Below are 138,973 nucleotides of genomic sequence, written 5' to 3'. Positions count from 1 at the left end.
TCAGTTTGGTGACCACACGGTTTTACCAAGGTCCCCTAGTGGTTAACCTTTGACGAGCCCCAATGGACACGTTATGAGTGGGAAGTGCGCGTAAGGATATATGTTATTCACAGACAAAAATAACATCGTGGAAAGCACTCTATATACGCTTTATTTAAGTAATGTATACAGAGCGCCAAAGAACACGTTATTCAGTAGGGTTAACAGGGCGAAAGGACACGCTACATACAAAAACACACGTAATTCATGGGATAAAGGCATGCAAAAGGAAATGTTATTCATTGGGAAAAGACACTGGAAAGGACGTTGATTTATTAGGTAAAGAACTATAGCACAGGTTATTTGGTGATAATGAATGTCTCTAATTTGTTTATTAGAATAAGGACAAATAACCTAAATCTATTGTTATTTTATACTCAGCCTTTTCACTGCGCATTTCTTATATGCTTTAAAACATACAGAATCAATTACAAAAAAAATTAAATTGCGATATAGCAACTTTCCATTAAATCGATAACAAGTTTCAGTTTTCTTAAATAATTCTTTACTAGTATTTAAGTCAAACCATAGATATAAGTGGTTATTGCGTTGTCACTAAATCATTAAACAGAATGGATAATATATGCAAGTTTTGTCTGTGGCAGATTGTCTGGAGCACCAGCTAGGCAACCCAACAAGAACTTTTGAATAAATTGGTGACGCAGCAAATATTCACCGATATCTAGGTTGGGGAATGTTGATACGTGGAGGCAAAGTTCACCAGTAGGCCTGGAGGAGGTAGACAATCCTGTGTGACCACTCAGACACTAGAATGTGCTTCCAAGGTGAACAGAGTACAGATAGCGGATTCCAAACAGAGCTTCGGCTATGCAACTCATCCTCGGCACCAAACCTTACCAAATTAAGCACGAGTGTGGTTTTACTCTCGTTCTCAGTAACTGGAGAGGGTATTGTGATGAGATGTATGTGAATGAGGGCATCAGCCCGAAAAGAATGCTTGTACCGTGTGCGACATCTTACCAGGTGCATTTATGCTAGTTCGCTCAACAGCGATCCAGTGACCTTAGGCCAGTAAGGAAATGAGGGTTTATACTTGTTATAGTACTTATACTAAGTGAGTTGTTAATTTACCATTTTCTTTCAGATGGTGATATCTGAGACTACAGCTAATAGCTTATATTAGAGTAAATTATAATAGTATTTTGTTTTAAAGGCTGTTTTGATTTTTATTATTGATTCATAGCATTAGCGTAAACTCCAGAATTACCAGTTCAAAGGGCTATCATTTACTATATTGATATATTGTACAGTACTTGATTTATCTAGTTCTTGTAGTTTAATGTACGTACAGTTATATAATGCAGTATATTAGGAACATCCATTTTTTTCCTTCCCAGAATATTTCTACATTCTTATGATATAAACTGAAAAGGTGACGGCATAGCAGTTAGATTCTCCATCTTAACTTAATTTGGTAATTTTTCTATTCATAAAATCCAGTGGTTGGGTAATAAAGATGTTCCCAATGCCACATTGTTCGATTGCAAGTATATTGCATTTCTCATTGTATTGTATTCTATATGATGATAAAATGAGATCTATTTGCAGTGATTTTTATCTACTAGTCAATAGCACTAATATATTTTTAATTTCACGTAGAGTTCGGATGGGAAGCCTATAATGCATGTTTTTAGCTAAAACAAAATATTTATCAAAAATAACTGCAATGACATGACGTGTCTTTACAATGTTTATATCCAATATATATATATATATATATATATATATATATATATATATATATATATATATATATATATATATATATATATATATATATACAAAATCACTGTAGGTGCGCGTGATCTAGGTATATGCTATAATACAAGAAGAAAACACGAAGTTCCCAAGCGCTTTCGTGTAATTCACATCTTTTTCCCTCACACAAATATATATATATATATATATATATATATATATATATATATATATATATATAGAGAGAGAGAGAGAGAGAGAGAGAGAGAGAGAGAGAGAGAGAGAGAGACCAGGTTAGTGTTAGGGCGGTTAATTTTAATAAGGTGAAATAAGCTGGGGCTAATAATCCTAGGATCCCACAAAAGAATAAACCGATAGCCTCGTCGAACATTATGTAAATGCACCAGATACACAGCTTAGTGGACTGGTATACTGTATAAGTTTATCCAGCGCTAACTGGGTGTAAATGCCACCAACTGATAACCAGATGTACAGTATGTGTTTATTTTTTATACCAACTTCGTGCTCTGCAGTTTCTGGTAAGTATAGTCCAGAATCCCTACAATTTACCATTATTTTCGTTGCACGAATTAGAGAGGAGGAATTTCAGCATACACAAGTATCAAAAGCTGTTTTTTATGATTGTTTCTTCCAAGTCAGACGGGGCTTTGTCTGCAAGTGTCGACAGGCAAACTGTTTTTGTTTTTTTAATCACTTGCCTCATTTAACTAATGTTCAAGGCTAATTAAAATTGTTACGTAGAATTTTCCACGTTTTTTTTCAGAATAAGATATTAAAGTTCAAGTTTTATAGAGATTTATGAACAACCATTTTAACCTGAACAAATGTCTCCAAAGTCAACAGAGAGATTTCATATCTGCCTCACTGTGTAGAAAGTTCCAGTAACATTAGTGTTTCTCACAAAAAAAAGGTATTTGTAAAGTCTTGTCGTTAATTGAATGTAACTTTATATTTAGTAAATTCTAAGTGAAATCGTTCGTTTCCTTTAAAGACAAGTTGATTACTGCTACTGGATTCGCCCAGTAATAGTTTACATATACGAGTGTCCCGTCAAGTTGGCTACTATGTTAGATAAATAAATCGTGTTTCATTATGTAAAATCGCCTTCATTCAATTTCACATAGGTTCAGTATGTACAAGGACAATGCATGTACACAAATAATAGTATGTATTGGTCAAATTAACCAAGAATATCTCAAAAAGGGTATTGGAAGCTTCGTGGCAACCTAAACTACCCAAGAATCATAAGACGACTGGACACGCGTAGGTAGATTAGGAAGTGTATACTCAAGAACCCTGAGCGATACAGTACACCTGCCTTCCTCCCTCCACAAGTAACACAGGTAAAGAAGACTAGGATACTCCCCTCATACAAAGTGAAGGGCTTAAAGCGTTTCCCAGCAATAGTCTTAAAGTGTTAGGTGTTGCCCTTCGTCCTAGTGATTTAGGTTCATTTTTTTCGTGTTTACTTTTTATTCATTCACTCGTTTATTTTGAATTGTAAACAAGATTATCATCGTACCCGGAAGTGGTTTAGGAACCATATTATCTAAATGGTTTGTAGGTGTTCAAAATTCACCGCAAATTATGCAAAAATTATGGTAAATTTTAAATGGTAAACTAATTCACCATACACAATATCCATTATTAATCACAGTTGTAATACAAAATATATCGTTGCTAAATAAGAACAGTATAACAGTATTTTGTGGCTTTATATAAAACTGGCTATATATTGTTAACAGAGATTGGGTAAAATTATTTTGAATCTTGTAAATTGCTCCCCCAAAAAGTAATCTAAATTTCTTGAAGTCGTTATTTGCTTCGTTAGCGCGAGCTGGTAAACGTTTTTAGAGATCTGTCAGTCAACTCAATCAATCAGACAGATCCCCCCCCCCCCTACAATTGAATTTTTGAACATGTTTTGGTGCTCGAAGTTGGCAAGATACTAATATAAACCTAAAACATATTCACATGATTAATGACAGGTATATACATATCTATTCTAAGGTGTGGACTTCTTGACGCCAGCTTTTGTATCTAACTAACATAACAGTTAGATATTTTATATTATCATTAATCAGAATAATAACATGGCTATTTAAAATTAATGATTGGAATAAAACTAGATATGACTAGAATATGTACATATTATAATTATTATTTTAGAAATATAATTTCTCTAACTAGTAGTTAGTGTAAAAAAAGAGTTAACATTGATACTTCATTTTATTGATGGAGAATATTAACATTGTGGATATTAATGGCATTCTTACACTGTTACTGAAATATTTTTACATTATTATTACTGTTTTTGGCATGCTTCTTTGCACTGTGTAAATTCTACTACAATACATGGAATTGTATTGTAAAATTAGATCACTTTAATTGTCTTTTATGAAGTCACTTGAGCTCAGCATTTTTGTTATCAGGGGGTACCGTACAATATTAGGCAAGCAGTACCTATCTGTTCACTGTTCTAAATGTAAATAACATGTACAGTTACCAGTGAGCTACTTGTGTTTTCTTTTCATTGTGTATCAATTCATATGATAGCTGTTTATATTACAGTCATGTAGACTATCATCTTCACAATAATATTACATGAAATATATCTATAATTGTATACGCCATTATTCTTACAATAGGATTCTTACATAATAACATTATGAAATAAAAAAAATAGTAACTTAGACTGACATCCATACAATATTTTTCTTACGTTAAAATACATTACTTTTGAATACGAAAAAGAGCTTCATTATAACATGGAAACATCGCAGTTACTTAGAATATCCAAACAGTATGACCCTCGTATTATAACAGCTACATTGTAGATATGATAACTGTTTACATAAAAATTAACCACCGGCCTGTTCTTAGCTCATGAAGTCAGCAGTCATCTTAGGTGGGCGTGGAGCCACAAGGCCGGGCGCAAGGTGAACCGCGTTCCTCCCGATGCGTTTTTATCATCACAGCTGAGAGAGAGACGGGCAGGGCTTTCATGCCGCCTCCATCATATCTGCGGCTCTGCCTATTGTCAAGATGCAACATTGTTTTAAGGATATTTGAGGATATTTTTTTAACGTATTGCAACTTTTTTTTTATTGAAAAAAAAATAGATTTTTCTGTCGAAATTTGACGTTATGTCAATACTACTATTAAATATTACTCCTGGAAGCGTTGGAATTCATTTTGGGATTTTAATAGTGTTTGGAAGAAGCGACATTTAACACTAATATCAAGAGAGTTTTGGAATGTTTACAAGAAATCAATATATAACTTCAATGTTTATTCATACAGTATGTTAACGAGTGACTTGTTTATTCAGCTTTTATTTTATTTTTTTGTTATCCTCGTCAGGGAATACTGTCTACGTAAGTTATCTGTCCAAAGTGATAAAATATAAAAATAGCGTCTATTCCCTCACTTTCGTTTCTCGTTATCTTTTGTTTGCAGTGTGTTTTTTTTCGATTTTCTCCTATTTTTGTTTTTTGTTCTTTATAATATTGTTTTATGTTGTTTTCTTGTTTTCGTTTACAGTTACTTTTATGGACACATTTTTTTCATTCCACGTTACTGGATGTTCCTCTGCTTCCATTATCCGTGATATTTGCTGTTGTTTTGTTCTCTTTCGTTCTGGTTATTTTCGTCATTGCTTTTCATAGTTTTACATCTTTTGCTGTTTTACTTCGTTGCTTTTTACTTGTAGCCGTTTTCTGTTGCTTTGTAGGCTTTCCAAACGGACGAGAGTCCCACCGACCTGTTAATAAACGGTCTTGTGACACTGTCGGCCGTCGGTAAAACCTTGTTAATCTATTGAGATGCTGATGCTGGTTCCTGTTGACGAGAAGGGCCTATCTGTTCAGCGAATTAGGTGTCACTGAAGAAGGTGTCTTGTTTAATGAATTACAATACTATTGTCTAAGTCGAGTCTCCCATATCAAAAGATTGATCCGTCTACTGTTGTCAAGCCACCCAACAGAACCCGTTATCGACTGTTGCCAGACACTTCAGCCTTCTACATAACCAGTTACTGTTGGTGAGAGGTCCTCCTCTTCCTCCTCCTCCTCATTTTTCACCTATTGACTCAGCTAGCCAACAGAACCAGTGACTGATGACCAGAAACTCTCCTCTCCCCCCTCTCCTGTTGACTCACCTACCTAACAGAACCAGTTACTGTTGGCCAGAAACCCCCCCCCCTCCCCCCACCCTTCCTGTTGCACCGGTACCTGTTTGCCCCCAGGTGTGGTAAGGTGTGGAGGTTTAAGCTGGGCTGGGCAGGACACGTTTCATCGCTGCCCACGTCATGCCAGCGGGTATTTCCTGTTTGTTGGGGCTCTTCAGCATGGATATTTACCCAGCCTCGATCTTCGAAAGGCTGAAAAAGAAGTCATCATTCGGGGGCATTTGTGAGTTAAAAGTGAATTATAGCTTGCGATGTAACGATAGCTCATTATATAGGCCTATATTTTTAACTAGCTCAGTGGGTAGTCGTATATGATTGAACTATAGCTCCTACGTGTATAGAACTTTGTTATTTATTTAACGATAGCTCCACGTGTTGGTCTGTTTATTAATAACGATAGCTCAGTGTACATAATAAAATCAACGTTAGCTCCCGTAAGTGTTCAAATGATTTGCTTAGCGCCACTAAATGGTTTATTTAGCGCCACTAAATGATTTACTTAGCGCCACTGACTAATTTACTTCGCGCCACTAAATGATTTACTTAGCGCTACTAAATGGTTTATTTAGCGCCACTAAATGATTTACTTAGCGCCACTGAATAATTTACTTCGCGCCACTAAATGATTTGCTTATCGCCACTAAATGGTTTATTTAGCGCCACTAAATGATTTACTTAGCGCCACTGAATAATTTACTTAGCGCCACTAAATGGTTTATTTAGCGCCACTAAATGATTAAGAACATAAGAATGGAGGAAACTGCAGCCGGCCTATTGGCCCATACTGGGCAGTCCCGTTTACACCCAACCCCTATTGCTCATATAAGCATCCAACCTATGTTTGAAGCTATTCAGCGTATTCGAGTTAATGATGATATTTGGTAACTTGTTCCATTCATCGGTAACTTGTTCCATCGGTTACTTAGCGCCACTGAATAATTTACTTCGCGCCACTAAATGATTTACTTAGCGCAACTAAATGATTTACTTAGCGCCACTGAATAATTTACTTGGCGCCATTAAATGATTTACTTCGCGCCACTAAATGATTTACTTTGCGCCACTAAATAATTTTCTTTGCGCCACTAAATAATTTACTTTGCGCCACTAAATAATTTATTTAGCGCCATTAAACGATTTACTTACCGCCACTGAATGATTTACTTAGCGCCACAAAATGATTTTCTTTGCGTCACTAAATAATTTACTTAGCGCCACTAAATAATTTACTTAGCGCCACTAAATAATTTACTTAGCGCCACTGAATGATTTACTTAGCGCCTCCTATTTCGTGTATATTGTAATACACTCAACGAAATTCCCGGCTTGTATATATTAAACCTGTTTCAACATGAGTAGGAGTTGGTGCTGTGAAGTGGTAGGCATTTTTATTATTATTATTATTATTATTATTATTATTATTATTATGATTATGATTATTATTAACGTATTATTATTATTATTATTGTTATCATTATTTCCCTACTTATTTTATCGTATCATTCTTGTTTCTAACCGTTTGTGTGTGTTTTTTAAGTCAACCAGTTAGGTATATACATTCTCACGTCTTCATTTGTGAGTAATAGACATCTAACGAAACCTTGGATAATCCCTTAGCCCTTTGTTATACAGCTTCAGGTCTTCAGGTTAAGGTGTTGTGAATGTCTCTTATGTTATGCTAATATACTGTACTTCATTTTATGGTGTGTGGATGTCTCTTGAACGCTTACAGGATCCAAACGAAACGAAAAACTGCAGTCAATTAACAGTTTTACGTTGACTGTATATGTGTATGGGGGGAGGGGTGGTTGTAGTGGTGTTTATTTTGCGTTTTGTGTATTTTTTTCTTCATTATATGTGTGTGTTTGTTTGTGTTTCTAGTGAATTTAGAATCTTGACTCAGGGAGGGTAAGGAAATCTGGGTGGGGTGAGGAGTACAGTGGAGGGAAGGAAGGAGGATGATGAAGAGAGGGAGAGAAGGAAGGAAGGAGTAATGTAGAGTGGTGAAGAAAGGGAAGGAGCCAGGTAAAGTGAGGGAATATGTTGGAGGGAGGTTGCCACACGGAGGAAGGTTGCCACACGGAGGGAGGAGAGGTGGCGGAGGTTCCCAGTAATGTGTGTGTGTGTGTGTGTGTGTGTGTGTCGCAAGGTGGTGATCGTTTTCATCCTCGCCGCTGGTGTTGCCACATCTAATACGCCGCAGCCAGGTGTTGCACGTCTGATCGGTCCCCCAGTCTAGATAAACTTTCAAGTTTCCTAATAGGCCCCAATCTAACCTAACCTAACTCAAATTAACCTAACTTTGCCTAATCTAACCTAACCTAACGTTATTCCTTGCGGAGTTGGATTCTAATGAAAATAAAGCAGGCGTTTGATCGATATGATTGTCGCATGTGTGTATGTGTGTGTGTGTGTGTGTGTACACGCTTATTATATGTAAACAGCTATGTCTGAAAAAGGATACTTAAAATATACTTCACAAATAAACTTAAAGAAATTCTTGTCCTAATTTTAGCTAGACCTCTCACTGGGGTATAGTACAGTGCAGGATAACAGCGTGAGTAATACGTGTGAGTGTATGTTGTTTATTTACGTTGTCCAGCTGATTTTAACCTGCCTCGTATCTTTTATTTACAGTGTCTATTTAATGTATCACCACATGGTCTTTTGTAGACGTTGTCTTTAATTATTGTAAAACGCCACATGATTGTTTGTTTACAATAATCAGCTGTCGTTATGCGCGCCGCCCTTGTTTGTTTACAACGCGCTCCGTGGTTTTTGTTTATTTTGCCCAGCTGACTTCACACTGCACGTGCTTATTATTTACACTGCGGAGGTATTGACATTGAACCACGTATTAAACTGCACCGAGATTCTCTTTATTAATGCTGACGTAACCTCCCTCAGGTGGCATTAGGGTGTAGTTAATCTAAGGTGAAGTAAGCTTGTGGGGCAATCTTCGTGTATCATTTAACTTGAACTGAGACACACCAGGTGGAGGATACAGAACCATCTGTTGTAAGTTGTACTGAAGCTTAAAGTTACTACACCCACGACCGCCTTCTTGTGGCCTGTATACAATATGGGGTTAGACTGTGACACATTACCTTATTGATAGTTTTACATCAGTGACATTGCTTGATCTATGCGCCACACACACTTCATTATCACAACTTATACGGAAAAAAAATACATTACTGACTTGTAGTTTGTTCTGTAACTTCCACTTTAATCTGTACGATACAACATGACCTACACGGTGGCTTGTGCATCATACACTCTCCTAGCCTATAACGCCATCAGACAAAGAAGGTTCGTCTCGCTACACACCGCACCATAACTAAATATTCCAATGACATCATCTCATTGCTACGTATATTCTGGGTCATTACTTATGCCACGTTAGGCCGCCTTCCACCGCGCATCACAACTGCTAAGATTCCTTCACTTGGCGTTTGATTCTGTACAGTTTATCATGACCGGACTAGAAACATCACCAACCCACCCGCCCACCCACCCACCTGAGCCACTCCCTTGAAGAAAAAAAAAATGCAGCTGGGAACTCGACACCTCAACTTTTGAGTCTCGATTCACAAAATCTTCATTTTCTTTGTCCGGATCATAACTCAAAAACATAATTGCTTCACCCCACAAAATATGACGCAGGTAATTTGACCCGAGGTACAGGGAACTTTCTATGGCTTTTAAACTTATTGGGTCAAAGGTCAAGGTCAAGGTCACTGTCATGAAATAAAAGAGATGTCCCCACACCCATGAACTCTACATAGTGTGTCCTTGTTAGTATACTTTTGTGTGTGTATGTATATAGGCATTTGAATGGTGATTTGGCCATGCAATACAGTAGTCGTTCATTACTTGGCCATGTAATATAGTAGACGTTGATTACTTGGCCATGTAATATGTTAGACGTTGATTACCGGTACTTGGCCATGTAATATGGTAGACGTTGATTACTTGGCCATGTAATAGAGTAGACACATTGAATAATATATAGGTAATGATGTACAGGTCGATTCGTCTTCTTCCTGTATTAATATTACAAGAGCGGCGTGTCTTAGTGCTTCAATAGGGTGCGTAAGCTGCGTCACCCTTCACTCCACACAGCACGTTGACTAGTGGACTGAATGACTGTCTCCATACTCACTATTAATGATGATCATACTACTACTACTACTACAGCAACTACTACTACTACTACTAATAATAATAATAATAATAATAATAATAATAATACAATAACATCAACACACTCATCATTACATCTTACGGGAGTATAGAAAAAAATCTCTGAAATGACGCAGTTCGGTAATAAGAGGTCCGTGTGTGTGTGTGTGTGTGGAGGGGCAGTCACCAATCATTGTGGAGTTGATTCACATGTAACTTGTACTACTCCCCACTCCTCCCACCTCCTCCCTCCTCACCCCACCCCCCTCCACGCTCACCCCATTCATCCCAGGCCTGAGGTGGGGGGGGGTGAGAGGGGGGAGAGTTAGGAGGAGGTGCAGGTATACAGTTTGAGGGGAGGGGGTTGGTATTTAGAGATGGGGAGGTAGGAGGAAGTTGTGGAGTAGGAAAGCAGGGAGTGGAAGGGGAGGAAGGAGTGTAAGGGAGGATGGAAGGAGGGAGGGTAGATCTGAGAGAGAGAGAGGGAGGAGGGGGGGGGAGGAGGAATAGGAGGGGGTAGCTATAATCATCTGGCCACACCTACAGTACTCATTCCTGTGTGTGTGTGTGTTTGTTTTGTTTCACTACTACACTACACTACACTCACGTCTACAGCACTTCGTCTTACTTGTACTGTTTACCTGGCCATCTTCATCTGATTCTGGGCACTGAGGAGGTGGGCTGTGGTGGGGTAACAGGGAGTTGGAGGTAGGAGGCGAGGGGGGGAGGGGAGGGGAGAAGCTGTGGGGGTAGACAGGAAAGGTGGGGATAAGAGTAGGGGATAGGGGGGGGGGGACCTCAGGGGTATTAAGTACGCGCATGCAACCAATTATCTTTCCTCCTGTGGGTGAAAGACTTAATCTACCACCCCATCCCCCCCACTCACACGCACACACATACATACATACATACATACACAGATAAACACTGTAAAAATGGCGCTGAATTTACATTGAGACTCTCCACCTCAAGGCAAAGATTCAGTGTAAAGTGAGAATGAATCCACACCGCTATAGGTTACAGTACAACCAAACTTATCCCCCTCATCAACTTGTCTTTCGTGTGCTGGGTGTTGTTGTCGTGTTCATATAAATGTCATGAGAACTCTGGGAATCATAAGTAGCTACTGCTGGTTGTGGTGTTGATATGTACTGTACGTATGTGGTTGACTAAGGAGAGTGGAGAGAGAGAGGTGTTATGGTGGGAGTTGGTTGGTGGTATAGTGGTAACGGTGGTGGTTGATGATGGGTGATGTTGGTGGTGGTGATGATTGTGACGATGGAGAAGGGGAGGGGTTGATGGTGATGGAGAAGAAGAAGGAGGAGGAGAAGGAGAAGAAAGAAGGGTTGGTGCAGGAGGAAGAAGGAGGAGACTTGGCGTGTTTTATTTTATTTATTTATTTATATTTTTACATTTGTGATGTGGGAATCGGAAGTCGAGTAGCTAGCTAGATGAAGTCCGCTCTCACACATTGCCAACACTCACAGCTACTCCGGAGTATTCCCTTTCCTCATTTATCACCTATTTCCTCTTATCTCCCTCATTTTTCACCCATTTCTTTCCATCTCCTTCAGTTATCACACATTTCATCTTATATCCCTCATTTATCACATATTTCCTCTTACTGTATTGCCCTCACGTATCACATATTTCCATCCATTTCCCTCATTTATCGCCTATTTCCTCATAGCTCCCTCATTTATCATCCATTTCCTCTGTATCAAATTTTATTCTGAAAATTATTCATCTTTGAGTCGATGAATACATACATACATACATACATACATACATACATACATACATACATACATACATAAAGTAAATAATCACTAAAGTCGTTATACTGTACAACTTCACAGTGCCTCAGTATGTATACGAAGGAATCACAGACAAGAAAGATACATAGGTGTACAGTATACATAGACAGTTATATTTCCTTTGTTGTTTGTTTTTGTTTTAGTGACTGAGTGATCAGATATTTTTGTGGTTTAATTTTACGACAAAGTCCTTTCAGAATATGTGGTGTTGTCTGTCCTCAAGTGAGCATTGGCGGCCGACCTCCAGTGATAATAATAAGGTTTGGCAGTTTTACACTATTCTGGGCTCATATCGACGTGGTATTTACCCTTTTATGTGTGTGTTTATACTTTTTTATGTGTACACTAAACCACTGTAAACGTGTATGGTCGATATTTCGTTGAATAAATATACACCCATGCATCTACGCCACTAATTCATTCATAAAATCAGGAACCGGGATATAGAAAACGCGACGAATTGATGATAGGGGTAACGTGACTAAACTAAGAAGGGCGGTTTTTATACTGTACTTGGAGGAATAAACTTAATAACACAACAGTCGCTAAACGCTTCATCTAATACCTCATGAGTCAGTCATAAATATATCATCACGGTGTTGCAATAAGCTAAAGAATGTATATATACTTATTTTTTTTTGTATGTATGTGTATGTGTGTGAGTGGTGGGCTGGGGTTGGTAGTGGGGGGGCATCACTCCAGCGAGCATTTCCCGCCTCTGTTGCTCGGTGGCCGGAAACTACAGCAATGAAACGAGACTCTGCCTTTGGTTATCCTTCATCCACTCACTCTTAACTGCTGTGACATTTTAAAGAAAGTAAAGAGTATGTGTGTTGTTGGTCGGGTAATGTAGGGACTTGATGAATCCCGTGTAATTGTTGTATGACGATAATGTACTGAATATCTATCTATCTATCTATCTATCTATCTATCTATCTATCTATCTATCTATCTATCGCAATGAACTGTACCAGAAGTTCAAGATATTTGTGTCATTTTGTTCAAGGGTGTCGTAAGTTTCCTATAAATTACCTCCTGAAACGCGAAAACGAATTAAACCAAGTAAGCACCTTAATCTTAGTGTCCATGGCTAAAGGATACCTGAATTACTGTAGTGGTGTATGTAATCTAATGTTTCATATAAAAGTTTTAGGTTCACATAAAGATAATAAGAACATTTTACACAAATATGAACTGCATTACACAATTAAAACAAATGATCTCAAACCATGAATTTTGAGATTAAGTTTCTTTGGTTTACATTGTTTTCACACTTCAGGAACATTTTCGTAAACACACACACACACACTGTTGATTTTCGATTCGTGTTAACTTTTCACTAAAGTTCAGCCGAGTACATTAAGGTGTTGATGAACACTCACCTGGGCCAGGTGTATGCGGTGGGTTCCAACTACCAAGTGTGAATCATTAATATTTTTTTGTTTTTTCAACATGAGATATTGTTATGATTCCTTCTTTTATATTTCTAAGTTTTTTATCAGTAATGTAAGTATGTTAAGTCACAGCAGAGGGAAGGAGTAACTGTGGGCTGTGTTCACCACTACACTATACAAGACGGCACTGCGGCGAGCAGGTCCTGGCGGCCGCTTATATCCAGTGGAGGGGTCAGGTTTGGTCCAAGCACGTGAACAGGTTCAGCAGCAGCAGGTCCAGTGCCTCCCTAGGCCTGTCCAGGTACCACTCACTGGTTCCAGCTGCCAACACGGCTCACATACCTGGCACTGGCCAATGACAGGACGCAAGTGTCACTGGGCACCCCGGCGCTGAGGTATGGTGGGATGGTCAGAGCCTGGCCAGCACCACGCCCTCACTCACACTTCCGCTCCTACCATAAAAAGAGCGCCGCTACAGGCAGAGGGCGGGCAAACGCTTGCCAAGTTTAACTCCATCGACAATACAATTAGCGCCAGGCGTTGTGGATTGCTCGTGCTGGTTATGTTATCGTCGTAAGAGACGACGGTGACCTCCCTCATGCCTTCCTTGTCCTTGGGGCCACTATTTGACTCACACGATACTGAAAGAATTGCGCTCACTGGATGAGGGTGTGGCGCAGGGGATAGTGGGTCGTTTAGGGCTAGGAGCTGGTGGAGGGCAAGGAGCTAGTGTAAGGTGAGGAGCTAGTGGAGGGCAAGGAGCTAGTGTAGGGCAAGGAGCTGGTGAAGGGCAAGGAGGTAATGTAGGAGCTATAATCTAGTTTAGGGGATAGTGTCATGGGAGGGATAGAGGGTAGGAGCAGGAGGACTTGTGCTGGAGGGGGGGAGGGAGGGAGTCTACTTGTTCCTCCTGACGCTCCGGCAGTCTCGGCACGACTGAGCTGCGCCTGTCTCACCTTCCCGCACCTGCTGCTGCTGCGACCTGGCCCACCCACCACCACCACCACGACTACCACCACTACCATCATTACCACCACCACCACCACGACTACCACCACTACCATCATTACCACCACCACTACTACTACCACTACCATCATTACCACCACCACTACTACCACCACTACCATCATTACCACCACTACAACCGCCACCACCACTACCATCATTACCACCACTACCACCGCCACCACCACTACCTATACCACTATAACGGTAGCCGGCACAGCGTTCGACTTCCTTCACTTCCCAAACTGTAAAGACAAGTACTGTATCTATTAACAGCTGGGTGGAGTGGGAGTGCCTTACGATCGAACCAGCGGCTACTCGTTATCATCAATTGCATCATTAGCAGTCATCATCATCATTATCAGTCATCATCATCATTATCATCACCGTCATCATCAACATCATCATTATCATCAACACGTGTTCTTATCACATTCATACAGATTATAAGAAAATATTATTAACCAGTTGATGACCTTGACGGATGACTTTGACCTTTGACCTGGATTGTGTAACGTTGTCAGGTGGATAATCAGTCATAGAGTCAGTCATAGAGTCAGTCAATCCAGGGTGTAGGTAGGCTATGATGAAAATATGAATGAGTCACCTCAGTCCGCCGTGTGTGTTTCTGTAGCAGTATTGTGGCCCTAAATCAGTACAGTACGAACAGCAATATCTTCCTACCTCACCACACTGTTAGGACCAAAACACCTTATACTTGGTGGATGTCTCTGTCACATTAAGAGAGAGAAAAAAACGTATTAGTTTGTGTTGAAGGAAATACTGAAAAAAGAGTCACGTTGATTCGTCCTTAGCACACAGTGCGTGACCTTCCCGTCCAATCACCGCCCCGAGGCTGTATGACGTCACTATGTCGTCATATACTGCATCGTCTGGGAGAGAGTCGAACAAGGGAACTTTCTATCCGGTTGTCGCCTACCCAACCCAGTCAGCCAGCCAGCCGGCCGGCCCCGGACCCGTCACCTGTTCCCCTCCCGCCCCCCCCCTCTCTAGTTCACCTTGACGAGGTGAGTGAGGTGTAGGTGGTGCTAGGTGACTGAGGGAAGATGGGTGTAGGTGGTAAGTGCCGGATATGAGGGGTAAGGAATGGAATGCCGGATAGGAACAGTAAGGGAGGGAGTGCCGCGGATAGGGAGGTAAGGGAGGGAGTGCCGGATAGGAAGAGTGAGGGAGGGAGTGCCGCGGATAGGGGGGTGAGGGAGGGAGTGCCGGATAGGAAGAGTGAGGGAGGGAGGCGGAGGAAGGTGAGGGAGGGAGTGCGGATAGAACAGGGGAGGGAGCGGGTAGGAAGGTGAGGGAGGGGCCGGATAGGAAGGTGAGGGAGAGGAGTGCCGCGGATAGGGAGGTGAGGGAGGGAGTGCCGGATAGGAACAGGGGAGGAGGCGGGTAGGGAGGTAGGGAGGGTAGGGAGGTGAGGAGGAGTGCCGGATAGGAAGAGGAGGGGAGGGAGTGCGGATAGGAAGGTGAGGAGGAGTGGGATAGGAGAGGAGGAGTGATAGGAACAGTAAGGAGGAGTGCGCAGATAGGGGTGAGGGAGGAGGATGATAGGGAGGAGTGATGAGGGAGGAGTGCCGGATAGGAAGAGTGAGGGAGGGAGTGCCGGATAGGAAGAGTGAGGGGAGAGTACCGCGGATAGGGGGGTGGGGAGGAGTGGAGTAGGGAGTGCCGGATAGGAACAGTGAGGGGAGGGAGTGCCGCGGATAGGGAAGGTGAGGGAGGAGGATAGGAACAGTGAGGGAGGGAGTGCTGCGGATAGGGAGGGGTGAGGGGAGGAGTGCCGGATAGGAAGGTGAGGGAGGGAGTGCCGGATTGGACGGGTGAGCAGGAATCTAGGCGAGTCGTTTTGGGCGGAAGAGCATCCGTTGCCAGACATCCGGGTGAGGTGATGCTTTCACCCCACCCATCCACCCTCAACCCTTAATCCACCCCACCACCTACTCTTCACTTCAACCACCAGTCCACTCACAAGCTTACCCTTCAACCATAGTAATTGTAGTAGTAGTAGTAGGGGGGGGCCATAAAAGTAGTAGTAGTAGTAACTAGTCGTCTCCAGTAGAGACTTTCAACGCCTCTAAAGTACCCATCTAAATCTTGACTCTTACCCTCCAAAATAACAATAACAACAACAACAACAACAACATAATAATAATAATAATAATAATAATAATAATAATAATAATAATAATAATAATAATAATAATAATAACCCTCACTAATTCAGTCAAGTCAGTTTTTCCCGCTGCTCTTAATTACAATAGAGTCTCAGCGTAATTTCAACACCGTCTGTAAATCTCACTTCTCATTACCAGCATGTAGTCAGATACGCCCTGGAGTCGCTATGTACGGGAGAAAAAAAAATATACTTTTCGGTTTGTTTTTTTAAGTATTCGAAAATAAGGTCAAGTAGAGTCTCTGTGTAAATTAGGTGCCATTAGGTTTGTTATTATCTTTTCAGTTAATTTTTTTTTTTTACGAAAGGGTAATATATAACAAAATGGTAAGGGGGAAGTGGCGAAGAGGGGGAGGAAGAAGGGAAGAAAGAGGAGGAGAGGTGAAAAAGGAAGGAGGAGGTGGATTAGATAAAGGAGGAAGAAGAGGGAGGAGTAGAGGAAGGACCAGGAGATGAAGGAGGAAGAAGAAGAAGAAGGAAGAGTAGGATGCTAGAATTTTACAAGCATGGAAGAGGAAGAAGAGGAGAACAAGGGAAAGAGGAACAGGAGTAAGAGATGGAGGAAGAGGAGGAGACAGACTTCAGGTCAGCGGGTGGCAGGAAGCACACGAGAAAGTAGAGTGGTAAAAAGATATGAATTCCTCTAGAGAAACCCAGCCTAGAGGACCCAGCCTGGAGGACCCATGCCGTCGGACCCAGCATAAGGGAACCCTGCCTGGAGGAGAGAGAAGGGTAGAGGGAGGAAGGAAGAGGGGTAAAGGGAGAGAGGGAGAAGGCTAGAGGGAGTAAGGGAGAGAGGGAGGAAGGAAGAGGGTATAGTGAGGGAGGGTGAGTAGGTAAGTGGAAGGAAGCGAGGGAGTTGAGAGAAAGAACAGGAAAGGAGGGAGAGAGAGGGTGTTGACCCAGGTGTAGGGTGCGTTGTGTTCACATTGTAGGGTACGTCTTTGTTTACATTGTAGGGTACGTCTTTGTTTACATTGCAGGGTGCGTCGTGTCTACAAAATAATGACACACGTTATATAATGTATTAATTTTTTGTGAGGGAGAGGCCTGCTTACACAACACACACACACACACACACCCTCGCCAGCACCCAGACTACCTTGGTATGAGGTTGAGAAAGTTTGAGGTATAAATAGCTACACGAGGCAGCACAGTCTAAGAGGCGGCCACCCGAGTCCTCACAGTCATTCAGTCAATTATTCAGTCAGTCAGTCAGTTCTTCTACCAGTCAATTAACCAATCAGTCAGTCAGACAGTAAGTTTATCTACCAGTTAGTTAACCAATCAGTCAGCCAGGCAGTTCTTCTACCAGTCAGTCAAGCAGTCAGTTCATCTACCAGTCAGTCAACTAACCAGTCAATAAACCGCCAAAACAAACAAACAACAATAATGACCAAAAACAGAACAAATTTCCCGCCTTGTATATTCGTATAGGAACATCTCACATCTCTCTATAGTTGCCATACACTTTCACATTCAACTGTTTGTACACCTCTTGGCACTCTCCCTGGGCTTACGAGGGCGTCTGGGGTAATTTATTTTATACTCTGAATTTAAATTGTTTGGACATCCATATCAACGTGTTTTTCTTATATAATAAAATAGACTGTTGGTTCATATATAATTATCACCCCGTTTCAAATTTCACGTCTGGTAAGAGGAGGTCGCCTTGTTGTATAGATCTGTTAAACATTCTGCCAGTCATTCATCCAGTTAATTAGTTTATCCACCAGTCGATTAACTAACATACTAGTTTATCTACCAGACGATTAACTAACATACTAGTTCATCCACCAGTCGATTAACTAACATACTAATTTATCTACCAGTCGATTAACTAACATACTAGTTCATCCACCAGTCGATTAACTAACATACTAGTTCATCCACCAGACACACGGATCACCTACCAGTCAAGGTGTTGATTTTCACGGGGCAGTGACCAGTCAGCTTCCCCGCCTCCTCCTCCTCCTCCTCCCCTGCCAGACAATGGCGGCGACACAAGTAAGATTCGGGAATGAATTTCTCCCGCGGGAACTTTCATGACTGCCCGCCCCTCTACCACCACCACCCGGAACTGTGAACCCTTCCTTCTCTCCCTCCCTCTCTACTTCCCTCTCTCCCTCCCTTTCTCCCTCCCTCCTTCACTCCCACCTTCACTCTCGACCTTCAGGGGAAAGTACAGGGTCCCTACTGACTGCTTTAGCTAACATTGTGACCATTACTACTACTACTACTACTACTACCACCACCACCACCACCACCACCACCACCACCACCACCACCATTTTTGACTCGGCTAAAAATAGAATTGCTTGTCACGGGTTTGGAGGAAGGGGAGACTAGGTTAGGCGAGGAATATTTTGGCGATTTTGGCGAGAGATGAATACACATAATCTTTCATTATATGTTTTTGCGATGGATTAGGTAAATATTTGGCGAGGAACGGGAAGAGTTGACATTATTTTTTGTTTTTTTTTCGTCTTATTATTATTATTATTATTATATTTATTTTTATTTTTATTATTATTATTATTATTATTATTATTATTATTATTATTATTATTGTTGCTGTTGTTGTTGTTATTGTTGTTGTTGTTTTGTTGTTGATCTTGCAGCAAATTTATTATATCATTTCGGTGATTTGAAGACGGAAGGGATAGTGAGCTGCGCGTGTGTGTGTGTGTGTGACCATCGCCAGACTGACAGACATTTGACAGGTTATTGGTAGACAGACAGATTGACAGGGAAAACAGACACGTTGATATGGTAGTATTGGGTAAGTGGCTTGACATGACAGACAGACAGCGCTGGAGGGGGGAAACCTCTCAGTCTCCCGGAACTTGAACTTTCTCCAGTGTTCACCTCCTCCCCTCCCCTCCCCTCCCCTCCTTTCCCTTTTCCTCCTTTCCCTCCACATCCTTCCATTCTTCATTTTCCAATCATCCCAGCCACACCATTCCTCCTCCTCCTCCTCCTCCTCCTCCTCCTCCTCCTCCTCCTCCTCCTCCTCCTCCTCCTCCTCCTCCTCCTCCTCCTCCTCCTTCTCCTCCTCCTATCTCTTATCCTCACCATTTCCCATATTCCTTCCCTATCCATCTCCCCTTCCCATCCCTTCCCTTCCCCTATTCGCCCCTTCCCCCTTATTCCCTCCTTCACTGGACATCCCATTGTTAAGAGAAATAGGCAAAAGGTGAAAATATATTAACATTTTAGGGGTAACTTAACTATCCAGGTTAACCCATGTAAATTGTCGCAGTTTTGATAAAAATCGCATTAAGGTAGGTAATTAACTTGCTGACGTCACCCCCATTTCGTTGGTGTGATGTTATGAATTTTATAGATAGATAGATAGATGCATGGCTGAGTGGAAGAATGGGAGCTAAATCAATAGAGAAGTAGTTTGGTAACTTCATAAATTGATAAACTAGTAGACAGATAGACAGACAAAAAAAGCTTCATACATAGGTGGAAAAACTGTTAGAAAGCTAGACAGACAGACAGAGAGGTGAAATGCTTGTAGAGGTGAGGTGTTTTGTTCGTATAGTGGCTGGTTTAAGAATAGTGTAGTTACGGTCATGCCTAATGCCAGTGGTTCATTTAGAAACTGTTAATCATTCATTTCGTGTGTGTGTGTGTTATTGATTCGGTGTTTTGTGTTCACCTCGTGTATGTACTGTACTTTGTGCCTTTACAAATTTACACACACACACACACACACAGATGCAGATAAATGTGATGTATAGCAATGTTATTATTATTATTATTATTATTATTATTAGTAGTAGTAGTAGTAGTAGTAGTAGTAGTAGTAGTAGTAGTAGTAGTAGTAGTAGTAGTAGTAGTATTACCTTAGGACGGTGTGATCTCGAGATAAACCGGAGAAAGTTTCTTGAGGAATCCAAGATGACCGAGAGAAAGCTTACTAAAGTTTTCTTCATTTTAAAACTTTCGACAATGAAAGCAAGCGGGGTTATCGGCAGCACTCAGCAGCCCGACAATGCAAAAACCAAAATTATCGTTCGGCTGGCAGCGTAGAAAGTCGGCATCAATTTTATTCTGCAGTAATTATAGGTTCCCATATTTTTCCTTTGTAGAAATTTACCCATTAGCTTCAGTACGTTAATGATACGAAAGACAGCTGTTATTTATTAATTTCTCGCTAGTTTCTTTTGAGCATTCGATTCGCTGACCGCGTTTTGTAACTGAAAATTAAGAAATGTTTTTTGGTGGGTTCGGTTCGGTGTTTGAATATCGTACAATAGTGATATTTCCTTGTATTTGGTCGTATTTAATAATTTAATAATATTTAATAGTATTTAATAATATTTAATGATTTGACGGTAAGGAGTGGGAATGTTGACGTACCTTAGGCGTCTTTCGTATATCAATGTTTATTGTATACAGAGATTAAAGTAAAAATATTTTATTATTTAATTATTCTCCCATCTTTTCTCATTTCTTTTCTCCTTCCTGCTTTCTCTTTTCTCTTTGTCTCGTGTTATTTTTGTGCTTCTCTTTTGTTTTTTTATCTCGTGAGAAATGGCCATGTAGTTTTATGGTTTTATGAATATATTTAGGTTTATTTTAGTTTTAGTCTTTTATTGTTATCTTTGCGTTTCCTTCCCCATGGGAGAGAGATAGAAAGAAGGATATATACAAAAATGACTAAAAGAAGAGAGAATGAAAGGAGAGCGATAGAGAGATTAAAAAGGGAAAAACACAGAGAGAGAGAGAGAGAGAGAGAGAGAGAGAGAGAGAGAGAGAGAGAGAGAGCGAAAGAGTTAGCGATAATAATAACAGGTACAATATACAGTATGCAGCAGGAAAGCGTGAAGAGGCAGCACAGGGACAACAACGGCGTAGGTCAACCGGAGAGAGACGACCTACCTCTCTCTCTCTCTCTCTCTCTCTCTCTCTCTCTCTCTCTCTCTCTCTCTCTCTCACTCTCTCGGTGTCGGTTTAGTTGTACTGTTACTTTTTTTACTGTTAAATGTTTGAGTGACTGAGTGGCTAAGCTGAGTGACCAGATTGGTATGTAACTGGATGGGTGAGTGACCGCTAGGTAGGTAACTAGACGGGTGAGTGACCGGCTAGGTAGGTAACTAGACGGGTGAATGACCGGCTAGATAGGTAACTAGACGGGTGAGTGACCGGCTAGGTAGGTAACTAGACGGGTGAGTGACCGGCTAGGTAGGTAACTAGACGGGTGAGTGACCGGCTAGGTAGGTAACTAGACGGTGGTGACTGGTGGTAACTAGACGGGTGAGTGCTGGTAGGTAACTAGACGGTGGTGACCGGCTGTGGTATAGACGGGTGAATGAGCGGGGGGGGTAACAGACGGGTGGTGACCGGCTAGGTAGGTAACTAGACGGGAGTGACCGGCTAGTTAGGTAACAAGACGGTGGTGACGGTAGGTAACGAGTGGTGGCGTGGTAAAGGTGAGTGACCGGCTAGGTAGGTAACTAGACGGGTGAGTGACCGCTAGGTAGGTAACTAGACGGGTGAGTGACCGGCTAGGTAGGTAACTAGACGGGTGGTGACGGCTAGGTAGTAACTAGACGGGTGAATGACCGGCTGGTAGGTAACTAGACGGGTGAATGACCGGCTAGGTAGGTAACTAGACGGGTGGTGACCGCTAGGTAGGTAACTAGACGGGTGGTGACCGGCTAGTTAGGTAACAAGACGGGTGAGTGACCGGCTAGGTAGGTAACTAGACGGGTGATGACCGGCTGATGGTAACTGACGGGTGTGACCGGCTAGGTAACTAGACGGGTGAGTGACCGGCTAGGTAGGTAACTAGACGGGTGAGTGACCGGCTAGGTAGGTAACTAGACGGGTGAGTGACCGGCTAGGTAGGTAACTGGGCGACTGAGTGACCGAATGGGTCAGTAACATCACGGGCATCCGGCTGGGCACATAACCGGCTGGAAATATTTAACCTCCCCACCGGGTAAGTTAACTGGGGGGGGGTGGTGGTGGTGGTTGTGGGAGGGGAGAGGCTGGTGGTGGTGGCAGACGTACTTGCAAGGCCGCGAGAGCCGGATACTCCACCTGGCTGGGCTGGCTGGCTGGTGGGTCATGCACGGCCCGACTTTCTTTTGTGAGCCAGACACCTCCTCCTCCTTCTCCTCCTTCCTTCCCTCATCCGTCCTCCATCTCTTTCTCTTCTTCCTTCTACTCTCATTCTCCTTCCTCCTCCTTACCTACCTCTCTCCCCTCCTTACCTCCCTCTCTCCTCCTTACCTCCCTCCCTCCCTACTTCCCCTCCTCCCTCTCTCCCTCCTTACCTCCTCCCTCCCTCCTTCCCTCCCTCCCTTACTTTCTCCAGGATTTGCACATTCCTTCGTCTTTTTTGTCGTGTGAGGAAAATTCTCTTTAATTGGGGTGTTGCTAGGTCTTGTTCCCCCCCTCTGTTTACCTGTTGTACCATGGTGTGGTGGTGTACCATGGTGTGGTGGTGTACCATGGTGTGGGTGGTGTACCATGGTGTGGTGGTGTACCATGGTGTGGGTGGTGTACCATGGTGTGGGTGGTGTACCATGGTGTGGGTGGTGTACCATGGTGTGGGTGGTGTACCATGGTGTGGGTCGTAGTCCATGGTGTGGGTGGTGTGCCATGGTGGGGTCGTGTACCATGGTGTGGGTGGTGTACCATGGTGTGGGTGGTGTACCATGGTGTGGGTGGTGTACCATGGTGTGGTGGTGTACCATGGTGTGGGTGGTGTACCATGGTGTGGTGGTGTACCATGGTGTGGTGGTGTACCATGGTGTGGGTGGTGTACCATGGTGTGGGTGGTGTACCATGGTGTGGGTCGTGTACCATGGTGTGGGTGGTGTGCCATGGTGTGGGTCGTGTCCATGGTGTGGGTGGACCATGGTGGTGGTGTGTCCATGGTGTGGTGGTGTACCATGGTGTGGGTGGTGTACCATGGTGTGGGTGGTGTACCTGTTGGTGTGTACCATGGTGTGGGTGGTGTGCCATGGTGTGGGTGGTGTACCATGGTGTGGGTGGTGTACCATGGTGTGGGTGGTGTACCATGGTGTGGTGGTGTACCATGGTGTGGGTGGTGTACCATGGTGTGGGTGGTGTGCCATGGTGTGGGTGGTGTACCATGGTGTGGGTGGTGTACCATGGTGTGGGTGGTGTACCATGGTGTGGTGGTGTACCATGGTGGGTGGTGTCCATGGTGTGGGTGGTGTACCATGGTGTGGTGGTGTACCATGGTGTGGGTGGTGTACCATGGTGTGGGTGGTGTACCATGGTGTGGGTGGTGTGCCATGGTGTGGTGGTGTGCCATGGTGTGGGTGGTGTCCATGGTGGGTGGTGTGCCATGGTGTGGGTGGTGTACCATGGTGTGGGTCGTGTACCATGGTGTGGGTGGTGTACCATGGTGTGGGTGGTGTACCATGGTGTGGGTGGTGTACCATGGTGTGGGGTGGTGTCACCATGGTGTGGGTGGTGTACCATGGTGTGGGTCGTGTACCATGGTGTGGGTGGTGTACCATGGTGTGGGTGGTGTACCATGGTGTGGGTCGTGTACCATGGTGTGGGTGGTGTACCATGGTGTGGGTGGTGTACCATGGTGTGGTGGTGTACCATGGTGTGGGTGGTGTACCATGGTGTGGGTGGTGTACCATGGTGTGGGTGTGTGCACCATGGTGTGGGGTGTACCATGGTGTGGGTGGTGTCCCATGGTGTGGGTCGGTGTGGGTGGTGTGGTGTGTACCATGGTGGGTGGTACCATGGTGTGGTGGTGTGCATGGTGTGGGTGGTGTACCATGGTGTGGTGGTGTACCATGGTGTGGGTGGTGTACCATGTGGGTCTGATGGTGTGGGTGGTGTGCACCATGGTGTGGGTGTACCATGGTGTGGGTGGTGTCACCATGGTGTGGGTGGTGTACCATGGTGTGGGTGGTGTACCATGGTGTGGGTGTGTACCATGGTGTGGGTGGTGTGCATGGTGTGGGTGTGTACCATGGTGTGGGTGGTGTACCATGGTGTGGGTGAATACCATGGTGTGGGTGGTGTACCATGGTGTGGGTGTGTACCATGGTGTGGGTGTGCCATGGTGTGGGTGGTGTACCATGGTGTGGGTGGTGTACCATGGTGTGGGTGGTGTGCCATGGTGTGGGTCGTGACCATGGTGTGGGTGGTGTACATGGTGTGGGGTGCACCATGGTGTGGGTCGTGTACCATGGTGTGGGTGGTGTACCATGGTGTGGGTGGTGTACCATGGTGTGGGTCGTGTACCATGGTGTGGGTCGTGTACCATGGTGTGGGTGGTGTGGTGTGGGTGGTGTACCATGGTGTGGGTGGTGTACCATGGTGTGGGTGGTGTACCATGGTGTGGGTGGTGTACCATGGTGTGGGTGGTGTACCATGGTGTGGGTCTTGTATCGTGGTGTGGGTATAGGTGGGTGTAAGTAGTGGGTATAGGATGAACGGGCAGACGGATAGACAGACGAACGGAGAGACGGGCAGACAGACGGGCGGGGTTTATTTCTGTTTATTTTTTTCCCTCCAGTGTAAACTTTCTCTACGTCTACTCATCTCTACACGGACGACACTTTCTATCTGACGACGAGCCCTTCCCCTCCCCTCCCCTCCCCTCCCGTCGTTAGTACAGTAGACGGGGCTCTATAACCACTATACTACGAGGAGAATAACGTTACTCTACCAGACCCTTAACCACTTGGAGTTAAGAGACAATAATCCAGTCTCATATAAACATTTCGATCCGATAACGTTAACCAGGATGGAGTGACGATATCGGGAAATTTAAAGATTACAGGATATCGGCAAAACATTAACCAGTCGCATAGGGTAGATGATAATGTAATGATATCGGGACATTAAAAGCCTTTGAGGATAATGTAACGTTAGTCGACTTTTAACCCAAACAAGATGGCATTGTTGTGTTGTGGCGACTTTAGCCACATTTGCGTCTTGTTGCTGTACGTGCGGTTAGGAATGTTTTTGGACAGTGTGTAGTGGTTGGTGTTTGTTTTCATGTGTGTGTGTGTGTGTGTGTAAAGTCAGAAAGCACTTGTAGGTTTATTTTCTCTCTCTCTCAGTGTGTGTTTGTGTGTGTATTTATATGAGAGAGAGAGAGAGAGAGAGAGAGAGAGAGAGAGAGAGAGAGAGAGAGAGAGAGAACACAAGGATATATTAAATAAACAAATTGATAATCTAAAAAAAAAATAGCTACTAGATTTAAAAAATAGCCAAACAATGACACTGAATCCCGAACCAGTGGAATGAAGCCGTTTCGTACTCATGAGTGAACCCGACAACTCGCCTTATGATAGAAAGATAAGTAACGGAAAGCGGTATTGACTATTTAAATATTCACTCAGTTATTATTTACTGTAGATAAGAGGAACACACGAGGAGACATTTTACACTTGTTGATTCACTTTGTTCTTATCAGTTCACACTTTTTTTGTTATCTTGTTCTTTCTCTTTTTCCTCTGTTATTTCCATCTTCCTGTTCCTTCTATTTCTTTTTCATTTAGTTGTTTGTATAACTTAACCCACACATCATACCCTTCTTTCGGCAAGTGAGTGTATGTGGATGTAGGTGGTGGGTATAGGTGGGTGTAAGTGGTGGGTATAGGTGTGTAGGTGGTGGTTGTAAGTGGTGGGTATAGGTGTGTAGGTGGTGGGTATAGGTGTGTATATAGGTGTGTAGGTGGGTATAGATGGGTGTAAGTGGTGGGTATAGGTGGGTGTAAGTGGTGGGTATAGGTGTGTAGGTGGGTATAGGTGGGTGTAAGTGGTGGGTATAGGTGTGTAGGTGGGTATAGGTGGGTGGGGTGGGCGTGCTGGAGAAAGCCGACACAAGCCCCCAGGTCCGGGTTCGTCGTACTGTACTAGGCAAACGTCCACCGCCACTCTCCTCTCTCTTCCTAACTTTCTCTGCTACTGCTCTCATCCATGGTCTCACCCATGGCCTTCCTTCTTCCTCCCTCCTCCTTCTTGACTTTCTCTGCTACTGCTCTCACCCATGGTCTTCCTTCCTTCCTTCTTTTTTCTTCTCCTTGACTTTCTCTGCTACTGCTCTTGGTCTTCCTTCCTTCCTTCCTTCCTTCCTTCTTTTTTTCTTCTCCTTCTTGACTTTCTCTACTACTGCTCTCACCCATGGCCTTCCTTCCTCCTCCCTCCTCCTCCTTCTTGACTTTCTCTACATACCTCCGTAAATGAAAGAATCCACAGCCTACACTACATTAACTAACTAACTTATACTATCTTAACGAAACAAACCTAACCTAACCTAAAATTACTGAACGAAAACTGCCAACCCACTAACCTAACAACCGAAGATAACAAGGCTAACTAGTCTAAACTAACTTATCTAATCTTTAATTAATCCAACTTTAACCACTAGGGAATGTAGGAGGGCTGGCGGTCACCCCATCCCCTCCTCCCCTAATCTTACCTTAGGAGCTCAGGTGAATTCAATAATAGACATATCAGGGTAAGCTAATTGAAGTTATATTAAATCAAAATAAAATTAGGAAGTTAATCTTGGTTTAAACGAGCCAAATTAAGGTTAAGTTTGTGAAGGTAGGTTACGATAGCATGTCTTTTAAACTTGTTAGAATAACCCCTGAATGAATGGAGCAAAAAATCAAGGATCCGTCTACAAATTATTATCGAACAAGTTATTTTTTTCTTTCATATTATTTGAATTCCTTAATCGTTTCCAATCAGAAGATCGCTGCTTATCATACGTAACGCCTAAGTACACTGTCGCCGTGCAATAAACAACGAAACATACTAATGAGGAAGAGTAGGAGGGTAAAATAGCGAATGTCAGTGAACGCCAACTTAGTGACTGAGCATCTCGGATGACTGAAAGGAAAAGTGGTTCTCGGGCCGGAGCATCCTGGTCGGGCTGTGAGTTTCTCTGGCTTTCATCCATTTCCATCTTTCCATCCTTACGAAAACGAACTAGATCTTTAGGAATCGTCGGGGATGTATTCTGATTATGAGAGTAAACTGATGCTGATGAAATAGAAAGGAATAAGTAGCGTGCAGGAGATAGTAAATGAGGAAAAGAAGAGAAAACAGGGGCGGGTGGTTCGGTCCGGCTGGTACTTGGCTCCACCCGACGCATCCGGGACGAGCGTCGGAGAAAGTTGGTGGCCGGCTGGGGTAGCCCTGGCAAGGTCGCTCACGGGGCGGGGAGGCCAGGCCAACCATGTCTCAAACCCCCTACCGAACACCATTACGTAGAAAATAACGCATTGATGTTTTGAAATAATGAAGCCTTATTATTCTATATTCTGTGTAGTACATTAGATGGGTGGTACAGCGGAAACAAGAGTATAGCTTACTACTGTGTCGTGGGGTCGAGTCCTGCTTGGCCCTGACACACGAGAGGGTGTGTTATACCTGTGACTGCCAAACATCACAGATCACAGGTTTCCTCGGGATATTCCTATTTCTTCCTGTACTAACACTGATCAAATAAAGTTCATAAAGTAACAGAGAACGAACCAATCGCCCGAACGGCTAGTAAGCTGATAATTGGTAAAATGATTAATGAAAATTAATAAATTAATTTGCTTTGAAATTTCGTACCATCCCACCTAAATTTGTACATGTGGATACTAATAACTCAAAATGCTGTACAGGTCATGAAATATAAAAATAATCACACACACACACACAATGATCACCATATCACACCGTCTATTGATGTTTCCCATCCTGTGTCCGGTTTCCAGATCCCGTCACGTCTAAGGTGATATTCAGTTTTCTCTTTCCCGAATAGATTTTTAAAATCAATTTCTTTATATGTTACTATATCTGCTTTGGCTCCTTTAATTATATATTTAAATAAACACCTTCGGTCTGTAACTGTTATATAAACAAGAGGAGCACCTGAAGCTGGGGCGATGATTCTTCTGGTGATCCAAACAAAAAACATTTGTAATTAATTAAGTACAGTAAAGATAATACCTGTATTAAAATTAAAACAGCTGTATGTGTATTCTTTTATAATCAGACTTTTAGTTCCAGTTCCACCACAAATTTATTAAATTGCTTCCAATACCAGAAATATAAAACATGCTAAAATAAATTACCTTTTGTCTTCCCCATAGTTGAGAGGCAGGTTGTTTTTCATGCCTTTTCTTCTTTCTTTGTGAATGCAAATAAGAAACAATTATTCGTAACTTATTTTCTGGGTCATTTTATTTTAAACTTGGCGGGCTTTCACCTTAGTCCTTCCAAGTATTCTAATAGTATTAAAATCCTTGGTGACGGTCACTGACGGTGAGGCTGGCGGGCACAAGTGGGATAACTTCTGGATAGCGTTAATAACAAACCTGTTTTATAAATTACCTCCACCTTTCTCTTAAAACGTGATACGGGTAGTCCCCATTAGAGGTTCACGGCGCCATAAGCTCGTTGAACAGGCTTTGTGTGAAATATAACAGAGTCTAGGACTGCTTTTAGTATCCTGGTGATCCAGAGGTAGCGTTCCCCGGTCACAGTCATGGGCTCGTGGGCCGTGGGTTCGAATCCTGGCGGGTTGAGGTGTTGATTGTATGTGAAGTCTGCGTGCTTTATTGGGCTAATGAAATATATATATATATACAGTATATATATATATATATATATATATATATATATATATATATATATATATATATATATATATATATATATATATATATGTGTGTATGTGTATATAATTATGTATGTGTACGTTGAATGCGGCGATAACGAAATATCGTGTGTATAATATTATATGTATGTGTGTGTGTGTGTGTGTGTGTGTGTGTGTGTCAAAGTTAATGTTTGTGTGAATTCCTTGTCCATAAAAGAACTTTAGTATTGATTTATTATTAAATTTATATTAGATAGCTCTATCAGTTTTGACTTACTAGAAATCCTTTGCTAAAACACAGACCTATAATTCTTGCAAAAGTTCCCTCGAGTTAAAGGTAAACATCAAAAAGTTTTAGGTTGGTAGTAATTCAGAGCTTCGCGTGTCTGTAATAAATATGATTTATAATAATTATCTCAATCAGTACATATTTCAAACAAACTTATATTTTGATCCATATTATACATATTATACATTATAATGCAAATAAAAGTTAGTTTTTTAGAAAATTTTGATTTTATAAGGGCATTATAAATAAAATAAGCGAATCGTTCCACGCCTTTATGATCAATATTTAGTGTCACCAAGACCGAGGCACGTAGAGGAGTCCGTATTGTTCCATGCTGCTGAACCTTCACAGTATCTTGCATGTGCAATGGACGATCAAGGTTCTTCTACACTTACTAAGCTAATTCTTAATAATTTTGTAAGTATGAATTTTCATCAGGTATTATTTTTTATACAAATGTGTTTCATCTGTAGACCGAATTCTCAGAAGACCAGTCTGGAGAAAGGAGTTTCATTAAGTGTGTCCACCTTTGGTTGAAGTATCCATTACAGTACTTAGATCATTCATAACTTAGACTCAGTATACTACTGACTCTCTGGCTAAGTGATCTTCATTTTTCGTTCCCACCAGTAACTGTTGGGAGTTTGTTCATATTAGGTAACAGGCAGTGTTCGGTAACCCTGCCGTGCCCAGACTAGGGACAAACAAGTGAGTTTTTATCTTTACAAATTTTTCATGTTCATCTACCCGGCACTTGCCAGGCAGACAAGCTAATCTTTTGAGAGGAAAATACCAAGGTGGGAATTTGTCGAGTGCTTCATCACCCCACCTCACTGTACATGTTTAACCAGGGAGGTCTTTCAACAAGCCGCTTGTCAGCACCTGCCTCTCAGTCATTCCATGTCAAGTTGTTAAATTTTTAAAAGAAACCTCTCCCCTCGTGTTGGTGGTGTGTGATATCACAAAGAAATGTCCCGGGTTCACGTTATCCATCTCTTTCAGGATTTTGAATGTTTCAATGACATCTGCCCTATTGTGCCTTGCCTGAAGGGTACATAAGAAAATAAGGAGTCTGCAATAGGCCGGTTGGCTTGTGCATGGCACAGGCATGGTAGTAGTCCTAAGGCCCTTAGTCTGTTTGGCAGGTGCTACCTCTGCCTCCCTATACACCCTGCAGGTGTGAGGTGAGGTGACAGGAGTTATGACTTCATTTGACAAGTGTTACTACCACTGACACTAAATTATAGGGAAGTAGGGGGTCGTGTTAGTTAGAGTAGTTTATCACAGGAGTTATAACATCACATGACAAAGGTTACTGTCAATGACACCATTTAGACAGATACAAGTGATCTGTGAGTTGATACACACAATAGCCTTGAATGTTTTATGATGTTTATCACATTTATCCTATAAAAAAATCTGGGCAAGTAAATTTTGGTAATAGTGGAGCAGACGGCTAACACTAAAAGGAGTTGCTTGATTTCGTTTATTCTTTTCCATGAATATTTATGGAGATATGACCCACTATCACTTGCAACAACAATGGATGCACCAAGTGAGCAGGGCTTTGAAGATGAGGGAAATTGTGAGGTTAAAACATACACACACAAAAAACCACCCATCGCAAACCTTTGACAACCAGACCTAACCTTTCCTAATGTGCAATAAGTCCCAAATTTACAAAAATTTACCTTATTTGACCAATTATAAGAAATTTGTGGAATTTTTTTATTAATGAAACATCATCAATGTACAACAAATGGGACTCTTAACATATTTTATGCCAAGGTAAAGTGGATTCTTAACGAGCTCTGGAATATTGGTGTGAGAGGTGTGCATAATCTGCAAATACGGTACCAATACAGTATATGTAAAATCCTGTGCATGAAACACTCTTGCTTGAGTTATGGTGCTGATAATGGAAAGGGCTTATGGTATGTTGTGAATAAGATAATATTTGGTAATTATTACTTATGTTGATAATGAAAAGAATAGCTTGTATGTATGACAAGGTTCTTATTTTTGTATTATATCCACAGATAGTACAGAAAAGACCTCTGGCACGACAAGGAAAGGATCATGTGATCAAGAAGCTCATAAGGCAGGCCAAGAAGTTACGTGAAAAGAAGACTGAAGATGATAAACAAAAAGAGAAATTTCAGCATAAGGCTGAGAGGCTTGTAGAAGAAGTAATGGCCCTTAAGGTAAATACTGTAGTACTACACGAGCCACCTTACTGGACTGTGGGAAATAACTAACAGGATGTGCAGGCAGCGAGGGTTTCATAATTATTGATATTATTTATATTTTCAGCCCATGCGTCCTGATGATGTGATAAAGTTTGTCCTCTTGAATAAGAAGTCATTTTCTTCAGTCTGCAAAAATGTAAGTTAAATATATTATATAGTACTTCATGCATTTTATAATTTTTTGGTAGTAGTACAATAACATACAGTAATTCATGTTACAGCATTTAATGGGTGTGAGCTAAGATAAAAATCCCTAACAGTGGCATACAAGTGACTTTCAATAATTTATTTGGCTAATACCAGATGATTTTATTCAGCTCAGAGGTGACCCCATACACAAGGGTTAAGTACTGGATAATGAAAACTTAATTGATATCTGTATTTACCACTTGCTTGTACAAGTTTATGTTTCATTAAGCAATGTATACTTTGAAAAATTATAATTTTATAGATAGACTTCAGGAACCTTTCCTGCAAATATGAGAACTTCCTGCATAAACCTTCAAGTACTAGTTTAAAGGTGTTCCAAAGCCCCTCCACTCAGCCTGCACCATGTCACACACAGCGAAGAAAAGGTGTTTGGTTCATCTTAAGCTAACTGACTCAAAGCCTGGCTAAGGCTTACACTAATTACGCCATGGGTTGGGCACCCCCATTTTTTCCTCCCCTCTAGCTTAGTTTTATCGCCCCCCAGGCCCCGTTGTGGGTCGATGACCTGTGCCCAGGTGGCTATTCCCCGTAAAAAAAAAATGCTTTAGTATATTACTTTTGTTTATTTTATTGTAAGCTATGATTCTACTACAAGCATTTGCTGCAGCTCAGGATGTGCTAAGTACGTACTATATTCTAGTGTGTGAATGTGCGCTGTAGCTGCACTCTTGAAGTTCCTTATTTACTTATTTCTCCAGCAATAAAACAGCAAAGTATTGACTCAAGACTCTTAGTGACACTCGCTGGCACAGTCATTATGAAGCAGCGCGAGCTGTTGGCAGAAGTTGTCAACAGTTCTGTAATTTGCTTTGTGATATGGGTGAAGACACATCTCAGGCTTTTTTTTTTCACATTGTCAGAGATTAAGGTCACTATTGCTAACAAACTGCTGAGGGGTCTGTTTTGCCTTTTGCATGCTTTTTTGAATTCATGAAATAAGGCTGGAACAGTTTTGAGAATACAGCGGGTATTAACCAAATCATATTTTACTGTATTCTCTGAAAATATCTTCCCTACAGCCAAAAGCAAAGATGGAGGAAAGAGCTCTGTGTCGTCTTGCAGAGCATAAAGGTATTAGCACTGCCATCAGTAAATTACGTGAGCAGTATCCAAACTGGAATGAAGAGGTTCCACTTATTATAAAGGTTAGTAATATATAATAAAGAAAATTTATATAATCTTTAGCAGTTTACAAATTCAGTTCTAGGTGGTAAAAACTAGAGAATATTTATTTTTCCTGTGATTGGGGTCAAAAACTCCAATACAATAGTGTATATTCAATGATTAGACTATACTGGAGTCTCAAAAGAAGTCATCCTATTAAGAAATTACCCTAAAAAAGAAGTTGTGAGTTTTTGTGTGAGAATAACGAGATGTTTATATCTATTCATTTATTAACATGTAAATTACAAAGCATTCTAAACTGATCGACCACCTTAGATCTCCGTCACCCTCTGCACAACACGGTCATTCTGTTCCTGCTCTTACCTTGAGGGCAGCTAAATGTTTTCTTTGTAATGTTAGTCTTTTATATAGGGTGTTACATGGCCTAAAGACTGAGATACTTAAGTGGACTTTTAGGGTTTCCTGGTTTAATGACTGAAGTTTTTAGTTAATTAGGTGATTGGTTATTAAGAGGTAATCGTGGATTGTCTTGGCATGTACTGGGTATTCTCGGGAAAGTTCTGAGTCAAATGTTTACGCCAGGTATCCCACCTTGGGGGTACCATATCTGGATATGTATTACATTATGTTCTGTCAGTTTACTCTTTGCTCTTTTCTATTCATTCTGGAATACACTGGAATCCATCAGAGAATGTGATAATCAACTAATCCAAACTGGATCATTCATTGAGAATGAATGTATCACTTAATCCTGTTATAATTCAGTTGCACTTAATGGTTTAAAAAAATTTATTGTCATAACATCTTGCAACATGAAATTTATGGTTTTATTAGTTCCTTTTTAAACATTTATTGTACATTGGTTTGTTCTAATCATGTACACTCATGCGCCATAGTTTCGATGCACACTCTACCCCTACTCCTGGCTCGAGGGAAGTCGTAATCAGGGCTGCAAACCGAACGGTCCCTCTTGTATAGTGATGGTAAATAAAGTGTTGTGAAGTCACTAAAAAAACCTGTATCGTGCATATATTCTCTCAAATATTACATCATGAACTGCTATTCGTACAATTCAGCGAAGCTTCGAGCTACCACATTGCACCACTGAAACAATGGGTGGAGGGAAGTGAGGTGGGGGGGGTAACGTTCGGTATAAAGCCAAGGCTACGACTTCCATCGAGTCAGGAGTAGGGGTAGAGTGTGCATCGAAACTATGGCACGTGAGTGTATAGTAGTCACTTATAAAAGGAATTTAGGAGAATAGTTTTTGCTTTCAGTTGAGCAGCTGGTGTCTGCTCTGAGTACAACTGAGGTAGGCAGCAGCTGGTGTCTGCTCTGAGTACAACTGAGGTAGGCAGCAACTGTTGTCTGTCCTGAGTACAACTGGGGTAGGCAGCAGTTGGTGTAAAGAAAGCAAAAAAAAAAAAAAGAAAAACAAGAAGTATTTGAAAGAATTTATTGTTGTTTACACTGTATGTAATCAGGGCTCTGTTGCAAACATTTGTCTTAGAAAACAAACTATCAAGGAAAAAGAATAGGTCATTGGGTAATATTTTTTAAGCATCATATTTGTCATCTTATGTCCTTCTGTGGGAAAGGTTCATGCATAATCTTCCTTAAAATTTTTTTTGCTAAGGCACTCATCTGTACAGCTCACTACTATTCATTCAGCAGTACTTCACAGGTTGGTTTGGATCAGATTGTCTCTAACATACCCACATTTGTTTTTATACCTTTCAGGGCCTGGGTATTCTTCATCGAGAAAAGAAGCTTAAGAAACTAAAGATGAAGGGCCAGTTGGAGAGATATCTGGAGAAAGAGCGGCAAAGTCTCCAACGTCTGCAAGAACTGACGGACATTGATATTGACCCACGAATCCTCCAGGGAGTAGATCCTGCAGGCAAGACGGGGGGAAAGAAGAAGGCCAGCAGCAGAAGTAGGAAGAGGAAGAGAGAGATGAACTTGAATCTTAAGTCAGAAGATGAAGGAGTGATAAAAAGAAAGGGAGTGACAAAAACAAACAAGATACAAAAGACAAATCAAGGGAAGAAGAAGGATATAAGAGACAGTAGGAGTGATCTAGGGGAGAGCATGGGTGACATGGAAGATGGAACTGGAGACAATGATGAAAGTGTAAGTGTAGAAATGAAAAGGCAAATTAGAACAGAAAGTACTCTGGACGACAGTGATCAGTGTAACGAGGAAGAAAGCGATGACGAGGAGAAAGAGCCAGCATTGGGTGGAGATAGTAGTGGTGGTGAGGATGAAACTTCAGATTTTGTCGTTGGTGCATCAGGGAAGAAGCTTAAAGAAGAGAAGGGTAATGATTCTGACAGTAATGAAGAAAGCATCAGTGAAGGAGAAGAATCTGAACACGCCAACTCTGATAGCGATTGTAGTGAAGAAGAGATGCGGAAAGTGTCAATGAAGAAGAAACTTATAAATGCAAAATATCCTACTGTTAAAAAGATTCCCAAAACCTCAGGGACTGCAGAAGTGAAGCGGTTGGACCTAACAAACATGACAGGAACAATTGATAAAAAGATTCAGAAACCCTCAAGGACTTCAGAAGTGAAGCAGTTGGATCTAACAAACATGACAGGAACAATTGATAAAAAGACTCAGAAACCCTCAAGGACTTCAGAAGTGAAGCAGTTGGATCTAACAAATATTAATGGAATAATTGAAGGAAGTGAAGCTCAAGCCATGTCTGATTCTGAGGATGAGGAGAACTTATTTAGCAAGACAAAACCCAAGAATGTGAAAAAAAAGAAAAGAAGTGATTTCTTCCTTGGATCGGGAAGAGGTGGTGATGGTGGAGAATCAGCTGAAGGAGATTGGGGATCAGAAGGGGAAGGTGATGAGGAGTCTGAGGACAGTGGCATCATAGACACCAGCAAATTCTTCAAGAAAAATTTATTCAGGAAAGACGATGGTACGAGAGACACTGAGAGGGGACGAGGTGGAAGTAGAGGATGGGGGAGCGACAGAAGTAGAAGAGGAGGCTTTGGAGATAAAAGAGGAAGCTTTGGAGATAAGAGAGGAGGCTTTGGAGATAAAAGAGGAGGCTTTGGAGACAGAAGTGAAGACTCAGAATACAGAAGAGGGGGCTTTAGAGACAAAAGAGGAGGCTTTGGAGACAGAAGTGGAGGCTTTGGAGTTAAAAGAGGAGGCTTTGGAGACAGAAGAGGAGGATTTGGAGATAAAAGAGGAAGCTTTGGAGACAGAAGAGGAGGCTTTAGAGACAGAAGTGAAGACTCAGAAGACAGAAAAGGAGGTCCAGGGGACAAAGGTGAAGACTCGGGAGACAGTAGAGGAGGTCATGGAGACAGAAGAGGAGGTCGTGGTGACAGAAGAGGAAGCTTTGGAGACCGAAGAGGAGGTCGTGGAGGCTCATTTACACAGTTCCCATGGAAAGGGTATGTTTAGTGTTAAGCTGAAACTATACAACAGTATTAGTATTTCATTTGGACATAAAAGTAATCATTTTACTTCTCATATTCCTGCAATGCAACATAACCCGCCATTAATTTGTATGGGTATGATCATTTGGTGGTACCTGGATACCTTTCAAAACTAAGTCACTATGATGTATTTTTTGGAGTCGAAATATTTATCACAATTGGGTTTTACGTCCAACTCTTTTCACACATTAATGCAGCATTGTAGCATTACTATGTTTACAGTCCATTACCAGATTTTATGAACATGGTATTCTAATGGTACCTAGTTCCTTCTTTTCAGTCTAAGTAACTGACATATATTCAAGGAATGTAGAGTATTTCATGCTGAATCTTTTTGTCCAACTATGGTTCTGCAATACTGTTATGCACTGCTCACCAATTTTTGCTTTAAGTAACAGCTATGGGTCACTTAATAACCTCCCTGAAAGAATGCCCATAGTGAAACTAAGTGGGATTAGAGAGATGCATCCAACCACACCAGTGACTATAATAAATGACTTCTAATTTTCAAGAATATAGGTGGTAAATGAAACAAATCATGGGAATCTTCGTTTTTTCTTGCTATTCTTAGTTGCTATAATACATATAAGAGTGAAGTACCTGTACAGTATACACAACTTTTTTAACAAACAAAAAGGTGGGGCCACTGAGCCAGAAAAAAAAACATGAGCACAAGGTAGACTGTACAGTACTGTACTGAGTAAAGTACAGGTAATATGTCATTAATTTGTTTTAACATTTATCATGAGTTTTATGAATGTACATTACTTTATCTGTTATTCTCTCCAACTACTGTATTTTACTGTTTATTTGTAATAATTATTTTTATTTTTTCTCGGTGATTCCAGTAATCCTAACATGATTCCTCTGGCAAGCAAAGATGATGGTCCTGCAGCACCATTGACAGGTGAGAAAACATCTACTATTGGCATCTGTTTCCAGGATTTTTGTATCTATAACCTCAGTCAGTCCAAGGATAATTGTGGGTAACAAAGTACTGTACAGTACTGTCTTCAGACAGGAAGAAACTCGATGAACCTCATGTTCATAGGGTATATTTCTTGTATATTTTATGAGTCAGACTTTTGTATGTAAGGTTTATCTTTATGTTGTGGAAATAAAGGGATTGGAAATATTCAACAAAATATAAGCTTCATGTTATATTTCTGTCAAACATTATTTTCTGTTTTCTGATTTTGTGAATGCAAAAGAACTTTGATTAATGTTTTTCACTTATTCTTTTTACACTGCTGAATTTGTTAATTGTTTTCTAAAATGTGTGAGGAACACTAACCAAATCAATAATTTTTTTCCCTTTACTTTAGGTGGAACATCGTCAACAGACAACATGCAGAATATCCACCCATCGTGGCAGGCTAAATTACGTCAGTCATCTTCCATCACCCAGTTCCAGGGGGGACATATTGTTTTCAATGAAGATGATTAAATCCATAAATTTCCTCCTAATGGTAAATAGTTTCAAGTTGTTATTGTAACTGATATGTTTGTTAGAATTTTGTGAACACGGGAGATATTCCCTAGATAGCTATGACATACAGTACAGTATTTTGCAGGTTTATAAGCTACTTTGCCAAGGTGTATTTATAGAAAAACTTGTACAGTATATTACTGTATATATAAATAATTAAAGTAGCTTTGTGAAATCATTTTATTATTAAAAGCATCGGTTGGCAGTATCTTTTGGTATTAAAATTTTTCTAAACAATATAATTTTACCAAAATAGCAAGGATTTTTATCATACTGTACTTATTACTATATGTACAGGTATATTACATATGAGATTGTATATCCAGCACTGTTGGTTCAATTGGACACAACAGTAACATGCCTAATAATTTACAAAGATGGTTTTACAATGAGTCATGACCTCATACATTAAAAATACTTCACATATGAACTGGAGTCATCAAGTAAAATTTGCATCTCCATTCATTACACATTTTCACGCACAAGCTGTTCTCACTACACAATCACAGAAATATTGGTGCTAACACCCTTAATGTATCCATAGACTCCAGGCTTCTAATAAAGTTTATTTGTGTATCTAAGAACACAAATGTGAAGCAAATGTACAGGGAGATTTAGGTGACAGCTACCTCCATTGGCTGGTAGTGTTAATGACATGCATTTTCTGATAGAGAAATCAACCGATTTTGCTAATCTTTCAAACTATCATAATGTGTACAATGTACCTGAACAATAATTTTGACTAATGTGCCTACAACTGGTAGTCACAACTCTGTTCTGCCCTGTTAAACCACACATACACTTGTCATTGTCATCTCTCATAGACTCTTATCCACATCACTGCCATTACTCACTCCTGTGCATCAGTTGCACCCAAAGATCAAGGAGGAACAAATTATGTTAAAAAAAATAATAGAAAGTTTAATGCACACACAAAACAGCTGCAAGCATGTACAATACTGTACAGTTCCCCATCCTCCCTTAGATATAGTATAACAAGGTTATTGCTTTCCTCTCCACAAGAGAGATTGGCACATCAGAAAGTTTATATGAAGTTGAGTTTTCATCAGTACTTGGGAACCAATATTGTGTCTTTAATGGGGAATGATTTGTGTTGTTTTACAACAGTCCTTTCTTAACTCGAGTACAAACTACACTAATAGATATCATATCATTTTACCCATGCCTTTCTTTTTTCTGTACAGTATATTAGTGTCTTCCCTTTGCACCTCCTTCCTTACAAATAGTCATCATAGACATTTACCCCCAGTGTTATCTTTTACTTTAGGGTTACAAGTAGTCAGAAATATATAATGGGACCGACTGTGTCTTTCCTAACAGATACCAGCTCATGTTTTTTGTATTATTGTACTGTATATTGAATCATGGGATAAAACAGACTGAAGGACCACCAGCTAAAATAACCAGGTCTTGTCAGGCGTCTTCTTTAAAACTGTGTGTGTGATGTGTTTACTGTGTTGTCCCATCTGTAGTACTGGGAAGAATTTCATACAGCCTGTTGTGTGAAGATAATTTTACATTTTATTACAATATGATTGATTATTAACATACAAAACTTATGTAAAGTAAGGCCTGTTTCTAAGTATAGCACCAGATAAAGAAAAGTTAAAAAAAAAATTCGTATCTCTGAACAGCACAGTACTAATTAGTTAAGAACTATAAATTCAAGGAATAACATTCAATTAGTCTTTCAAAATTCCAACAGTCTATAAAAATAACAAATCATTCACCTGTGACTACATTCCTAATGAGACTACTTTGGAGAACAGATCCCTGACTTGATCAATAACATCAAGGTGTAGAATGATTACTGTAGATTACTAAATGGCCAGTGATTGACCCATCATTTACCATGAGTTCCAGCCACTTCCAGCAGCCTTAACAGCCATCACAAGTCTTGTGGTTGCTTAGTGGGTCATGCCAATATATCAGCAAAGTGCATGCCATTTCTCTTTTCAACATATATTAAATGCAGAAGAGAAAAAATCGAGCAATGAGTTCATTGGCATCACGTGACATCTCAAGTCCAACCAATCAACTTTTATGTACAGTACTGAGAGATGCTAAGGTTCCCAAATGTTTGGCTGAGCTTGGTTGATGGATCAATGAAACAGGCTCCCAGTCTCAGACAGTTCAATTACTGAATGAGTTCTGTATTTAACCTAAGTAAGAATCATGAAAAGTTTCTAAATGTTAAATATCAAGTTCCTCTGATAAAGTTTTCAGCTTGGCATCGAGGCCGCCCTTTTCCATCTCTGGCTCGTGCTTTAGGATCTCTGAGGCTTCTTGCAGATGCTTCACAGCTTCTGTCATGTAGTCCTGGAAAATAAAAATGGTGTGATATTTTTTTATTTTCTAAAATTATACCTTTCAACAGGACCCTGTTCCCAGCTAAATGGGATAGCACAAGTGCACAATAAAATCCAATAAATGATGACTTCTACAAATTTTGAATGCTCTAGAAATCTTAATTTTGCTTATTAAAGAAAATTGTCAATGAGAGACTGATATCACCAAAGTCAATTGACACGGCCAGCAATGTGTAATACAGTACTGTTAATAGATGAATCAGCAGCTCTATGTATACAATACATTTTTCTGGGATGGATTCTCCCACACATGTCACAGGCTCCTCACCACAGCCTTGGCCTGTGTGTGCCACATACCTACTCCTCATTGATGATCAAGTCTTGGTCAAAAATAAAAATACCAGTTATTGCCTATCTATCACTGGCTGTAAAAACGATAAGCAAGTTTGACGTCATCAGTGATATGAGCAGCCCTTCAAATTGGAGAACAAAAGGCCAGTTTTAAAATTCATAAGATTCACTTTACACCAAAGACACCTGGATATAAAGATGAAAATGATCAATTCACCTGTAGTGGTACCTCATAGATGTACTCTCAAATGCTCTTTCAATACTCAAGTGATGTTGTGGTTATATAAGTGCATACTGTACCATTTGCAGTAGGTTACCCTTAAAGCAAGTTTTCCTTTTAATTCAGTGTCACCTAAATTATGGGCAAGATCATTTTACCTGTGTGCCCTCCTTAGTGATGACGTCATTAGACAGAAGCATCCTAGCCAGTGCCACAAGGGCAGCTTGTAGCTCAAACAGAAGTGTTCCACGGAAGAGACTCAAACCAGGGTCTATGGTGCCAGCCAACTCCAACAACTCCCGGCAATATTCAACTTTCTTCTCCAATTTCTGTCTTGTTATATCTGTAAATATAGTGTCATTCACATGTAATAAGAGATGTTTTGCCCAATGAATCTTGGTATATCACACAGCATAAAACTTAGCATATAAATTTAGAAATTTTTAACCAAAAATAAAATATTGGATGAAGTTCAAATTTCAGCTATTGGGAGTGAAGAAAGCAAAGAAAGAACTCATAAAAAAATTCTTCCTTAACTTATGGCCATCAAACATGAATTTGAGATAAAGGTGAATGATCTAAAATTCATATTACCTTACAAAGATGACTTACCTGAGGACTGAATCTGGGGCCACTCAAATGGATACAGTAAAAAAAATTGTAACGTGTGTTGGGAATTGTAGAGTGTAGAATGGATGTAAAGGGATTTGATGAGATGGTGAAAAGGAAGAGAGTCTCATAGTTAAGACTGACCATTAGGGACAGTGTAGATACAGCACACTGTATACTAAGTCTTTGGTACACAAGGAGGCAATGTGGCCGGTACTGCACTTGACTACATTCACTTCCCCCAAATTATAAACTTAAGATACTCATTGACAGCTGAGTGAACTGGGAGTGCCCGGGAATCAAACCACCAACCCCTGGAACAGGAAGCGAGCACTGTATCCACGCATCTGCCAAGCTCCGTGATGAGAAGGTAAGAATATGTAAAAAGGATGCATTAGAGGAGAGTAAAGAGAGTATTATCAGGTGCACTTAGTAGAGGAAGACTTTATTGTGGGAGGAAAGGATGAACTAATTAATATAAGGAGATTGTACAGGAAGGAAAAAAGGGTGATGTAGCCTCCTGAAGGCTCTTGAGTCACGGTCAATCCCCCAAGGGGGCAGCACCCTGGAGGAGTGAGGCATCGTAGATTAAAAAAATTAATAAATACAGGCCTCACAAACCTCTGTATCTGTATTCTGGGTGGTTGCCATAGAACTTGATGAGGGCATATTTGGCCTCAACAAAAAAGCGGTGTTTAGGATGTAAGGCTTTTTTATAAGTTTCCAAGAACTTCTCCAGTGGTTGCACTGAGACCTGATCCAGCCCACGCAGCTCCTTGTAGAGTATTTGGTCCCCCCAGAATACCTGTGTGGTTATTAGTATGGTTAGCTCTCTAAATCTCTGAAAACTTTTAACTTTGATTTGATTCAATAATAAGTCATTTACTATGGAAATGATAATGTGTACTTTTGTGAACTAAAGATTAATATTGTAGTTAACTCCTTCCTCCTGCAAATAAATAAATAAAATAAATATATAAACAGCAGTAGTTCATCCTGATTAGCTGTAATTTTCAAATAAATAATCCCGTAAACACTCTTCTAGGCAACAAATGAACAATAAATTAACTTAAGGTCCATCTTTCCCAGATACTGGTAAGGAGTGATGTAATAACAAATGTTATGAAAAAAAAATCTAATTTTAAAAGAACTGGAAGCATAAAATGAACATAAAACAAAAAAGGAAATATTACTAACTGTCTTGCCTAAAACAGTGTTGCTACATTTCTGGCAGGCCCAGTTGGCATCCATGTCAAGGGGTGCTGTAGACTGTACATGGCCACCACATTCACTGCACAGGAGGGTACTGAGGTGTGTTCCCAGTTCTGTTGGATCAGAACAGCGTCGACAAGAGCACAGGAAATGTTTTGCAACCTGTTAGGGAAGATGGTTTAAGACAAATAGTACAATATGCATAAAAGATATTGAATATTTGTATTATTATATTAAAAACATAATATCTAGATTATATATTTTTTATGAATACTATACAATGCCTTAAAGTACAGAATATTTTTTTTTGTTTCGTCTAGAAATATGAGCCTTTTGTACTTTAAGCTGTTTGCGTCTCTGTAAGGTATTCCAGAGAATGTTGGTGTAGGTGCTGGTGATCGGAGTGCCCTTGCGAATGACAACAGTTGCCCGTAACACCAGCATTAGGTCTTCATCAAAAGCATGCTTGGTATTGGGTATACAGTCATGTGCCATCATGGCTGCTTGTGGGTACAACCCTCGCACTCGCTGTCCATTATGTTTCAATTCAAAACTGTTGGTGAGCAGAATGCCACACATGCGGTATATCTCTGCACTATCTGCACCTTCGTACTTTATGTAGTTCCTGCGGGTAAATGAAATACTCGTGTTACAAGAATTAAAACAACACAAGTATGAAAAGGAAACACAAATGGATGGTTATAACCATATAAAACTGATACTGTGGGTGTTTTCAACAATCAAAGGTCATTAAATATTATACACTATATTTTTCCATTTCTGGGGTAAATCATTAAATTGCATAAGTGAGAGATCACTTTGAAAGAAATTTGGTTTACATATACAAACTGTACATACCATTCACAAAATGGATTAATGTACAAAATATAAATATATATATATATGCTCTTGAAGCATAGCTTTACTGTAGAGTTTAAAGATAAAGATTGGTCACTAGAAATCATACACAATCAAGAAATTCACTTGAGAAAATCAACGGAGTTTCTCTGAATGATGCCGTCCATCTCGCCGTTTTTGATGTTGTTAACATGGTCCTGTAGGTGGGTGATGGCCTCCCACTTCTTTGGGTCTGTTTCTTTGGTAAGAAGACAGCGCAGGGGCGTGATACATTCATAGGCTGGGTGCGGCGACTCAACATTGTCAATCTTGATCTTTGCTGTTGCTCCAGTCAATATAGGGCATTCATGCTGGTGATAGAGGGACACCTTGTCAATTTAGTATTCCTAGTACATACGACAGAAAATTTTAGTAAAAGAAATTGGAGAAAGGGAGACTTAGCAAAATTTAACAAACTGACAAAAGTTATAGGCATTGCAAGTACTGTACTGTACATGGTCCTGGAATCAGATACTATTGATCAATGTAAAGACAAGAAACACAGAGGAAGAGGAAATATGGAGAGACTGAAATTATTTTAATAACTCCAGGGAACTGGTGCATCTGAGCCAACCAACTGGTCAGGATCTGCCCCGCCACCCCACTGATCCTCACTGACAGCACTCCGCAAGATACATACAGTACTCACACTACCCGGTCTACCAAAGTGTCACGTTCCCCACTGTCTGCTGTATGATGTACAGTGACCCCTCATTTAACGAACACCTCAGTTAACGTAATTTCGATTAACGAACTGCCTTCCATAAGGATCTTCAATTCGGTTAACGAAAACAAATTCGGTTAACGAAGTTCTTACGAACCGACCTCAACATGTTTTCGCTTGCACTGACCGGGCAACCAGCTTTAGTATCAGTCTGCCAATACATTAATCGGTTCTAGGGCTTAAATTCCTTACTATTTTAGTAAATATCAAGAAGTTTATACTATTCAATAATTTTAAAAGTTTAATATTCAATTTTTTAGTCATTTTAACAATTATTGAACATAACTGAAGGTAAAGTGACTAGTTTAATGTGCGGCATCCAGCCTCTTAACACAGCAAACAGGAGTTAGTCTCTCTCTGTTTTCACTGGAGGTAACATCTTGCTTGAGACTCTCTTCAACTAAATGCTTTTTTTCTGTGTTTCCAAGCAAATTATTGGTCATTTTGAAATATATTTTACATATTGACAATATATAATGCAGTGCAGTGTTGATTTAAAGAAAATAATCTTGAATTACACCAAGAGAGCTAAAATTTTATGGGTGAAATGGCGCCATGGGATGACTTCTCTTCCACCCCAATGCCTTCTCTTCTTCCTTCTCCTCCACCCCCATTCTAAATCCCATCATCATCATCATCATCATCCAGGAGCCTTCTATACATACACACCTCAACTTTTCTACCATTTTTGTTGAATTTAGGAAATTTTCGGTGAGCTGGAACCAATTACCCAAAAACCCATTGAAACAATGGTTTCGGTTAACGAACTTTTCGGTTAATGAACGACCTTCTGGAACGGATTGAGTTCGTTAACGGAGGGGTCACTGTATATAAATCTAAATCATACTCAAGCGAAAGCCAAAAAAATTTCAAATGTTTGCACTATGTCCTACACAAAAAGTACATGAAGTCCCAGAATGGGTATATAAATATCATCCACTAAATGCATATGAAAGCCCCAAGAGAGTTAAAATGAGTTAAACATACATTTACTGGTAATGGTGATGCATTACACATGTGATGACACATTTCTAGCAGAAAACACCGGTTCACAGTACAGTTTTCTGTACTGAGGAATGCTTTCATTGCATATTAATCCTGGTTCTTACCACTGTTGAAGACTGGTTATTGTCAGCATTTTGATATCTTTAACTGCATGTGATTTTGTATTTCTACTGTTGTTCCCAAATTAATAGTGTGACATGTGGTGATATGATTTATTTAACATACAGTAAAAGTCCAAAAATCCGGATGCCAGGAATCCGGACCACCCGAGAATCCGGACTTTTCGAAAACTCAAACTTTTTAAATTTAGCGGGGGCTTTTGTGGGTTATGTGAATGAATGGAGTTGCTTTAAAAAATTAATTTACATAATTCCAATAATAAAAGTAATTGTAAATTATAGGTAGCTAATTTTGTTCGTTTTGTAATTAGCTTGAACTGAAATGTAAAATTTGAGGCACTATATACAGAACCAATAACTGTGGCACCACCTCTTTTCTTAGTAAGTAAAAAAAAACTACAGTAGTGGATAGAAGTCTTGAGGGTAGAGGTCTTTTGCTCAACTCACCTTATGATATTTTGAGATCTCACAAGAAGGTGCACAAACTGGGAAGTGACATTTAGGGCAAGTGTAGGTGCCTCTGATGCCCTTATGACAGCCAAGACAAACAGGTGGTGATCGCTGCTTTGGTCCTATCACAACAGGTGCCTCCTTCAGGATCACCTCCCCAGGACGTATGTCACGGGTCGCCACCATGTGCCTGTATACAGTATATCATATGTTTACAGGTAATCATCATCATGTACAGTATACTAAATCATCATCATCATGTACAGTATACTAAGTCATCATCATCATATACAGTATACTAAATCATAATATTAAAAACTTGTGGTTTCATTATATTTTCTGAAAACCTCCCAAGTTTTCAGTCAATGGAACAGTTCTAAATAATTTTGATATTCTTTACATTAACAAAATTTACCCTAGAAAATCTACAATGCCTGTAATTACAGTATTGAGAGACTAAGTGTGGCCAGATGATGTCAGAGTTACTGAAATGATTACTATAGACTGTACCAGGTGCAAAAGACATTAGCTTACAGCAACAGGATGGCCAAATAAATACAATTTCTCAAAGTTGAAATTTTTGGCAAGTTTTTATTCAGTAAGGAATCATTTAAATCATTTATTTTTATAGCTATCCAATATCTACCCAACTGGTTAAAGATTCTACACTGCATAGCCTCTGAAAATAATGTACTGTATAGTACTAATAAGATTTTTTCTGCTCTGAAAATAATACAGCTATACACAAGAGAATGTGCACATGTGAGAAGACACACAGGTTGGGTGATGAACAAGAAGATGAGCAACGAGCTTGCTGAGCCCCTGAAGATCCCGTTTTGTAAATGCCTGGATGAGCAAAAGGTCCCCAGTGATTGGAAAATGGCTTATGTGATTCCTATTTTCAAGAAGGGCAATCGTCACTCACGAATAATAGACCAGTGAGTCTGACCAACATAGTATGTAAAGTACTTGAGAGCATTATAAGAGATGCCATGGTGGAACATATACTACGAAACAACCATGTAAACTGTAAAGGATTGCCAACACAGTTTTATGCAGGGACACTCTTGTTTAACACAATTACTCAAGGTACTGGATGTTTGGACCCAAATTCTGGAACAGGGCAGCAATATCGACAATACTGTATATACATAGATTTTGCCCAGGCTGTCGACAGCATGCCCCATGAAAGGCTGAAAATTAAACTGGAAGGGTATGGGATTCAGGGAAGTGTCCTAGCGTGGATCAGGTACTTTCTGTATGATCGTAAGCAGTGTGTGGTGATTCATGGTACGAAATAGTCATGTGTACCCTTGACAAGCGGGATACCACAGGGCAGTGTACTGCGCCAGAAGCTATACACTCCTCCATACAAATGTTTGCGGACAATGCCAAGTTCTTTAGGGAGTACTGTAACCCCGTCTGGTCCACGAGATATGCTAGGGACTGTCAGTTGATTGAAAATGTCCGAAGGAGGGCCACCAGACTGGTACCTACACTTCGGCACTTCACCTACCCAGAGAGATTAGAGAGCCTGCAATTGCCTAGCTTATTCTACCGACGGGCAAGGGGGAACCTAATTGAGGTGTATAAACATATCAAAGGGCACTACTCAGTCCAGTGTCCAACCTGGAGCTCAGGGCCGGATTTACCAATAGGCCAAGTAGGCCATTGGCCTAGGGCCCACCGGTATCTGGGGGCCCACTGAAACTAATTTGTCGCGCAGCGTGCCAGCGTATAACCTTGTTTCAAGTGTACACCGAGTATTTCATTATAAAATATATTCACAACCATAAGGGCCCCTGTACAATAAGTATAGGCCTGCAGTGGTCTTCAACTGGTGGGCCATGGGGTGGTTCTCAGGTGGGCCACAGACTAGGCCCTATAGTTAAATGAAGAAAATAAGATAATAAAAAAATATATATATACAGGTATATACATTTTTTAAATGTCTGTGTCCCACCATCGATCTATCTATCTATTTATTTATTTATCTATCTATACACACATATATACTGGAGAGAGAGAGAGTAAAGTTCAAGAAACCTTCAGCGCCTTGACGTGTGAAGGACAGGATCGTTTCACGTTCAGTACGTGTCAGGGTTACCGTTGGTTTGCTGACAACTCGCTCAGCCAGTCAGTATCTTCTCAGCCTCAGCTCAGTGATATTATATATTGTGTACGCAGCACTCATTATTTACTATTGATATTTTACATGTTGCATTAAATGGACTTCAGTGTTATATTACGTGTGTTTTTGTGTCTATTTTTTGTGATATTGGTATCTCTTATAGACTTATATTATTTTTTTGCCTACAGATTATTGAAACATGCAAACATTTCTATAAATTTGGGGGCCCACTGATGAGTTTGGCCTGGGCCCCATAAAAGTAGGTAAATCCGGCCCTGCTGGAGCTGGTGGATTCCTGCCCCACAAGGAGTCACAGATCAATGTTGAAGAAGCCGCAAGTCCAGAAAACTCTGAGAGCGAACGTTTTCGGAGTGAGAATTAAGAACTCTTGGAACAACCTGCCAGTGTGTGTTGTGATGGCGCCGAGTGTGAGCTCTTTCAAGACCAGACTTGACTAGCACTGGAGCATTCAGGGGCCAGTGCATGCCCAGTACTTTCCAGCAGTGCGTAACAGAGATGTGACCAACCGCCCAAGCGGCTAACGAGCCGATCAGTGGTGAAGAGGATAAACGTACAGTAAAAGTGCTTAAGATCAATAAGGAATATAATTATACCGTACTGACCTTCCATAAATTGGGTGATTTTGGACAATGTAAGGTTTGCATCGACCTTTATGTGTCTTCCAATCTTGCTTCTGACACTCTCGGGAGCAGTAGAACACTGACCGACACGATGAACAAAACTGTTTGGCCGCCTTACTGCACACCTCACACACACCCTGAGAATCTGGCATCCTGAAACGCCGAGAGTACAGTACAGTTCAGTACACGAGCTTATACAGTATCAAAGAAACAGGGTCACCTGAAGATTACTTCCTCAGCTTACGTCACCTGAAGATTAATCACCCGAATGCTAATCTATCCTAACCCCCCAAAAAAAGTATTAGCGATTAATCAAGTGAAATAAGCTGGGGCTCATCTTCCGGTGATTCAGAGAATTCATTATCACATTAAAATTTTACAATAAAATTAATTGGAGTTAATATTTAATCTTGGTAAACAATGAACTAAAGAACATAGATATATTTATACTTTCAAAATCTTATCGTGTAACTAAGATTCAATGCACGTGTCCTCTCTTGTTCGATGGGAATAATTACTCATCAGCTGAAAGCTGTTGTCTAGTCACTTGTGTACTGACCTGCTTAGATCACGTTCTTAAAAACCTTTATTGTTGATGCCTAAAAAATACTTATGAATGACTGTAATGATCAATTACCCTGATGTAAAGAGACGAAGAATTGACAAAGGAAGAGCAGTAGATGAAAGTTGCAGCAACACCGACGAAGAGATAAAGGATCTCAGGGAAGGTGAATATGGTTATATAACTTAGTAGTTATTTATAATTCCAATACAATCGTTTCAGTTATACTCATGTTTTTTTATGCTTCACCGTTTCAGTTTTGTTCAATCACTGTGAATTTATATGTTGTCATTCGTGTTAAATACTGTACTATTTATTTTTTTCTTAGATGAAGTTAAATAATACAAATATTACGTAGAGTCTACTCAGTTTGTAATTTAAGTAAAAATAAATAGTATTAATTATGAACCAGCTACCTGTATTTAATCGCTTCTGCTGCACTTATTCCACTTATTAAATAATATACAGCACATAAGGTTCACACGTTGCTTAGCTTCTTCATGTAGATAATTGGAATTACAGATCAGTCTGAGACTTTTGAGTACTGAACACATCAACATATTCTGAATTCGGCAAAACAGTACTTATCAGGATTTGGTTACTTATCTCCATCTGCCCGTTCGTTTCTCAATCTGTCCGGACATTTTAGCAACATTGTAAGTCTCCGTCCGTCCGTTTTTCCATCCATGTGTCAAACATTTCCGCCCGCCAGTTAAATGTCTGTATATCAAGTGAGTAACCGCAAATTATTTCGCTAGAATAATTTACTTAAAACGGAAGTAACCATCTTAATCCACCAAAATTATCCCTCTAGTGTTGTGGAAACTAGCATGGCTTTTCTGCAGTCAGATGTCTCAACATGTCAGAATTGAATTTATAAAAAATAAAAATAATAATTATGGTCAAAGTTTAAGTGTATTCGTGCTCCTTGTACTAAAATACTTACGTTTTTGAAGTACTGAAGAGTAACTACACCCACCTCCAGTATTTTGGGTGCGTCACATGAATTCACAATGAGGTCAGAGCAATAGTCTTTCAAAATTCTACCCCTGACGTTTCTAAACCTCTGTTACTTTTCACCAGATTTACAAATTTAGAGGAATAATATCAACCGCAGGGTTCAAAATCCCGGTGCAGACACACGCCGCAGCAACCAAAATAGTAATGCCCGAGTCTGGGAGACGTGACCGGCCTGCACGTGAGCCTGCGCGCGCACCCTCCTGTTTACTGCTGCTCATCTTGCCAACGTTGTGGTCTTGAAGAACGTAGTAGTCGGTTCTCGAATGTGGTAGAGATGTGAAATAGTTAACAATGCACAGTTTATTTACCGAATATTTCCCACTCACGTTGTTATAGAAGACGAAATTTTACTTGTCAGCATCTGTTAACTATCTGGGCAAACCTAGATAAGTTACAGTGAGCGAACTCTTGACTGTAACTTTTTACCTGTACCCAGCTCGTGCTTATTATATTGACAGGTATGATTGACTTTGTTTATGAACGTTATTAATTTATATTAAGTTTTTGCACGAAAGTCAATAGAGGTATTTAAATAGCATTAACTGTTTCGTCCTTTGAGCAAGTTGTCTATCAGTTGATGGACAATAATGTATATTATGTTTGATAAAACTCCATCTAGTTTTCTTTATAGTGGATATGACAATGATACAGTAAACTTGATAAATGTCCAGTTTAGCAAAAGTATTTCATATTATTTTTCGTCTTGATAATTCATAATTCTTAGAATGTTAAAAGTGCAGTTGCAAGAGACGACAAAGATTAACTATGGCTTCTGTAGTTGTCAAAAACCTGGGTTAGACAATGGGAAATTTATATAGACAGTCATGGACTTACGAATGCTCGTTAGAGCGGATGTCGTAATTGCGACTTGTTCACAGATGTTATCAGCTGTGTTTCCCGCTATTCATTTGACCACCGGCATGTCGTGCACACTCGTCTATACTGACAGGTAAAACAAACCTAGCAAACCCAGTCTAACGTATCTAAGCTTACCCAAGTTAACTGAGAACTATTCTTAGATCGTCACGTCAGCTTAGGTAAGTTAAATTACTTTGGATTGGTTCATGTCATCTTTGTATATAATGGATATTGAGAACAAACGTTATCTTTGGCGCCTCCAACAACAACATAATATCAAGCGCATCAGGGTCGGGAGGAACACTGAGGATTGGAGAACCCTTTAGAAGCTCTAAATTACAATTCTTAGGGTGGATTCCAACTATTCTCCGTGTAAGGAACAGGGTTTTATTTATAAAAATCTTCGTAAGTAGATAATTTAGATGCGTATTTACGATAAAGTATTACATCTACCTTTAGCTGTGACTGTTACGTCAGGTATGTTATTAAGCTCCCACTCGTATTATCGGCCGCACCTTAAACCAAGATGTGACGAGGTTATCTATGATTTTTAACATATTTAAGGTTCACTAGGGATTAAATACCCTAACTATCTGGGATTAGGTGAAATATGCTGAGGTGCCTAATCTTCACCTGAATCATTTTTAAACATAATTTATATTTCGTGGATCTCTAAAATATATATAAATATATAATATTTTTTAAATACTTAAACTATAAGCTCCTGCACTGGACAACGTTTCTTATAAACAAAGGGGATGTACAGTATATTATCGCTTAGTTTCCAGTACGAGAAAAAATAATAAATCGTTGAGGTGCCATAGAGTGACATGTTCAATAGGTTTCTTGTTATTACACAGGTGCAGAGTTTCCAGCCAATGAGTCACCCTGAGGTATGATTGGCGGAGCTGTAATACTGTACCACTGTCTGATGATACACAACAACTGTAGCTTGTGGAGACAGCGGGGAAAGTCCTGGTGGGAATGAGAGAACCAATCATATGAAAACCGCGGAAGCAAGTTAGCCTACTGCTGACAGGTAAATGCAATGATATATCTTGTCGTTTTCGTGCCAGAAATTCTGATAATCAGAATTCGGTGAGCAATGGAGCAATTAGCGCCGAAATGAAGACAAAATTACGATTACAATTATTCTGGCTGCGTTGCTGGCTGAATGTATCACAATTAATGGATATTACGCATGTGGAAAGTAACTACATGATGCTTGACTGTTTGCCAAATTGCCCCCATGTGCTCCTGGTGTAGCGTGAGTCCTTTTATTATTATTATTTACGTCCAGGGGGCAGCAGATTCAGTAGAGGACGCGGTCAGGTGCAACTTTGGGCTTAACAAGACAATTTAATTTAACATTCACATAATAAAACTTTTAATTCGTTTTTCTTATTTAATGACCTGTAAAGCCACCAGAGTAATAACCTCGTGTGATTATAACTAATTGAAAAGAGTTCAGAAGTTGAAGTGGTTCTAGAATAGACAGAGACCAGCATTTGTTGTCCTTGATGAGTGTCAACGAACACCCTCACAGTCGTCACCCGGCCACTCACATCTTCACACCCACTCACACGTCCATTCTCACCCTCACACACCCACTCTCACGCATATTCACGCCCTCACTCTCACACCCTCGCACACCCACACCCTCTACCGTGTACTGCCCTGATAACATGCTTAGATTTGGTCCACATTGTTTTGTCCTAACTGTTGATTCTCCTTACCCCTCCTCCTAGCCCCTAACTACTCATAAATTCGAAATGAAAGAAACCACATAATTGTAAGGTGGTGAAGCGCGGTAAGTGGTGTAGTGTAATGGGAAAGCTTGGTAAGTGAGCCACAAATAGCCTTCAGTACTGGCTGGTCGTGTGTGCCAGCCAGGTCTCGTCACTTCACACCAACACGCTCGGCCACACTTCTCTTACAGTAGTTTTACTCCACTAACATTACTGTTTACCGTATTTAGGTGCTTCAACTGCCAAGATCAATTATGCACCGTTCACCAAATATTCTTTTCTTCATTAGACAATCTTAGTAGAATCGTAAAATATATTTTGTTCTTATTTTCAATGCGTCAGTTGTCTCTAATATATACACCCCCCGCCCATACTGTAACTGTCCACAATAAAGTATGACATAATCAATAGTTGTCACCTTGAGCTACCGCCCCAGGTCATGGCCCAGTTGCTCTATTCCGATTTTCGTCCGTGCTTGTATAGTGTTATCTTGCGGCTACAGTATGCAGTAGTGCTGTAGCCTCGTCAGGGTAAGAAGAGGCCCCATGACGTGTTGTAAGGGTCTACTCATTGTGCTTGATGAGTGTTTAGTAATGTTTAAAAGTATGTGTATTGCTTGTTATATCCTAGTGGAAATACATCCACACGTAAAATTATTATATTACTGTAGAAGCATTGCAGGGTAGTGACATACAGTAGACAGTTAGTGTAGTGACTCCTGGGAAATGGAGAAAGACCGAGCGAGTTCACTTAAAATCTACCATGAAGCGTGTACAGTACTACACTTATAACTGTACAAAGATTCAAGCTTAAATTATCAAAGCTTAATTGACATGTTGACTTGGCAATTATATCTGTAAATTATAACTTGAAGGAAACTATAAGCATTGACCTTTGTAATTAATTTCCAGATATTCAGTGTCACAAGACAATTGCCTGACACACACACACACACACACACACACACGGGAGAGAGTATCAGGTAATGTCTGGGAGGAACCCGTCAATCCAGGTGTGTTTACCTACTCAGCTGATCACCACAGGTAACCCACCCTCACCTGCTGTCTCTCTGGTTCTTTTGTCTATATCTGTTATTGGGCTTATATTAATATTCCATTGATATTATTATTACCTGTATAACATTATAACAATATAACTAAGTTAGGAATCCCGAGAATTTAAGATAATTACAGACCAGAAGGAGGAGGAGGAGGAGGAGGAGGAGATGATAACTGATATATCAAAGTAGATAAGTATTTGCTGACGTCATGCTAATATGCCTGTCTTCACTCTCCTCATGACGTCACTCAAGAACAATTGACGTCAGCGCATCAACTAGACGCGAAGACAGTGATGGCGATATGAATCTTTCTCTGTCTGTTGTCATTATCTTTTCTTTCTTTCTTTCTTTCTTTATCTCCTTTTCCTTCTTTCTTTCTCTTTCTCTGTCATTTTTTGTTTATCTCTCTCTCTTTTTGTCTGTCTCACCTTTATCTGTGTCATTCGTTGAAATCCGTTTCTGTTCACATTTAATGATTAGTTTAGGGGTTCATTAATGGCATGGCAATTTATGAACCTCTAATATGATTCAGAACCCTTGATATGACACTTTGAACCCTGATATGACTGAATCCCTGATATGACTGAATCCCTGATATGATACTTTGAACCTCTGATGTGACACTTTGAACCCTAATGACTCGGAACCCCTGATATGACATTGTGAACCCCTGATATGACACTTTGAACCTCTGATACGACTTTGAACCTTGATATGACACTTTGAACCCCGATATGACACTTTGATCCTTGATATGACACTTTGAATCCCTGATATGACACTTTTTCAACTTAGGTAAATGATTATCATAGAAAATTATATATTTTTTTATTTGAAATCTCTCAATCTCCAGTACTTATTCGCTACAGTTATTCAACATGACAAAAGTCTAACTTAAAAAAAAAAAAAATATATATATATATATATATATATATATATATATATATATATATATATATATATATATATATATATATATATATATATATATATATATAATGTAGTAATTCTTTCGAGGTCATTGATCATGTTTTCTCTCATTCTCTGTCTGTCTGTCTCTCTCTTTTTCTCAATGTCTCTTTGTCTATCTCTTTCTCTTTTTTTGTCAGTATATTTGGTTCACTTTCTTTCTGCCTGCCTGTTTGTCTGTCACTTTGTCTTTCAGCTTCTCTCTTTTCCTCTGTCTGTCTGTCAGTCTCACATTTTTTCTGTCTGTCAGCCTGTCTTTCTCTTGATCTTTCTGTTTCTAATTGTTAGTTTTTTAGCCCCATTCTTACTCTCCAACTGTTTGTGTGACTGTCAGACTCCCTTTATCTGCCTGTGTGTCGCTGCCAGTCAGTCTCTCAGCCTCTCTTCTCCTATTTGCTTGTACGACTATCAGACAGCCTCCACCTTCCCTCACACGAGCCCGACGGCCAACATCCACTTGCCAATACGTATGACCTCTTGCTCACACGTGACGTACAGCTGACCCTCCGGTGTGTCCTCCTCCTCGTGTTTGAAGATCTCCATCGCCTTCTTCAGCAGCGCCTTAGACAGCAACATCCTCTTCTTCAGCTGTTGCGTTGTTAGCTTGTTCTGCGCAAAGTGTTTCTGTGCACTCTGAAGGATGGTCTTGTGGTACTCGTAGAAGGTGAGGCCGACGAAGGGGATGGTCTGAGCCGTTGATGGGTCGAGACGTGAGCACACCGTCAGGAATTCCTTGCAGGATTTCTCTTTCTTGGCGATTTCGATCCAGTGGGCTGCGTCTTTTTCCTGGTCGGAGGCCTTCTCTTTAGAGCGGCCGTAGAGCTGCAGGAGGGAGTGTTTGACGGCATGCAGGTGGTAGTGGTTGGTGTGCACCCGGGGCGTCCACTCCTGCTGTAGCGCTTCAAGGGAGGGGATTGAGGGCTTAGCCAGGGCCACCTCCACCGCCGCCCCTAGAGCCAAGTTGGTCCTCAACACCTCTTCCACGCTGATCTGAAGGACAGGAGAAGGTTGGTTACTGAAGTGTTAAGACGGGAAGAAAATGGCTATTCATGTAGATGGGAAAAGTTCTGTTGTTTATAGGGAAGAAAATTAGGACCACTGTACTGTATGTGTATATGCAGAAAAACTTTGCTCCCCTGTAGTATCATATCACCCCCATGTAGTGTTACGTCATCCCGAGGTGTCATGTCATCCTTGTGGTGTCACCTCTGGTTGTCTCATGATACCCCTGTATAGTGTCAGTTCTCGTAGTGTCATGTCACCCTTGTAGTCATGTAACAGACCTGGCTGGAGCAGCTTTCGCAGGTCCAAGGGTCATAGTCGTCGAGGGGGCTGGTGGGAAGAACATTGTTGCCACAGCGGCGACACAGGAGGGCGGAGAAGTAGGTGTTGAGCTCGGTGGGGTCGGCACAGCGCTGGCAGGAGCAGGTGAGGAGCCTCGTCTGACGGAGGTGGTCGCGTCTGGCTCTCGTCCCCCACAGAATGTCCGTGTAGATAAAGGTGATGGCCTCCCCACGCTTGATGGGGTCAGACGCCCGTAGTGTCAGCTTACCATCCTGGCGGGGACAACGTGTGTTAATAAACAGGTAATCGTGGGGTTCTGGGCGACCACACACACACATTTCAAAAACAGTATCGTGTTAACTTTGAACCCCCTGATATGACTCCTTATCACTGTAACTAAGTAGACAACATCACAAATGCTCAGGAGAGATGACTTGTACCTTCCAGACAGGCTTGGTGTTAGGCATACAGGAGTGGCTGGCGAGGGAGGCCATGGGGTAGAGCGCCTGCACCTCCGAGTACGACGTCTTGGTTGGCACCTGGTTAATCTGCAGCAGTCCCAGCACCTGTGTAGGTGAGGAGTACGTATTAATGAAACCCACCACCTGTAGACAACACCCACCACCTGTAGACAACACCGATCACCTGTAGACAACATCCATCACCTGCAGGCAACACCCACCACCTGTAGGCAACACCCACCACCTGTAGACAACACCGATCACCTGTAGACAACACCCATCACCTGCAGGGAACACCCACCACCTGTAGGCAACACCCATCAACTCACTGTGTGGATGGCAGCCTCAGAGCCGTCGACGCCGGGGTACTGGTGAAGGCGGAACCTGTCTCTGAGGACGTTGACTACAAGTTCCTGGTTGTGGCGGTGCTGGGGCCACCCTGCCCCCTGCTGCAGGTACCGGGTGTTGAACCGCTCCGCACACGTCCGCCACCGCTTAGGTTCCCGACCCGCGAACACCAGACACCTGAAGTGGGTAGATTAGTTTAGGAAGGAACCCAAGCACAATGAGAGGTAGTTAGCGACCAATGGTGATCTGAGGGAGGTAAACTCGCTTATGAAGGAGACGTGAGTTATCTGTGTCAAGTAAACTCGTTCATAAGAACATAAGAAAATAAGGAGTCTGCAATAGGCCGGTTGGCCTGTGCATGGCAGCTCCTGTCGAGAGTTACTACCACTCTCTATCATCCATGAATCTATCCAGTCTCCTTTTGAAACTTTCCAGCGTTCCAGCACTAACTACATGGTTGCTAAGCTTGTTCCACTCGTCCACCACCCTATTTGTGAACCAGTTCCTTCCTATCTCCCTCCTAAACCTAAACTTATCCAACTTAAATCCATTGCTTCGAGTCCTATCCTGCTCGGATATTATAAGAACTTTATCTATATCCTCTTTATTCTTTATTGATTCCTTACTACCACCAGTCACCGTTTCATGACCTTCCTTGACCTCTCTCGACCTACCTGAGGGCCGTGATGACCTCGTACAGGTGGTGAGGTCCCCCGTCTGTGTCGTCGATGGATATGGTGACCCCGGCGGCCTTGGTGACGTCACACTCAGGCTGGTGATCAGGGCTGACCTCACACTTGGGCCCACACAGAGGCCATGTGCATCGTGAACACCTGAGGTCAAAGGTTAAAGGTTTACAAGTGTCATATGGTGCACTGTCAGCTGTTGTGTCATATAGTGTACTGTCAGCTGTTGTTTCATATAGTGCACTGTCAGCTGTTGTTTCATATAGTGCACTGTCAGCTGTTGTTTCATATGGTGAACTGTCAGCTGCTGTGTCATATAGAACTGTCAGCTGTTGTTTCATATGGTGTACTGTAAGCTATTGTGTCATACAGTACTGTCAGCTGTGTTTCATATGGTGTACTCTAAGCTGTTGTGTCATACAGTACTGTCAGCTGTTGTTTCTTATGGTGTACTGTAAGCTGTTGTGTCATACAGTACTGTCAGCTGTTGTTTCATATGGTGTACTGTAAGCTGTTGTGTCATACAGTACTGTCAGCTGTTGTGTCATGGTGTACTGTCAGCTGTTGTGTCATACAGTACTGTCAGCTGTTGTGTCATATGGTGTACTGTAAGCTGTTGTGTCATACAGTACTGTCAGCTGTTGTGTCATACAGTACTGTCAGCTGTTGTGTCATATGGTGTACTGTAAGCTGTTGTGTCATACAGTACTGCCAGCTGTTGTGTCATATGGTATACTGTAAGCTGTTGTGTCATACAGTACTGTCAGCTGTTTTCATATGGTGTACTGTCAGCTGTCGTGCCATATAGTACTGTACTGTCAGCTGTCGTGTCATACAGTACTGTCAGCTGCTGTGTCATATGGTGTACTGTCAGCTGTTGTCATTAACTTTGCTTGACTCTCCTAACTACCCTCCTGGTCAGCTGATTTTGCTGACTCCTGACACCCTGGTTTCTGTTATTAAATTGTGCTGTCAGGTGATTGCTGACTTTGGTTAACCTCCTTCACCTCACTGACTGACTCTGCTGACTAACTAACACAACTAACTGACTCTACTGACTAGCTAACACAACTAACTGACTTTACTGGACTAACTCTAATTCAACTAACACAACTAACTGACAAACTGAACTAACACAACTGACTTTACTGACTAACTAACACACAACTAACCGACTTTACTGATAAAAACTCTCTAACTGACCTGTATTTCCCAGACACTCTCCTGTAGCAGCCTAGACATATTGGTTCTGTCTCCTGCTTCGGTCCCAACACCAGCGGCGCCTCCGTCAAGATTAGATCATCCACCTCCAAGTCTCTTGTAGCCACGAGAAGCCGACCCAACTCTTTCTTCTTATTGATCTATTGGGTGGACGAGAGGTTAAAGTCTTGGAGATGGTCTGTATATCGAGGTTAAAGTCTTGGGAGATGGTCTGTATATCGAGGTTAAAGTCTGGGAGATGGTCTTTATATTGAGGTTAAAGTCTTGGAGATGTTCTGTATATTGAGGTTAAAATCTTGGGAGAGGGTCTTTATATTGAGGTTAAAGTCTTGGGAGATGGTCTTTATATTGAGGTTAAAGTCTGGGAGATGGTCTTTATATTGAGGTTAAAGTCTTGGAGATGTTCTGTATATTGAGGTTAAAATCTTGGGAGATGGTCTGTATATTGAGGTTAAAGTCTTGGATATTGTCTGTATATTGAGGTTAAAGTCTTGGGAGAGGGTCTTTATATTGAGGTTAAAGTCTTGGGAGATGGTCTTTATATTGAGGTTAAAGTCTTGAAGATGGGTCTGTATATTGGGGTTAAGGCTGAGGATGATTTACGAGCGTCTGAACATTAAGATTAAAGTCTGAAATATGACCTGAGAGTGTTTGCAGACTGAGTTTATCTTTAATACTCCTATTCAGTTTAAAATTAATCTCAGTAGTTCAGTTAAAGCCTGGTGTGGGGGTGGGGTAATTTAAGTAAGTCTGAAGTCTGAAAGATTAAGTGACTCAACACCAGGGTCGTGACTCAGTGTGACTTACCGTGAAGGGACGGCAGACATCCTTATGGTCAGACCAGCCTTTCTTCTGACATTGCCTGCCGCAGTAGAAGACAGTGCGGCAACCCGTGCATTTAGTATGTGCCGCATGCCCGCAAGCGCCACATGGCCCTCCCTCCTCACACATCACGACACACGTTTACGCCAAGCCTGAAGACAATAATAATAATGATAATGACAATAATAATAATAATGACAATAATAATGATAATGACAATAATATAATAATGTAACAATGATAATTTATAGTAATTTTGAATTACGATACAATATCCGTTGTGGTGCATCTGAATTGATCAAGAAATGAATGAAAATAAATTATAAAACAATAGTAATAGAAAACAATAACATTAGAATCAACAACTACAAAAAATAGCAAAATAATTTATACATTTCATAATAAAGGCGCAGAAGATAGATATAGGAATTAGTCAAAGAATTTTTAGGTTCGAGAAATTCTGATATATTTAAATTTGTAAAGTAATTAGTCCGGTCAAGTAATAAGCAAAATCAAGTAAACAGATTCCAGGAATAAAGTCATTTTAATAGCATGTATGCAATGTACATAAATTTCAATGTACCAAGAGGGTGGTATACTGAGTTGGGGAAAAATTTTAGTAAAAAATTCTGTTATGTTTTGCTCGAAATAATAACAGCCTTAAGTCATAACCCGAGGAACACCAAGATCGCCAAAAACGCCTCTGGTTATGAAGTGTTTGCTGGTTATCGAACGCTACAATGCATATACTGTATGTGGAGGCGAGATCGAAATACATTAAGAGGTGAGTTGATGTGTTTATTTCTTCCCGTGATTTACAGACGGAATTTATCAACCAATTATCTCTGGACGAGGGATCAATTATACCTAGTCTGTAACACTCCGTATACCGTTCGCCATTTTGCTTCAAGTCACTGCGCATGTGTTTATATGACGTCACTTGTTTATAACCTCATTTACACCTGTTTCTGATTTCCAGTTATTAAATAAGTATTTTTTTTTAATTACAACGTATTGTCATTATATTCAGTATCACTTTATGTACATTTCTTTCACTACAATATTCATGAAAGTATTATTATTCTTACTGTTTATTTTCTATGTATCTTTACTGTGTATTTCTAAAGGTATATCATATTTTAAGTTATTTATTATTGTTTAATAATTTCTACCGCATGTTTATAAAAATATTTTAATAGCCATCATTGTTATATCCCCATAACGATTAGTTTTATTAAAAAGGTTAATGTGTAAATGACCAAACTTATTATTTATTGTAAATTTGTAATATCTCCAAACCCCGACTATGTATTTTGGTTGTACATAGATTAAGCCTCGTGTCAGTCACCTCAAAAATATATATGTAAATAGATTCTGTGTCATCGTTACGTACCACCACTTGGTAAATTGGATCACATGACGTTTAGCCTCATATCTTATTTCACCGAATGATTAAACACCCTAGCGCTAACCTAACCTATTAATATTGAAAAAAAAAATAATGTATGTTTTTTGTTTCCTATGATTTAATCTTTTTTTTCCTCATAATTTCCACGATGGGGACTTAGTTTATATAGCTTTAGATGTATGTTGTTGTGTCGTGTTTTTCTTTACAAGTAAATTAGTCTAATTTCTTACCTTTTTCTTTCTGATAATAGTTGTATAGAGCCTTTTTGTGACCCTATCTAGCACTAAGAACACTGAGCGAGTGCCACCAGGTAAACACACGTGACACCCAGTACTACCACGGTCCTCCACCACGGCCAAAATTGCCTTTCCCCCTATGCTCCTACGTCTGGCCGACACCCTCCTTGGCAAGTAACTTATGTGGATGTTGTCGTACCGCTTCGTTCTTTATAATTATAGACTTTACCATGAGTCAAAGTGGTGCCCATTTCTGCGGTTTGTGTTGATGAAATGTAAATAGTGTTTTATTTTTTCATCGCTGAGTACAATATATGAAACAAATAGATGCTTAGATAGATTCAAATAAAGATAACTGGATCCTCGTGCAAGAATCGTTCACTGGCGCCTGAAATAAAGCAACACGTAATTCGGGTAATGTCTACGCTCGGTTTCAGTCATTTTTCGTATCTCTAGTTTCACTCAACCTGCACCTGATCTGCCATACATTAAGGTCCTTCTCATCTGCCAAGAAAGTCACCCCGAACAAGGACACACATACGCTATAACGTCAAAATGAGTTCATCGTACGTGGGAGACAGTCTAGGAGCGCTATCCAAACTTACTAGTCATGATTTTTCGATATATTGGACATTTTAGTTTAGGAATTATTGCAGTGTTGTGGTTTTTATGTAAATTCTAACATTAATTCGTATTTTAAGTTCATACAAATATAAAAAGGAGTAAAGGTGAATTCTTTGTATAATATATAATGGTTTAATGTGTACTGCCGTTCCAACTGTAGTGGTGATGGTTATTGTGGTGGTAGTGATGTTTGTGGAAGGAGAAGTTGATGGTTATTGTGGTGGTAGTGATGTTTGTGGAAGGAGAAGTTGAGGGTGGTAGTAGTGGTGGTAGTGGAGGGAGAGGTTGAGGGTGGTAGTAGTGGTGTTGGTAGTGGTGGGGGTAGGTTGAAATTAATTAATTGGTGTTAGTAGTGGAGGAGAGGTTGAAGTGTGGTAGTAGTGGTGGGAGAGGAGTTGAAAATTGGTAGTAGTGGAAGGAGAGGTTGAGGGAGTGGAAGTGGTGGTGGTGGTGGTAGTGGAGAGGAGAGGTTGAGGTGGTAGTAGTGGTGGGAGAGGTTGAGGGTGGTAGTAGTGGTGGGAGAGGTTGAGGTGGTAGTAGTGGAAGGAGAGGTTGAGGTGGAAGTGGTGGTGGTGGCGGTGGTGTTAGTGGAGGAGAGGTTGAGGTGGTGAAGTAGTGGTGGGAGGTTGAGGGTGGTAGTGGTGGTGGTGGTAGTGGAGGGAGAGAGGATTGAGGTGGTAGTGGTGGTGGTAGTAGTGGTGGTGGTGGTAGTGGAGAAAGAGGTTGAGGTGGTAGTAGTGGTGGAGGGTTGAGGGTGGTAGTAGTGGTGGGAGAGGTTGGGGGTGGTAGTAGTGGTGGTGGTGGTAGTGGTGGGAGGTTGAGGTGGTAGTGAAATTGGGAGAGAGGTTGAGGGAGTGGTAGTAGTGGTGGGAGAGGTTGGGGTGGTAGTAGTAGTGGTGGTGTTAGTGGTGGGAGGTTAGGGTGGTAGTAGTGGTGGTGGTGGTGGTGGGGAGAGGTTGAGGGTGGTAGTAGTGGAGGAGGTTGAGGTGGTAGTAGTGGTGGGAGAGGTTGAGGTGGTAGCAGTAGTGGTGGTGGTGGTAGTGGAGGAGAGGTTGAGGTGGTAGTAGTGGTGGAGGAGGTTGAGGTGGTAGTAGTGGTGGTGGTGGTAGTGGAGGGGAGAGGGTTGAGGGGTGGTAGTGAGAAAAGTGGTGGTAGTAGTGGTGGTGGTAGTGGAGAAAGGTTGAGGGGTGGTAGTAGTGGTGGGAGAGGTTGAGGGTGGTAGTAGTGGTGGGAGAGGTTGAGGGTGGTAGTAGTGGTGGTAGTAGTGGTGGTGGTGGTGGTAGTGGAGAGAGGTTGAGGGTGGTGGAGGTACAGCAGCTGAAAGTTGCCACGTGGTAGGTGTATAAATAACTTCGCCATCCGCCCGCCACAGTTTAGTTCAGTTCTGCCTCCCCTTACCACGTGACGCTGGACACACACACACACACACACACACACACACACACACACAGTGGATAATTCGGTTTATTATAGATAAGAAAATAAATGTATTAACAATTTATTATATTATTTGACTTATTATGGAAATGAAAATGAGTACAATTACTTAAGAATAAATCATTAAGCCTGACAGTTTCTTCCTTTGACAACAACCTTTGAAAATAAATATATTCCTTATGATATTTTTGACGTCTAAGAACAATTTTCAAACCAAATTTCAAATGATTCAAATTCTAAATAAAAGTTCTGATAAAAGTCTACGGTGAAAAAAGATAGTTTTCTGTCAGTTGGTCGTGGGTGATGCTGAATTTACAAAACTTTTTGGTAAATTCTACAAAAAAGTCGTATTTCCCACCTGTAGGAAAAGTTCCATTTAATTTTCACACAATCTGTCGTAACTTCCTCAAAAAAGAAGAAGTATGTTCTTGTATTATAGGTTTACAGTGAAAGGTCTTGCTGATTTATGTATGTTCTTAGTATTAAAATACATAGTGACGTCAGAGTCTATACTACAAGACAGTGATATACTGCAAAAGCCGATAAAATTCTTGAAGATTTTTATGTTTATATTATTTACGAGGGTTTACCAATACAAGGAATGATGTAGAGAGTATGTAGGGAACTGAATAAGATCATGACTACAGTACACACAGTGGCCGAACCTACTTGCGTGTGGCTATCGAGGGAAGTAAAATGAACTATACAGGCGTATCCTTGCCAACCACACTAACTACATATACCATAAGCATACTAACACACATTCCCCAGCAAGGACACACACACATGTAGGTACAGCTTGGTGATTCAGTACCCCAAGCACTCTGATAGGACTCCCTTACTGCAGCTGTCGCGTTTCCTTATTACCTAAAACTTTTCAGCTTTAACTTCGTATATTTGTTGTTCCATTCTTATAAACACAAACCGTTTGGCATCAAGTACAGTACCCCGACTTTATATGACTTTGTGTTTCACTCTTTCACTCCCCATAACACTTTTATAAACTTACTAACGTGTGAAATAAAACACCTCAATATTGTAAGAGATATTTACTGTTATTAACAAATTTGAACAGCTTAACACATTTCCGGTCTAGCAAATATTATTGCACTTACCTTCGAATCTAATTACTTAACACTAGATAAAAAGTAACATCCACACTTACGTCTAACACATTAAAATCATTAGCATGTAACACTTATCACATAGATTGTGTTTTCCTGGATACACAAAGCAGAAATCGAACATAGTTTACATCTAATATAGGACACACACACACCACATCTTTGCCGCGTTGTGGTCAGGCTAGGACGGGTGGAGTGGGCCAGCTCACCATTACCCTGACCTGGTAGCCTTCCTCACCACATGGCAGCCTAAGACTTTTTACTCCTAAAATAAATTCAAATCTTATCAGACTACACAATCCCGTGTGCTAATACAGTGTTCAATGGAAGCCACTATTGGAATTTCCAGCATATGCATTTGGCAATTCAGCCTTAACCTGCCTGAAAACTTGGGTAAAAACTCTTTGATTTAATGAAATGTATTCCTCAGTAGCCACAATGTATCTTTATACTGTATTTGGTATCTCTCACTAGAGTGCAAACATTTCATCGATTGTTACTGATGATGACTACATTTGCCAGATTTCTCAGTGATCATGAATGACTCCTAACTCTTGTGGCTGACTAGCAAATAATCTGAACGGTCAATAAGAAGAGTATGGAGAACATGGGAAAGTGATCCAAAAGGGAAGGCAACAAGCCTCATACAGCCATACATAAACAAGGGCAACACTTAGGGAGATGATAGCGTCGCCTCCCACTGCCGTAGTTCTGCCAGATTTTGTTGAGCTACTTGACAGAGCTGACCTTCGGGCTGGTCCTCAGGTTCGTCTTGCAACACACGAATACACTGCTGCAGGAGCGCCTTAGCTGTTTCGACGTCCTTTTTGAGCGCTGCAGAGTCTACGTGCTTCGCGTCTGGCTCTTGTCGAGCTCGAGCGAGAACGGCGAGGTGATACTCGTAGAGGGCGATGCCGGCGTAGGGCGCCAGGCGGGACATGCCCGGATCCAACGCCGTGCACACCTTGAGGAAGTCCTGACACATTTTCTCCTTCTTCTTCATGGACTCCTCGCCAGCACTGGAAGGGTCGCGGCCGTACATTTGAAGTAATGTGTGACGAGCAGCGAACAGATGGAAGTGATTCGGATGTACCAAATTCTTGCCGTGTCGCTGAACTAGTTTTTCCAGTGAGTCGACAGACGGCATCGCTAGTGCTGCCTCAACCTCCTCCCCTATTTTTAAATTAATTTCTTTCACTTCGTCACTGGTTACGGTGGCGTTGCAGGAGGTACAGATCCAGGCAGCTAACTCGTCGAGGGGCGCGGCGGACAGCATGAAGCCATTCGGACACTGTTTACAGCGGAGGGCCGAGAAGTGTGTGCCGAGCTCCGTTGGGTCGGAACAGCGGAAACAGGTGCACATGAAGTACTTGCTGTGCTTGAGGTGGTCACGACGCGCCGCTGTGCCCCACAGAACGTGTGTGTACATTGTACTGATATGTTCCCCACGTTTGATATCCACTGCCGCTTTTACTATCACTTGGCGCTCCTTGTTGAAGGTGTGCTTGCTATTGGGTGTGCATGAGTGCTCTAGCATGGCAAAGGTTGGGTACAGCCCCAACACCTCTGAATGCTTCAGTCGAAGCTCGAGGGAGTTGACGTCGGTGATGCCGGTGATGGTGTGGATAGACTTCTCTGAGCTGTCAATGTCCTCGATGGGGAACTCCTGGATGAAGAAATAGTTACGGAGGAAGTTGACGATGCTCTTCTGGTTCTCCTGGTGGACGTGCGTGCCTTTGCGGTCCTCGTAGTGGCTCTCCAGTGACAACAGTTGTTCATACTTCTTGGGCGACTTCTTCTTCAGAGCCAGACATCTGCCGGAGGGACAATGACTGTTAACCATCAAATCTGTTTTTCATTAATAGTTCCCTACCTGATGCCTGGGCAGAAAGTACCATTATTCTGAAACCCGAACCTCAGCCACACAAAGTTTAAACCATCTCCCTCACCTGCTGCTAAGGGAAACCCTCGAACTATATCTCTAACCATTTTTTTTATTCATCTCTGTGGTTCCCACCCAGGACAGACTTCCCATCACTACCCTTGAACACTTCCTCCACTACCCTTCATTTTCACAGTCTTCACTAACCTCAAGGCCGTCACTTTTGATATCAGCAATAGACATAATCCTGGAGCAGTTCAAGGCCCTCAATACTATAGTGTCTTCAGGTGGGTCAGTTAGACACACCTCGTGGTGTTAGTAAAGATTTGAAACTTTTGACAAGAGGTTACAGCGCCGTCGAGGATGTTATGGTCTTAGTTCTTGTCTTATAACACTAAAGCTTTTACAAGATATTAATTAAGTTTTAGGTGTCTTTAAACGTTGAGTGAAGACTTTCTAAAGATCTAAAACAACCTGAAGAGGAAATGAAGTTTAACATAGCCAAGTCCTGATCTCGGTTTAACTGAAATATTACACCATTATCATCGTACAAACTCAGGCACGTACCAACAGCTCGATAAAACCCAGAGCTTATATTACAAGTGACACAACTCGATAACTTGGGATCAGTTCATCTCTGATTTAGAATAAAGATACAACTATAAGTTTACCTTCCAACAATCAGACACCAAACTGACAAGTGACCCAAACAGAAAATCGACCTCGATTACTCTACAAGGTGATGCAGTGTGGTTACCTTAGAGGAAAGATGACCTCGTAGAAGTGATTAGGCTCGTCGAAGTTGGCTATATCGATGGGTGAGCCTATCTCCTGCCCCACCACACACTCCGGCAGGTGGTCAGGAGAAGACTCGCACGCAGGTCCACACATCGGCCAGTTGCACTTCTGACACCTAATAGAACGAATGTCCAAAAATTAAAACTTCAACTCAGTACAAGGTTTTATGTATTTGTGTTTAATATATATATATATATATATATATATATATATATATATATATATATATATATATATATATATATATTTCATGTAAATCCACAATGAAAACGTGGATAAGATAAATCTTGATAAATCACACGGGAAAATGGAAACAACGGAGCACCTTAGCTTTTCGTCTTTATTCCATTTTCCGTGTGTCTATATATATATATATATATATATATATATATATATATATATATATATATATATATATATATATATATATATATTGCTGTACATATAAGGATCTCAATGTAGATAAGTTGCTAATGGCTTTCTTGGGCTATTCTTGGTTAAATCAACTTATTGTTTACTTATGTCTGTATACTTGAATTGTATATATACTGAACTGAAGTGAACTGACTATATACAGTATGTATGTATACTCTTTATAGATGACGTTCTTGAAGTAGTTTGTAAGTGTGTTAAGAGTCGATAGGTTGGTTTGGTTAGATTAGGTAAGGTTGGCTGGGCTAGGTAAGGTTGGCTGGGTTAGGTTAGGTTGGCTGGGTTAGGTTAGGTTGGCTGGGTTAGGTAAAGTTGGCTGGGTCAGGTAAGGTTGGCTGGGCTGGGTAAGGTTGGTTGGGTTAAATAGTTTGATAATTTAACCATTCTAGTTACGATTAGCTTGTGTAGTACTATGATAATAACGTCAATGTTGTATTCCTATGGAGATTCAACACATGACACGTGATACAGTATTTAATTTATATTGGTCGTCTGCCAGATTTGCATCCTGTATAAAAAACAAAATGTCATAGCCGTGGTTGTTGTTGCCGTTGGTCCATCATTATGACGTGAACTGCCTCAGTATGGGAGGCACTAGGCTAAGGTTCAGCTACGGCCAATATTCCCTCAATATTTGGCATCTATTTGTAGGTCATACATGCAGGGGACGGGCGGGGTGGGTAAGGTGTCAGGACCCAGGGAGTTTTGGAAGTCTGGGCTGTGGAGGACGTGGTCTTTATTTTCAGAATATTTTATCAATTTCACTTTTCATGGTTCATTTATTTTCGTAGGGAAACGTTTAATCTCGATTTTAGTTGAACATAGAAAATATTAGTTGTTTTTGGACATAATTCTCAGGTTTGATGTATTTTGACGTGATGAGAAGTATAAAAATAACTCTGAAACGAGATTTGATAAGTTTAAACTCAAATAAATCTTCCTTAACGAGAGTAGCGGCTTCGAGTCAGTTCAGTGCTATGTTTGTTTACGGGTGTCATAGTTCCTCCTCTTCTGTTATTCTCCCTCACACACAAACATATAGGCAACGAAAGGGGTGTGAGAGACCTCTTCCCTCCTTTACTGTAATGTTTGTACATATTTAGACCACAGTGGGGGCTGGCGGGGAGAAACATCTCGCCCCACACTCTACAAAACGAGGCGTGTAGGCGAGAGAGGGGGGGCGGGGAGGTTGAAATACGGACCCAGAACCAGAACCGAATTTCTATACTAAAATCACGGGGTTCGTTAATTTAATGTTGGTTAGGTTAAGTTTAAAGGTTCGGCCCCGAGTTTTGTGAGTGAGTATTGGAATTTTTACCCTTTCCTAGAGGATTGGTAAACAGCCAGTGACCAAGCGATAATTCTAAATCTAGACTTTGTTTAAGTTGGGGAAACGTTTGTGTGTGTGTGTGTGTGTGTTTGTATAAAGAACTCCCCTCAGTGACGTGATGGTAACGCAGATCAGTTATTTTTACGGCGCCCAGACCCACCTACTGTATAGTACTATGTGCGGTGTGCGCCAGCTACTGCCTCCCCGGTCGAGTGAGCCAGGAAACACTACCAACGAACGAACACTGGCTGCTCTTGTATACTTAGCTTCGATAAACAAATGAAAGATAACAAGATAACTACAGAAATTCATGTAGAGTAGATAATAAAATAAAATAAATATCAACTAAATGGTCATTTTCCTTCAACATACGATGCTGCTGTGTTGTGACTCGTGGCGTTAAGTCTAAAAATAAACGGCAGCAGATTTTGTTTCCGTGGCTACGCGTTAGCTCACTGCTGGAATGTGAGCCAGCAGTAACTTGACACGTTACACGCACTACCTTTTAACATTTCCTTCTGTTGGTGTGTTAATGAGTGGCGGAGTCCAACACTAAAAACATTTGAAATTATCTTTATAATTTTTATCATGTGACAAGTTCATTATTTCCAGGAGAAAACTAAATTATATTCTTGTTTTAAAATAGGTCATATGCTTTTCTCTACATAGTAAATAGTATACAAAGGCTATTTTTAGTAGATATATACAATAAAAAACACTGATTTCATACCCTTATCTTTGTATAGTTTTCCAATAATAACCAAAATATGTGTCCCATTTACCTGTAGGAGCCGTCCACTCTTGCGTAGCAGCCCAGACAGATGGGTTCAGTGATCTGTTTGGGGCCCACCACGATGGGATCTTCCTTCAGGATGACGTCGCCCGCCTTCAGGTCACGTGACGCTACCATGTACCGTCCCAGCTCTGCCGACTCCAACACCTGGGGGAAGGAGAATAAGGTACTTTACTTTGTTTAATCCTCCAGATATATACACACCACTTTCTTGAGTCACAGATAAAACGGAGAAATATGCCATTTTTTACACTTATTGCGTGCATAATTACCTGTATACTTATTTTGACATTAACTTGTAATTGTTCTTGCACGTGATGTTCATCCAAGACCACCACAAGTCGCCATGATGAGAAATATGTACAAATTTTTAGATACATTATCACCCCGACATATGCTTTACCATCTAGCATGAATTGTGGTGTAACCGATTATTTCTTTGCATACCTCGGGGAATATGGCGCCATTACTGTTACTTAAAATAAATGTTCTCTAAAAACACACCTTTATTCGCTTTGTTTTTAATATTACTACATAAAGCTTTTCGTTAATGTTGATAAATAACATCAAACAAGTGTAGGACAGTGACAGTTCCTTTATACATTTGGCTTCTCATTCACCAGTCACAATTTATACTCCAACTCGTGTTTACATTGGCGTCTGTGTAAGATTGGACGAGGCTAAATACACGAATGTTATGTATACGCCGTTGAAGCTTAAGTGGTTCATAATGGTGTAGCCAAGCCATAAGTCATGTTTGGATTTAGCTGTGGCGAACTGGTGGTGTATTTAGTCTTTTTACACCGGGTATAGTGAGCTAAATAGATGGTACAGATGGAGTGAGGGCGTGAGGGTTGTGCTGGTGCCAAATTGTCTCTGTAGGGCAGGAGAGCTCCCCGGTATTACAGTATAGGTCACTCTTAAGAAAGAATTCACCAGCTCGTCCATACTAATTGTATTTACCTGCGGCTTCGTCCAGGTGGAAAAACAAGAGATATAGTGTATGATTATCACCTGGGCAACCCGCACCTCCCTACCAAATTTTAGCTTTTCTTCAAAACTGTGGAAATACATAATGAACACACGAACACACACACACACACACACACGTTGATTTATTTGCTTTACAATTTATTTAACCCGCATGATGTATAGTGTTCCGCCCCTGCCATGAGTCGTCTGTTACGGCTACTCAATAAAACTCGTGGATAATTATCTTAGAAAGTAATTTAAGGTAAGGGTATATCTGCTGTTCACTATTTTTGAGTTTTTGTTATAGTTTCTTGTGATTTTTTAATTGTAAATGACATAATATCAAAGCTTTTCGATTCCTGCCTCCCCCCCCCCAACAATATATAGGAAAAAAACGCACTGCTACCCAATTTGGTGTCTAAGCGCCCCCTTGTCATCTGGTGGGAATAATATTAACTATTTTATCTCCATAAACGACCCAAGTTACGGAACCCATTGTATGTAATCAGTCGACTTCTTCTCATTGAATCATTTTTTACGTTCCTGTGTTTCCAAGTTAACTAATTCTGTTCCCTGCGTTACTCTTCTCGTATTTAGATTATCCACATTTTAACTTATATTTAATGCTGATCGGTGCACGTAAGTAACAGCAGCGAGAGTGGATTATGGCCGATATATTTTACATGTGTTCGTGTAGTCAGGTTTTGTTTGACTTGTACCTTGATATATCGAGAGGGTTGGCAAGCCTTCGTGTATTGTGGGTAATTGTGATTTTTATGAAGGGTTCTGACATATGTGGCTTATATATGGTAATGATAGATGTGTTTTAATGGATGTTACTGAGGAAGATGGTAATATTCCTCAACTGAAGGCCTGAGGAAGATGGTAATATTCCTCAACTGAAGGCCTGGGGAAGATGGTAATATTCCTCAACTGAAGGCCTGAGGAAGATGGTAATATTCCTCAACTGAAGGCCTGAGGAAGATGGTAATATTCCTCAACTGAAGTCCTGAGGAAGATGGTAATATTCCTCAACTGAAGGCCTGAGGAAGATGGTAATATTCCTCAACTGAAGGCCTGAGGAAGATGGTAATATTCCTCAACTGAAGGCCTGAGGAAGATGGTAATATTCCTCAACTGAAGGCCTGAGGAAGAGTAATATTCCTCAACTGAAGGCCTGATAATGTATACTATATTAGTTCACTCAGTCTAAAGGGCAAAAATAATAGAAATATGAGTAAAATAACAATGAAAATACCTTAACGAAATACATTCCTAACTACAAGGTACATTTTTTTTTTACGTAGATGTAAATTTTGTCTCCTTGCTGGTGTTAAGTGAACCGATTTAGTAAGGTAATTTCAAGGTAATTTTCGATTTATTCGTTTTGTTTTTGTTTTAGTCAACCGGACATGTTCATTCTAAGAACATAAGACACGAGGCATTTTCGTCCCGCAAACATCATTACATCAACACCGTACTATCAAAACAACCATTCGTTTAACACCAAGGTTACTTTTAATTTATGTCGACGTTAAAATGGTTCCTTGCAATGTTAAAACAAAATAGATTCGTGTTAAATTAAATATAAACTAAATCATTTGACATTAACTGCAATAAAATTGGTGGTGTTGGTATAAAGGATAAATATAAGATGATGGTGGTGTAGATATATTGTGTGAGCTTTATCCGTCGACGGTTTATGAGGCAGCCCCGCGGTCTCTCTCTCTAATCTCGGGTAGCATCAGTAGGTGGCGTCACGAGCTATTATGGCACATGAGGTTAGGTTAGGTTAGGTTAGGTTCCTCCACTCCCTATTTCGGTTTAAATCCACGTTTATGAGGGTTATGGCGTGTGTTGATTGGTTCTTTTTGACCGCCATTCCGTCCCCTGAGTGTTCCTTACGCGCTTAATTAAAGATCTTAGATGTTAAAGCGCAGTGATATAACATTATAAGCGCAGTGATATAACATTATAACAATAACAACTCCAACATCCTGACACATCAACATAAATATAAACTGAGTAACGATGACTTAGCCCCTTGAGTATGATGACTTAACCCCTTGAGTCAAAGGGTTGAGATATCGTACTCAACAGTGATAATATCAGCCAATAGCCTAATCAAAATAAAAGCCCTAATTAATTTGAATTTTATAAAGTACCAGAAGAATAAATTTTCATTTGTTAGAAATTTTACTTTTTCATTTCTATACGTTAAAGAAATTGAGGTTTATAGGTTCGGGATGTTGGGATTCAGGGTGTTGGGGTTCGGGGTGTTGGGATTCGGGGGTGTTGGAGTTCGGGGTGTTGGGGTTCGGAGTGTTGGGATTCGGGGTGTTGGGATTCGGGGTATTGGGTTCGGGGTGTTGGGGTTCGGAGTTGGGATTGGGATTGGGTTCGGGGTGTTGGGATTCGGGGTATTGGGTTCGGGGTATTGGGATTCAGGGTGTTGGGGTTCGGGGGGTGTTGGGGTTCGGGGTGTTGGGGTTCGGGTTGTTGGGATCGGGATCTGGGGTTCGATAGTTGGCTTCAGACTATTTCACCGTGTTGTTCTTACCTGAAAGGGTTGGCACTGGTCCTTGTGGCCATTTTTCCAGTGTTCCCGCTGACACTCTCTCTTGCAGTAGAAGGCCTGGCGACAGTTAGCACAGCGTAGCTTGGCCAGGAAGCCGCAGTTGGCGCACATCCCGACCTCGGGCTCCTGCTGCTCCTCCCCTCCCTCCATCCTACACAGACACACGCACATACATACACGGACAGTTTAGAATATGGCACAATATTATGGTTAATATTCTAGATTTTTTTATTTTATTTATTAGAATGTTTCAATAAATTTACATACAGTAATTTCTCCTTTAATACCTAAACTTGCAAAGATAGCTAAACAAATTTAGTCTGATTTTTTTAGTTGACGGTACGACCCCCCCTTGCAGCTCGTTGGCTCATACGTCAATCAATCAGAATACCGTCCTCTTATCTGAGGGTTGGTGACTTCAGTCCTTCACTATAAACGTCTCGGGCTGCTTTTACCAATTCTCTAGTGTTTTGCATCTCTCTGGTACCGTCAGCTAAAAAACCCCGACCATTTATAAGTCATTCCACGACTAAATTACCTAAATGAAATGTAAAAGCATTATTATTCCTTCCTTAGGCTTAAATATAGATATACAAAAGAAAAAACTAGAAAATAAGAATAATTTACAAATTAACAATTTAGGAAATATCGTCACAGTTCAGTCTTCCAGACATGAAGATTGTAAAATAGCCATAATACCCCACACAAAATTTATTTCCATTACTCTGGGAAGTATTAAGTGTATTATCGTCTAATATTGATGACTAACCCGCTGACGTGTTGTTTGTTTTGATGTTTATAACCTTACTATATTTTCATCATTGAGTTCTGATATGATAATCATTTTTTTGGAAACTTTCATTTGGAAAATCGGTGGCGGGTCAGTCGTCAATAATAACCATATTCTCAAGTATTATCAATGCATGTTCAGCCTGTATTAACGGTGATTGTCAGCTCATCATTTCGCTTGACACAGTTCGTCGTAGCCACAGAGTAGCCCAGTGACACCCGGACACCATAAATGACTCAAGCAACACATTTCATGACCTGTCAATCTCATTCAGGGTCTAATTCTACCATTTAAACTATTTTGGAGCTACTTTTCAAAACAAGGTATTCCTGTTTCACGGCCCCATCACATAACTAAACTCTTCTCTAAGTGACTTACTACGAATTTCTTCATTCTTTTCGTTTCTATAATAGTTAGCAGATTATTCATATTTCTTCTATTACCTTTACTTGCTATTTGAATCCTTATCCATACAGAAAAAATACTATTGATTACTATATATAGACAACCTGAAATAACACATGCATTGTAAAGGTATAGATCCTAAGAAGAAAGTTACTGCACTTATTGTAAGGTATTGAATTCCATATAGAAGTCTACTAGATCATCTTCTCTCAGTGGTATCCCAGTTGCAAAGGTTTTGATCCAATTAAAGAGTAAATACAGATCTGGCACTTATGTAAGAGTATTTTGTCTAAGAAAAAAAAACTCAACACAGACAAATGTAAGTAAATAGCTTACAAAAATATATTAGCAAAAGAACAATAACTACACAAAAAATCGTAATATTAACATTCTTAACAAAAACATGAAAAACCAAACAACAAAAACAAATGCTAGTACTATTAGCCATTAAACTACTACTACTACTTTTACTACAACTACTTTTACTATAACTACTACTACTACTACTACTACTACTACTACTACTACTACTAATAATAATAATAATAATAATAATAATAATAAAGACAACAGGTTCATAAAAAAATAAGGATACTGTAGACATTTGCTCCTGGCTCGGGTCCGGCTCCAGACATAACTTAGCCTAATGTAAAGCTAATCAGGCGCTAAAGGGGTGTTTATTTTGCACATACTGTAGGCTATGTTATATCAGGTTCTCTAGTAGAAACTGAGAGCCAAACCCGGTTCAGTAGCCACTTTGACATTTTCCTAATTATAACGAAAACAACACAATAACGACGCTAAGTAAACAAATATGGAACTTAATTAAGAAAACACCATTTGTTAATATACGTGAATGGATATGAAAAATTTTACTGTATCTATTTAATTGGATCATCAACGCTCTAGGTGTTTAACTATAGTAATAATAATCCTTGGGAAATTCTCCACAATCTTGACAAAAGCAAATATAGATCAGTTGTTGAACCTCTTTAGTGAATAACATACGTAAACACTAATCGATGTTTTATAAGTTAAGTTCACTGTAAACACTTAAAGTATTCATCTCATTACAGAACTAAACATAGTTAATAAAGTAATCGACCGAGGAAAGCTAATTCAGGTAGCCTAAGCCACGACTCCCCAAATAAACAGGGAAGTGTTGATTATCGACATCCTCACAGGTATTTCTGGCTCGCATAGTGACCTTCATTTGAAATTAATTTCTACTGAGTCGCGTTCACATGTACCTCTAAGCTTTAGGGTAAGGGTTCTGAACGTGGGGGTAGATGAGACACATTTCTAGGGTGTATACAGAATATACCACATGTATCATTTTTTTTTATGATACACATAGTTTATTAAAGATGTCATACCTCACACTGAGACCAAGGGGGCACACCGACCGCAAAGGGTTCAGAACCACTTCTTTAGGGGACAGAACCACTGTTTTGGGTGACGGAACCACCGCTTTAAGGTTCAAAACCAGTTTAGGGGATAGTATTGATTCCTAAAAGAGTGTGATAAATAAAAAGAAATGCATCCAATATGCAAAGCACAAACCATCAATATATTAATACTAAAAGCTGTCAAACGCTCTCATGAACATATGATGACCTGAAGCTTCGACGTCGGAGTCCAGGAAGATCTGCTGCAGCTGGCGACTCCTCCTTCTCCGACGACACCTTGGATCTGTCTTCCGTCACATCAGTCTCCTCTTTCTTAGCTTGCTTCTGTTTATTCTTAGCTTTCTTTTGCCTTGCTCCTGTGTTCTTCGTTTTGTTTGGTGTCGTCGCTATGTCGCCAGCATCCTGCGAGTCGCCACGTGCTGTTCGCTGCGGAGTGTTTACCGCGTTGTCGGGGAGGCGTTGGCTTTTGTTTACATCCTTAGCCTTGGCCTCCGATCGTTGGAATGTCACTCGCCGATCTCGCGTTCTAACCGACTGTTGTTGTTCCTGTTCTCCAACGTTCTTCGAGGTTGTTTGTTCTCCATCATCCTGAGAACTCGCTTTTTCGCTAATGATTCGGTCAGTTTGTACATCGTTGCCTATGGTTGTTTTTTTGTTAGAGACTTTTGCTGACAGATGTTCTTCATTCTCTTCTGATTTTGTTTGTTTTTGGCTCTTCTTGGTTGGTGTTTGTTCTTGACTCTCCTGGGTTGGTGTTTGTTCTTGGCTCTTCTGGGTTGGTGTTTGTTCTTGGCTCTTCTGGGTTGGTGTTTGTTCTTGACTCTCCTGGGTTGGTGTTTGTTCTTGGCTCTTCTGGGTTGGTGTTTGTTCTTGACTCTTCTGGGTTGGTGTTTGTTCTTGGCTCTTCTGGGTTGGTGTTTGTTCTTGGCTCTTCTGGGTTGGTGTTTGTTCTTGGCTGACTCTCTTGGGTTGGTGTTTGTTCTTGGCTCTTCTGGGTTGGTGTTTGTTCTTGGCTCTTCTGGGTTGGTGTTTGTTCTTGACTCTCCTGGGTTGGTGTTTGTTCTTGACTCTCTTGGGTTGGTGTTTGTTCTTGACTCTCTTGGGTTGGTGTTTGTTCTTGGCTCTTCTGGTTTGGTGTTTGTTCTTGACTCTCCTGGGTTGGTGTTTGTTCTTGACTCTCCTGGGTTAGTGTTTGTTCTTGACTCTCCTGGGTTGATGTTTGTTCTTGACTCTCCTGGGTTAGTGTTTGTTCCTGACTCTCCTGGGTTAGTGTTTGTTCTTGACTCTCCTGGGTTTGTGTTTGTGCCTGACTCTCCTGGGTTGATGTTTGTTCTTGACTCTCCTGGGTTAGTGTTTGTTCCTGACTCTCCTGGGTTAGTGTTTGTTCTTGACTCTCCTGGGTTTGTGTTTGTGCCTGACTCTCCTGGGTTGATGTTTGTTCTTGACTCTCCTGGGTTAGTGTTTGTTCCTGACTCTTCTGGGTTAGTGTTTGTTCTTGACTCTCCTGGGTTAGTGTTTGTTCTTGACTCTCCTGGGTTAGTGTTTGTTCTTGACTCTCCTGGGTTATTGTTTGTGCCTGACTCTCCTGGGTTAGTGTTTGTTCCTGACTCTCCTGGGTTAGTGTTTGTTCTTGACTCTCCTGGGTTAGTGTTTGTTCTTGACTCTCCTGGGTTAGTGTTTGTTTTTGACTCTCCTGGGTAGGTGTTTGTTCGTCACTGTTCCCATAGGACGCCTGACTTATACTGACAGAGGAATCAACTTGTTCTCTTTGGGATGATAGCTGTTCTTCGTTATTCTGACACGTAGACTGTTCTTCTTCACTCTGCTGTTTGAGTGCCTCACTTTCACTGTTCTGACCTGATTGTAGTTCTCCATTCCATCGTGTTGGCGTCTTGTTTACACTATTATGAGGTGTTAATTGATCTTCAGGCGTCGGGGGTGTCACATGCTCTTCACCAACCTGGGAAGGAGTCAGATGATCACCGATGTCACTTTTGGCCACATGTTCTCTGATATCCTGCGAGTCTCTTTGTTTCTCTTTGTTATGACACGCCCGATCGTCTCTTGTTTTCGTAGGGGGTTCGTTAGCTTTGCCCTGTGGACTTGCTTCTTCTTGTTCTTTCTGCGTGTTTTGTTCTCCCTTGTCCTGTTTGTTTGTGTGTCTTTTGATATATTTTGTCGTAACTTGGGCGTATGTTTGTTTCTCGTTGCCCTTATTCTTTATTTGTTCCTCGTTGCCCTTATTCTTTATTTGTTCTGTGTTCTCGGTGGCGACTGGTTCATCAATGCTCTGGGAGTTTGATTGTTCTTTCGTGGTTTCTGATTTTCTTTGATCTCCATTAACACTAGCACGAGGCTTTCTGTTGCGTCTCCCCTGTTCTCCGCTGTAGGTCGTCGTGTGCCCCTTCCTGGTAGTATTTACGTGTTCTTCGTTAAAGCTGGTGGTGCGACGCCTCGTGGTGTTATAGCCACCTTGTTCTTCACTCGTGCTAGTAGTACGTCGTGTTCTGTTGGAATGTTCTTCGCCGTAGCTGTAAGTACGAGGCTTTCTGTGTGAGCCTCCCTGATCTTCGCTGAAACTTGTGGTGCGGTAGTTCCTGTTGCTTCTATTAGGGCCTTGGCCTCTGCTGCCCCGGTAGGCCCTCTTTCCCCTAGTCCCTCTGGAGGAGCCTTGTTCCCTATTGCCCTTGGGAGCGTCGGTGCCAGTGGCAGAGGAATTTTCGGTTTTAGTTGTTTCACTCACAGATGCGGCTGGAATATTCGCGCTGTCGCCTGACTGGACAATGGTGCCACTGGGAGAGGAATTTTCGGGTTTGGGTGTTTCACATGTGGGCGTTGTTGGGGTAAGTGCGGTGTCTCCAGAGGGAATTTTATCTGAGGAACAGGGTTTAGCAAGAGATTGGCAGGTGTCAGGCGTAATGTTGGGAGGGGTGTTGTCTGTTAAATCACTGCCATCTTGGGAGGAATTGCCTTTAGCATGACTGTCAATGCTGGACGTGTTGCCACTGTTAATAGCAATGTTGTTAGAGTTTTCGGTAACAGCGTCGTGTTGACAACTGCTCGTGTCGATTATGGAAGATTTGGCATCGCTGGAGGAATGAATGTCACCTGTCGATGGGGATATGTCGTTCGCTGAAGTAAAATCGATCGACGCACCTTCGTTCTTCGTCGAATCGTCGTTCGTAGAGATATTCCTTTCGTGCGCCACGGAACATTGTTGGAACGCGTGTGACGGCGAGTCTGCTGAAAACTGGCGCGAATCTATGGACTTTACTACGAGTTCTCTAGTTTCGTTTAACTCAGAGCTCGACTTATTGCCCACCATTACATCAGCCTCTGTGTCATCGAGAGAACCTCCTTCACTTGAGTAACCATTCTGGGCAAGAACGGGGACATTCTTCTCACTTACACACACGTCTCTCCCATCCTCCTGAGCGCCTTTACTTGGCTTCAGATCCCCGCGTCTGACGTAATCCTCAGACAAGTGAATCTTGGCAAAGTTACCCAGAAGTTTGCTGACGCTCTGTTGGGTGTCGCTGCAGGTCTGCGCCAAGCAATCCTTCAAGTTCTCCAGGCGAACTTCCAGTCTGCTGCTGAGAGACACCGTCTGGCTGTTCTTCTTGTCCAAGGTCTTCACTCTCCCCTGCAGGGCCTCTAGCTCGTGCTGCAGTCTCAGGATTAAGGTGTTATCGTCGTTGATTTTCGTCTCGTAGTCCTCAAGGAGGCTCCTTTGAAGGTGGAGCTCCCCGGTGGTGTCGTTGAGTTTCCTCTCTATCTCGCGGATCTTGTTCTCCCCGGCCGCCTGGCGGAGGGAGAAGTCCTGCACGAAGGCCTGCAGGACCTCCCGGAAGTGTTGGTGGTCGGGGCCCGCCACAACCTGCACTTCATCCTCCTTCATTTTCTACACCACCACCACCACGTTTTCTATGATTCGTCGAATTGGTCACTTTTATCAATCTTTGCAGCGCACGACTGTTTTGTAGAATTACTCGGATCAAGCAGTCAGTTTTTATGTGTTTCTAATAACCTGTTGATGAACAATCAAACACGTGAATTACTCAATCATAACTTGTGCAGTACTGGGCTAAACAAGTGATTCTGACCAGCACAATATACATTCATTTAAATTAGACACAAATTTACACTGTTATTAAAACTTTTCGCCAGACAATAACCACAAGCCAGGAATTACTGTCAAGGTAGTGAGGCGGGTGTGCGGTGGTGTTCACTAGCAAGACACCTCGGCAAATAATTTCTTGTAGTGCCGCATAACTCTCCACCGACCACAAACTGTTGCCAAAATTTTCTGCTTTGGTCCGACATCTACTTTTGCTCGTCACTTTAACATCTTACACGATATTTATTCGTTAATTATTATCGAGAGGTCGAAAGACGTCTCTCAATCGTTCATTCAACATTTCGTGCTTCATATGAACACTTTTCAAAGCATGTAAGGAAATTTTTTCTCATTAGCATTCCTTTCAGAACATTTACAACGCACGAAAATGAGTTTAGACACTTAAGTTACACAACACAGGGAAGTAAATAAACTGAATATGTGTCTGTTTATAAATAACACGACCCATGTGGCTGGAGTGAGCTTGTGGCCGGCTGGGGCCTAGTGAGGTGTCCCCACGACTAGGCTGTCCCACGCGCCCCACCTGCTGCCTCACGCCTACCTTATCGCACCATCCACCCTCACCTCTCAATATGTTCTCCTTTTATATATACTGTCGTGATGAAAATTTCCTTTTAATCGAGGGATTTGGTTGTGGATGTATGACCGTAGATAGAACATATATACTGTTATCAAACATATGTAATGCTGTACATAACATTATGCTTATCTGTTAATTTGAACTTACTGTTCCACTGCACTGTACAGCACCAGGTACTAAACTCGATATATAATTAGTGGAATACAAGTGTATGAGTGTATCACTACATCAGCACGCCGCCACACTAGCGCCTGCCATTTGGCACGACCTGGTGACAGCCTAGCCCACCACCGCCTCCAACACGGGCACCAGCATCACCCCCGTCCTCACCTCCACCACCACAACCTCACAAACTTCCTCTACCATATATGAGTACACTGATGACCACATGTCTTACAGTGCTAAGCCTTTAACCAAGACACTCCAGTATATGGCTGTTCCCTGACCTCTTTCCATACAACACTGTCCAATTTTAGACCCATTGGGAAAAACGGAGGGAGCTTATGCTGTCACCAGGTGTGTGTCCGTATATATATATATATATATGTGTGTGTGTGTGTGTGTGTGTGTGTGTGTGTGTGTGTGTGTGTGTGTGTGTGTGTGTGTGTGTGTGTGTGTGTGTGTGTGTGTGTGTGTTTCACTGCCTAATTGTCCCTGCACATATTTTCCTAAACAACCTACTCTATATTAATTATAAGTTTGTTCCTTAAGATACTTCTTATATGGTTTGCACTTGCGTGTTATTCGGATTCTCAATGTAATAAGACTCGGAGGTGAGGCCGTGACGAGGGTGGTCAGTCAGTGACGACCAGGGATAATTTACGATGGAGACGTCTCTCACACTCCTCCACATTACATTCTTTCACTGCTCTACAATCACTTCACATCACTGCATTAGTAATTTCCTGCTCTTTCACCGCACCACTGCCATTCACGGTCATTGTCCACACGGCCACTGTGCCAACATCACCACTATCACCATCACTGCAGCACCAGTAACCACAGCAGCAACACCGTCGTCCACTTCGGGCGACCAGGGCAGTGCTGTTCGTTCTCCTGGTGGTGAAAGCTGGTGTTGGCGATGTGCCCCCTTCCCTTCCCTCCTCGTGGCCTCGGCTCAGTCCCTCTGCCTACACACTCTACAGCTGGAACCTAAAAATAACCACTTCGATGATTCGCACCTTGTCGAGGGCGTCGCTGTGTGTGTGTGTGTGTGTGCGCGAGAGAGAACGTAGAAAGTCGTGTTCGCCGCACCCTGGTTCTTGGCACTGCGTCGCTCTTCTGACTTCTGCCTCACGCGATACTACACTGTCTAACACCCCACCGGCACCCACCACTACCACCACCGTCAGGAGCTACCACAACCTTCTAGTGCGTCCTCCCTCTTGCGTCACCACCACACCACATGAACGTCACTTCCACAAGCTTCTAGTACCTCCCTCCTGCGTCCCCCACCTCACCGCCACACCACGTCACCGCCACACCACGTCACCGCCACACCACCTCACCGCCACAACACGTCACCACAAGCTTCTAGTACCTCCCTCCTGCGTCCCCCACCTCACCGCCACACCACGTCACCGCCACACCACGTCACCGCCACACCACCTCACCGCCACAACACGTCACCCGCCACACCACGTCACCGCCACACCACATCACCGCCATATCACGTCACCACCACACCACGTCACCGCCACACTACGTCACAACCACACAACGTCACAACCAATACCACGTCACCGCCACACTGCTGCCAACCACACCACGTCACAACCACACCACGTCACCGCCACACCACGTCACCACCACACCACGTCAACGCCACACCACGTCACACACACCACTCACCACTTCACCACGTCACCACCACACCACGTCACCACCACACCAAGTCACCACTGGCACCACATCACTGCCACACCACGTCACTATTACCGATGTCACCACCACACCACGTCACTGCCATATCACGTCACCACCACACCACGTCACTTAACTTAACGTAACCTAAATCCTAACCTGGAGAGAAGGGGAGGGATGGAGGGAGAGAAGGGGAGGGATGGAGGAGAAGGAGGGATGGAGGAGAGAAGGGAGGGGTGGAGGAGAGAAGGAGAGGGATGGAGGAGAGAAGGGAGGATGGAGTGAGAGAAGGGGAGGGGATGGGAGGAGAGAAGGGGAGGGGATGGAGGAGAGAAGGGGAGGGGTGGAGGAGAGAAGGAGAGGGATGGAGGGAGAGAAGGGAGGATGGAGGAGAGAAGGGGAGGGGATGGGAGGAGAGAAGGGGAGGGGATGGAGGAGAGAAGGGGAGGAAGGGAGGAGAGAAGGGGAGGATGGAGGAGAGAAGGGGAGGGATGGAGGAGAGAAGGGGAGGATGGGAGGGAGAGAAGGGAGGGTGTGGAGGAGAGAAGGGAGGGGATGGAGGAGGGAGGGGGAGGGGATGGGAGGGAGAGAAGGGGAGGGGTGAGGAGAGGGAAGGGAGGGATGGAGGGAGAGAAGGGGGAGGGGTGGAGAGGGAGAAGGGGAGGGGATGGAGTGAGAGAAGGGGAGGGGTGGAGTGGGAGAGAAGGAGGGGATGGAGGAGAGAAAGGGAGGTGGAGGAGAGAAGGGAGGGATGGAGGAGAGAAGGGAGAGGGGTGGAGGAGAGAAGGAGGTGGAGTGAGAGAAGGGGGAGGTGGAGTGGGAGAGAAGGGAGGGGACAGTGAGAGAAGGAGGGGTATGGAGAGAAGGAGGGGATGGAGGAGAGAAGGGGAGGGATGGAGGAGAGAAGGAGGGATGGAGGAGAGAAGGGGAGGTGGAGGAGGAAGGGGAGGGTAGGAGGAGAGAAGGGGAGGGGATGGAGGGAGAGAAGGGGAGGGGGTGGGAGGAGAGAAGGGGAGGGATGGGAGTGAGAGGAAGGGAGGGGTGGGAGGAGAGAAGGGGAGGGGATGGGGAGAGAAGGAGAGGGGTGGAGGAGGTGATGGGAGTAGAGGGGGAGGAGGTGGATGGGAGGGGAGGAGGTGGGAGGAGAGAAGGGGGGAGGAGGGGGAGGGAGGGGGGAGGGGTGGAGGGAGGGAGGGGGAGGGAGGAGGGAGGGAGGATGGGATGGAGGAGGGGTGGGAGGAGGGTGGGAGAGGAGAGAAGGGAGGGGGGAGAGAAGGGAGGATGGAGGAGAGGGGAGGGGGGAGGGGATGGAGAGAAGGGGAGGGGATGGAGGAGAGATGGAGAGGGGGTGGGAGAGGGGTGGGGAGGGGAAGGGGAGAGGAGGGGGAGAGGGGAGGGGTGGAGGATGGAGGGGGAAGGGGTGGGAGAGAAGGGAGGGGTGGAGAGGGTGATGGGAGGTGGGGAGGGGTGGGGAGGGGAGGTGAGGGAGGGGGGGGGAGGGGGAGGAGGTGAGAGGAGGGTGATGGAGGGGTGAGGAGGGGAGAGAAGGGGAGGATGGGAGGGAGAGAAGGGGAGGGATGGGGAGGAGAGGATGGAGGTAGAGGGATGGAGGAGAGAAGGGGAGGGGTGGGAGGAGAGAAGGTGGAGGGATGGAGGAGAGAAGGGGAGGGGTGGAGGAGAGAAGGGGAGGGGATGGAGTGAGAGGGGAAGGAGGATGGAGGAGAGAAGGGGAGGGGATGGAGGATAGAAGGGGAGGTGGAGGAGAGATGCGGGGAGGATGGAGGGAGAGAAGGGGAGGATGGAGCGAGAGAAGGGAGGGGTGGAGGAGAGAAGGGGAGGGGTGGAGGAAGAGAAGGAGAGGGGTGGAGTGAGAGATAGGGAGGACAGGAGGAGAGAAGGGAGGGATGGAGTGAGAGAAGGGAGGGATGGAGGAGAGAAGGAGGGATGGAGGAGAGAAGGGGAGGGATGGAGGAGAGAAGGGGAGGGGATGGAGGAGAGAAGGGGAGGGATGGAGGAGAGAAGGCGAGGGGTGGAGTGGAGAGAAGGGGAGGGATGGAGGAGAGAAGGGGAGGGAGGAGGAGAGAAGGAGGGTGGGAGGAGAGAAGGGGGGAGGATGGAGGAGAGAAGGAGGATGGAGGAGAGAAGGGGGGAGGGATGGAGGAGAGATAGGGGAGGGATGGAGTGAGAGAAGGGGAGGGATGGAGTGAGAGAAGGGGAGGGGTGGAGTGAGAGAAGGGGAGGGATGGAGTGAGAGACGATTTTATATTATGGGTGGAAATAAATAAAGACAATGTTATGGATTTCTTGAAAGGAAATTTTAAAGCAATTGGAGTGAGAAAAAAACATGGCTTTGTCTTCCTTTATATTTATTTCCCCCTGATTCCTTTTCTTCCTCCTCCTTTTCTTATGTTAATCTGTTTTTCTCTGCCCTTCTCTCTTTTCATTTACTTTTAGCATTCCTTCAGACGAATGTGCTTTTGCAGTTTACATTTTCTCCAAATTGTAATGCAAGCCCACAAAAAAAATAGGATAGAAACCCATAAATAATATTAAGTTTTCTATGAGGAATATTTCGCTTCAACAGAGAATTTTTAGGGTAAACTTTGTTATTGTTGTGCGGTCCCTATATACGCAAAATATTCGATGGAATATCACTGTGTCGTTGTATGTGTGTAAAATACAGTAAGGCAGAATAAGATTTCCATTTGTTTGAGGTTTCTTCAATCTATTCTATTATTGGTTCAGCATGTTCGCCTCCTGTGGTAAGACTGACAAGGAACCTGTCTCGAATCTGACTTGACTGTAGCCTGGTACAATTCTGCTGTTTTATCTCATTTGCGTCAATACTGTTCTAGTTTGTGAGGCCTAGGGAGGGGGTCCAAGGGGGCGCAGTAACACCCCCCCCCCCACCCCGATTAGGAGGTCAGGTAAGATCATTTGCAAGGGAAATGGCATTACAGTTAGGTGAAGTTAGATAAGGTTAGGGTAGGTTTTGTTAGGTTAGCTTGTTTAATCATTAGGTGAAATAAGCTGGGATGGCTGATCTTCAGGTGATTCATTTAATGTTATCCTAGATCTTAGCCATAATAATATTTAACCATGAAGTAACTGTATAATTGGTTTGGTTAGGTTAATATATTGCATTCAATACCCTGTGTGTGAAATGTATAACAAAATACGATCCACTGTATGTATACACGAATACTTTATACATTATATCTCTCTCCCATGTATGATCAACGTTGACTCATACCAAATACACAAACATCTCTCTGTTATCTATCGTGAATCGCGTCGACCCATCTATCTGTGTTTGTTTGTTTGTTTACGTTCGGTGAAGGCGTGACTCATGCCCAGCTCAACCCCTCTGTCCACCTGCTCCTGCACTCACAACTGATTGAACTTCTGATCTTACTCTCAGTGATAATAAAAGTACTACTGCTGTTTCTACTAGTGAGATATTATTCAGTGCAACGTTGGGTAGTGTAGCAGGTGAGGTGGTGCGTTGTGGTAATGGTGGCGTAGTGGTGATGGTGGTGAGGGAGGGAGGGGGGGAGTTCTCAGAAGATGCGTAACAAGCGAGTCTCAAGAGAATAAGAACAGGTCACTGCCTTTACCACTGATGTTCTGAGCTGTGGCTTTTACACACACACACACTGTCACTATACACACACAGGCTTATGTATATTAAAGTCCCTCACACACACACACACACAAACAAACATGAATATTACATATACAGGTATATATACATACCGTATATATATATATATATATATATATATATATATATATATATATATATATATATATATATATATATATATTATACGCCCACAACTACCCAATAGCCCCCGACCAGTGTACAAGGCGATTCCCGGCGTCCAACCTTTATAGTAATAATATTTGTAAAGTTCGCGATTGTGTGGGTGGGAGGAGGAGTTCAGAGTGAGCAAGGTCCGGCTCGTGTGTGTGTATGTGTGTGTGTATGTGTGGCACTCAGTCTGTTAAGCATGTCCGTCTTGATACTCGGTTGCCCGTGGCTGTGGTCGATAACAGATTCATTGTTTTGTACGTCCCGCCAAGGCTTTGGGGGCGGGGCTAACGCGTGTGCTGGGCAAAATAACAATTTGCACATGTTACTGTTCATTCTTTATATTGTTTCGGCTACATTGGGGTAGTTATTGGAGATTTTTATAAGTCAATTTTAATAAACATAGATTAGTGTTTTGTTTTATATCTAACTTAAAATATGTTTGACAGTATGATATGTAATTCAAAATGCTATTTGGAGTTTTTAGCTCGTAAAGTCGATAAGAGATTTGATAGTGAGCGAAAAATTCGTGGTAGTACGTCACCAAAACCGAGTTGCTGATTGGTTGGTAGTTGTGCCGCCAGTCACAGACAATGTTTTGTTTTGGAACACTCGGGCTGACTTTCTTGACACTACCTAGGGTTTAATTTTGTGGACTGGACGTAATTTTCGTGACATAGTGTGAACATGGGGCCACACGATCACCTCGAACAAGACGACGTGTCCGAGGCCTACTCAGAAGAGACGCTATCAAGATGCAACAGTGCAGAGAAATTAACATTTACAGTGCTTGGAGACGGATTGGTAGAAGAAAGATTCCGTGTTGATAGAAGGAAACTTGAGGCCATGATTTTGGGTATGTGACACATTCTCATTGATCATTGTAAAACCTCAAAAACTGTATGTTGTACGAAATTTAATGTACAGATTGATAGGTTAATGCATGACCGTTCTTAGAAGCGGCGGGTTAGAGGTTGTTTAGTTGTTTGAAACTGAGGAATGGGTGATTTAGGGTAAAGTTCTTAACCTTGAAAGTTTTCATTTATCGTTTCATTACCGTGTAAGTGCTAAATAGAAGCTCTATTGTCCTCACTGCTGTCAGTCGTCCCTCTACCGTATAATGCCGTACTTAAATATTCCCATGACAGAATGTTGCAACTAGCTATATGTTTCAGATAGCAAACGTGACGAGTATATTTAGCTTATGACTAATTGAAGAGAAGTAAAAAGGTGATGCATATGTTGTGGTGTGTTAATAAACGATGTTGGGGTTAAAAAAAACATTAATGAGAAAGTGGAAATTACGATAATAGCAAAGATACTTGGATAGAGATTAGCGGTAAAGATGCGACCAGTAGCACAGTGCCTTGGTTCAACACCACGGTGATGCAACAGCTGAATCATATATCCTAGGCATTCACTTTTAGTTATACGATAAGTTGTATTTGGGGGTGTATGGATTAGTGCCTATGTACATGTGGGTTCTGTTTGTGTGTACATGTGGGCGGGGTATGTAGTGAGTAACGCCCTGCAGTTTGTCATGGTTACCAGAAGTGATTTACAAAGACCATTGAACAACCAGGCGCCATGACCCGCTGCTACTTCACGGTACACCTCCCCACCTGTCTATCTTATCATGGCATTATGCAAGGAAGTTCTCTGAAAGTTTGTATTTAATCTTTATTAGGGGTTTGAGGGAGATTAAGGGTACAGTAGTGTACATAGATTCGTTAAGTAATAAACCGCTATGATACGACAAGCTTACTGGTTGATGGTTCTGAAATAATACCTGACAGGTTAACAACACTATCCCCCGCCCCCCACCTTTGTATCCACGACTTGAAGGTATTGCTTGTATAGTTTACTTATGAACGAGGCAAAAACCCAAACACCGTCGCCATGGTGAACTGTGTACTGCCAAGCTAGCCTGGACAGGAAATTGCACCGCGACATTAATTTGATTCACTTGTTGCATTTTCGTAGTTGTTGTACCTCCTGTGGATTAAAAATAAAAATAAAACAATAATATAAACACAGTGAGAGATCAGATAGTGGATTGAAAGGGACAGGAATCAGTCAGTGTTGTGTGGTTCACCTTCCGCCTCAATACACGAAACTGTTCAGTGACGTGACGATAACGTAGCAATGTAAACAAACATTTCCCACACGCGAGTCTCTTGAGGTTGACATACCGCAGCGAGGTGTGGTGGTTGTGATGATGGTTGTGGTTGTGATGAATGTGATGGCTATGGCTGTGATGGCTGTGGTTGTGATGATGATGGTGGTGGTGGGTGTTATGATGGTGATTAGGATGATGGTTGTAGTGGTGGTTGTGATGGTGGTGGTGGTGATGATGATGGTTGTGATGGTGGTTGAGATTGGTTGTGATGGCTGTGGTTGGGATGATGGTGATGGTTGTTTGTGGTGGTTGTGATGCTGGTTATGATTGTGATGGCTACGATGATGGTTGCTGTGTTAATGATGCTGGTTGGTGTGATGATTGTGGTTGTGGTGATAGTGGTTGTTATGGTGATAGTGATGCTGGTTATTGTTAGGTTAGTGATGATGGTAGTAGTTGTGGTGAGGTTGTTTCTTGTGATGGTGGTTGTTGTGACGATGGTGGTTGTTGTGACGAAGGTGGTTGTGGTAATGATACGGGTTGTTATGATAGTTATGGTTTTAATTTCTATATAGTTTTGATAGCTGTGGCTTTATGGTGGTTGTAATGGGTTGTTGTAGTGGTTGTGATGCATGTGGCCTGTTGTAATGATAAAAGGTTAGGTTAGGTCTGATCTAAATCTAAAATACCCGCCAATAATGTAACTAACCTAACCTAACACTAACCCAGTACGAATTACCTTCATATGTGTTACGGGTTCATAAGCATTTTTATGAATGAAGTACAAAACAAAAAATGAGAATATACCTACGTGAGGATATGTAACCCTGATGTCTTCATTAATTCCTATTGTACTAAACGTTTGCCTTGTGGTGTTATTATTTCATGGAGGTTTCTGCGCTCTTTGACTCCCCCCACCGCCCACACGCACAAAAAGAAGAGTTGAGATAAACGATGGAAAGATAAACAAAAAAAGGATGGAAAGATGACGGTGGAAGACATAAAAAAAGGTTATTTTTGCCTGGGTCGTGTAACTAAAGAAGCCAGACAGTTAATCAGATTAATCTCTTGACTGTGGTGTAGAGTGCTACTTACCGCCTATCTCTTTTAAGTGTCATACAGTGTAGAGTTCCTAGTTGGCACGATGCTGTAATGTTTTTTATATCTCAATAAACGTATCAATCACGATGCTGTGGGTGTAAAGACGACATTCATTGTTTACCTATTGGTCTGGTAATAACTGGCATGTGAACTTTGACCCTTAGATAAGTACTAAATATATTCAGGTGTTTGGTCAATACCGTGCTAAGTTTAAACCCTTAATATAAAAATGGGTTCACAAAAGAGGCTGTGTGGCTATCACCTCACCCATTCACAGCTGGGTGGACGTGGGGTGCCCCCGAGAGTAGAACCAGAGTACAGGACGAGCGTGTTATCCACTCAGCCACCAACCGCCAAATAATATTCCTTAAATCTGTGCTTCGTGAAATCTGTGATTCGTTAAATGTGTGGATGAGGTGTTTGTCATAATTACGTATTACTGGAGATTAGATAAAGAGTAGAGCACTGGTGTGTCCTCCAGAGATTGTGGTGGTAAGGCTCTTATTGTTTGTGACTACATAATTATACTGTACATATGTTACTGGAAAGTCCTTATCTTTATTACATTATTGTTATTATTTCTACTACTATTATTGCTATAGTAGTATATCTCTTGATTTATGCATTTGTATTACAATACAGTATGATTTATTATGATTTAATTCGTGTATGGTTTATTGTGGTTTCCGTGCATTACCGTCATGTACTGTACTGTAGTTTCCTCTGGTCAAGATTTTATATAGGATATAGTAGTTATAACACAATGGTCAAAATGCACAGATGCAGTTTCTACAAATTATTCACCAAACGTTACGAAATTCTGAGAGGAAAGAAATCATCTATCTGCAAGGGGGTCCGACTAATTACCCAAATGTACCCAAATGTAGCCGCAATGAAGTTAAATAATGGTTCTCCATGAATAAATCGGACTGCTAATCAAACAGGGAGGTACTACCGCCTGGGAGAATATTGGAAGCATAATGTGTTGTCTAATGGTAGACCCTGCTGCCATATGGCATCACGAATATTGTGACCAAGTCCCAGGTTGCTGATCTGTCTTTCTGCCTCGTTTACACACAATTGCAGGATCTCAATTGTTTCTCTTACTATTGACAAGACAACATACTGTACATATAGCGTTTCTAACTATTGATTATTATTATTTTTTCTTATCATTATTACAGTATTATTATTATTATTATTATTTTATTTTACTTTTAATTATAAATTTTATTTACTATGAATTACTATTATTATTAGTATTAAATTTTCGCCCCCCAGGCCCCGATGTGGGTCAGTGACCTGTGCCCAGGTGGGCTAATCCCCTTAAAAAAAATAAAATAAAAAAATTAGTCGGACCGTCTGCAAGGAACGTTTTCTGTGTTGTACCGCTTTCATGTCCACCATTTATTATTTATACATACGGCTCCCGTGTTTATGCTTGCGTGTTTGTTTACTTCACGATCTCTGAAAAGTTAGAGTGAGGGGGAGGGGGGGGTTTTAGACAGGAGCTTTGGAGTTGATGTGATGATCTTTAGAAATGCCTTGGTAAGATTCTACAGTATGTCGACCCAAAACATGAAAGATTCCGTTTTCTTTAATCAAATTTAGATTATTTACATTGGTTGAAAAGTTAAGTTTTTTGCTGTTGTGCCTTATTATCTAAAACTTTAAATACTTTTGAAGCCTCATTGAGTTACAGATTGCAGTGTGCGTGTGTCATAGAGCAATTTACCATGTTAAATATTCTCACAATTAACTTCAGATATACCTCCTGTACAGGTAGTTATAGTGAATTTATAAAGGTATACAGGCGGTGGTGATATTGCAGGTGGCGTGTATGGTGGCGTAATCGTTATCACAACTTATTGATATGATACCTTTTATTCCGAGCCCGATATTATTTTCTGGGTGTAACCAACGGGTGGTGGGTGGGGGGGAGGGTTGGTGGTGGATGAGTGATGGGTGTGTGTGTGTTAAGATATTTAATTTTCCCACAAAAAAAATTCGGGCAAGCAAATTTCCTCCAATAATTTTACAGTTAAAAAAAAATCATTAATTGTTGTAATATTTTGTTTTCTTTACCTTTTAAATTACATCGCAATAATTTCCTTTTTATTTATTATATATATCCCTATTATTATTCTCTCTGTGCTGTATTTATTTTACAGTGTTCCATCCCATTATTTATTTATGTAAGCTATTGTTCTGGGTTCTCGGAAAAAATGGCACAATTTCCATACTAGGACAAAATGGCACAACAAATTTCACTTCGAGCTCACGAACCACAAACGAACTTAAGAGCTAACGAACCTGTTTGAGGCGAGTGCAGGACAAAAGCCCTCAACCGTCATATTCTGTGAGGTTATCATTGTCATATTTACTTGGTTAAGTGAGGTCGTCCTCTGTGGGTACATTGTGTTAGGTCACCTCACGTGGGGTCATGTTTTATGCTATGACGTTGATATAACTCAAAGTAACATACGTTATAAAATTTTAGCGAAAACCTGTAAAAAATTCACGATGTGCCATTTTGTCCTAGTCTCATGATTTTGCATTTTTTTCGGGTGCCATATTTTTCCTGTGCCATTTTTTCCTACATTCATTGTTCACAGCTACCACTAGAGAGCTCCGACACTACTAGGATAATCTCGCGAGGTGCAGTATATCCTAACCCAACTTCAACCTAACCCAACCCAACCCAACATAACTTAACCTCTTCACTGGTTGCTTTTGTCAATACCTCGAAGCGCCAAAAGCTAGGTAAAAAAAAAAACAATTCTCTCTCTCCTTCCGCTTTGTGTTGTGGACTAAAACGTTCTCGTGAATATCCTAAAGGAAAACAAACCATTATTAGGGACAGGAGAATGTGTATTAATTTACGGGTCACCTGAAGAATCTCCAACCCAGTTCCGCTCCACCTGAAGTTACCTTCCCGAAAACTTAACTTAACTAAACCTAACCCAGCCCAGCCCAACCTAACGGTGTGTGATATCAGTGTGGATCTTTGGTTGTGTGTGTGCGTGCGCGCGCGTTAGTTAAGCAGTTCAGATAAAAATCACATCGCCATCACACGTTTGACCTGACCTCACCTCACCCGCTCCACCCGAGTGTCCCCAGCAACACCTGGGGTGAGAATTCTAAAGGTGACCCTAATTTACTTTATGCTGTGGCTATTTCACCGACTCTTGTCACTTCCTGTTGACTCTGTCTGGCTGTACACCGATGGGTCAGGTGGAGGCCCAGTTTCGGGTAACCTTGTCCTTTGCAGAGTTGTTAATACTCTGATACAATTGGCGATAATCCAGTTGTTAATTTTTTTATTAAGTTTCAGAATACAATTCCTACAGTATTGATATTTATGTAAGCCGCCAACATTATCACTTCTCATCACCAACATTGATGTACTTTATATCAACGCTGTTAAAGTGAAATTTATTTTTACTGTCGTTCAGCTCCCTCCATTTTCTGAGAGTGAAAAAGCATGAAAGAAAATGATAAAAAATTGTATCTGGGAAGCTAGACTAAAAGGTTTACGACTGTGACAATGTGCGTGTTGTCCCCGTAGAGTGTGTAGTATAATAATTCATCATTCTCATCGTCTCCTCCTATACATTTACTTACCAGTTCACCAAGAGACAACATGAACTGAAAAGCCTTTGGAAAGGATCCTTTGAGTCGTAAGCTTGGTGTAATTTTATTACTATTTCTATGCATTGGATTGACACGACCAAATAAATGCATTCTTACATTCCTCGCTGAGGGGGAATATTCATCTTAGGAACCTTCGAGAACCTGGAAGGAGACTTGTGTACTGTGCTTCTTATGTAAAGAATATTGTCAGTGTTTTTGTTTTGTTTTTTAGATTGCCACCGAGGGGGCTAGTTTATTAGGCACCCCCTTACTCCTGTGTTGTTTTAGTCGTAACCGACCTACTTAATCTCGGGCCGCGGAAGAGGGAGGCAGTTGACGGGGTGAAATAAAAAGAATAGGTCGGTGTAGGTGTCAGGTCCTGAGTGGTGCTGGTCCGTGATTAATACGGTCGCGTCAGCGGCCACTCACACGATGAAGAATTGACCGTTGACTTACGTTAAATACAAAAAACATTGTCTCAAAAAGTGCAATGAGGTCACCCTAGAGCGGGCTTGGGTGCCTATTTTATTATATTTTCGCCCCCGCCCCCCCCCCCTCCCCCAGGGCTTGATGTGGGTCATGAAAAATGACCTGTGCCCGGGTAGGCTAATGCCCGTAAAAAAAAAAAAATTCCTGCAAAGATTCAACTCGTTAATTTTATCTTCTAACCGGTGTTAATTGAACGTATCAAGTAACTTAGTTTTACGGAGAATATTCAGTGCGAAGAACAAGTAATGAACAGTAAGCGTTTGAGACGATATAGAACAAGCGAATAACAGTAAGTGTGTAAGACGATGTAGAACAAGTGAAGAACAGTAAGCGTGTGTGAGAAGCCATCAGGTGGTGTTATGTCAGCTGTTGCTCCTCCACACCCAAATTAATGGCTTGTTGGGCTATAATGTGAGATGTGAAGTGTGTAATTATGAGTATAAGTACACTTTATGTTTATACAACTTGAGGCCTCTCTAGCTAGACGTCCGTGTGTGTGTGTGTGTGTGTGTGTGTCCGTGTGTGTGTGTGTGTGTGTGTGCTAGACGTCCGTGTGTGTAGACGTCCGTGTGTGTGTGTGGCGTCCTGTGTGTGTGCTAGACGTCCGTGTGTGTGTGTGTGTGTGGCGCCCAGCTAGACGTCCGTGTGTGTGTGTGCCCAGCCAGACGTCCGTGTGTGTGTGTGTGCGCTGCAGCTAGACGTCCGTGTGTGTGTGACGCTGCAGCTAGACGTCCGTGTGTGTGTGTGTGTGTGTGTGTGGCGCTCCAGCTAGACGTCCGTGTGTGTGTGTGTGACGCTGCAGCCAGACGTCCGTGTGTGTGTGTGTGTGTGGCGCCCAGCCAGACGTCCGTGTGTGTGTGTGTGTGTGTGGCGCTCCAGCTAGACGTCCGTGTGTGTGTGTGACGCTGCAGCTAGACGTCCGTGTGTGTGTGTGACGTCCGTGTGTGCCGCAGCCAGACGTCCGTGTGTGTGTGTGTGTGACGCTGCAGCTAGACGTCCGTGTGTGTGTGTGACGCCGCAGCTAGACGTCCGTGTGTGTGTGTGGCGCCCAGCTAGACGTCCGTGTGTGCAGCTAGACGTCCGTGTGTGTGTGTGACGCTGCAGCCAGACGTCCGTGTGTGTGTGTGCGTGACGCTGCAGCTAGACGTCCGTGTGTGTGTGTGTGTGTGACGCTGCAGCTAGACGTCCGTGTGTGTGTGTGTGACGCTGCAGCCAGACGTCCGTGTGTGTGTGTGTGCAGCTAGACGTCCGTGTGTGTGTGTGACGCTGCAGCTAGACGTCCGGTGTGTGTGTGTGTGTGTGACGCTGCAGCTAGACGTCCGTGTGTGTGTGTGTGTGTGTGTGAGAGAGAGACGCTCCAGCTAGACATCCGTGTGTGTGTGTGTGTGTGTGTGTGGCGCCCAGCTAGACGTCTGTGTGTGTGACGCTCCAGCTAGACATCCGTGTGTGTGTGTGTGTGTGAGACGCTCCAGCTGGACGTCCGTGTGTGTGTGTGTGTGTGTGTGTGAGACGCTCCAGCTAGACGTGTGTGTGTGTGTGAGACGCTCCAGCTAGACGTCTGTGTGTGTGTGTGTGAGACGCCCAGCTAGACGTCTGTGTGTGTGTGTGTGAGAGACGCTCCAGCTAGACGTCTGTGTGTGTGTGTGTGTGAGACGCCCAGCTGGACGTCCGTGTGTGTGTGGCGCCCAGCTAGACGTCTGTGTGTGTGTGTGAGACGCTCCAGCTGGACGTCCGTGTGTGTGTGGCGCTCCAGCTAGACGTCCGTGTGAGTGTGTGTGAGTCAAGTTTTCCCTCCTTCACCATCACCTCATAAACACACCCTCTCCCTCTTCCCATACTTTCATCCTGCTGGGGTCGTCAAGTTATGATGCCGTCCGTCCCGACATACTGTTGATACTGCTTTTGCTGGTCGCTTGAGCTCTGCGCCAGTAGGGTCGTCACCTAGCACCATTAAGGGTCTCAATACATGGCGTTAATATTCAATAAACCTTAAGGCGCTGAAACTAATGTGTTAATACATGTTGTCGATTAAAAAATATAGTTAAACTATAACTTAATTGTGTATTAATGTTAAATTTGCAGCTAATAATAGGCAAAATAATATAAATTTTAATGTAGGTGATTAGTGGAAAATATAACCCCTAAAAAATTGATGTTATTAATAGTTAAAATTGATAAGTATAAATGACACAGTGGATAAGTTACATGTTATTTATAGGATGAGTTTGTGTTGGCGGGTACCCCACTCTCACAAGATTTATGCCATGTTTATGCTAATTATGTTAAATTGGTAATGTTCCATGTGTGGTTTTGGGTTACAGATATAACCATACGATAAGAAAAATATCGCCGCAGTAAACAACAACACAACTATAACAACAACAACAACTATAACAACAGATCTCTTGTGTAACTTTTAATGAAATATAACTTAAGGAAACTGTACTTAATCTCATCCCACACTTCTCATTATTTTTTTTTCTTAAACAAAATCAGACCGTGGACTAGAAATTACTGACTAGAAATATACTAAAACATTAAAGTTCAATTGGTGAGGTTGAGAAGTGAGTCGGCGATATCACCTGTTGTATACATTTTACGCATTATACTGTACACGAGTTCTTCAGTTAAATAGTCAGGGTATAGCTAGTTACACAGGCCCTTGTATTATTATTATTGATCTCCAACAACCCAGAATCGTTCTTGGTCGCTAATTGGCTGGTATCCAAGATAAACGCATTTATCTCGTGTTGTTGGGACGGGTGGACTTCGGCGACCGTAGCCTAGCTGTAAATCAAATCTTAAGGCCTGAGCTGCTCTTTCTAATTTGATATTTTATTCAGTTTCGGATATATCTTTTTTTTTTACACTTATTGTCTGTTTAGTCTTGCTCTTACAAACTCAAAATATACACAGTTCCAACCGTTTGTATGTGTTTCCTGGGTGACACAAGGAAAGATAATTTTTGTATGTGTAAGTGGCAGCGACTTTGTGTGTTTAAGTATGTCTGGTGAATTTGTCTTGTTGCCAGCTGTGGCGGGATGTAAGTTCACAGGGATTTAATGACTTTTGTTTCACTTGTGACTCTGGTGAAGTAAATTAAAGTCTTATTAATTAAGGATGAATCTCTCTCCTGTAGTGTTAGTCGTTGGGTTAATGAACGCCGCGTTTACCCAACAGTTTGCGTCTGTTTATCTCGTATTAAAGTTTATTGGTAGCAAAATGTCAAGTTGCTTTCCTCAAAAAATTACTAGTTTACTTGTATACAGGATATATTTTTAGCGAGACACTTGGGTAATACTGCCATACTGTTGCACTTTAACTGACTAAGAGGGGAAATGTATCAACAATTTTAAGCGCCCCTTCCCAGTTACTGTAAACTGTACTGAACTCCGGAAATGCCCGTTTAACATTATCGCGGTTGTAAATTAAAAGTAAATCTATCTATGGTGGTGCAACGTTCACACATCCTTGTGACAACGACCTGGACCGAGTTTGCACCTGCTGATGTTAACAGCCGCTCACATGACCTTCTGTTGAGGAAAGTAAATAATCTTATCTTGAACAATCGGGAGAGGAGTGAACCCGTGGTATAAACTCACTGTTATCACTCCAATTTATCTAGCTGCTGGGGCCAACACTACAGTGGTTAGGTACCTTCCACTGTAGTGTTGGTAGCGCAGGTCCTGGCAGTATTGTCTGGGGTCATACGTTTAAACAACTATAGGAGTGAGGTTCTTTTGACCCGCCATTAAGAAGGTATTGTTGCTACTGTAGCGTCTATCCTTGTATATATAGTTACGTATTTGTAATGTTTATGAGGTAACATGTGTGGTGGGTGTTCTAGTTCACGCGGCCGTCAGGGGAAATGTGTGTGTGCACGAATCGAGCTTATCATCCAATGTCAATTCCCGTATTATTGTAAGATGGTGTGATGTGGCGTAGTCTAACTTATCACATTCCTACCACTTAGTACTGTAATTGTGTATAACAGTATGATGGTTTGAATGTATAACGGTGATACTACTTAAAAGGTTATCTTAAATGTATATATTATGTAGAATAATGAAAATGAAAAGTTTAAAATGTCATTACATGTGTGTGAGTGTTTAGTAGTATTGTAGTTGACCATTTATAGATAGAAAGCGTTACTCCATACCCGACGCAACTAGAGTAAACAAGAGCTTTATGTTGGTTTTTTTCCCGCCGTGTGATAATCTCGGTAACGAAAAAAAAGAAGACAATATTGGCTTGGAAAAAAAGTTACATCTTTTATATAGGACTCGGAAAATAGCGCATGATTAAAAGGCACAACTGTCAAACTAGGAAAACATAGTACCATGAGCTTTATTAATGTTTCTTAAGGTCAATAGACTCAGACGCGAGTAGTTATATATGTGTGGTATTGTTAACGGTTCTTTTTGTTTAAATTTTTATAAGTAGGTTAGGTTAAAAAATAAATACCGGAAAATACACAATACTGAAGTAAAGTTTCATACGTATCATTTAGGTCTCTTTGGGTCATGTAAGGTCAGATTAAGGTCACGTGGCCCCCAACATACATTTGATCTGACCTCACCTGAAGTTTATCCTCTCTGACATTACTTGGGGTGGACATCCTGACCTGATTTGACTTATGCCATTCTGGTCAGTAGTTTCGGCGCCGCCTTGGAATCGAAACTAACCTACCCTAGACATTTTTTTGTTTATTTGTATGTAATCTTTGGCTAGATGCGGCATGATCTTTTAATAATACTCGTTATGTTTGTGTTCATCTGTTGTCTTGTATAATACTTTAATATTTATAATGTTAATGTACTACTTTATAATACTTAAAATGCGAAAATTACTTTCTATATTAAGGCCTTATGATACAGTATTTTCCATGTACTAGGGGGAGGGTTTTTGTTCAGGGATTTGTGCCATATTGTTCAAGTTTAGCTACGCCAATATTTCCTGCGCTATTTTTTTTTACTACATACGTTATTTTTTAAGGTGATCGAAACAAAACATTTTGAAAGTGACAAATTTGTTTTAAGTATTATCTTCCTTTATGGTCTGTTGTCTTGCCAGAGTTGACGGAGACCTCCACCACGTGACTTCTTGATACCTCTTATCTTTAGCTGTCAATACCGTTTTATATGCTCACTTGTTTGTCCTTTGCTGTGTGTGTGCATCTCTCTCTCTCTCTCTCTCTCTGATTGGGTTAGGTTATGGTGTTAGGCTAGGTTACAGTAGGTCAATAGGGTGTTTAACAATCAGGTGAAATGAACTGGGGGACTAATATTCAGGTGAACCAAGGTGTGTACTGATAGAAGAAAGGAAGGAAGAGGGGCATTTATTGAAGTATATTTTTAGTATTTGGAAGGAAATTTACGGGAGATAAATGCATGGCAGCGAAATACATGGAGAGAGATTAATTAATAAATAAAACTTGACATAATGATAAATACAGATATATAGTGATAGATAAATAAGTGACGTGGTAGGTGGACTGATAATTAATTAACAGGCAGGTTAGTAAAAACGCATAGATTTTTAGATAAGGATAACAGAAATATCGAGATGTGTAGTAGAGGTGAGGTGGAGGTGGTGGTGGTGGTTGTGACGGTGGTAGAGATTGTAATGGTGGTAGGGGTTGTGATGGTGGTAGTTGTTGTAATAGTGGTGATTTTGGCCGTGATAGTGGTGATTGTGATAGTATTATACTATACTTGTAAATAACCCTTTCATAACATACTGTCAATATTCTACCACCCCTCCCCCTCACACACACACACACACACTCTCTCTCTCTCTCTCTCTCTCTCTCTCTCTCTCTCTTTTAAACCTTACCCACACAAACTTATTTTAATCCTTTTACGACTTATACAAACCAATATGATGCATTCTCACATCTTCCTCGCCTTCCTGGAAAAAAAAATTCCAAACTTACTTAACCTGCCAGAAACCTTCATTGTAGCGTGGGGTGAAATTAGGTCATCTGATGCATTCTCACATCTTTAGTTTCGGGGAAAATTTTTAACGTTAATAGATGGTGAGAATTTATTTTTAGGGTGTGTACAGGTTGCTAAGTGCGGCGTAGTTTGAGTCTTAATTAAATAATGTCGGTGATAAGAGGTGTAAATATTTTGGATTACCTGAGAATTTATCTCTCCCCCCTCTCTTCCTAGTCTCTCTCTCTCTCTCTCTCCCGTCACCAGTTCCAAGAATGAGTGCGCAATGATGCCACCCTCTCCCCCCCTCCTCCTGGCAATGGTTATCCCTGTGCATGTTATAACAGGCTCCCTCCCAGCATTGAATCTTGGTTACGTAAATGAAATAATAATAATAAGCCTGTGGGTGGGTGGGTGGAGAGAGAGACCCACCCACTCTCTCACCTTCCTAGAGTCAATGTTTTGCTTGCTATACCGTGTGTTTTAGCATTGTACTTCCATTTCTACATAAGAACATGAGGTTGTAGAAAACTGCAGCGGGCCTATTGGCCCATACTGGGTAATCCCATTTACACCCAACCCCTATTGTTCATATATCCGTCCAACCTATGTTTGAAGCTATCCAGCGTATTTGAGTTAATGATGATATTTGGTAACTTGTTTACCTATTTCGCGCCTTAATCTGGTGTAGTTGTAGTTGTGGTAGTAGTAGTAATAAGCTCTCCTTCAGGGGAACGAGAGCATCGGCCCCAAAACCGACAACAGTTGCAGATATTGACTATGAGGATAGATCTGCGGCTCAACGAACCCAACACAGCTAGGATAGCTACTTATGCATTAGGATATTTAATACTAAGGTAATAAAATGGTGGCGAAGGTATGGCTATAGGGGGAGGCTGGAGGCCATTTAAAGAAATAAAATATGCAGTCGAAGTAGTAGTGGTAAGGTTTATATTCACTTCTCGGTTCCTCCTTCACCTCTCCTAAACATATTTCCTTGAGAGAGAGAGAGAGAGAGAGAGAGAGAGAGAGTTATAAATATACAAATGATAATAACAGTATGAACTAACCCATGTTTATTGTCACCACTACAGGTTGTCCGCCAGACCCGTGTGATCTTGAAATCATGAAGTTGCCGATAGGACGAGACGGTCATGTCCTCTCTGCTGATGACTTCTTCCACGCGGTGAGTCCCTCTACTGCCAAGTGTGTAATAATAATAATAATAATAATAATAATAATAATAATAATAATAATTAACGGTTTATTGAAAGAGCTTGGCAGCCAGAAGGCTGAAAATATACAGTTACATATTTGGGGAATGGGTTACGAATTACAAATAATATACAAGTAACATAAGTGACACAAATAAGACATATAATAACTAGATGGGGAAAAGCTCAAACTACAGTTCATTTCAACATAGTGACAGTGCAAGGAGTAGTGTTTACTGGGAGTGAATACACTGGTTATTGATAATTTTTACAATGGTTGGGACTGGGCTCTGTGTGTGTGTGTGTGTGTGTGTGTGTGTGTGTGTATGATGATGATGATGATGATTAACGGTTTATTGAAAAAGTTCTGCAGCCCGAAGGCTGAAAATATACATTGGACATAAATGACTTATTACATACATTGGTGGTTTAACAAAAGCCTTCATTAGAGAAAGGTAAAGGAACATACAGTGAACATTCAGATTAATGTAGGTGTTGAACAGCAAACACGTAGTGTAGTAACTCTCTCCCAGATGGTGTTAGGAGGGACCTGATGTGGTGTAGTAATTCCCTCACAGATGGTGTTATGAGGGGCCTCACGTGGTGTAGTAGTTCCCTCATAGATGGTGTTATGAGGGGCCTCACGTGGTGTAGTAACTCCCTCACAGATGGTGTTATGAGGGGCCTCACGTGGTGTAGTAGTTCCCTCATAGATGGTGTTAGGAGGGACCTGATGTGGTGTAGTAATTCCCTCACAGATGGTGTTATGAGGGGCCTCACGTGGTGTAGTAGTTCCCTCATAGATGGTGTTATGAGGGGCCTCACGTGGTGTAGTAACTCCCTCACAGATGGTGTTATGAGGGGCATCACGTGGTGTACCTGTGTGTGTGTGTGTGTGTGTGTACGAGGGGATGTGTGTGTATGAGGGTGCGTCTGACCTCACTTGGATTACACAGTTCAATTCTGGTCACCGTACCACAGAATGGATATAGAATCATAGAAAGAATTCAGAGGATAATGACAAGACTAATCCCGGGCATTAGGAATCGAGAGTACAGAGACAGATTAAAGCATCTTAATTTGCACTCCCTCGAGAGACGTAGAGTGAGGGGCGACCTGATAGAGGTGTATACATGGAAGTCAGGGCTAAACAAATGATATAATAAAGGTACTATCCAACCAGGAGCGAACTCGTAACAATGGTTTTAAATTAGATAAATTTAGATTTAGGCGCGAAATATAGTGGATGAGTGGAACAAGTTACCAAACATCATCATTAACTCGAATACGCTGATAGCTTCAAACATAGGTTGGATGGATATTTGAGCAGTTTTCTCCCATCGTATGTTTTTGTGTGTGTTTACAGTTACTTACGACCTTATATAACCCACTGCAATAACTGTGGTGAAGATTATTAAGAGAAGGATATTCAGTAAACATGTCGCTGTAGAGTAGCTGCCTCGGGTGTCAGGTTTAACTTTCACTCGTTAAGTGTTATGAAAAATATCTATTCAAAATATGGTTCATTTCCCTCCTGTTATCTGTTAGCTGCGCCAATATTACCACGAATTTTAGTTTGGTACATGTAGGGGTTGTCACTACTCTTCGTCACTCCAACTTAATTTATATTTTGTATTACATATCCTTCAAGATTATTCATTAAAATAAATTTGGAGGTAAGCGTCATCTTGTTCTTATAATTATTCATCCATTTGGGGTCATGTTACTTGATCTTAGTATTTCGTATTCATCTTTTGTTCATTAAGTAACTCGTTATTTAAATTGGTATGGTACTCGGCAACACTCCTGGATGGGGCGAGCAGGTCAGTCAGTATTTACACCAAAACCCGAGCCCCCTTCCCCCCCCAGCTGCCTTTTCAAACTGCTACACTTGCTTCTGCGAAAATCTGGTACTTAATTATAATTTTTTCCTCTATATATCTTTATTCTCTCTCCAGGGAGGACCTCGGTGTGATTTTATATATTCAATAAAAACATGAAAACAACTCCTATATTTCCCACTTCTGAACTTTGCCTTGTATTGTACCCTTCTTGCACCCTCAGAGCTGATGCTTTCTTCTCTCGGTATCACCAACCAACCAACCAACCGAAAACAACTAAGATATTATAATAGGTGATGGGGAGGGGGGGTTGTGGTAGGTGGTGGTGGAGCGTTGTGGTGGTGAGGACACTTGTCACTGGTTGGACGTCTGAAGAGATAAGACTTGTGTTGTGGCAACTCTCACTCGCTCGCCATCTCCTCCGCCGGCACCTTGTCATCCACCCCTAACACCCCCATCCCCCCTTTCACCCCCATCCCCCCTTTCACCCCCTCAGTTTTACCACCAGTCGCCTTCAACGCCATGTACAAACACCGCCCGCGTCATACACACCAGCGCCTTAAAAATAACATCTTAACCTAACCGGACGCGTTTAGTTTGGTTATTAACGTAGGTATTGTTATTATTAGTATTATTATTATTGCTGGTGTTGTTATTGTTGGTTATTCTATTATTATTATTATTATTATTATTATTATTATTATTATTATTATTATTATTATTATTATTATTATTCAAGAAAAGCAGGCCCAGCATGATAATGTCACGACCTCATTTGACACATAGCTGTCACTGATCGGCAAAGGCGTGGCGGTACAGGATTTTCCCCCCACATTCATCATTCTGTCGCTTTATGTAACGGGCTTTTACGCCCGTAATGCAGGAGTTATGAAGGTCAAGCATGAACTACGCATGCTTCGCAAATGGGCGCTGTAAACGCTTTTGCGCTTCACCTTGCACAGGATGTCAAGGGGGTGCCCAATAAACTAGCCCCCTCGGGGAACAAAAACGTATGCAGCTTATCACCAACGTTCTTATATTTTCATTTATTTTCTCAAAATTAGTAAAAACCTAAACGTATTTTCCATTGCTGTATTTTATGTAACTGGGTTCGGATTTGTAAGTAAAACTATTCGTATATTTGTAAATTACAGCATCGTGTTTGATGCGGTTTCCTCTGTTGTAATGTCACCTGAAGATTAGCGCCCCTAGCTTATTGCATTTGACAGTTAAACACTGTAATGCTATCGCTAACCTAACGTTATGGTGTGGAGTCGGTATGTGCTATTCTTCATGTGATTTGTGTCTATATTACTAGTTTTAAAGTAGGTTAGGTTAAGTATCTGGGTTAAAACTGACACACACACACACACACACACACACATCAACCTCTCAACACAATTATGCACATCAACCTCTCCTCCGACATTGTCCCACCTCCTTCCATTACTCTAGGTCCGAACACACTCCAGGTTGTAGATTCCACGAAACTCCTCGGCGTCACCATAGACAACAAACTACAGTAAATTGGAAACCACACGTCAGTGAAGTTATCAAATCCTCCAGTTTCCGTCTCCACCTCCTCCGCCGACTCAAGTCCCTCGGAGTTCCTGCACACGAGCTCCTCAGTGTTTACACAACATTCATACTTCCCAAGCTCACCTATGCCTCCCCCACCTGGTCTTCCTCCCTAAATGCCACACAACGTAAACACCTAGAAAAAGTGCAAAAGAGGGCATGCAAGATTATTCTCTCCCCTTCCTACTCCTCATATCAAGAAGCGCTCAACACACTGACCCTTTCGACTCTCACTGACCATCACCACGACCTCATCTGCAAATTTGGTAAGAAGCTTCTACACCATCCCCGACACCGGCTCCTACTACCACCTGAGATCCCTTGTCCGAGAATTGCTGTTCGACACCACAACCGCATCCAGCCCATACGTGCACGAACTGATCGCTATAAGAACAGCCCAGTCCCAACCATTGTAAAATTATCAATAACTTGTAATAAATCAGTGTATTCACTCCCAGTAAACACTGCTCCTTACACTGTCACTATGTTGAAATGAACTGTAGTTTGAGCTTTTCCCCATCTAGTTATTATATGTCTTATTTGTGTCACTTATGTTACTTGTATATTATTTGTAATTCGTAACCCATTCCCCAAATATGTAACTGTATATTTTCAGCCTTCTGGCTGCCAAGCTCTTTCAATAAACCGTTAATTATTATTATTATTATTATTACACACACACACACACACACACACACACACGCTTAACCTAATGCTTCTTGAGTAAAACTTCATAAAGCGAACTAAAACAAAAATATCACGAAATTACCGTCTACTCTGTACATGAAATATATATATATATATATATATATATATATATATATATATATATATATATATATATATATATATATATATATATATATATATATATATATATATAAAGAATATTTATTGTTCGGCTAAATAGAACAAAACACCAAGGATGTTATGTTTACCCAGCAGTGGTCATGTGCGTAGGCCAATCAGAGAGCTGCTAACCAAGGTGACATGTCATTGGTTAGTTGTCTCCGTGTTCGACTTGGATTGGTTGATGATACCCTAAACAGAAGTGTCTATTGGTATTATTATTTGTATTGTTATTATTTAATGTTTAAGTATCATAAACGTTTCGTATTAATGTTACTTAACATACTCGCCCAGGGTGTGTATTTTTTTATGTATGAACTGGATTTATGGATAACTGATGGAAAATGACATTGAAGTGGTTAGGCAAGACGGAAGGACATTGGGGGGAGAGGGGGTGTAAGGGGGATAACCTGGTCTCCATAGTATCCAGGTCGTACTCGTGTTCTACACCTGCAGTGCTCCACCAGCATCACTCTGGAACGGAAAAGACCACAGCTTTGTTACATCAGGAACGTGATGGAGAGAAGTGAGATGATGATGGCAGGGAGTGGAAGTGATAATGCCAAAGCCAGTGGCGCTACTTCTGCCTCAAGGTTCTGCCACTCCAGAGTGAACACCAGCAGCAGTTTGAAAACAGAGGACAGCGCCAATTTGAGGGAACCCACTAACGTCAAGTTCCCCAGCCTTAGCTACTTCACAAATGAGCCTCAGCGGCTGCATGATTTAAAAATGGATAGAGTCAAAAACTACCTTGATACACATGACTTTGCCACATACCACCCTCTGAAGGACGACCCTGCCAAGTGCAAGCCTCACCTAAACGACCCTGCCACGTACGAACCTGACCTCTGGAAAGCATTTAGCTACACTGGGTTAATCGGTCTCAATAACGTAGGTGTTTTGTGTTGGTTCACTGTGTTCTTTTTATCTTTCTATTTTTTTTACACATTACAGGCAATAGTTTCTTAGTTTTAACCATGAGAGTTATGTTTACCAGACCGTGATTCTTAGTCTTAGCTTTACACCGAATGTTAATCGGATCAGGTTTTTGGTTGATCGTAAGGAAAATATTGCCTCTGTGATTCATTAAAAAAAATTTTTATGAATCAGAGGCAATATTTACCTTGTGTGGGTGTACAGTGGGGAGGTGTAGTGATGTGTGGTGTATACTGTTGGTGGGAGGTGTGGCGTACAGTGGGCAGGTGTAGTGTATAGTGGGGGAGGTGTAGTGATGTGTGTAGGTGTTCTTCAGTGTTATTGTGTGTTCACCTGGTGTGCTGTCTTATGTGTGTTATTGTTCTTTGTTCTAAATGTTAATGTTGTTATCTTTATCTAATGTGTCCTTGTTTTGAGTGTTATTTTTATTTTCTTATTGTTTTTAGAAGTTGTAATTAATTTTATCACTTGTGTTTGTGTACAGTTTTAAGTTATTGTTATTTTCTTAGGTTATTGTTAGCCATTTTATCTGATTGTTTTTGTCGACAGGTCATGGAGGAGACGAAGACGGAGATCAAATATCCGAAATTCCTGAAGGTGGGCGCCAGGAACAAGAAGGGTGAGTACACAAACGCTGTCTTCATTGTACTAACTATAACGTACCATTGATCAGTACATATTAAAGTTCCCCGTTAAGATTGATGTAGGAACTGGCATGCTGGTCTATCAAGTTCACCGCTGACAAGACCGCCAATGTCATTTGTCAAGTCAGGTAAAAAAAAAAATTGCGCCGCCCTGGATCAGCCGCTATTATGATGAACACAGTTGGTTAATTATGGTCTAAATATAATAATAAAAAGGTGAAACATAATACCTGAAGACTCTCCACCTCAGCCTTACCTGTGGTTGAAGATTGGAATGTAGAAAAAACAAGTTAGTGTAATTAGGTTACATTTCTAAACCTGTCGAAAAAAAATCTTTACTGTCGGATACAATGACCAAAGAAAACATTGAAAACCTAACCTAACTTAACTTAACCACACCTAACCCAATTTAACCTAACCTAACCTAACTGAACTGGAGAGGTGTAGTGATGTGAGTTGGTGTATAGTGGAGAGGTGTAGTGATGTGTATAGTGGAGAGTTGTAGTGATGTGTTGGTGTATAGTGGAGAGATGTTGTGATGTGTGTTGGTGTACATAAGAACATCATAATGTAGGAAACTGCAGCGGGCCTATTGGCCCATACTGGGCAGTCCCATTTACACCCAACTCCTATTGCTCACATATCCGTCCAACCTAAGTTTGAAGCAATTTGGTAACTTGTTCCACTCGACCTCTACTCTATTTCCAAACCAATATTTGCCTATTTCGCGCCTAAATCTAAATTTGTCTAATTTAAAACCATTGTTACGCGTTCGCTCCTGGTTGGATAGTGATGTGTGTGTGTGTGTAGGTGTACAGTTTTTTTTTTTCATAATTTACCACTGACTACTTTTTATTATCTGAAAGGATTTGAAACCGAGGTAAAATTTAAGAAAATAAATTTCTTTCAATAAATCGTTTACCTTAAGGCTCAATGTCGTAACGAGATGGTTGTTATAGGGAGTGGAGGTCATTATGTATCATGGCAACAAGGGGTTTTCTCGCCGTCACCACCTTCGTACTTGAGGTTATTTCCGCCACCCGGAGGAAGAGGTGCGAGTTATTTTAGCTGGTTTATTAGTGGCTGTATCGGTTGGTGCGGGATTATGATTGGTTGTATCAGGTGGTTCGTTCACTCCTTTGCTGTCAGGCGCCGCTGCCATTTACATTCACCTCCGGGTGAAGTGGAGAATCTCGCCTGCAGCCTTTTTATCACTAGCTGTTTATATAAACCAACTTATTGAACAAAATTCTCATACAACTTTGCTGCAGCGTAATGTCGCATCAATGAGTATATTTAAGTTATTGTGGCAGTTTCTTGTGTTTAGTGAGTAAATTTGGTTTGAAAGATTATGTAAGGTTGAGGGGGTGTTACTTAAGCTAGCAGGTGTTTGTAAAAATAAAGTCAACAGTCCTGTCTTGACACTTCTCTGTGTGGCTGCCTGATGTACTGTATAGTACGTACCGTGAGTGACGCCCAGAGGCACGTAATAATGAATTTGTTTTGGTTTTTGTCACACCGTCATTTTGATGGAAGAATCTGAGAACTTTCGTCTGGCGGGAATGGACATTTAGACAAGTTTTACCATTTCACATACGATGAAATTACATAGGACACATGCATAAGAACATAGAAAACAAGAGTCTGCAATAGGCCGGTTGGCCTGTGCATGGCAGCTCCTGTCGCGAGTTACTACCACTCTTATCACCCATGGATCTATCTAGCCTCCTTTTAAAACTTTCCAGCGTCCCAGCACTTAATACAAAGTTGCTAAGCTTGTTCCAATCGTCTACCACCCTATTTGTGAATCAGTTCCTTCCTATCTCCCTCCTAAACCTAAACTTATCCAACTTAAATCTGTTGCTACGAGTCCTATCCTGCTTGGATATTATAAGAACTTTATCTATATCCCCTTTATTGATTCCTTTCACCCACTTAAATACTTCTATCCTATCTTCCCGCACTCTTCGTCTTTCTAGGGAATCCAAGTTTTGTTTCTTTAATCTATCTTGTTATGGAAGGTTTCTAAGTCCCGGAATTATTTTGTCATTCTTCGCTCCACCGACTCCAGTGAATTGATTCCATACTATAATAAGGGCACTAAAACTGAACAGCATAATCGAGGTGCGGCCTGACTAGCGCAAGATATAGTTGCAATATGACCTCCACACTCTTTATTACTTACACTTCTAGATATAAAACCTAGTAATCTGTTTGCCTTATTTCGAACATTAACGCACTGTTTTCTAGGCCGTAGGTCTGGGCTTACAAGTACCCCTTAGTCTCTTTCACAAGTCGACTTCTCTAGGTTGATGTTGTGAAATACGACTGCGAACAACTTCATATTTTTCACCTTTGCTAATGGCCGTGTAAATATTTGAATGTGATTCTAATCTTTTAAAATGTTAGTTTTTGTATAATGGAGTATGTGATATGTAATTTGTCTTAGTATGCCTTTTGTTGGTAAAAATCAGCATATATTAAATGCATCCTCCGAAAGCGTAAATTCTCAACAGCGTTTAACAGTTAATTCATGTATTATACTTCTGATAAACTACGTACTTATGTTTGAAATAATAAATGTAGGTAGGGTGGCCAGACGTCCGGCTTCTGAGCACTGTCCTCCATCCGGCGCTACCTCGAGCCTGACGTTAATTCGTCCTCCTTTTTGTTGTCTAACTAAAAATAATTATATAAATTATCTTAGGTATACTTAAAACAGCGGGAACTGAAGGCCATAATAACCTTCAACGTATTTTTATTATATATAGTTGCCGTTGTCAATACTGCTGATGAGCCGCAGTGTACACTTCTAGTTTAGTTGTCAACACGTCCGAGATGGTCAGTCTGCCCAAGGCCCAATAGAGAGTGGTTGAATTTTTTGTTCTTGCTTCAATTTTGTTAGTATATGCTGTTTCAGCACGAATAAAAATGATAATTAATTTCTTTCAGTTCTTTATTTATACTCTATGAATGCAAGTATGTAATATATAATGCGTTCCCCCCCCCAAAAAAAAGAAGAAAAATTACCACAAAATAGCATTCATCACATTTTAGTGATATTTGACAAATCAACAATTCTTCTAAGTATATTTTGTATTTTTTATACAACCTTTTATATATTTTCAACTCATCATTAAACATACTTAATTTAGGTTAAAAAATAGGTGTCGCAAAGAATAGAAAAAATTTCCACCTTGAAATTTGGTAATGGCTACCCTAGACCGTATCTTTATATAATTTACTAAATATCTTTCTTGTCAGAAACGGTCATCCCAACGATTATGAATACTCGTTTAGAAATACATCATTACTTAAGGACGAAAGCGAACGGGTTTGAAACCGCCAATCAGCTGAAATTCTTGAGAAGGGGGGCAGGGTATCTTTTCTCAGGAGAAAAAACGCACTATACTGTAGGCTACCACGCCTCCCACTCCCCAAGTTCCCCTACCCTCCGCCTTTCCTGAAAATATTAATGTACAAGTAATAATAATGGGGATAAAAATAGTGATCTTGCTAATGTCAGATTATTTTTACTGTATGGGAATTAGTAGAAAGGAAAATTACAATGTTGATGAGACTATAGCCTTTATTAAAGGTAAGATATCTTCTAATAAATGATGGGATGTATATTAAAAAACATCCACATATTTCAGACAAATATATTAATATGTAGTTATGTAGTATCTCTGGATATGTAAACTGTAAAATTTTAAATAAAAGGCAAAAAGAAAAAAAAATATTACGGACTTCTGGACTTCCTGGCACAAGCGAGCGGTCACGCCACTCACGGAGTCTCACGCGTCACCGTGCTGGTAACGTCGTCAGTTTTAATCGAACTTCCGGAGAGGAAGCGCGTTTTTCTTGTAGTGCGGAAGTTAACGGTGTTTAAATTTCAAAGTGAGATTGGCGGTGGTGTGGAAAGTATAGAAACTGTAGTACTAACCATTGTGTGTGATTTTTTTTTTAATTGTGTTAATCCAGCATCTGATGTTTACATTTTGTCCAGTCTATCCCAAACCTCTCCTTATTCGCAATTTTACCAGTTTTTAGGACGTCCCTCGCTTTTGTTAAACTGAGATCTGCAGAATTATATAACCAAGAGATGACCAAGTAACATTAGACTATACAAATAGTATGCTCGGTATGGCATAATTTGTATGGTTAACTTTTAATATGCACATAAAACCTAATATCGTACAATAACATTACGAGGCTAGTTACTTACAGAATTTCAGTATTATTATTTTTATTTCTCCCGGCTGTTGTCGATTCATTTTAAGGACTTGCTACTGACAGATGCAGACAAATGATAACTTACAAACAAACAATACTGTACCATTGCGTAAGGTTAGCCGTTGCTGGCATAATCCACAATCTACTGACGTTTTTGGCAATACAGTAATGTTAACACATGTTCTGCACTGCCACGTGACTGCCTGAAAAACAGATATTTCACCATTTGTTCAAGGATTGTAGTTAATTTCAAACATGAAACAAACCTTAACCTATTTTTTACTACCTTTTAATCGAGTATATCTTAGCCTATCATGAATTTCATAACTTTTAATTAATGTCATTTCCCCAAATTTTGCGACGTGTATACAGTACTAGTAACCGTGAACGGGTCACAGCGTTATACAGCATACCAAGGTAAATTTGTGCAGAATTAGCTGGTCCAAACCTAGTCACACTAAGTTCAATCATGCACTTGTGTCTATAGGGTTCTACCCTGCATCATAAATTAAGGCACTTTTCTTATATTAAAGATTTGAATCTTGTTTAAGCACCTTAAGGCCAATAAAATGCCAATTTCCTCGAAAATAACGACAGCGATCACAATAACAACCTAATTTAAAATTACTGTTCCAAACTCTAACAATTTGGGGTCCGTAAGTCAGGTTTATAGAATTTAGACAAATTAGGTTCTCAAACTGTTAGGCCCTTATCTCGCCAGAGGTGCTGTCGTCTCCGGTGTTACCAAGGGAATCAGTCGAGTAGAATCTCTTGTGTTTGAACATAAATTATTGTATGAAACTCGGTGTCCGGGGAATCACGTTTGTAAAATTGTACAGGAAGACCTACAGAGAGGGAACTGAGGTGAAGTGGGCGTGTGTGGAGGATGTGCACCCTATCCCAGGATTCCTCTTATGGCATGGACACGTGGGGTTCATACTTGCCAACTGGCTCCATGCTCCACACCCCCAGCTACATGCCCTGCAATGTGGTGCTGGAGCCCTTCTCCATCGTTCTCCAACCCCCCTGCTACTCAACCCCCAATAAGGAAACGGAGCGCACGTTTTACGTGTACTACAATTTACGCACCCCTCCTTCGTTTGGTAAGTTAAACATGTTTGTAAGTTCAAGTAATGAGTGAGGTGTAATTTTGGGACTAAGGATGTCCTACTATAATGGAAACAATGTCTTAGTGTAGCCTGCGCAGCATGGTCATGACCCGCCATTGTCGTCTTTAGTATTTCACAATTAAGTAATCTGCATTAGGGGAAGTCCTGTCGCATTGCGTCTGGCACGGAACTGATAGCTATTTTTTACCTCGCTATCACAAACCGGATGTGAAGATGTCGAAACCAAAGAAAAATACTTTGCCACTATAGGTGGTTGGATCAGCCTCCCTCCTCCCCGGCAGCACCAGCTCCTCCCGTCCTTGATATCTGGATAAGGCAATATGCTCCCTTCAGTGCTCCTGAACTGCTTCAGTAATAATAGTAGAGGCCGTAGGCCTAGTCATCTACAAAAATAACTAGTTGCACAGATATTAGGATTCCGTATATTTTTGACAATCAAAATTCCATTAAGAAATTTTCCTCGTATATATTATGGAAAATAAACATTGATGGACGGACACAGGTGGGCCCAGGAGATGATGATTCATTTTAGCAGATTTAGAGGGAGAGGAGGAGGGATCATCGTCCTGTTATATATTGAGCCTTGCAGGCCACTTGAGGGTTGGAGAGGAAGGTGTGATATATCAAAGAACGGTGAGGGTGTGGTGTGTGTTGGTACAGTGATGCCAGTGTGCCCCGACCCTCGCTCTCAAACACTGCTATCTTATGTTTTATCAATCACGCCGACGGGGTTATGCGAGTATGGCGGTCAGTACCGTCTGCGTCTACCAGAATCTTTGAACAGGAGACATGAATTTACACTGGCATCTGAAAACCTAGCGTAGTTAATACCGTATTAACCTGCTATGGGGTTAGATTGCTGGGTGACGGTCTACACGTACATAGCGTAACGAGTAGAGTGCTCCTGTAGTGCACCGTGTGCAAATCACTGAGCTCTAATACCCTACAGGTGATAATATATAACGATTTGGGTATGGTATTTAGCCTAATGCGCAGCACAGCCTCGAGAACAAAAAGTTTGTTCATAAGAGTGCTTGTCATACTTTATTCTGCAGAGCGTGCTGTATTTTGGTGGATCAAAGTATCACACTTCAAGGTTACTACTTGGAAAGGGGCACCATCCGGGGTGAGTAAAGCATCTCGTTGGAGTGTAACTTATTTATGTTCTCCCTTATATTTTAAAGAGAACGAGTGTTATAACAGATGCGTTGAGATAATGTGTTTTTATTTCCGTAATTTATTTATATTGTCTTAACCAAACCGGGGATAAAAAACCGCGCACATAAGATTTTTTTTCTCTTTCATATTTGTGGTCCATTGTTGAATTAACGACAAATGGAAGTTTTGGATTTAAGCGACAATGTAGGTAGATACATAAATCATGATAGTTTTACCGGGTAAGCAGCTGGCTAATTGCGCACCAGTAAGACGTTAGCACAAAAAAAAAACAAGTACCATCCTAGGCTGTAGTAATACGTGTGAGTAATTTATCCAGTGCACTAGTTATCTCCACGGGATTCTGGATAAGACGACATTAATAGTGAGATGGGTAGAAAAGGATACGCTTTGAAGGGTATTGTCCCCTATCCCTGAATTCAGTTTTAGTGGATGGTACTTCTGTAGTCAGTGAAGAGGGCTGTGAACTGTACAAGCCGGCTGTAGTAAGTTGGAGTAGGAGTCGATGTTTATTTAGTGAGTTAACTGTCTTGCACAACACGGGGCTGCTCAATGGGGCTTTACGAGGCGTCGCTCTCTGATCCCGGAGCTCTCCCCTAATTAAACATCTGACCTTGCCTGCGCTCAACACCCCGGGCTCACGAGTCTCAAAGTTTATACGATATCTTTCCCCAAACAGGAGATAAGAAACTGCATCTAGTTACGGTAAAATATCCCTTCGTGTTTTGAGAACATTTCGGTCGCTATCTTTATGCCGCTGTGAGTGAGCTAGTTAAGTGCATTCTTTCTTGTTCCTCCCGTGAGCTAGTTTAAAAAAAAAAATTATCGGGCTTTGGTCTAGAGAACTTGATGTAGTGTAAGATATGTGGGGAGTTATTAGATAATTATTACCATTATTTCAGAAATACTTTGCAAGTATATGGTATACACACTCGAAAACAAACATGACAAACCTTTAGGACGTCGCCGTTTGATTAGGGTGTTCGTTTTACAAGTATCTAGTTTTGACCACTGTACTAGTTTTTATACGTGTATTATATAGTTTCAAAATGAATTATTTTTTTTTGTGTATGGAGCAAGACGATTATTAATTTAACTTGGTAAACGACACGAAAATGTTTTATTTTTGAAGTGCCGTCAAGGGAGATAATTCCTTTGCTTGATGTACAGTTGCAAATCGTGCAGAATGTGCTCTATCTGGTTCTCAAGGAATAAGTAGTGTTTCGGTAAATTCTCGAGGAACATCTTCGATAGGAAAAGACGCTGTTTCGACATGTCCACTGGAGTTGGGCATTTAAATTATAGTTCTATAGATCTGGCCCCCCCCCCCTCCGAAAAAAAAAAATCGTCTGGTATCTGCAAGTTCTAGGGAATTGATCGAACTGAAAGTTGTTCACGTACATATCCTTACCCTACTTTTAAAAACACTTGGTAGATTATTCACATGAGCCTGGCAACATTCGGTGTAGTATGGTGGTAGTGGTAATGTTGCAAGTGCTTAGTAACACTGGGTTGAGGCAGGAGAGTGGTGGTAGTGTTGCAAGAGCATGGTAACACCCATAGAAGAGGTGGGGGGGGGGGGTGATAGCGGGACTGGTAGTGTTACGAACCTTTACGAGTGGTTGATGAAAGACCCCCGTGTGCGTGTGGTGGAGGGAGGGGGTAGGGTGGTGTGGTGTTGGTAGATGGTGAGGGCTGGTCGGCTCCCTGCCCGGTGCCAGTAGTATTCTGGGTTCCGTCGAGTCTGGTATACTGTGATCTTGGTGTCCCTATCATCTTGAATCCGGTGCAGCCAAGTCAGAGCGGTCTTAGCTCCTGTGAATGCTCGAGGATTCTTGATGTATCCTTTTCGTGAACTCTGTGGATTTGTGATGTATTCCTCACGAGAACTCTGGTGCATTCGTGATGTTCCTCCTCACGTGAACTTTTGTGGATTTGTGATATATTCTTCATGTATAACACTAGATTCGTGATATATTTCTCAGGTGAACACACGTGGATTCGTGATGTACCCCTCGTAAAAAAAAAAGTTACCAGGTGGATGTGACATTATCTGTGATATCTAGTAAAATTGAACATTTAGACTGCACTCGTACAGATAAGTGTCGCACTGTATTCTAAGATAAGTGTCGTCTCTTGGGTCAGGGTTTTATCAGTACTGTATTGTATATTGATTGTTTCTCACATGTGGATGGGCATTGTCGGTCAGGATGAGATTCATATGTTGCTTTTGACAGTGAGTTATGGAATAATAAACTTAATTAGGTGTGCTGTAAATCTTAGGTTGGGTTCGTGGTTGTTCATAACTGAGGATATAGCGAGGGTATGTGGTAATCCCTTAACATGGGCTAACTTGGAACTGTTTCAATGTATTGTAGCTTGAAGGAGTAGTACTGTACTGTACTGTATTTGTTGTCGTGTACACTCGTCTTGAAGAGTTGTATTACAGTATGTGGTTGTGTATACCTCTGTGTTCTACTTAAACTTGAAGGATTCAAATCAAGGGTTGCAAGCTGGCATTATGCTGGTCCTTTAGGTTCATTGGCTGGCATATATACTATAAACGTCTTTGCTGATACAAAGTTTGTGTGCATAACAATTCTGTATATTATGCCTAAACCATTACAGGTAATTCCTTGTTATAGACGATACATAGGAAACATTTTCGAGGGCATTTTGAAATTAACCTGCAGTGGAATTATGCATTAAGAGTGTTGAACACTTTTGCTTGTCTTTCACTGGCCAACTAGTTTAAAAGCGTCATATGATAGAACTGGCTGAGTAGGGCGTTTCATAAATACATTTGTAGAAGAAACGCCCAATAGTGATTAAAATGGACAGCGATATTGTACTGTTCTGGGGCCCTGATGGAAATAATCTTGTAAACAGCCTTCTTGGACTGTGTTTGTTTGGATAGACATAATGATTACCATTGTTTGTAGACCTGTACATGTGAACCAGTGTGAACTATCTGCCTGACTTCCTAAACACGGCCACCAGCATCATCATCGCGGGCCTCGAGAAACAGTGTAGTCCCTCCATGAAGGTTTATTCCCTACAGAAACGTTTTGTAATCCTTTAAGAGAAAACGTTTAATCTTTCTGTTGGTGCGTCATGGGGAACACTATGGTAAACATCTCAAAATTAACCTTTTAGTATTAAGACGTATAAAACCTAAACTGAAATTCGAATATATTCAGTGGTTATCGACATTTTTTTCTTCCGAAATGCTTTTGATTAATTGTGAAAGTAATTAGATACACTATAATCATTCCGAAACGTCATAAATGTTCGCACTAGTTCACTGGTGTAAAGTAGTACAAACAATGGTCAATTAACTACTGTAGATGAAATCAAGGATATCCCAAGAAAATCTAATCTAAACTACTGAACTTATATTACGATTTGATGGCACAGTACCTAAATGATCCCCAAGCCTAATGGTAAGTTAGAGTGGGTTGGGGGCCTGTAAGGACTGGGGCCCATTTGACTTCTATCTTAGATGGAGCGTAACACACTTGGGGAGGAACTCGTCAAGCTGTGTTCCATGTAGTTGTGTTATCTTAAGGGTCGTGGATGGTCAAGTGGGTGGTGGTGGCGGCGGCTGGGTATACAACACAGCCTTGAACCTAAGAAGAGGAGGCACCTTGCTATCACGTTCATACTTTATCTTGCTCACATATTCTGTCTGAACACCTTGATAACTCTTACATCCCCCCCTCCCGTTAATTGAAGGACAGGGATATATTACAGCACTGAAAATGTTTAAGGGGAGTTCCCTCTGAGGCACAAGAACACGGGCACAAAGTAAAAAAAAAAATTATCCCATGTTTATACAGGTAAGCTGGTTAGAAGATGGGTTCCACACTTAGAACTAACATAAACAATGTAATTTTAATTTATGTCTAAGGGGTAAGAATGACATCGTTGAAAAATGGGACTCCTAAAATAAAAGTAAGGTCTCTGCTTACCCGGGCATACTAACTTTACTAGTCGATGAAAAATAAGACTGATCGTATAGGAGGTAGACCGAGCACTACCCCGGTGAAACTTAACTTTACACCGGTGAGGGTTGTAAATTTTCCTGCTGCAGGTAAAAATCTCGGTTTTGAGAGATTTATATCGCATTCCAGTCGTGTAAACAAGCACACTTTCCGCACACCAGCTTGTAACCACTCACACATACCGGTACACATCATCTTCCAACAAGCAAGGGCACACACACAGTTTGTAAGTACACACATATACACCTACCGCCTTGTAATCACACACACACCCACAAACCCACACACCATCTTGCAAAGCATGGTCAAGGTTACAACGTAGAGAAAAAAATACCACCTGTAGTTGTCACTTTACTCGAGCGTAAAATAACCATAACGGGAGGGAGATATAGCTGAACGTTTTACTGTCTCAACGCGAATATATTTAAATTTTGTTAAGTCATGTGTGTGTTTATAGTGTTGTTTAGTGTCTGTCAGGCGGCCTCCACAGTGATTTCATTCAGTGTAGTTGCTGACACGTGTTTAGCTCAGCTGTTAGAGAGACGAGCAAGTGCCGCCACCCTCACTGTTTTGAACTGCTGTTAGCACCATCGTTAACTTTCTTGGGTACTATTTTTTTCAAGTTCCCTAGTGTAATGTACTGACTTTCTTGTATCGGTATAGATTTAAAGTACCTTGATATATTTTGAAGTTCCTTTATGGAGTTTCTCGATGGTACACTGGGGCTTTTGGTGTAGGCTATTGACATAAGTCGACCTTGTAAACATAGCTTTGGTTACATAGATTTAATTTAGTTAATAAAGTTCTCACAGTTCTGCGATGTTTACTAAAGACCACACGTAGCAGGAGACCATGAGGTCATGCTTGTTATATATACTTTATATCCTGGCACTGAGGTCTTGTAATGCCTCTGTTGAGTATATAGTAGGCAGTAAATGTGCCTAACTTGGACAAATGCAGGTAAACAATGGTAAACAGTAAGCCGATTCTACCAATTTTAACCCAACTTGCTTATTTCCATGCTGGTCGTTGTAGGGTAGTTAAGTGTTGTGATAGAGCCTCCAGTATACTGTTGCCTGGTGAAGTAGTGTCTGTACTGTATTACCCTGGGATCCTCAGAGCAGCCTAGCAATAGACGAACATGGTGCTCCTATTTATTACCAGAGATAAGAAAAGGGTAGTGTTTTTAACGTCTCCTTACTGCTATTTTTAAACAAAGAAAAAGTGGGATAATATATTATGACTAAATTGAGATGTAGTTGATGCGTGAGGTCGCTTTTTAACTCCTGTAGCTATGATGGTACCAACCACATAATATGGTGAATATAATGAATACAGGTTTAAATTAAGACATAATATAGTTTAAATACAGTCTATGCGAGTATAATGAATGCAGGCTTAGAGTAAGCTATATTTAGATCGGCTCCTTTAGACAACTTGCAGATGTTAAACCTTCGAGTGTGAAACTAAATTAATTTATTTTAATAGTAATGGCACTGAATGTACCCGTTTATAATATATATATATATATATATATATATATATATATATATATATATATATATATATATATATATATATATATATAATTTACGTATTGCTCTGGCAACTATGCGCTCTAACAGCTGTGTGACATATTGATTACTGCGTGGTAGGCATTGTTATTTCTCGTATAATTTGTTCTTTGATGTACGCTCACACAATGACCGCCTATCTTGGCAGCCAAAACGCGTGGTAGTCACTGGCTGGCCGCACTAACAAAGACAGTGTACATTAATAGGTTAAACTGTATTGTTAACACGACCACCTATCCATTATTATTTTTTTTTTAGAAACGAATTAACCAAACCTAACTTAATGATCGCTTGCGAAGTTTAGTTTGGTTGAACTGGGCTTGGGTAGACATATTTAGGTTAGGCTTTGTATAGTTGCAGTCGTGTTTGTGTTCGTTTTATTTTCTGCTTTAGAACGAGTAAGATTAGATTTTGCTACTTGCGTCAGTTTGCTTTCGTTTTTCTTTTTGTTAGGTTAGGTTTGGTTAATTCATGCCATCTCCATTGAAATAAAGTAAAGGGTCACATTCTACGTCATTGTTTTCGGGGATTAAACCTAGCTGAAGATTTTGTTGACATTAAAACAAAATGTAGAGCAATTAAATAATCCCAACACGTGTCTGATGTTGCTGTGTGTGTGTGTGTGTGTGAGGAAATAGCGCAGGGGTCGTTAAATGTGTGCTGGACGTTGGCGCTGTGTCTGGTGCTTGAGTGGTTTTGAAGCCATTTTGAATTATTTTGGGTTTAAATATTAATGGCAGGCAAATTCGCACATGATAATTTACGAAGGAAATTGGCAACGTATCAGCCCTTTTAATAATTCTTGACCCTGATTTGATTATAGAAGATTCTCAAAATTTCTCCCGCTAAGTGGGTGACGGCGAAGATTCCAGAAATAAGCTTGTCCCTACTATTTGATCACCACTTGGGCAACTTTCTTTATTGTAAGTTTAGTCAGAGGAGAATATCATAGTGTGTTGTCGGCCAAAAATAGACACCTGAAGATTAGCCCCTTCGGATTAATTATTAAACAGCCAAACGTTAACCTAACCTCCCACCCCTTTTCAGATAGCGTTGGGTGTTTAATCATGAGGTGAAGGTGGGGGCTAATTGATTCAGTTGATGCTTGTGGGAGGCTGTAGTGCAGTTAACATTTCCTGGGCCACGTGTCTTTTAAATCTAGTGACATCACAGGAAACTTTAGCTGATGTGTGTGTCCTTCCGCGCGTTTTTCAGGTCGTAATGGGGGATATAAACAGCTCGTTAATGCTTATTAGTGGAAGATGTCATTATGGGGACCTTGTTAACCTTATATGATTTGTATATCAATATGTAGGACTTCGTTAACCAGCTATTAGACCTCGACCACCTGTTCCTAATACCGTGAATCGGGTAAAGTGACTTGGCACTGACACGGAGCTGCCAGCGGACTGACGATGGTGCTGTGTGGTCCTGGGACAACAAGCTAGGTGAAGACAACAGCTGCTGTGGATCATGTGTTTGGTGCGATTATCTGCGATTCCTACACGTCTTTTTAGTGGTGAGCAATTTTTATCTTATATAGAGGAGGCTATTTAAAGATAGCGCTTTTTTTTACGCTCGGAGTTGCGTCTCCACGTAACCGACTACAATAAGAATAAATTGTGCTTAGATCGCGTCGTGCGTTATAAAGAAACCGATTTAGAAATAACGTCTTTACACAGTTGCTTAAAATTTTAACGACTAATACTAAACCTGAATTAATTGCCTTTAATATATTTCATTTAGAGGGAAAAAGTGTGTTATCAGACCAATACCATTCTGTTAGGGGGTGGCGTTGCTTCATTCAATAGTGCTCTGTGTAAGGGTCGAGGAATTAGCGCCGAGTAATTTTGGCTCACTGCTGTTTCACACTTAATGCCTCGCTATCCACCCCCCCTTCCCGATATCTCGCTGAGTGGAGAATAGAGGGGTGTGGGGGGTGGAATCATCCGAGGGGAAGGGGGAGGTAGATAAGGGACTGGTTGTGGGTGCTGTCATTACGTTAAGGAGGCGGCCAGGGTTCACCTTCACAGGTCGTACATCATCTGTTTGTTTTTTCCCATTACGCGTTGGTGATAAGAGTCGGCAGCTGTAATTGAGGTTTGGTCTCTTGTGTGCAATTGTGACGCCAATTCACCCCCTCCCCCCGTGGGTGAGATGTAAAGGATGAAATTCAGTTTAACATGAGTCTGTTTAGGCTTGGTGTTTTTTTAAATGCTCGAATGATAAACTTTTCATTGTTTATTTCACCTCATGAATAAACACCCAATAGCGAAATGGATGGGGTTACTTAGGTTGAATTGGGTTAATGTAATGATAGGTTAGGATTAATGTTTAATTACCAGGTGAAATAAGTAGATGTGCTAATCTTCATAAGCACAATTAAAAGTGAAGACACAGAATTACGGGTAAGAATGGTGACTGAATTTAAGCTTGGGATGTAGGTGCTTTATAGGGAAAATTTTACCTTGAGAAATTTTGAGGATCAGGACCGTAGAGGAAGAAGCGGAGAGGAGAGTTTGGTTGAAGGTAGGGGAGGTGTGTCTGGCGGCTTGTGAACAAATAAGTAAATGAGGGGCACAAAGAGAGTGGTTGTTGGTCGAGGCTCCAGACGCCAGCTAATTGAACCCATCAATCTAAGCCTTGTGCGAACGCTTGACCCGGCGCCGGATACCTTTCCCTCTAGCGCCAGACGAAAGCTCGACCCCGGCGCCGGATACCTTTCCCTCTAGCGCCAGACGAGAGTTCGACCCCGGCGATGGATACCATCCACTCGAGCGCCAGACGAAGGGACAGGCGTGTGGTGAGTCAGCGAGGGGGTAGGTGACCTGGCTTGAGACGAGATGGTGGGCGAACTGTAAATCCCAGGAATGTGTGAGCTGATATATTCGTCTCTGATATACTCAACCAATATATTTGTCCTTGGTACATTATAATCCATCGATATAATACGCATCCTTGGTATATTCCACTGATAAGAATGGCTTTTGTACTATTCAAGGCTATAAATAACTAATTGAAGGACACTTAAACCAGATTCTCGCATTCGTACGCTAATATTTTTCCCCGAATTAAGGTGAGGGAATGCCTGTAGTTGTGGTCATCTCTGATACATTCCACACCCTCCTGAGTGCCGTCGTTGTGCATCAGCGTGAGTCAGTCAGTGAGGTGCGCTGTGACGTCTCCAGCGTAGTTAAAAAAAATAGCGTGTGAACCTCGCAGAATCCGACACCACATCCCGGATTCACAGCTATGCAGAGGTAACTGGTTCATTTAACTTAGAGGGTATATTTAAAGTCTCTTGATGACAGAAGTATGCATTACCTGGCTGGCTTAATTTGTATCCCAGACTAACACACTGAGAACTCCATCGTAAGTGTGTTTTTCCTGTATACACAACCTCCATTCCTTTGTTCACATATACCCCCTCAACAAGCACTCGGAACTCCACGCTTCAAGTGTGTGTGCAGCAGACAACTAATCCTTTTTCAAATATACAGGAATAGATTTGAAAGCTACAACTCTAGGGTGATGTTTCCCTGCGTCTATATTATTATAATTATAATTATTATTTATTATCTACCATCATTACACTTCAGGTAGATCCTGATACCATTGCATAAAGTACGAAACAGTAAACAAAAACCAAACATAAATTATCTATTAACGTGATGTAGTTCGGTGAGTGTTGAAGGGTCATAAGCGAGAAACATTGACACAGCATAACATAAGACCACTATTCTCACCTCATCTGTGTTTAAGGTTGTCTTTTGACTTACTGTATATATTAATCTACTAACAGTAATAAATACGATACTTCCCTGGTTTGTCTGTGTCGTCTTTCCCTTAGCATACTTGAGAAATAGCCTCACGTGCTGTGGCTGGTGGCATTTTTTTTAAGTTTCATCTTTAAGTATCCAGAAACGTGGTCTTCCCAAGGTGATTTTATAATTCTGATTATTATTATTAGTAGTATTATTACGGTTTTATTATTATGGTTGTAGTTATTATTATAGTTAACCTTTTTATTTTATTTGCCAGAATAAATTAGTAGAGTTGAGGATTGATTTCGCCGCATTGAACGTTGAGGTTGATAGAGCGTGTGTGATCGCTCTGTCAATTTTACTCATCACAGAACGTTTCGCCTTAAGTTTAACATTCGGAAAAAAAACGTTCACATAACGATATTTATGAATAGATTAATTAATATTAATGATGCTGGGTAGATTCATTTGTGTAATTTTAGGTGTGTAGGTTTATAAAACTTTCCTATAGGTGCTTTTTTTTTTTTTTTTTACTAAGCGGCCAATAATATAAGTGACGTACAGTAGGCTAAGTTGGGCTGACTAATTATGGTTACGCGTGGCTTTTTAATCACATTTAAAATAATTATGATGAGTACATAGCTTATTGGGTTCCTGTGAATTGTTTTTCTAAATATGATTACGCTCGGGTTATCTCCTAATTTGTACATACTGTATACCACATACTGTTTTCCGTATAAGCATAACCTCCATATTTCTTCACGGTAAACATAATCAGAGCTCCAAGTCAATAAACCACCGAACAACCTTACATTCTCAGCTTACGCACAACCAGGAAGATGTCATAACCTACCAGTTGCCGTAATTATTTATTGTGGATAAAAGTTATATCTGCACATTAATTTTTAACATGAAATTTCACATGTCAGAAACTCTAAGATAAAAAAAATGGATATGAAGTACTGTACCATACTTCATTACGTCTCCTCGCCAGTCCACCTCAGTCCGTCTTGCTGCTCCCAGTAGGTGTGGGTGGGGAGAGGGGCATCCTATTTCCTTCAGCAGACAGGCGGCGGTATGGTAAACCGTAGACGGTGTGAAGGATTTAGGGAATGTGGTGTTGTGTGGTGGTTGAGGGTGGGTCCCTAGGGTGAGGAGGGCCACACAGAGGCCCTTACACCCCTCCACAAGGCCACCATTATGCCCCCTGACCTCGCCCCTGGCGCCCACCAGCCGCCCCGCTCTCACCACGAGTGCCACCACAGCCTCCACCAGCAGTAGTAATAACACTAATAGTAGTATCTGTTATAGTAGTACCGACACAACTTGCACTATTATTAATATTAGATGCCGCACCATCAACAGAAGAAGCAACAATAGTAGGTACTGCAGCATAATGCGTTAGTACAAGCAACAGCAACAGGGAAATCAGGAGGAGAGAGTGGAGGGGTCAAGTGTGGAGTACTGAGATAACGTCGTCACATCAATGGTTCCTACACCAACCAGGATGTTAGTATGAGGGGAAGAAGAGTGGGTGTTGTAGAGGGAGGAAAGAGTAAGTAGAGGTGTTGTGAAGGGGGAGGAGGGGTTGCAAGGGGAAAAGGTCGTGTTGGAGAGATAGCAGCAGCAGCAGGAGGCGGTAGGTGTGGGAGGCAGGCGGGAAAACGTTAGGCTATCGCGAAAACTAAAGTACGCATCGCCTGGGGTTGCTCGGCGCGCAATAGTGTTTTCAAAGTTCTGTTTATAATGTACAAATCCAAAACATTGTTAAGTTCACGATCATCCTCTACATCTACAGATAAAGTGTATTCTTCTCGACCTACTGTGACTTGTTGCTGGAAAAAAGTGCTTGAACCTTATTTGGAAATAATGCACGAGAGCATAAATAATGGCGCGATTGTTGGGTATGTAGAGATTACGAAACGCATGTATTTTTAAATATAATGATGAACATCTTTATTTACAATGTCCAAAATATTGTAAGCTTTTAATGGCAGTTAACTTGTAAAGGTTCACGAGTTAGCACCTACGTATAATATAATGTATTTCGGGAGGACTAGAGGAGCTCAGTTCGTATCCTGAAGTGCTTCCCACCATTTTATACGCACAAGTTTTTCGCTCAATAATTTCGTAACATGTATATACAGTAGTACTACTACTACTAATAATAATGCTAATGTAGTTGTAATAATTTTGTACTGTAATTTTAGTAGCAACGAAAATAATTATCAACTCCTCTGTTTACCAACCACCTTCAGAGTACAGCGTAGAAGGCTGGCGGACAAGGTACCGTGTATACAGTATCAGTATTGATGGAGATAAGGAAGTAGTGATGGATATCGGGGAAGTCTCTTGTGTTGCTTACATGTGCATGGTCACACTGTGTGTAGGTACAGGTATGTGGGAGAATACCTCGAGTAGTGAAAATTTATTTTTATTTTTTATTTTACCATCTGAGTGTCGTTAAGAATTTTTATTCGGTAACTGCAATACTAAAGAGAGTTAGTGCCAGTCTTCAGCTGACACCAAGTTGTACATATCTTTAGATTAGTGACGTTTACTGATGACAGGTGATTAAAAGATGGCGGTGAGTGTTATACAAGATAAGAGATAAAGCTGAAGATAAAAATCGTGGGTGATACGGTCTTGTGTTTGATGATAAATTAAAATTAGTGTGTTATTAGCGGTGTAGATGTGGTAGTGGTCGGATTGACGATATGTAAAGATGTATTGTTTAGACTTTAGATGAACGGAATGTTACATTTTCAGGCGCGTATTTTAAGCTTTAACACAACGATAATTGGACTAAATATAATATACCAGATGTATGAAGATGCGGAATACTGTTATTCAAGGAAATAATTTGGTGTAGAATCCACGATGTGCATTAACGAAAACCAGTGATTAATGGACTTTTCTAACTTAGTGCTAACGAGGTGCGCCACAGAACTCGACACTGCCTCCATTAAGTTGTGTAATAATATAACTCCATGTTGGACTGATAACTTAAAAGTACAGTTGATGTACTTAATGATGACCCATAGTGTATGTGGGCTCAGTTCCAAGGGAGCAGAACAAAGATAAAACACCAATAGGAAAGATGAAGCGATCTGGTTGAGCCCAGATTCTTTCTACTCCTACTGTATTTCAGTTTCACCACTTTTCCTTCAACCCCTAATAATCTTCTTTCACCTCATAACTAAAGACTCCGTACCGTATGTGGGCTCAGAGAACGCTAGTGTTGTTACCAAGTGGATGATCGACAGTAATATATTTCACGAGATACTTACATAACTAGAATGGCCAGGCTAGTAGTTAATTGTGAGGAACACGGTGTGATAGTGGCGCTCCCCAAGTTGGAGCCTTGACAGATATTGTGTTGTGACTGTGACAACGCTCGCCCAACTGAAGCCTGACAATGGATATTCTGGCTGGAGACATCGAGATAGACCTGCCACCAGATGAGGATGATGGTAAGACATTTTATTGTGTAGGGGAAAAAAATAACACAATCTGCACGATTCCCTTTGCCTGTTAAAATTCACATTACTGTACTGTACTTTAAAATGCAAGCTCAAGACGAGTGTCATCAGGTGCTCTGAGACGTGAAAATAGTTGGTTACGGCGGGCCAGACTGATTGGTTGGTTGTACTGTATTGCACATACTTGAAGCCGTGTGTGTCAGGGTTAGTGTTGCAGTGTAGTGTGTGGACTAATACCACTATTACAGTAGGTGACACTACCCAGCGACCAGACTATTCTCATAACTGAAGATATACTGTAGCTACGAGACTGGCTACTGATTGACCTGAAAGTGCAAAAATAACATTGAAACATGTATGCAATCGAAATTATTATATGGAATTCCTTTAACTGGATTCATTGTTTTAATACCGGACGAAAATTACGCACAATATCGAGAAGATTAATTTTATCCTTAACCTGGTAGCCTAGCATATTATTGTTTTGATGGTATTCTTTGTTTGGGCTCGATGGTTTTACTTTAGTTAAGTTGACCAGTTAACTTTTTTTTTTTTTTTTTTTTGAAACTTGACTTGCAAGGAACATGTAACCATTGGTAGTCTTGGCCGGAATTTGTAAGACAACATAAGTTACCCTTTGTGTGTTAAGGGAAATTAAATAATGCGAAGGTAAATAGTTTGAGTTAGTCTTTAGCATACTGAATGACATTTAAAGAAGTGATTGCATTTTTATATTATTACAGCAGCAGGTTCATAGATCCAATAGAACACAAGTGAATAAAAAATTATGTACTGTAGTTGAATTCCGGTAATATAAATCGTTTTTATATTGGCTACATTTGCAGGTGGCGTTTGCCATTACAGTATACTTGTACTGTACTATATTTTGTCGTTGGCCATTTTGCAATGTTCACAAGATGTTTCTTGCAAATTACTGTATCTATGTATAATTGTGTATCCTTCCAAATGAAAATGTGGTTTATGATAGACAGTATAATATTTTTCTGAATTCTCAAACCCCCCCCCCCCAAAGTCTATTGTACAGGTCTGTACTATGGATTCTTACCATACGAAAATATTTTTGGAAAATGTTTTCTTGAACTGTAATATGGACTGAAAGATCACAGCAGCTAAAGAATCATCTGTGGTTGTAAAGGCCAACCTCTCTCTCTTCTCTATTCTCCTTTTGTTCTCTCTCCTTGTGTCTTGTTTTTTTTTCCCTCACTTTATGCTGTGGCACATTTAATTCTCTTGAATAATTTTAGTTAATTCCTTCCAAGCTAATGGTTGCTTATTACAGATCCACATGTGCGAGTGTTGGGGCTACCAGATGCGGTGCGAACTGCTGGAGCGATGGTTAGACAAGAATTAGAACCCCACAATAAAGTAACCATGAAGCTTGATGTGTCGTGGACTTATCACTCCCACATCATTGGCAAAGGAGGCAACACCATTCAGCCAGTTGTCAAACGTACAGGTAATTCGCCTTTGTTAAATTACTTCGGATATATATTATACTATACTGTATTGAATTGTACGGTGGCACAATGTTAAGCACGAACAGAGGGTGTCACAACAGGTAAGATGAATGGGTGAAGGAGATTATGTATTTGCTGTGAATTCCCATCATTAGAATAATGGATAAATAGTCTTCGAGATAAAAGGGGAAAAATAGTGGATATGACTAAATGACAGTATTGTATAGTAGTGGGTTTTCCGGGTTGAAACCACCCTATATAGATCATCATTTCTAAACATGTTTGCAAAACTGTTTTGTAAATGATTATTGTAATGGTAAACAAATACAGTTTCACCAGCATGATTAATATATGCAATTTTATTATTTTTAGGTGTGAGCATTCACTTTCCTGATGGCAACAAGAATAGTGAAGTACGCAAAAGTAATCAGGTGTCCATCAACAGCCGGGGGGAGGAGCTGGTCTGGAGGAGGCACGGTCAGCCATACGGGAATTGACTCCTCTCATCTTCACCTTCACTCTCTCTGCCGCTGCCCAGTTTATTAATACCTGCATATCGGACCCAAATATGCTCATAATTCATGTACAAAACACTTATGATGTGCAGGTAGGTTTATATTAACAGCAAATTGTATCCAAAAAATAGTTTTGCTTTGTTTCCTGTGTGGAAGGCAGTTCTGTAATTGGAGAATATTTCATTATAGTACTGTATACTATACTTTGATTTTAATGCACCTTTTGAGTTTATTGATGAGGCTTTAGTCCACCAAAACCTGCTTTAATTTTAGGTGGACCTGAAACTGACAGATGACATTCCCTTATTGTGGGATCGTGGGAATGGGATGCAGCCCGTGTGAAGGAGGCAACACTGTGCATCTTAAAAGCGTATTGTGATACTCTTGCCGTGAGTAATTAGCATTTGAAGACAAATGTAATCTCACACCTGAATTTTTTTGCATCTTTGAATCGGGTTTTTTCATTGTGAATTGAGTACCTTACATTATATACATTGTTTCATCTTTCAACAGAATCAAATACCTGTGCAGATGACAGTGGAAATCTCTCCACAGCACCACACATTTGTTCTTGGACGAAATACGAGGACACTCAAAGCGCATCATGCGACTGCTACAAAGTGAGTAACTGAAGCTTCTCAAGATTATTATTGTCTTTTATTTTGTTTGTGTGCAGCAAGTCTTAAGTTGGAATTGACATTAGCTCATTGATATTATCTCTTTCTGTCTTTAATTACATGATAATTCTTTTGCAGAATAACATTCCCTGACAGTAATGATATTTCCCTGCCTCCTCTCAAGAAGTCAACTGTCACCATTTCAGGAGGCATTGATAATGTTTATCTTGCATCACAAAAACATTTTAGTAAGTAAATTTGATCTGGCTTTGGTTAGTGCTAACAGTAGAGGAACAGTGTAGGATAAGTGAAAATAGACTAACTTGTTTGTTGGATAAAAGATATTGCTACAGTGCAAACAACACGTGTTTGGTTGTTTGATGGAGTCTGTTGACAATTCTCCTGTTTACATTTTGGTGGACCAAGTGTCTGAAGACTGACACAACCCAGGCTACTTATTCGGAATGTTTCCTTTAGGTTTGACATACACTGCAGTATTTAGCATATTTGGTAAAATAGTATTAACCTTCCATGTTCAGGCAGGAATCATATTGTAGCTGATTAATGAAATACAGTATTTTGATATGTATATTTAAGATGGTGAGTAGTTTTAAACAATCATAAACTCTACAGGGTGCTCTACCACTGGTCCTTATGTTTGACTTGCTGCCCGACCAGACGGTAGACTCAAATGAGGTATCACAAATCATGCAAACTTTAGACGCTTATAGTTATAAAAAACAAGAGGCTAGATGGGTACCTGTACTCATTAAAGGGGCGGAAAGAAATGCTGGTTAGTGGTCGGCCTAATTTTGTTATTTGTAAATTCTGAAAAATAAATGAAGTTAAATAAAAACAAAATCTTATGAAATTATGATTTATAATTAAACCTTGTTGTTGGTTGAGTAAATTCATGCAAGGACCTCTCCTATATTATCTATTACAATTGATTAATGATTTCTATTTGTACTAACATGATTTCTCCTTCCCAGGTAATATATATGAGGCTTGGCGCTTGATATCACATGCAGAAAAAGCTCCACCTAAGGCCCGTATTCCTCCAACATATCACATTTCAGATGCAGCGCCACTGTTTGGCCTCACCTGTAAGTATTGATGATTAAATCACAAGTGGCAAGAGCCATTCATGATGGAGATGGTGTATGTTCTTGAACCTGGATCATCAAATTAATACCGTACTTCCTTTTAATGAGGACTTAGGTGTTTTGAGTTTCCAGGGAGCAGAGAACACATTGCACTTGGGAGCTTCCACCACTTCACAGAAAGAAACTAGCTTATTCATGAACTAGACAGTGCGATGAGAAAATTTTGTATCGAGTAAATACAGTACTGTATCATTAATCTAGTTTTATGTAATTTTTTTTATTTTTATTTATTTTTACAGAACCTACTATTATTGTGCATGCCTGATTGGACCCTTAGTTTTTTTGTTTGTTTTTTAGTGCTATTGTATTTGTTTATTTTTTTAAGTATTTACTTCTTTTATTTGTTATTCCTGTTTCTTTGTATTTCATGTATGACTGACAATCAGTATTTTTTTAGCAGATCTAAACATGGGTCAGTGGCTGAGTGGTGGGAGTGGTGGTTCTTCCCACTCCATCTCCTACAGGCACTCCCAGCCCTCAGGTTCACCCTACTGCACTGTGGGGAGGCCTGACAACCTCTAGTAGTCGGCCCCCACACACCTTTCAAGGTTCACAGTATAACAACATGTTATTCGACCATACTTGTGAGTGCACTTTTTTTTTCCTCTTTTTCCATTTTTAGTTTTTGTTTTTCACTTAGCCCTGATTTTATTTCAGGATTATTAGTTAGTATGTAGCACATGTTCATCAACTATCCCACAAGGTGAAACATGATGTCCATACCCTGTCATTATGGATGTTTTATAGCGGAGGCTGTTGATTTCACTGATTAATTACACTTGTTGTAATTTACTTATATAGCTTATGGGTGGCAGTCTGTGATTTTGATACAGGCATTTAATTTTTTACATAATTTTATATACAATGCCTTACCATTTTTTGTGTAAGTGAATACAGTATTACTTTTTGGACAGTGAGAAATAGATGTAAGAAAAATTTTTGGATTAGTGAATTTTGCATACAGTATACCGGTAGTGAACGTTCTTATAGTTGAGGATACTTGTATAATCTATTTTTTATGAAGGTTATTCTAAGTGTAACATAACCTCAAATTGGGATGGATTGTTTTTTGAAAGATATAACTGACTTGGCCTCATCAACACACGCTATAAACTGTCGTTGAACTACATGATTTTATGAAATTACTGTATCTTAGAGGCCTTAATGTTTTTCTACACAGCCTCGTACTATGCAGCAGACTTGCTCCTTCGCTCCGGCACTTCTAACTGTAACAATAACAACAGCATCATGTCAAGTAACATGAATAACAACTGCATCAAACCGAAGCATTGTGGAGGACTTGGAGTCGGTTCAGGAGTAAACCTAAATTCTCTTGTCAGTGGGATCGGCAGCATGACAGTGTCCAACGGTGCTGAGGGTATGACAGTACAGTATTTGTGTATTGTAATTATGAGGTGGACTTTTGTCCTTCCAGCTCAGACAGAGTAATACAATAATCAGCTTGCTGTTGTCTGTTTTTGTCCATAAAGATAAATTTGACTAGAATACCAAGAAAATTGTTATAGGTAGTGATGGAAGGCAATGTGAATGTGCCAAGATGGTTCCTTGAACCAAATTTTGCAGTTATGGCCTTCAGTATGGTATGTTTTAGATATTAATATTTCCCATGTTGCTAGTTTTCATGTGGATCCAATAAATAACTTTGTAAAACCAAATATTATACTGTAACCGGTCTGCATTTTAAGAAAAGTTGAATGATATTTTAAAACTGAGACTTGATTCTGATTCCTTTTTTATCAAGGATTTCAAAAATTAACTTTGTTTTGCTCTATCATGTCACACTTTATTACCAATAAGACAATATAATATAACTAAATACAAATACAACATACAAATATGACAAGAAAATACAAATAAGACAATTCAGTAGGCTTCAAAGTTAACTAAACCTTAAGATTATTGTGATTAAGGCTATTTGCTTGTAAATACAGAAAAATTATATATATTTGAATATGTATGAACATAATATTAGGCTTCAAGGATGGGTGAAACTTTCCTCTTTTTTTATTTTCTGGCAATTTTTTTACTGGCACAATCTCTCTTCAGCATGCAGCAGTAGTCTGCCATCATGTTCACCTTTCTTGATACCTCTTCAATATTTCCTTAATGTCCAGGTAAAATCTTTCACCTTCCTTGACACTTAAACTACCTAAATTTTCAGGAAAATACTCAAGATGGAATGTAAGAAATCCACCTTTACACTCATATTGCAACCCATGTTTTTAAAGTTATTCAACATACCTTCAACAGTGTTTTGATAGTTTAAATCTTTTCTATTGCCTAAAAAACTATACACAACATTCTTGAAACTATTCCATGCTTCATTCTCACACTGGTTCACCGATTCTTCAAATTGGTGGTCCAATAACTTTCGGATTTGAGGGCCCACGAAAATGCCAGCTTTGATTTTTTCATATATGACTGATGGAAGTTCCCTGCATATGTACCGGAAACAATCACTTTCCTTATCTAGGGCTTTTACAAATTGTTTCATTAACCTTAATTTAATATGCAGAGGAGGCAACAGCACTTTCTTAGGGTCAATCAATGGATCATCTAGAATAATTTTGAAGCTGGCACAAGAGTCTGTCTAGGTGGCCAGTGTTCCCCCAATGTTCACGCTTGCTCTGCTTCCCCGCTCGCACAAAAAAACATGGCATTTTTGAATCCACTTTGACCTGCCAAACAAAGCAATAAATTTGAAATCACAAACCAACCAACCATGATCTTTTTAATGAACTTTCTCTAGAAGCTTCTGCAAATTTTCATAAGTTTCCTTAAGATGAACAGAGTGAGCCACAGGAATTGATGAAAATGCATTTCCATTATGAAGTAAAACCCTTGAGACTTGTTTTTGAAGAATCCATGAACAACCTCATCAGTAGCTGTTTAGGTAATGCCAAAATAGTTAATTAAACGAGACATTTTTACAATAAACCAAGGAGCCTTCCTTTGAAAAAAATTTGAACTAGTTCTTGTTCATGTTGCCTATACACGAAAAATATGTCTCTGCTCAATAAATTCTTTGATTTCAACCTTGATCTTTAGGTTGATAAACATCACTTCATTCTGACGATGAATCGCTGTCAGATTCTGGTGACACAGACAGCAACACATCTGGTGGAATGGGGACTGGAACCTCGGGACCATGTGGCACTGGTCTCATAGCAGATGGGGTGCTGGGATAAATGATACCATGTTTATTTTTTGCATTATATCCCTCTTATCTTCACAGAGCAAAAGTAACGGTTATCACAATGATTTAGGTTCCCGCCATACCATAGGGGCTCCAAATGGCATAGCTTTTTTCCTCTCAATATTTCCACAGTCTTAAACCTTCAACACAAGTGCGACATACAGTACTTTATGTGGCACCCATGGTTTATCTAAATCTCTATTTTCACTCCAAAGTAGGCAAAAATATGCATTTTTCACCACTGTGGTTATTTCTTGTCGTTGCTTATGCACAACAGAACACCCACATATGTAGCAGAATACATTTGGATTGTTCAGACAACCACGAGAAGGCATATTTACAGCAGGAAGAGTATCTTAGTAGAGCAAAACAAGGAGATTTAACACTACAGCTGCTGATGTGACACTGAACAATGGCCTTTGCCTCAAGGATCCATTTGCCAATAAACCTTGTGTGATAGATGAAAACTGAAGTCCTATCTGAAATTAACATTAAAATCAGGTTAAGAAACACACATTACTTTGAAAAAAACCCCAAAATCATGCAGACCGGTTATTATGCTGTATACTGTATTATATTGGAAATAGGAATGGTTTAAAATTTTCAGAGAAATGGTGGGGATATGGAAAAGGTAGTTGACATTTTATTAGTTGATGTTATTGCAGATGCCTCATGTGGAACAAGTAGTAATAGTGGAAGCTCCCTCTCGTCACCAGCGCCATCTCCTCGTGACCAATCACCAGACCAAATCATCAGTATGTCCTCCTCCTCACACCAAAATCCATATGGTGATTCAGAGTCGACTCCCACAAATGGAATGAATGGTAATTGTTGCATTAATCATGTCAACACAATTGTTGTTTTGCTGTACTCTGAGCATATGGTTACAACGCATTTGTGGAAAGTCCAACTAATGCATTGAGTAACATCAATTTATGTAGATTATATCATTCTTTACCTGCATTCATTATTAACTTATTTACCTAATGGCCACTTAAACTAGAGGTATCCATGCTGAGGGAAGAAGGCCAATGGCCTGTGTAGGATCCCTCCATTGTTCTTAATAGTTTTGTCAAGGGCTTTCATTTCCTTTCTTACAAAAAAATTAAAATGTGGGTCCATTGTATACCCACTCCAAACACAGGACTGTGCCAGATTTTTACATTGGGTTGACTCGGTCTACAAATAGCTCAGGTATTCGATGTCAGTTTGAAATAGTACCATGTGGAATGAATAGTTTTAACATCTTAAAGATGGTTTGCATTTAATAATTAAGGAGTTCCTTATTGTTGCTGAAAGTTGTGATCGATGTTTTCTATTGTAGTATGAGCTGATAGGAGGCAGCGAGAGTAAAGTAAAGTGTTCCCATTCCACAATAAGATCCCTGGACAGTAAATAAAGTGTTTAGTAAGATTGTCTTTGTTCAAGTGTTCTTTTGATTATTTCTTGAGTGACTGTTTTTACTTACCTTTTACAATTATCCTCTTCGCCACTGATAGGCTCATTAGCCGCCTGGGCGGTCGGTCATGTCTCTGATATGTACTGTTGGCAAGTAGTGGGTATGTTCTGCCTCCAGAATATATCTGTACTTGCATCAATGTTGGTCTAATCTGGTCTTAAAAGAGCTTACACTTGGTGTCATCACAACACACACTGGTAGATTGTTCCAAGAGTCTACCATTGTCACTCTGAAAAAGTTTGTTATTAATGTATTACTTGGTTTACTCATTGCAGCAATATCTGCACTGCTGACAGACATTGATCGACGGGCTCCTGGTTGTGAGAAGAAGCATATTGAAATGGCTGCACAGAAGATGACATCACTTTCTGACTACAGTTCAAAGAAAGTTCAAGCAGCTAAGGGTATGTCTGAATATTTTATTTATTGTTTAGTGTTTCACCCAACTGGGCTTTCTTGCTGTGTGAACCGGCATACTGTACAGTACAGTATATAAAGTAACTATAATAATTTTAGAGAAATTTTAGTTTTTTTTTGCAGATTATAAGTTTGTTGATTAGTACTGATTATAATAGTAAGGTATTTTGTTATTAGAGTATTATCATCATGAAGAAGTATGTATTAGGCATTTTCATTACAGTGACCTTCACAACGAACGGGCTTATATATCAATAAAATTCAAGAGCCATTTGCAGTTATAGCATATATTTAACTTGAAATTCCAAGTTTAATCTTATACCTTTTGAGATTAAAGACGATTCATAATTACACCCAGTTCAAATGAGACGTAATTAATTTCGGTAATAAAGCTGTGAGATCTTACTGACTTTTTCCTGTTAATTAATTGTTCATACACCATGACTAACTATCTGGCCTGGGTTAGTGGCACTGAGTTTTATTAGAAGCAAGTGAATATGATAAAGGGAACTAAAATCCTCTTCTTCTCATATTGAGTGAGAACGCAAATTAGAATTTCTCCACTGTCAATGTTTCACAGAGTTTGTTAGTGAAAATTTTTATCACCTTATATTGTTCCAATTTCATGTCCAATTCTCATTTTGTATCACTGAAACAGAGTGGGCTTATCCTTTGGAGAACTTAACTTTTCTTGGACTAGACTACTTTAGAACAGTTCACCCTCATGAACTTGGGAGTGTAACAATATCATCCATGTACAACTCGAAAGTGTCTATTCAGTGAGAATCAGCTGTTCGCATTCTTAAGATAAAGGAATTCCTCTGAAATTTGTACAGACTTGCAGAAAACTTTTGAATTGAAAATTGTAGCATGTATAAATATACAGTACCTGTACATCCACAAAATCATACAAATATAATGTACAGTATTAAGATGCTATTCTTGTTAAGTTAAATATGATTTTTCAATGAAATATGGAATATTTGTGCTTTTTACTACATATTGGGTAGGTGTGCCTACCTACAAATCTCAAACCATCATTACTGTATCTTAGTTTCATGGAGATTAGCAGTGACAGAGGTCCAGACTGTTGTGGTTGTGGGTGCTTGGCAATCTTTTGATAGTTGTTTTTATGCTTAATATAACCTTATGAACCAACAGTGGTTAGAAATAATTCTCAATAAAAGCTACAGTGTTGAAAAAAACATTGTTTGTCTTGTAACTGTTTTTTATTTAACAGCTATGAAAGAGCAAGTTAACTCAAGTCCTCGTATCTAAACGTCCAGCTGGTCAGGATATGGGTTCAGTAAAAGTATGCCGGGCTTTATGATCCGACAGAAGTTGCAGGAGAACAGGCTGCTTAAGGCTAACCAGGTAAACCTTTTGTATTTGTTTTGTAGCTTCATGAGAGGACCCTCAGGAAGCATACTCACAGGTGCCTCTTTTTAATCACTTCTTGTTGTTTATATATCTATTGTCAGTGTGAACATTTGTACTTTTCCTCTAGTATTTTCAGTGCTTCAACCATTATTACCTCAGTATAAACTTTTTCTTTTCTCTATCTAATTCAGTCCTCCATGGTGACAACTGGTTTGTAAATGTTACTGTAGCTAATGAAGAGAAAGTGGTGGTACAGCTGTAGCACTCTTGTCTCACCACCGCATGCCATCTCAAAAACTGGTCAGATATGAGGAAAGTAGTTATCCATTGTGGCCCTAACAAACATAGCAAATTTTCTCTGGGTGCTCCCGTTTTCTTGTGTACTAACACTGGATCTATGATTAATGAAGGACTGGCTCATTAGAGACTGTGGGTAATTAAACAGGCCTCCAGGTTTTTGTTCCTGTCCCCAGATGCAGTAAAGCTCTGAAGAGGAAGGTAACACGTGTAGAAACTATAGCTGTGGAAGAGTAGATGTATATAAACTACTGTATAGGTTAACAGACCACTCGGTGCCAAAGAGGATAAAGTAAAGTATAGTTGGGGAAAATTTAATGTAAAATTGTTTACTTTAATAACATGTTGTTTAATTACAGAAAGGAGGATTAGAAGGATGGGAAGAATGGCAGCAACAAGACAGTACAGGTGGAGACTTTGCATCGTGTCAGGCTCTGTCCAGCCTACATTATCCATCACATATGACACAGGTAATCACTATGCAGTCTCTCCTCGACTTAAGACGGGGTTCTGTCCCGTCGACCAGGAATAAGAATCGAAAAGGCGAAAATGTAAATGATTCTAAATTGAAATACAGTACAGTAAAAATGGTAATAATGAAAAGAATAAAATGTTACTGTGCACCCACCTTTAATGTAGTCAGCTAGACCCCTCTGGGGCATCAATAATTTTTAATTAAGCATGGAGACTACATTAATTGGATGTGGAGGAGGGAGACAGGGAGCTGGGTGGGTCTCATCAAGTTTGCTTTCTTCAGACGGGCAAACATACTTGCTTGTTGAAGTGTGGATCATCTTTAAGGGTGAAGAGGCCTTGGTGGTGGGGTGTGAGGAGGCAGCAGTGGGGACTGGCAAAAATATGTCAATTGCACTGCCTGGTTGCCTTTTCTTTTCATTGTAAATCTCCCTGCTTAACAAGCTTAAGTGCATCTTGGATCGAGGTCTCTGTATACTTTGCAAAAACAAACATTTGATCATTTCTTCGACATTTGCATCCCTTGGCTAATTTAGCCCAGCGATGCCTCTGCCATTGTTTCACTAAAAACTTTTTAGGTACAGGTTCTTCTTTTACATTTTGTGTGTCTTCTTCCTCTTTTAATTTCTGTGCCTCCAGTTCAATAAGATCTCGTTGCCAGCTCTTCTGTACTTTCACAACTGCTCAACTTATCTTCATTATCAATTTCTTTCAAAGCTGTTTACCCATCTGCACCTATCTTGCTACTAATCTCAGAAATTGCTTCTATCTTCATTAAATCCTTTGAAACTGTTCACTTATCTTTCAGGACCTTCTTCCATATTCCATTCATGCACTGACCTGTAACCTCATTCCATGCTGCAGCTATAGTAGCTGTACATTGCAAAATGTTTAGTAGTCCTTCAAAACACTCTAGAGTGTTTTCTCTCTGTCCAGTAGCAACAATAGCCTGCTGCGAGGTCCTTCTGCATAAATAATACGCTTTAAAAGCAACAATACCAACAGTCCATGGGTTGCAGGATGATAGAGGCTAGTGTTGGGTGGAAGGTAGACTACCTTAGCATCAGGGTGCAGGTCGTCCAGGTGTGGTGGTGTCCGGGATCATTACCATAAAATTAATAAAGTCTTGAGGAGCAACCTTACGCTTGTTGCAGACAATACTCACTGGCTCGTGGAATAGAAACCACTCCGGAACCAATCCTCAAACAGTGCTAGGGTCATCAAGCTTTTCTTATTACTGCAATAAAACACTGGCAGTGTAATGCTTGCTGACATTTCAAAAAGCCTTAGGTTCTCTGAATGGTACATCCATGAAGGGTTTACCTTGAAACCAACTTTACATCCCCCCCAACAGAATTGTGATTCGGTCCTTGAATGCCTTAGATCACGACTGGTTTTGTACTCTTTATTGGATGTATGTCCGTTCTGGCATGCGCTTCAGTTCATGCCTCATTAGATATTTGCTCAGACAAATAATTTCCCTCTCTCTCGGTAACGATCTAGCTCCTTAAAAGCAGCCAGCACCCACATCAGCACTTGCTGCTTTCTCCCTCGCCTTTGCAGCTGTTATTGTACAAGCTGTAACGTTTCTTAAATCTTTGGAACCACCCCATGACTGCTGTGAAGTTTGGTCGCACTCATCTCTCCTGCCCTGCTCTTTCAGGCTTTTCGAAAAGGCTTCTTGCCTTAGCCTGTATGATTAAGAGCTTAAGGATACATCTTTTGCAGCTGATCTTCCATCCATCACAAATCATTCTCCATCTCATGAAAGACCTTGTCTTTTTCGTTAATATTGTTCCTTTATAGTTGTGACCTTTCACTACCACTAGAATTCGTTCCTTGTCGCTGAAATTGTTGATGTCGTCGAGTAAGAAGCCAAGGTGCGTTAATGA

The 138,973-nt window shown here is 41.0% G+C and overlaps 6 protein-coding genes across 12 annotated transcripts; 2 read left to right on the top strand and 4 right to left on the bottom strand.

Moving 5' to 3' along the window:
* Positions 1–29,777: 29,777 nt before the first annotated feature.
* LOC121858712 (eukaryotic translation initiation factor 3 subunit A-like) lies at positions 29,778–52,539 on the top strand. Of its 4 annotated transcripts, none has more exons than XR_006087488.1 (9): positions 29,778–29,894; positions 31,517–31,681; positions 31,791–31,862; positions 32,956–33,081; positions 34,802–36,480; positions 37,374–37,432; positions 37,851–37,994; positions 41,798–41,894; positions 52,004–52,539. XR_006087488.1 is itself a non-coding variant. In XM_042355310.1 (8 exons), the coding sequence occupies exons 1-7, from the start codon at positions 29,844–29,846 to the stop codon at positions 37,970–37,972; spliced, it is 2,274 nt and encodes a 757-aa protein (XP_042211244.1). In that variant the 5' UTR covers positions 29,778–29,843; the 3' UTR covers positions 37,973–37,994; positions 41,798–41,913. The 4 variants fall into 4 exon arrangements, 2 of the variants coding, with proteins under 2 accessions (XP_042211244.1, XP_042211243.1); XR_006087489.1 differs by lacking the exon at positions 52,004–52,539 and adding an exon at positions 48,251–48,405; XM_042355310.1 differs by lacking the exon at positions 52,004–52,539 and having other exon boundaries at positions 41,798–41,913.
* On the bottom strand, positions 38,923–50,442 carry LOC121858713 (SET domain-containing protein SmydA-8-like). Of its 2 annotated transcripts, none has more exons than XM_042355312.1 (9): positions 50,245–50,442; positions 48,686–48,856; positions 45,929–46,121; positions 43,721–43,944; positions 43,076–43,361; positions 42,722–42,898; positions 42,146–42,329; positions 41,074–41,258; positions 38,923–40,354 (listed from the first exon to the last, which is right to left on the bottom strand). In XM_042355312.1, the coding sequence occupies exons 2-9, from the start codon at positions 48,853–48,855 to the stop codon at positions 40,229–40,231; spliced, it is 1,545 nt and encodes a 514-aa protein (XP_042211246.1). In that variant the 5' UTR covers position 48,856; positions 50,245–50,442; the 3' UTR covers positions 38,923–40,228. The 2 variants fall into 2 exon arrangements, with proteins under 2 accessions (XP_042211246.1, XP_042211245.1); XM_042355311.1 differs by having other exon boundaries at positions 50,212–50,441.
* Positions 52,540–54,934: 2,395 nt separating the features above from the next.
* LOC121858710 (SET domain-containing protein SmydA-8-like) lies at positions 54,935–61,528 on the bottom strand. Its single transcript, XM_042355308.1, has 8 exons — positions 61,381–61,528; positions 59,728–59,894; positions 58,903–59,060; positions 57,688–57,846; positions 56,995–57,190; positions 56,645–56,770; positions 56,204–56,476; positions 54,935–55,910 (listed from the first exon to the last, which is right to left on the bottom strand). Exons 2-8 carry the CDS (start codon positions 59,869–59,871, stop codon positions 55,350–55,352), a joined length of 1,617 nt encoding a protein of 538 aa, XP_042211242.1. The 5' UTR covers positions 59,872–59,894; positions 61,381–61,528; the 3' UTR covers positions 54,935–55,349.
* A 2,953-nt stretch (positions 61,529–64,481) lies between these two features.
* Positions 64,482–81,994, bottom strand: LOC121858708 (SET domain-containing protein SmydA-8-like). 3 transcript variants are annotated; one of them, XM_042355304.1, is made up of 5 exons: positions 81,860–81,994; positions 73,339–73,507; positions 69,796–69,953; positions 67,211–67,366; positions 64,482–66,385 (listed from the first exon to the last, which is right to left on the bottom strand). In XM_042355304.1, exons 2-5 carry the CDS (start codon positions 73,504–73,506, stop codon positions 65,245–65,247), a joined length of 1,623 nt encoding a protein of 540 aa, XP_042211238.1. In that variant the 5' UTR covers position 73,507; positions 81,860–81,994; the 3' UTR covers positions 64,482–65,244. The 3 variants fall into 3 exon arrangements, with proteins under 3 accessions (XP_042211238.1, XP_042211239.1, XP_042211240.1); XM_042355305.1 differs by lacking the exon at positions 81,860–81,994 and adding an exon at positions 81,360–81,664; XM_042355306.1 differs by lacking the exon at positions 81,860–81,994 and adding an exon at positions 80,826–80,936.
* LOC121858574 (paternally-expressed gene 3 protein-like) lies at positions 76,141–81,752 on the bottom strand. Its single transcript, XM_042355063.1, has 3 exons — positions 81,658–81,752; positions 76,701–79,987; positions 76,141–76,567 (listed from the first exon to the last, which is right to left on the bottom strand). The coding sequence occupies exons 2-3, from the start codon at positions 79,856–79,858 to the stop codon at positions 76,141–76,143; spliced, it is 3,585 nt and encodes a 1,194-aa protein (XP_042210997.1). The 5' UTR covers positions 79,859–79,987; positions 81,658–81,752.
* A 4,943-nt stretch (positions 81,995–86,937) lies between the features above and the next one.
* Positions 86,938–129,428, top strand: LOC121858709 (protein bicaudal C homolog 1-like). The gene is given in 11 exon segments (XM_042355307.1): positions 86,938–87,211; positions 100,728–100,819; positions 106,601–106,670; positions 127,362–127,538; positions 127,912–127,985; positions 127,988–128,146; positions 128,328–128,366; positions 128,369–128,443; positions 128,568–128,674; positions 128,810–128,919; positions 129,305–129,428. Coding segments are annotated over 11 exon segments (1,101 nt in total). The 5' UTR covers positions 86,938–87,042; the 3' UTR covers positions 129,334–129,428.
* Positions 129,429–138,973: the final 9,545 nt, after the last annotated feature.

This window comes from Homarus americanus, unplaced genomic scaffold, assembly GCF_018991925.1.
Source record: "Homarus americanus isolate GMGI-L3 unplaced genomic scaffold, GMGI_Hamer_2.0 scaffold74, whole genome shotgun sequence".
In the NCBI taxonomy this organism is placed as follows: domain Eukaryota; kingdom Metazoa; phylum Arthropoda; class Malacostraca; order Decapoda; family Nephropidae; genus Homarus; species Homarus americanus.
This window is presented reverse-complemented; position numbering and strand designations above follow the sequence as displayed.

Excerpts from the sequence above, each read along its gene's own strand:
- LOC121858710 (XM_042355308.1), bottom strand. The coding sequence starts at position 59,871 with ATGTGTGAGGAGGGAGGGCCATGTGGCGCTTGCGGGCATGCGGCACAT. Across the intron at positions 59,061-59,727 it reads ATGTCTGCCGTCCCTTCACG|ATCAATAAGAAGAAAGAGTT; the intron begins GTAAGTCACACT and ends TCCACCCAATAG. Across the intron at positions 56,771-56,994 it reads CTGAGGCTGCCATCCACACA|GTGCTGGGACTGCTGCAGAT; the intron begins GTGAGTTGATGG and ends TCACCTACACAG.
- LOC121858574 (XM_042355063.1), bottom strand. The coding sequence starts at position 79,858 with ATGAAGGAGGATGAAGTGCAGGTTGTGGCGGGCCCCGACCACCAACAC. Across the intron at positions 76,568-76,700 it reads ACAAACACCAACCCAGGAGA|CGAAAAAGCGAGTTCTCAGG; the intron begins GTCAAGAACAAA and ends CCGAATCATTAG.
- LOC121858713 (XM_042355312.1), bottom strand. The coding sequence starts at position 48,855 with ATGCCAGATTCTCAGGGTGTGTGTGAGGTGTGCAGTAAGGCGGCCAAA. Across the intron at positions 42,899-43,075 it reads AGAGACGCAAACAGCTTAAA|GTTGCAAAACATTTCCTGTG; the intron begins GTACAAAAGGCT and ends CTTCCCTAACAG. Across the intron at positions 40,355-41,073 it reads TCACTAAGGAGGGCACACAG|GACTACATGACAGAAGCTGT; the intron begins GTAAAATGATCT and ends TTTATTTTCCAG.
- LOC121858712 (XM_042355310.1), top strand. The coding sequence starts at position 29,844 with ATGGACGATCAAGGTTCTTCTACACTTACTAAGCTAATTCTTAATAAT. Across the intron at positions 29,895-31,516 it reads AGCTAATTCTTAATAATTTT|ATAGTACAGAAAAGACCTCT; the intron begins GTAAGTATGAAT and ends TTATATCCACAG. Across the intron at positions 36,481-37,373 it reads ACACAGTTCCCATGGAAAGG|TAATCCTAACATGATTCCTC; the intron begins GTATGTTTAGTG and ends CGGTGATTCCAG.
- LOC121858708 (XM_042355304.1), bottom strand. The coding sequence starts at position 73,506 with ATGGAGGGAGGGGAGGAGCAGCAGGAGCCCGAGGTCGGGATGTGCGCC. Across the intron at positions 67,367-69,795 it reads AGAGTGGACGGCTCCTACAG|GTGTCAGAAGTGCAACTGGC; the intron begins GTAAATGGGACA and ends TCGTTCTATTAG. Across the intron at positions 66,386-67,210 it reads GAGGTCATCTTTCCTCTAAG|ATGTCTGGCTCTGAAGAAGA; the intron begins GTAACCACACTG and ends TCCCTCCGGCAG.